This window comes from Salmo salar, chromosome ssa01, assembly GCF_905237065.1.
Source record: "Salmo salar chromosome ssa01, Ssal_v3.1, whole genome shotgun sequence".
NCBI classification, from domain to species: Eukaryota; Metazoa; Chordata; class Actinopteri; order Salmoniformes; family Salmonidae; genus Salmo; species Salmo salar.
Genome location: NC_059442.1, coordinates 8,130,344 through 8,274,522, shown reverse-complemented (window position 1 = coordinate 8,274,522; position 144,179 = coordinate 8,130,344). Strand labels below are relative to the sequence as shown.

General features: G+C 42.0%; 1 protein-coding gene across 1 annotated transcript; it reads right to left on the bottom strand.

Moving 5' to 3' along the window:
- Positions 1 to 38,728: 38,728 nt before the first annotated feature.
- On the bottom strand, positions 38,729 to 123,069 carry LOC106606698 (gamma-2-syntrophin). The gene is made up of 17 exons (XM_045694316.1): positions 123,046 to 123,069; positions 97,688 to 97,825; positions 97,099 to 97,155; positions 95,488 to 95,545; positions 93,361 to 93,404; positions 90,962 to 91,003; positions 89,977 to 90,064; positions 88,107 to 88,198; positions 82,708 to 82,835; positions 70,355 to 70,484; positions 67,824 to 67,862; positions 63,819 to 63,935; positions 61,790 to 61,861; positions 61,407 to 61,616; positions 42,291 to 42,383; positions 42,028 to 42,138; positions 38,729 to 39,696 (listed from the first exon to the last, which is right to left on the bottom strand). Exons 1-17 carry the CDS (start codon positions 123,067 to 123,069, stop codon positions 39,571 to 39,573), a joined length of 1,569 nt encoding a protein of 522 aa, XP_045550272.1. The 3' UTR covers positions 38,729 to 39,570.
- Positions 123,070 to 144,179: the final 21,110 nt, after the last annotated feature.

The following is a 144,179-nucleotide window of genomic DNA, read 5'->3' as shown; positions in this document are numbered from 1 at the left end:
GTGTGGTGCTAGTTTCCAGTGTGGTGCTAGTTTCCAGTGTGGTGCTAGTTTCTAGTGTGGTGCTAGTTTCTAGGTTGGTGCTAGTTTCTAGCTTTTTTCTAGTTTGGTACTAGTTTGTAGTGTGGTGCTTGTTTCCATTGTGGTGGTAGTTTCTACTGTGGTGCTAGTTTCCAGTGTGGTGCTAGTTTCTAGCTAGTTTCTAGTGTGGTGCTAGTTTCTAGTGTGGTGCTAGTTTCTAGTGTGGTGCTAGTTTCTAGGGTGGTGCTAGTTTCTAAGGTGGTGCTAGTTTCTAGTGGGGTGCTAGTTTCTAGTGGGGTGCTAGTTTCCAGGTTGGTGCTAGTTTCTAGTGTGGTGCTAGTTTCCAGTGTGGTGCTAGTTTCCAGTGTGGTGCTAGTTTCCAGTGTGGTGCTAGTTTCTAGGGTCGTGCTAGTTTCATGCTATTTTCTAGTTTGGTACTAATTTCTAGTGAGGTGCTAGTTTCTAGCTAGTTTATAGTGTGGTACTAGTTTCTAGTGAGATGTTAGTTTCTACTGAGGTGCTAGTTTCTAGTGAGGTTCTAGTTTCCAGTGTGGTGCTAGTTTCTAGTGTGGTGCTAGTTTCCAGTGTGGTGCTAGTTTCCATTGTGGTGCTAGTTTCTAGGGTCGTGCTAGTTTCAAGGGTGGTGTTAGTTTCTAGGGTGGTGCTTCTTTCTAGGGTGGTACAAGTTTCTAGTGTGGTGCTAGTTTCTAGGGTGGTGCTAGTTTCTAGGGTGATGCTAGTTTCTACTGTGGTGCTAGTTTCTAGCTTGTTTCTACTGTGGTGCTAGTTTCTAGCGTGGTGCTAGTTTCTAGGGTGGTGCTAGTTTCTAGTGTGGTGCTAGTTTCTAGCGTGGTGCTAGTTTCTAGTGTGGTGCTAGTTTCTAGCGTGGTGCTAGTTTCTAGTGTGGTGCTAGTTTCTAGTGTGGTGCTAGTTTCCAGCGTGGTGCTAGTTTCCAGCGTGGTGCTAGTTTCTAGGGTGGTGCTAGTTTCTAGGGTGGTGCTAGTTTCTAGTGGGGTGCTAGTTTCTAGTGACGTGCTATTTTCCAGTTTTGTGCTAGTTTCTAGTGTGGTGCTAGTTTCTAGACAGTTTCTAGTGTGGTGGCAGTTTCTAGTGTGGTGTTAGTTTCTAGATAGTTTCTAGTGTGGTGCTAGTTTCTAGACAGTTTCTAGTGTGGTGGCAGTTTCTAGTGTGGTGCTAGTTTCTAGCAAGTTTCTAGTGTGGTGCTAGTTTCCAGTGTGGTGCTAGTTTCCAGTGTGGTGCTAGTTTCCAGTGTGGTGCTAGTTTCCAGTGTGGTGCTATTTTCCAGTGTGGTGCTATTTTCCAGTGTGGTGCTATTTTCTAGTGTGGTGCTATTTTCTAGTTTGGTGCTAGTTTCTAGTGTTGTGCTAGTTTCCAGTGTGGTGCTAGTTTCCAGTGTGGTGCCAGTTTCTAGTGTGGTGTTAGTTTCTAGATAGTTTCTAGTGTGGTGCTAGTTTCTAGTTAGGTGCTAGTTTCTAGTGTGGTGCTAGTTTCTAGTGTGGTGCTATTTTCTAGACAGTTTCTAGTGTGGTGCCAGTTTCTAGTGTGGTGCCAGTTTCTAGTGTGGTGCCAGTGTCTAGTGTGGTGCCAGTTTCTAGTGTGGTGCTAGTTTCTAGTGTGGTGCTAGTTTCTAGCAAGTTTCTAGTGTGGTGCTAGTTTCCAGTGTGGTGCTAGTTTCTAGTGTGATGCTAGTTTCAAGTGTGGTGATAGTTTCTAGCTAGTTTCTAGTGTGGTGCTAGTTTCTAGTGTGGTGCTTGTTTCCAGTGTGGTGCTTGTTTCTAGGGTGGTGCTAGTTTCTAGTGAGGTGCTAGTTTCTAGCTGGTTTCTAGGGTGGTGCGAGTTTCTAGGGTGGTGCTAGTTTCATGGGTGGTGCTAGTTTCTAGTGTGGTGCAAGTTTCTAGGTTGGTGCTAGTTTCTAGCTTTTTTCTAGTTTGGCACTAGTTTGTAGTGTGGTGCTTGTTTCCAGTGTGGTGCTAGTTTCTAGTGTGGTGCTAGTTTCCAGTGTGGTGCTAGTTTCTAGCTAGTTTCTGAGAGGTGCTAGTTTCTAGTGTGGTGCTAGTTTCTAGTGTGGTGCTAGTTTCTAGGGTGGTGCTAGTTTCTAGGGTGGTGCTAGTTTCTAGTGGGGTGCTAGTTTCTAGTGAGGTGTTAGTTTCTAGATAGTTTCTAGTGTGGTGCTAGTTTCTAGTGTGGTGCTATTTTCTAGACAGTTTCTAGTGTGGTGCCAGTTTCTAGTGTGGTGCCAGTTTCTAGTGTGGTGCCAGTTTCTAGTGTGGTGCTAGTTTCTAGTGTGGTGCTAGTTTCTAGCAAGTTTCTAGTGTGGTGCTAGTTTCCAGTGTGGTGCTAGTTTCTAGTGTGATGCTAGTTTCAAGTGTGGTGATAGTTTCTAGCTAGTTTCTAGTGTGGTGCTAGTTTCTAGTGTGGTGCTTGTTTCCAGTGTGGTGCTTGTTTCTAGTGTGGTGCTAGTTTCTAGCGTGGTGCTAGTTTCTAGTGTGGTGCTAGTTTCTAGTCTGGTGCTAGTTTCTAGTCTGGTGCTAGTTTCTAGTGTGGTGCTAGTTTCTAGTGTGGTGCTAGTTTCCAGTGTGGTGCTAGTTTCTAGTCTGGTGCTAGTTTCTAGTCTGGTGCTAGTTTCTAGTGTGGTGCTAGTTTCTAGTGTGGTGCTAGTTTCTAGTTTGGTGCTAGTTTCCAGTGTGGTGCTAGTTTCTAGTGTGGTGCTAGTTTCTAGCCCCCAAAGATATAGATGTACTATTGTAAAGTGGTTGTTCCACTGGATATCATAAGGTGAATGCACCAATTTGTAAGTCGCTCTGGATAAGAGCGTCTGCTAAATGACGTAATGTAAATGTGCTAGTTTCTAGCTATTTTCTAGTTTGGTACTAGTTTGTAGTGTGGTGCTAGTTTCCAGTGTGGTGCTAGTTTCTAGTGTGGTGCTTGTTTCATGCTATTTTCTAGTTTGGTACTAATTTCTAGTGAGGTGCTAGTTTCCAGTGTGGTGCTAGTTTCTAGTGTGGTGCTAGTTTTTAGTGAGGTGCTAGTTTCTAGTGTGGTGCTAGTTTTTAGTGAGGTGCTAGTTTCTAGTGAGGTGCTAGTTTTTAGTGAGGTGCTAGTTTCCAGTGTGGTGCTAGTTTCTAGTGTGGTGCTAGTTTCTAGTGTGGTGCTAGTTTCTAGCTAGATTCAAGTGTGGTGCTAGTTTCCAGTGTGGTGCTAGTTTCCAGTGTGGTGCTAGTTTCCAGTGTGGTGCTAGTTTCTAGTGTGGTGCTAGTTTCTAGGTTGGTGCTAGTTTCTAGCTTGTTTCTAGTTTGGTACTAGTTTGTAGTGTGGTGCTTGTTTCCATTGTGGTGGTAGTTTCTACTGTGGTGCTAGTTTCCAGTGTGGTGCTAGTTTCTAGCTAGTTTCTAGTGTGGTGCTAGTTTCTAGTGTGGTGCTAGTTTCTAGTGTGGTGCTAGTTTCTAGGGTGGTGCTAGTTTCTAGGGTGGTGCTAGTTTCTAGTGGGGTGCTAGTTTCTAGTGGGGTGCTAGTTTCCAGGTTGGTGCTAGTTTCTAGTGTGGTGCTAGTTTCTAGTGTGGTGCTAGTTTCCAGTGTGGTGCTAGTTTCCAGTGTGGTGCTAGTTTCTAGTGTGGTGCTAGTTTCTAGTTTCTAGTGTGGTGCTAGTTTCTAGTGTGGTGCTAGTTTCTAGATAGTTTCTAGTGTGGTGCTAGTTTCTAGTGAGGTGTTCGTTTCTATTGAGGTGCTAGTTTCTAGCTAGTTTCCTTTGTGGCGCTAGTTTCTAGTGTGGTGCTAGTTTCTAGTGTGGTGCTAGTTTCCAGTGTGGTGCTAGTTTCTAGGGTGGTGCTAGTTTCAAGGGTGGTGCTAGTTTCTAGGGTGGTGCTACTTTCTAGGGTGGTGCTAGTTTCTAGTGTGGTGCTAGTTTCTAGGGTGGTGCTAGTTTCTAGGGTGATGCTAGTTTCTACTGTGGTGCTAGTTTCTAGCTTGTTTCTAGTGTGGTGCTAGTTTCTAGTGTGGTGCTAGTTTCTAGGGTGGTGCTAGTTTCTAGTGTGGTGCTAGTTTCTAGGGTGGTGCTAGTTTCTAGTGTGGTGCTAGTTTCTAGCGTGGTGCTAGTTTCTAGTGTGGTGCTAGTTTCTAGTGTGGTGCTAGTTTCCAGCGTGGTGCTAGTTTCCAGCGTGGTGCTAGTTTCTAGTGTGGTGCTAGTTTCTAGGGTGGTGCTAGTTTCTAGTGGGGTGCTAGTTTCTAGTGAGGTGCTAGTTTCCAGTGTGGTGCTAGTTTCTAGTGTGGTGCTAGTTTCTAGTGTGGTGATCGTTTCTAGTGTATTGCTAGTTTCTAGATAGTTTCTAGTGTGGTGCTAGTTTCTAGACAGTTTCTAGTGTGGTGGCAGTTTCTAGTGTGGTGCTAGTTTCTAGCAAGTTTCTAGTGTGGTGCTAGTTTCTAGTGTGGTGCTAGTTTCCAGTGTGGTGCTAGTTTCCAGTGTGGTGCTATTTTCCAGTGTGGTGCTAGTTTCTAGTGTGGTGCTATTTTCTAGTGTGGTGCTAGTTTCTAGTGTGGTGCTAGTTTCTAGTGTGGTGCTAGTTTCTAGTGTTGTGCTAGTTTCCAGTGTGGTGCTAGTTTCTAGTGTGGTGCTAGTTTCTAGTGTGGTGCTAGTTTCTAGCTAGTTTCTAGTGTGGTGCTAGTTTCTAGTGTGGTGCTAGTTTCTAGTGTGGTGCTAGTTTCTAGTGTGGTGCTATTTTCTAGTGTGGTGCTAGTTTCTAGTGTGGTGCTAGTTTCTAGCTAGTTTCTAGTGTGGTGCCAGTTTCTAGTGTGGTGCTAGTTTCTAGTGTGGTGCTAGTTTCTAGCAAGTTTCTAGTGTGGTGCTAGTTTCTAGTGTGGTGCTAGTTTCCAGTGTGGTGCTAGTTTCTAGTGTGGTGCTAGTTTCTAGCTAGTTTCCAGTGTGGTGCTAGTTTCTAGTGTGGTGCTTGTTTCCAGTGTGGTGCTTGTTTCTAGTTAGGTGCTAGTTTCTAGTGTGGTGCTAATTTCTAGCTAGTTTCTAGGGTGGTGCTAGTATCTAGTGAGGTGCTAGTTTCTATGGTGCTGCTAGTTTCTAGTGTGGTGCTAGTTTCCTGAATGGTGCTAGTTTCTAGACAGTTTCTAGTGTGGTGCTAGTTTCTAGTGTGGTGCTAGTTTCTAGTGTGGTGCTAGTTTCCTGTGTGGTGCTAGTTTCTAGCTAGTTTCTAGTGAGGTGCTAGTATCTAGTGAGGTGCTAGTTTCTATGGTGCTGCTAGTTTCTGGTGAGGTGCTAGTTTCTAGTGTGGTGCTAGTTTCTAGCTAGTTTCTAGTGTGGTGCTAGTTTCTAGATAGTTTCTAGTGTGGTGCTAGTTTCTAGATAGTTTCTAGTGTGGTGCTAGTTTCTAGTGTGGTGCTAGTTTATTGTGTGGTGCTAGTTTTATAGTGTGGTGCTAGTTTCAAGTGTGGTGCTAGTTTCTAGTTAGTTTCTAGTGTGGTGCAGGTTTCTAGTGAGGTGCTAGTATCTAGTGTGGTGCTAGTTTCCATTGTGGTGCTAGTTATTAGGGTGGTGCTAGTTTCTAGCTAATTTCAAGTGTGGTGCTAATTTCAAGTGTGGTGCTAGTTTCCAGTGAGGTGCTAGTTTCTAGTGTGGTGCTAGTTTCTAGTGTGGTGCTAGGTTCTAGTGTAGTGCTAGTTTCTAGTGTGGTGCTAGTTTCTAGCTAGTTTCCAGTGTGGTGCTAGGTTCTAGTGTGGTGCTAGTTTCTAGTGTGGTGCTATTTTCTAGCTAGTTTCCAGTGTGGTGCTAGTTTCTAGTTAGTTTCTAGTGTGGTGCTAGTTTCTAGTGTGGTGCTAGTTTCTAGTGTGGTGCTAGTTTCTAGTGTGGTGCTAGTTTTATAGTGTGGTGCTAGTTTCTAGTGTGGTGCTAGTTTCTAGTTAGTTTCTAGTGTGGTGCAGGTTTCTAGTGAGGTGCTAGTTTTAGCAGTTTCTAGTGTGGTGCTAGTTTCCAGTGTGGTGCTAGTTATTAGGGTGGTGCTAGTTTCTAGCCAATTTCAAGTGTGGTGCTAATTTCAAGTGTGGTGCTAGTTTCCAGTGAGGTGCTAGTTTACAGTGAGGTGCTTGTTTCCAGTGTGGTGCTAGGTTCTAGTGTGGTGCTAGTTTCTAGTGTGGTGCTATTTTCTAGCTAGTTTCCAGTGTGGTGCTAGGTTCTAGTGTAGTGCTAGTTTCTAGTGTGGTGCTATTTTCTAGCTAGTTTCCAGTGTGGTGCTATTTTCTAGCTAGTTTCCAGTGTGGTGCTATTTTCTAGCTAGTTTCTAGTGTCGTGCTATTTTCTAGCTAGTTTCCAGTGTGGTGCTAGGTTCTAGTGTAGTGCTAGTTTCTAGTGTGGTGCTATTTTCTAGCTAGTTTCCAGTGTGGTGCTAGTTTGTCGTGTGGTGCCAATTTGTAGTGTGGTGCTAGTTTCTAGTGCGGTGCTAGTTTCTAGCTAGTTTCTAGTGTGGTGCTAGTTTCTAGTGTGGTGCTAGTTTCTAGCTAGTTTCTAGTGTGGTGCTAGTTTATTATTGTTGTGTTGCAGCAGGTTATTGTATTATCATTCAAACTGTTAAATTACAAATATTTGATTTTTCATTATTTTTAGAAAGTGTTTTGGTGGATCTGTTTAACCAAAGCAATAACACCCACGAAATCTCCAAGGTCTTTTCAACATATATATAGTATACAGTATATTTACAAGTCGGAAGTTTACATACCTCTTAGCCAAATACATTAAAGTCAGTTTTTCACAATTCCTGACATTTAATCCTAGTATAAATTCCCTGTCTTAGGTCAGTTAGGATCACCACTTTATTTTAAGAATGTGAAATGTCAGAATAATAGTAGAGAGAATGATTTATTTCAGCTTTTATTTCTTTCATCACATTCCCAGTGGGTCAGAAGTTTGCATGCACTCAATTAGTATTTGGTAGCATTGCCTTTAAATTGTTTAACTTGGGTCAAACGTTTCGGGTAGCCTTCCACAAGCTTCCCACAATAAGTTGGGTGAATTTTGGCCCATTCCTCCTGACAGAGCTGGTGTAACTGAGTCAGGTTTGTAGGCCTCCTTGCTCACACACACTTTTTCAGTTCTGCCCACAAACTTTCCATAGGATTGAGGTCAGGGCTTTGTGATGGCCACTCCAATACTTTGACTTTGTTGTCCTTAAGCCATTTTGCCACAACTTTGGAAGTATGCTTGTGGTCATTGTCCATTTGGAAGACCCATTTGTGACCAAGCTTTAACTTCCTGACTGATGTCTTGAGATGTTGCTTCAATATATTCACATAATTTTCCATCCTCATGATGCCATCTATTTTGTGAAGTGCACCAGTCCCTCCTGCAGCAAAGCACCCCCACAACATGATGCTGCCACCTCCGTGCTTCACGGTTGGGATGGTGTTCTTTGGCTTGCAAGCCTTCCCTTTTCCTCCAAACATAACGATGGTCATTATGGCCAAACAGTTATATTTTTGTTTCATCAGACCAGAGGACATTTCTCCAAAAAGTATGATCTTTGTCCCCATGTGCAGTTGCAAACTGTAGTCTGGCTTTTTTTATGGCGGTTTTGGAGCAGTGGCTTCTTCCTTGCTGAGCAGCCTTTCAGGTTATATCAATATAGGACTCGTTTTAGTGTGGATAAAGATACTTTTGTACCTGTTTCCTCCAGCATCTTCACAAGGTTCTTTGCTGTTTTTCTGGGATTGCTTTGCACTTTTCGACCAAAGTACGTTCATCTCTAGGAGACAGAACACGCCTCCTTCCTGAGCGGTATGATGGCTGTGTGGTCCCATGGTGTTTATACTTGCGTACTATTGTTTGTACAGATGAACGTGGTACCTTCAGGCATTTTGGAAATTAGCTTATCAGAAACTTCTAAAGCCATGACATCATTTTCTGGAATTTTCCAAGCTGTTTAAAAGGCACAGTCAACTTAGTGTATGTAAACTTCTGACCCACTGGAATTGTGATTCAGTGCATTATAAATGAAATAATCTGTCTGTAAACAATTGTTTGGAAAATTACTTGTGTCATGCACAAAGTAGATGTTCTAACCGACTTTCCAAAACTATAGTTTACAAGAAATATGTGGAGTGGTTGAACAGCAAGTTTTAATGACTCCAACCTTAGTGTATGTAAACTTCAGACTTCAGCTGTACCACCACCTCACAGAAATATATTTAACCAACAAATACATTAATATCTTCACTTGTAGCCAATCATTTGACTCACACTGAAAACTTACTTGATTATTGTTTGTTTTTAATTAAACACTAAAAGTTTGTTCAACGTTCAAGCTAAATTAAAATTGTACCACGTTACAGGGTGTAACTTGTGGTGTGTCCAACTTAACTTTGCTGGAAGACACCAGCTGTGTCATCCATCTCTACATATCTATGATGTCACAGTACACTTGATCCTCTTATCTCCACCAAGCAATAAAGACTTTGTATTTGTTTGAAATTATACACCAGTAACTGCCAAAATAATGCACGTACTTAAGTAAAATGAGGGATACAAAGTGTCAGAGGAAGAATTTTGATTCAAAGATAATTTTCCTGCTGTATGCCAGTAACATCTTGCTTGTTGAGGATTGGAATGTCTACCCAGGCAATGAATGTCCCAAAGCAAGCTCAATATAACTTGACAAACTGCCCTGGTTACGTGGCAATCTGACACCAAGCTGGTTTTACAGGGTTGTGAGTCGTCCGTGGCTTCAACAGCATATCAGTCCAAGTCGTAAACATTAGGGCGAACTTGATCCAATGGTAGAAGACTCATTACTACTGTATATTAACACTCTCTCTCTCACACACAAGCCCTACTGCATATCTTCTTTGGGCAGTACCAAGAACAGCACTTGCATTGAAGCGGAACCATCTTTTACTGTCTAGTGACACACGTTTGACAGCAATTACAGCTAGGTCATTTTGAATAGCGATCCACCAACTTTTTACATATCTTGGTTTTACTTTATGTCAATACATTGAAATGAAATACATGGATATTGGAGTGGGACAATTATATAGTTAAAATTGTACAACAAACACAGAAGAAGAAAAAAAATAGTTGTTGTTAATGGAGGATCTCTTGCTTCTCATCTCATCTGGTGTTGACTGAAAGTAAACAGGAAATGCAATGTGTATTCAATGTGTATTTCCTAAAGCAATTAATCATGCAGGGTCCCACAAAGTGACGGCAGGAGACACTGTGCTGTGCTCGAACACTTTTCTCCCACAATGGTGTTGTTCTTAGAGTATACCACTGGGGGGCAGTTAAGAACCAAGGCAAGATTACACAGTGCTATATTATACTGATGTTCCAGCTGCCTCTGATTGGGAACCATACCAGGCCAACATAGACATAAAACAACCTAGATAACCCACCCAAGTCACACCCTGACCTAACCATCATAGAGAATAAAAGGCTTTCTATGGTCAGGGTGTGACAGCCCCCCCCAAAGGTGCAGAAAATCGGCCGCAAAACCTGACTCAATAGGGGAGGGTCCGGGTGGGCATTTAGGGTCGGTGGCGGCTCCGGTGCGGGAAGAAGTACCCACTCCGCGTGTGGATCCGCCAGCATTTGGCCCCGCCCAGACCACAGGTCCGGCCATGGAGCCGGATAGAATGCCGTGCCCGAACTGGGCCTCGTCGCAGAGGAAGGCTCTGGCCATGGAGCGGAGTTGGCCGCCGTGCCTGGACTGGGCACCGGCGCAGAGTAAGGCTCCGGCCTTGGAGCGGGACTGGGCACCGTGCCTGGACTGGGCATCGGTGCAGAATAATGCTCTAGCCTTGGAGCTGGACTGGGCACCGGCACAGAGGAAGGCTCCGGCCATGGAGCTGGACTGGGCACTGTGCCTGGACTGGGCACTGTTGCAGAGGAAGACTCCTGCCATGGAGCAGGACTGGGCGCCGTGCCTGGAAGCTCCGGACCATGGACCGTCGCCGGAGGCTCCGGACCGGGGACCGTCGCCAGAGTCTCTGGACTGGTGACACGCTCTTTAGGGCGTGTGCGGGGAGCAGGCACAGGATCTACCGGTCTGTGGAGGCATACTGGAGGTCTGGTGCGTAGAGCCGGCACAAATTGTCCCAGACAGATGACACACTGCACGGCGAGTGCGGGGAGCTGGCACAGAACGTACTGGGCTGTGGAGGTGCACTGGAGACCTGGTGCGTAGAACTGGCACAAATTGTACCGGAACGGTGACACACACCTCAAGGCGAGTGCGTGTAGGAGACACAGGACGATCCGGACTGGGGAGGCGCACTGGAGGCCAGATGCGTGAAAGCGGTGCAGATGACACCGGACTGGTGTCACGCTCCTCATCACGCCCACGCTGCAGCACTCTCATCTCCACCACCTCTCTCCGGAATCTTTCATTGAGTTCCTCCTTCGACTCCCTGACGGTCTCTAGCTCATTCCTCGGCTCCGCCGACCACCCCGTGTGCCCCCCCCCCAAAGAATAATTGGGCTGTCTTTGTGGCCGCGAACCCCGGCATCGTCGCTGTCCTCCCTTCTCTCCTTGCGTCTGCTTCAACGGCAGGCTTTCATATCTTGCCTAGACTTCCTCCCAAGTCCAGGATATTCTCTCCACGATCTCATAGTAAGTCCAGGATGGCATCTCCTCCTGGGCACGCTGCTTGGTCCTGTTGTGGTGGGATCTTCTGTCACGGTTGTGTGGAGAGACGGACCAAGGCGCAGCGTGCTCTGAGTTCCACATCTTTATTTTTGTGAAACTTACAAAACTAAAAGGAAACAAACTACAAACCGTAACATAAGAGGTGCAGCATGCACTAACTCAAAATAAGATCCCACAAAAACCAGTGGGGAAATGGCTGCCTAAATATGATCCCCAATCAGAGACAACGATTAACAGCTGCCTCTGATTGGGAACCATAACAGGCCAACATAGACATAAAACAACCTCGGTAACCCACCCTAGTCACACCCTGACCTAACCAACATAGAGAATAAAATGCTCTCTATGGTCAGGGCATGACACCCATGGTGTTTATACTTGCATACTATTGTTTATACAGATGAACGTGGTACCTTCAGGCGTTTGGAAATTGCTCCCAAGGATGAACCAGACTTGTGGAGGTCTACCAGGTCTTGGCTGAGGTCTTGGCTGATTTCTTTTGATTTTCCCATGATGTCAAGCAAAGAGACACTGAGTTTGAAGGTAGGCCTTCAAATGCATCCACAGGTACACCTCCAATTGACTCAAATGATGTCAATTAGCTTATCAGAAACTTCTAAAGCCATGACATCATTTTCTGGAATTTTCCAAGCTGTTTAGAGGCACAGTCAACTTAGTGTATGTAAACTTCTGACCCACTGGAATTGTGATACAGTGAATTATAAGTGAAATAATCTGTCTGTAAACAATTGTTGGGAAAATTACTTGTGTCATGCACAAAGTAGATGTTCTAACCGACTTTCCAAAACTATAGTTTACAAGAAATGTGTGGAGTGGTTGAAAAACAACTTTTAATGACTCCAACCTAAGTGTATGTAAACTTCAGACTTCAGCTGTACCACCACCTCACAGAAATATATTTAACAAACAAATACATTAAAATCATCGCTTGTAGCCAATCATTTGACTCACACTGAAAACTTACTTGATTATTGTTTGTTTTTAATTAAACACTAAAAGTTTGTTCAACGTTCAAGCTAAATTAAAATTGTACCACCTTACTTGTGGTGTGTCCAACTTAACTTTGCTGGAAGACACCAGCTGTGTCACCCATCTCTACATATCTATGATGTCACGGTACACTTGGTCCTCCTCTCTCCACCAAGCAATAAAGACTTTGTAATTGTTTGAAATTACACACCAGTAACTGCCAAAATAATGCACGTACTTAAGTAAAATGAGGGATACAAAGTGTCAGAGGAAGAATTTTGATTCAAAGATAATTTTCCTGCTGTATGCCAGTAACATCTTGCTTGTTGAGGATTGGAATGTCTACCCAGGCACTGAATGTCCCAAAGCAAGCTCAATATATCTCGACAAACTGCCCTGGTTACGTGGTAATCTGACACCAAGCTGGTTTTACAGGGTTGTGAGTCGTCCGTGGCTTAAACAGCATATCAGTCCGAGTCGTAAACATTAGGGCGAACTTGATCCAATGATAGAAGACTCATTACTACTGTACATTAACACTCTCTCTCTCACACACACAAGCCCTACTGCATATCTTCTTTGGGCAGTACCAAGAACAGCACTTGCATCGAAGCGGAAGCATCTTTTACTGTCTAGTGACGCACGTTTGACAGCAATTACAGCTAGGTCATTTTGAATAGCGATCCACCAACTTTTTACATATCTTGGTTTTACTTTATGTCAATACATTGAAATGAAATAGATGGATATTGGAGTGGGACAATTATATAGTTAAAATTGTACAAGAAACACAGAACAACAACAAAAAGAGTTGTTAATGGAGGATCTCTTGCTTCTCATCTGATCTCATCTGGTGTTGACTGAAAGTAAACAGGAAATGCAATGTGTATTCAATGTGTATTTCCTAAAGTAATTAATCATGCAGGGTCCCACATCGTGACGGCAGGAGACACTGATGTGCTCGAACACTTTTCTCCCACAATGGTGTTGCTCTAAGAGTATAGCACTGGGGAGCAGTTAAGAACCAAAGCAAGATTACACAGTGCTATTTTATACTGATGTTCATGCAGGGTGAGACAGATGGAACTATGTGTGTTAGATTTTCAGTTGGTATTATCCATGATTCCATCATGGAATATTTTGGATTGTATGGAAGACTGATTTCCTCTCACTACTGGTATTCTGTCTCACTTCAACTCGACTTCTGATTGAAATTAAGTGATTCTGGTGCAGAGGCATGGTCCAGTTGTTCAGAGATTACCCATCATGCATTAGTTTGCATGGAATTCTTCATATTTTCAATCGTAAAACCATATGCTTGGGCTTTTGGCATGGTTAATAATATCATGCTTTGAGTGTGAAGCCCACCTTAAATGCATAAGTGCCAGGGAGAATCACATGACGAAGGGGGGGGGTCACCTAGCTCTACACTGAGGGGGTTGTGTGCTCCAGCCATTCCCAGTGCAGATTATTTCAGCTTAACCCTTTAAGCTATAACCATGGTTGCATGAATACAAAGCGACTAATTCTTCAGATGTGGAACAAAATACAAAATCACAATTTTTCCTGTGCTGAAATTTAAGTGAGAGATTATTTCACACAAAAAGTGTCATAAAATGTTTCCATGCAATGATGGGAACGAGAACAATCCCTACTATTATTTATAATGTAAACATAAAACCCTACTGAAATATCATACTGTAGCCATGTACAATATATAGTAGAACCAGCATACAAGGTGCTGGAACTACCCATACTACAGTACCTCAACTCTACTTGGAAAAATACAGTTGCTATTTTCACCGTAAAGCCAAAAAAACATCACACGGAAAGACGGCATCAATTCACATACAATTAAGTTGGTATATGCTACACAGTGTAATGAGAATCCCTAATAAAACAGTTGTATTTGTTACGTTCGCTATGTAACCCATGTGAATGATTGTTGTGCCTTCCTTTTTGGACTCATCTTATATGTCCTAAAGGGAGCCACAGTAAACATGTAGATGCTGCGATTGTTTTAAAATATGTAACCCATTTACATCTTACGTCATTTAGCAGACGCTCTTACCCAGAATGACTTACAGTTAAGTGCATTCATCTTAAGATAGCTAAATGTGGGACAACCACATAATCACAGTCACGTTATTAAGGAAAATGTGCGTACTATCAGCAAGGTCAGAGCTAGTAATGGGGAGGACAAAGTAGGTGGTGCAACATGTGGGATTATTTATTTTTTAACTCTGAAGTGGTAGGGTTTTAGATGTTTTCGGAAGATGGGCTGGGACTCAGAGAAGCTGTTTCTACCATTGTGGTGGCAGAACAGAGAAGAGCTTGGACTGGGCTGAGTGGGAGCTGCCCTCCCGTATGGGTGGGAGGGTCAGGAGACCAGAGGTGGCAGAATGGAGTGCTCAAGTTGAGGTGTAGGGTTTGTGCATAGCCTGAAGGTAGGGAGGGGCAGTTCCTCTTGCTGCTCCATAGGCTAGTGGCTACCATGGTCTTGTAGTGGATACGAGCTTCGACTGGAAGACAGTGGAGTGTGCAGAGGAGTGGGGTGACATGGAAGTCCTTTTAACACCAGGCGGGCTGCAGCGTTCTGGATAAGTTGCAGGGGTTTGATGCGGGGAGCCCAGCCAACAGAGAGTTGCAGTAGTCCAGATAAGAGATGAAAAGCACCTGGATTAGGACCTGCACCACTTCCTGTGTGAAGGGTTGTACTCAATGGGTGTTGTAGAGCATGAACCTGCAGGAGCGAGTCACTGCATTGATGTTTGCAGAGAACGACATGGTATTGTCCAAGGTCATATCAAGGCTTTTTGCACTCTGGGAGGGGGACACTGGAGTTCTCAACCTTGATGGAGAGGTCTTGGAGCTGGCAGACTTTCCCCAGGAGGAAGAGTATCTCCGTCTTGTCGAGATTGAGCTTGAGGTGGTGGGCCGACATTCAAGCTGAGATATCTGCCAGGCACGCAAAGATGCATGTCGCCACCTGGGTGTCAGAGGCGGATGGAAGGAGAAAAGTAATTGAGTGTCATCTTCATAGCAATGATAGGAGAGACCATGTGAGGATATGATGGAGCCGAGTGACTTGGTGTATAGAGAGAAAAGGAGAGGGCCTAGAACTGAGCCCTGGGGGACACCAATAGTGAGAGTCCTTGCTGCAGAAACAGATTGTCTCCAAGTCACCTGGTAGGAGCGGCCTGCCAGGTAGGATGCAATCCAAGAGTGTGCAGAGCCTGGGACGCCCACCACTGAGAGGGAGGGTGGAGGATCTGAAGGTTCACACTGTCGAAGGCAGTGGATATATCTAGGAGGATGAGAACAGAGCGAGAGAGACAGCTTTGGCAGTGCAGAGAGCCTCAGTGACACAGAGCAGAGCAGTTTCGGTTGAGTGACCTGTCTTGAAGCCTCACTGGTTAGGGTCAACAAGATGGTTCTGAGAGATAGCGAGAGAGTTATTCAGCGACGGCGCGCTCAAGTGTTTTGGAAAGAAAAGAAAGAGATACCGGTCTGTAGTTTTTGACATCAGAGGAGTTGATTGTTGGCTTCTTGAGGAGGGGACCGACTCGGGACATTTTGAAGTCGGAGGGGACGTGGTCAGGGATGAGTTATACTCATCCAGAAAGTTATACCTTTGACTCATCTGTCCATAGAACATTCTTCCAGGCGCTTTTTGGCAAACTTGAGTCAACTTTTTGGATGAGATGGGTCCCATTATGTCTGGCGAAAACCAAACACTGCATTTCACAGTACCAACGGTCAAGCATGGTGGTGCTAGTGTGATGGTTTGGGGATGCTTTGCTGCCTCAGGACCTGGACGACTTGCCTTAATAGAAGGAACCAGGAATTCTGCTCTGTATCAGAGAATTCTACTTGAGAATGTCAGGCCATCCGTCTGTGAGCTGAAGCACAGCTGGGTTATGCAGCAAGAGAATGATCCAAAACACACAATCAAGTTTACAAGAAAATGGTTAAAAAGCAACACATTTAAAGTTTTGGAATGGCCTAGTCAAAGTCCAGAACTAATCCTAATTGAGATGTTGTGGCAGGACTTGAAATGAGCAGTTCATGCTTGAAAACCCAAGGAAATGTCACTGAGTTGAAGCAGTCCTGCATGCAAGAGTGGGCCAAAATTCCTCCACAGCAACATGAGAGACTGATCAACAACTACAGGAAGCATTTGTTTGCAGTCATTCCAGCTAAACCAGTTATTGAGTGTAAGGGGGCAATTACTTTTTCACACAGCAATTGGGTATTTCATAACTTTGTTAATAAAATATGTATACATTTTTTGTTATTGGTAAACTCAGGTTCCCTTTATCTAATATTAGGTTTTGGTTGAAGATCTGATATTTAGTATGAAAAATATGCAAAAGTAGATCAAATTAAAAAGGGGGAAAGTACACACACACACACACACACACACACACACACACACACACACACACACACACACACACACACACACACACACACACACACACACACACACACACACACACACACACACACACACACTACCGTTCAAAAGTTCGGGGTCACTTAAAAATGTCCTTGTTTTTCAAAGAAAAGCACATTTTTTGTCCATTAAAATAACATCAAATTGATCAGAAACACAGTGTAGACATTGTAATGTTGTAAATGACTAATGTAGCTGGAAATGACAGATATTTTGGGGGGTATATCTACGTAGGCGTACAGAGGCCCATTATCAGCAACCATCACTCCTGTGTTCCAATGGCACATTGTGTTAGCCAGTCCAAGTTTATCATTTTAAAATGGCTAATTGATCATTAGAAAACCCTTTTGTAATTATCTTAGCACAACTGAAAACTGTTGTCCTGATTAAAGAAGCAATAAAACCTTCTTTAGACTAGTTGAGTATCTGGAGCATCAGCATTTGTGGGTTCAATTACAGGCTCAAAATGACCAGAAACAAAGAACTTTCTTGTGAAACTCGTCAGTCTATTATTCTTCTAAGAAATGAAGGCTAGTCTAAAGAAGGCCAGTTTTTATCTCTTTTTTAAATCAGGACAACATAATTGCAAAAGGGTTTTCTAAAGGGTTTTTTAAATGATGAACTTGGTGAAGTCATTTACAACATTAACAATGTCTACACTATATTTCTGATCAATGTTATTTTAATAAAAATAAAAAAATAAGACATTTCTAAGTGACCCCAAACTTTTGAACAGTAGTGTGTACACACATAGTATATAGTGATCAGAGCCCTGGAGGGGGGGTTGCAGTGAGATTAGTAGCGTATTGTCTGCCTGGGAAAGGGTGAGGTCGAAAGAGGCAAGGAGCAGACCGATGAATTTCTTTCCAACTTTCTCTAAGGCAGATGTCAAAGTCCCCAAGAAGACAAGTGAGCCATTGCCAAGAAATTTGCTTGTCAAGGTGTCAAGCTCATTGAGGAACTCTAAGGACACCTGGTGGGCGATAGATGATAATGTTAAACTTGAGTGGCCAAGTGACAGTGACAGCATGGAATTCAAATGAGCAGATGGACAAGTGAGAGAGGGAGAAAATAGAAAATCACTTAAGAGAAATGAGTAGACCTGTGACACCACTGTGATGACCAGATGCTCTCGGACTATGAGATAAAAAAAAAAACGTAGTCAGATGAAGAGCGAGCAGCTGGAGTAGCAGTGTTCGCTGGCGTGAGCCAGGTCTACGTCAGGGCCAAAAATTCAAGGGACTGAAGGGTAGCATAGGCTGAGATGAACTCTGCATTCTTGACCGCCGATCGGCAGTTTCAAACACCGTCAGAGACCAGGAATTCCACATGGGTTGGGCGCTCAGGGTACACTAAATTAGAAGGGTTGCAGTCAAGGGGCGGGGAGCGTCTTCTAAAGCCTACAGGGAGAGGAGCGAACTGGTATAGAAAACACACAGTTGACAAGGCTACAAAAGAGCAAAATGAGATACTAAAATAACTAGGTAGGACACTCAAGTGAGAGAGTTTCTCTTCTCTTCATCCTCCAACAACTCTGCTGAACCGTCTTTGTTTCAGCGACGAGACCGCCGCTTACAACTGCCACTGAGAAAACAGGGGAGACTGAAGTACTAATACTAATTGCCTTCCAAAAGTGAAGAGCACACCTCCCTGTACTAATTACTGATTGGCTAGGAGAGGGGAAACCACTCCCCTTAATTGCTGGTTGCCTAGGAGAGGAGAAACCACTCCCCTTAATTGCTGGTTGCCTAGGAGAGGAGAAACCACTCCCCCTCCAATACAGCCACTGATTACCAAAACAACAACAGTCGCAAATTGCCCTTTAATAGCAGTCAGCAGTTCACACACCAAGTAGGCTAACAGAAAGACAGGCCCTAGCTAGCAAAAAAAACAGTACTAGGCAATAAAAGTCTAAAATGATGCTAATCATTCCTGGAGATATCAGGAGCCCTGTAGCTATAAGATGAAGCCCTGAAAAACCTTAGCTTACTTCCCAATACCTTTTAAATTACATCTTTAGTCTACTTAGCATAAAGAAAATCATAACAATTCCTCTCATTCCTTTTCTACAAATGACCCAAGCAATGACTTGCTTATTATACCAGCATTAATCTGGGTGGACACGGCAAAAATGGACTTGCTTTCTAATTTGACGAGCTGTGACGCCGTTCACGCTTGCAGCCTGTCTGTTTTCTCTCATTCAGTCCTGTGCATTCTAATTCGACCGTGTACAAAAAAACTAAGAACGTTTGTTTTTATTGGGTTTAAGAATGGATGGGGGTGGGGCCACTTAACTGCCAATGTTTAGCACCACCGACATTTAAATACAAACACATAAATGAATGAGAATGAATGGGCTAGGCTCCTCTCTTCAGGCCTCCCAAGCTCATTGATGGCATATTATCACACGAAGAAAATAAAAAAACTCTGGGTATTTCCCAAATCTGAAGGGGTCAAGAGGGGGCCTCGTTCACTTCACTTTTGTTACAGATGACATGAGACAAGAGAGTGCCTTAGAAGTTCAAACCTCTGTGTAAACACACCTTCACTGCCCAACCACAACCTGTCCCACCAGTCCAATATAGTCAGATACAGATACAGTAAAGAAATAAAATAAAAGATGCATGAAATGTATGCATTACATTTGACATTTTAGTCATTTAGCAGACACTGTTATCCAGAGCAACTTACAGTAGTGAATGCATACATTTCATACATTTTTTTCTCTGTACTGGTCACCCATGGGAATCAAACCCACAACCCTGGTGTTGCAAACACCATGCTCTACCAACTGAGCCACACGAGACCATTCACTACTGGATAAGAGCGTCTGCTAAATAACTCAAATGTAAATGTAATACGGCTCCACGCAGCCATATACTAGCACAATACTTCAACAGTGTATCCTATACCCGTTACCTTCCAAAGTGCTGTGTGGGTTTACTCTATGTCTTTCCATGTAGTCTGTAAATGTGTTTCGAAAGCTCACCTGTCTCCGTCTCAAATCATCTTCATCTGTTCCTCTACCAGTCCTCCCAGCCAGCAATCAATGTTGACAGGATGTCTATACAGGTCCATTATCCGTGTAGTCAGGATGTCTATACAGGTCCATTATCCGTGTAGTCAGGATGTCTATACAGGTCCATTATCCGTGTAGTCAGGATGTCTATACAGGTCCATTATCTGTGTAGTCAGGATGTCTATACAGGTCCATTATCTGTGTAGTCAGGATGTCTATACAGGTCCATTATCATTGTAGTCAGGATGTCTATACAGGTCCATTATCATTGTAGTCAGGATGTCTATACAGGTCCATTATCCGTGTAGTCAGGATGTCTATACAGGTCCATTATCCGTATAGTCAGGATTTCTATACAGGTCCATTATCCGTGTAGTCAGGATGTCTATACAGGTCCATTATCCGTGTAGTCAGGATGTCTATACAGGTCCATTATCAGTGTAGTCAGGATTTCTATACAGGTCCATTATCCGTGTAGTCAGGATGTCTATACAGGTCCATTATCAGTGTAGTCAGGATGTCTATACAGGTCCATTATCAGTGTAGTCAGGATGTCTATACAGGTCCATTATCCGTGTAGTCAGGATGTCTATACAGGTCCATTATCAGTGTAGTCAGGATGTCTATACAGGTCCATAATCAGTGTAGTCAGGATGTCTATACAGGTCCATTATCTTTCCAACAACATTTGCATTCTTTACAACTTCTCTGAAATCGTCTTGATTCTCTCTTCAGTCAAGTCCACCAGAACTTCCTCCAGTCTGGAACATAATTATAGTGTATTTTCATTATGCCCGCTTACTAGATGACAAAAACATGCCTTAATAACAGTGGACTAGTGCAGAGTGATTCATAGTTTTTGAATTTGGTTAAATTTCAATTAGATTTGTTTAAATGAAAGTCCAAATTAATAACTTGTGATTATGGGTAACACTGACCTGGTAGTCCATGATCACGTCCCCTCTGCAGGTTGAGTGCAGCCAAGTCCCAGCCCCGTGGGACAGTAAGAACCACCCGTCTCTCTGTCAGCTCCTCTGTCAGCAGGTTGTCTGGGGTCACGACAGCCGCCGGCGTCCCCAACAGACATCAGAGGACTGGCTCTATTCCATCTTTCATCGAGGTAGAAAGATGACAACAATACACTTTCCACTATAAACACAATATTCTCCACACAAAAAAAAAACGTCCAATCAAATGATTTCTAGTTTAGTCATGTAAGTTTCCAGCAGAGCTTCTTGTGTGAATATGACAAGTCCCTTTCATTGCAGTAAAATACATATCAGAGAGGCTAAATCATTCAGTCTACTAATAATCACTGAGAAATTGCTATGACTATTATAGTTAGACATCACTTTGAATGTTCAGTAATGTTTTCTGGATCAGCTCCACATAATGATGTACTTGACTTGTGCGTTATTCCTTTTTTAAATACCAAATAACAGTGTCAATTCTCTGCCAGTTTAACAATATCATATGAACAATACTAACAGTACAAAACAGTACTTTGAAGGAGACCCCGTGTGAACTGTAGTAAGGTACATCTATTTATAGATTTCAGAGGCTACATTCATCAAATCTAATGTATTTATAAAGCCCTTTTTACATCAGCAGATGTCACAAAGTGCTTATACAGAAACCCAGCCTAAAACACAGAAGAGCAAGCAAGGCAGATGTAGAAGCACAGTGGCTAGGAAAAACTCCCTACAAAGGCAGGAACCTAGGAAGAAACCGAAGACAGGAACCAGGCTCTGAGGGGTGGCCAGTCCTCTTCTGGCTGTGCCGGGTGGAGATTATAAGAGTACATGGCCATTAAGGCCAGATCGTTCTTCAAGATGTTCAAAAGTCCATAGATGACAAGCAGGGTCAAAAAATAATCACAGTGGTTGTAGAGGGTGCAACAGGTCAGCACCTCAGCAGTAAATGTCAGTTGGCTTTTCATAGGCGAGCATTCAGAGGTCGAGACAGCAGGTGCGGAAGAGAGGGAGAGAGAGAGAGAGGGAGAGGGAGAGAGAGGGTCGAAAACAGCAGGTCCGGGGAGAGAGAGAGGGAGCATACTTAAATTCAAACAGGATGCCAGATTAGATAGGAGAATTACACCATACAGGACAGACTGACCCTGTCCCCACAGCACATAAACTATTGCAGCATAGATACTGGAGGCTGAGACAAGGGGGATCGTTGGACACTGTGGCCCTGTCTGACGATACCCCCAGACAGGGCCAACCAGGCAGGATATAACCCCACATCACTAGAGGTATATCATCAGATCACCAACTTACTACCCTGAGACAAGGCCGAGTACAGCCCACGGAAATCTCCTCCACCGAACGAGCCTGAGGGGGGTATAGATATCTTGACTACACTGATAATGGACCTGTATAATAATCACAGTGGTTATAGAGGATGCAACCGGTTAGCACCTCAGGAGTAAATGTCTGTTGGCTTTTCATAGCCGAGCATTCAGAGGTCGAGGTGCGGAAGAGAGGGAGAGAGAGGGAGGGATAGAGAGAGAGGGAGAGGGTTGAAAACAGCAGGTCTGGGGAGAGAGAGGGAGAATTAGAGGGAGCATACTTAAATTCACACAGGACGCCAGATTAGATAGGAGAATTACACCATACAGGACAGACTGACCCTGTCCCCACAGCACATAAACTATTGCAGCATAGATACTGGAGGCTGAGACAAGGGGGATGGTTGGACACTGTGGCCCTGTCTCCTTCCACCCGCATTAACATCTGCTAAACACAAATTTGATTTCATAATGATCTACTAAATCGGTTGATGATTTAATGTTTATATTTTTTACTACAAAACATAGAAACGTTCCAATTTTAACATCATGTTGATGTTGGGATGGTGCTGGAGATGATGAATATGAAGTTTGAAATATTCTGAAATTTCCCTTAAACGTAAAGTGTTACCTATTTAGGTAATTAACTATAGGTGGGGAATACGTGCTGTAGAAAACATCATGATGTATATCCGGTAATGTGGCCACTGTTATTAAGCATGTACTGTATGTGATGACTATATCTATCTATATGTTTTATATCTGTATATACTGTATATTATATCCAATGCCACGGTGTTCCCATGAAATGAAATTAAGATGCATGTAAAAGTACAACTTAAAGTGGGGTTTTTACACTCTCCTTAGAATTGATTTGATTTCTATCCAAAAAATAATTTGTTGACCTGATACTTTCTACAAAGTATTGCTGGAGCTGACCAAAGCAGATTCTTCTTATTATTTATATATATATATATATACATATTTACATATGTAAGTGTTTAGTATGCAACAGTCCACCCAATTAGTTCCAAGAGTATGCATCATAAGATAATACAGACCCTCTTTGACGAGTCTCCAAGGACTGAAGAAAGTCTTATGCAGATCCAAAGAGGAGAAGCGTTCATGTTCCTGGAAGCTCTTGTTGAGTCTCTTGAGAACGGAGGGAACAGTGGCATGGCCAACATTGGAGGCTGAGGGCTCTGTAGTTGGATCGTAGGGACCAATGTAATGATCAAAAGCCTTTCAATGGTTCTGGGAACAAAATCTTTGTTGTTGTTGCAATCTACAAGTTTCTATGTCCATGCCATACAAAAAGTGTATTTCCAGTAGTCTGGTGGAACAGGTTAACCTAAGATCAGTTGATAATGGCTCTGCCAGATATCCTTAGCAAGTTATTCTAGGATAGGGTGCACATATATATATATATATATATATATATTCAACAGAAAATATTCCACTGAGATAGTATTTTGCGATATCCTGAATTTGGAGATTGGATATGATTGTTAATTTGTTCCCCTGTGGTTCACCTCAGAAAATTGTATCTGGCCTCATCACTATTTATAAAGGGCTTGGCACACCACCAGAATCTCAACACATATCACATACAGAGACAGTGGAGGGCACATTGCAGTACTGTACGTGTGTGCAGCCTTGCTCTCTTCACTTTTGACAAGACAGACACTTTAATCATCTATAGAAAATCAAGTCTTCAAAAGACTTTGTTGAAACAACTGTACTCTGGTTGGTTTACTCATTTAGCCTCTCTCCAATCATCTTCTCTCTTAATACATTTAAATGTAAGAATGGCTGGGCGACGCTTGGCCTTACAGATCCTTCTTTAACCACTGTAATGCTGCTTTGTTCCAGCTGGGATAGCTGAAAGTATTTAATAGTCTACCTGGAAGCTTTTAATCTTTATACTTTCCTGTCCCTGTGGTCAGAGGGATTCCTAAGCAGTAAAGCATACACCATGAGGGTTATAATGTTATCCTCACATCTCGACAGGGAAAATGTTTTTTCATTGATTATGTTAGTCACTCACACAAATATCATATTAAAAACGGGGTACAGTAGGACTTTCCAATGTGTACAGTAGGACTTTCCATTGTGTACAGTAGGACTTTCTTGGGGTAGATTAGGACTTTCCATTGTGTACAGTAGGACTTTCTTGGGGTACAGTAGGACTTGCCTGGTGTACAGTAGGTCTTGCCTGGTGCACAGTAGGACTTGCCTGGTGCAAAGTAGGACTTGCCTGGTGCACAGTAGGACTTGCCTGGTGCACAGTCGGACTTGCCTGGTGCACAGTCGGACTTGCCTGGTGTACAGTAGGACTTGCCTGGTGCACAGTCGGACTTGCCTGGTGTACAGTAGGACTTGCCTGGTGTACAGTAGGACTTGCCTGGTGTACAGTAGGACTTGCCTGGTGTACAGTAGGTCTTGCCTGGTGTACAGTAGGTCTTGCCTGGTGTACAGTAGGACTTGCCTGGTTACAGTAGGTCTTGCCTGGTGTACAGTAGGTCTTGCCTGGTGTACAGCGCCAATGATCGTGTGGGCCTGTTGATATACAGTTGCAAGAAAAAGGATGTGAACTCTTTGGAATTAACTGGATTTCTGCATAAATTGGTCATAACATGTGATATTATCTTCATCTAGGTCACAACAGTAGACACACAGCGTCTGCTTAAACTAATAACACAAACAATTATACGTTTTCATGTCTTTATTGAACACACCGTGTAAACATTCACAGTGCAGGGTGGGAAAAGTATGTGAACCCTTGGATTTAATAACTGGTTGACCCTCCTTGGGCAGCAATAACCTCAACCAAACTTTTTCTGTAGTTGCGGATCAGACCTGCACAACGGTCAAGAGGAATTTTGGACCATTCCTGTTTACAAAACTGTTTCAGTTCAGCAATATTCTTGGGATGTCTGGTGTGAACTGCTGTCTTGAGGTCATGCCACAGCATCTCAATCAGGTTGAGGTCAGGACTCTGACTGGGCCACTCTGGAAGGAGCATTTTCTTCTGTTGAAGCCATTCTGTTGTGGATTTACTTCTGTGTTTTGGGTCGTTGTCCTGTTGCATCACCCAACTTCTGTTGAGCTTCAATTGGCGGACAGATAGCCTAATATTCTCCTGCAAAATGTCTTGATAATCTTGGGAATTCATTTTTCCGTCGATGATAGCAAGTTGTCCAGGCCCTGAGGCAGCAAAGCAGCCCCAAACCATGATGCTCCCTCCACCATACTTTACAGTTGGGATGAGGTTTTGATGTTGGTGTGCTGTGCTGTGCCTTTTTTTCTCCACACATAATGTTGTGTGTTCCTTCCTTCCAAACAACTCAACTTCAGTTTAATCTGTCCACAGAATATTTTGCCAGTAGCTCTGTGGAACATCCAGGTGCACTTTTGCAAACTTCAGACGTGCAGCAATGTTTTTTTTGGACAGCAGTGGCTTCTTCCGTGGTGCCCTCCCATTAGCACCATTCTTGTTTTGTGTTTTACGTATCGTAGACTCGTCAACAGAGATGTTAGCATGTTCCAGAGATTTCTGTAAGTCTTTAGCTGACACTCTAGGATTCTTCTTAACCTCATTGAGCATTCTGCACTGTGCTCTTGCAGTCATCTTTGCAGGACGGCCACTCCTAGGGAGAGCAGCAACAGTGCTGAACTTTCTCCATTTATAGACAATTTGTCTTACCGTGGACTGATGAACATCGAGGCTTTTAGTGATACTTTTGTAACATTTTCCAGCTTTAATCAAGTCAATAATTCTTAATCTTAGTTCTGAGATCTCTTTTGGTCGAGGCATGGTTCACATCAGGCAATGCTTCTTGTGAATAGCAAACTCAAATTCTGTGAGTTTTTTATAGGGCAAGGCAGCTCTAACCAACATCTCCAATCTGTCTCATTGATTGGACTCCAGGCTAGCTGGAGACTAGGGGTTCACATACTTTTTCCAACCTACACTGTGAATGTTTAAATTATGTATTCAATATAAACAAGAAAAATAGAACAATTTGTGTGTTATTAGTTTAAGCACACTATGTTTATCTATTGTTGTGACTTAGATGAAGATCAGATCAAATTTGATGACCAATTTATGCAGAAATCCAGGTAATTCCAAAGAGTTCACATACTTTTTCTTGCCACTGTATGATTTCTGAGCTCCAGTGTAGGTTGACGGTCTTCAAGGCCTCTGCAATTCTATTGTCTTCCCTCGTCCACAGCGCGTGTAAAGCCGCCCAGGGCAGAACCTCCTTTATCCTGCTGTCCCCAGCCAGGAAACTATCCACCCTTTCCCTCTGGGGATCCCCTGGATCTTGGAAGCATGGGGACGGGGTGTTGGAGACAAAAGGCAGTTAGGGTGTTGACAGCCAACCGACCGTCAGAGCTCCTTAGGTCTCGAAGGTCACTCTGTAAATATGGGGTGTGGTCATATACAGTACAGTGGTTGCTTCCAGGAAATACGTGATTGAGTTAATTTGTTGACGCTGTAGCACCCGGGGTCGGATCAGCTAACTTACTGCATTTCAGCACATTCTGTTTGTGCTTTGAGGAGTGAACGATATGTCATTGTCTATGTACTGTGTGTTTGTTTCATTCTAATCTTGTCCTCCTACTGTCACACCCTGACCTTTAGAGATCTTATTTATTCTCTATGTTTAGTTAGGTCAGGGTGTGACTAGAGTGGGAATATCTATGTTTTCTATTTCTTTGTTTTTTTTTTGCCGGGTGTGGTTCCCAATCAGAGGCAGCTGTCTATCGTTGTCTCTGATCGGGAATCATACTTAGGCAGCCTGTTTTCCACCTGAGTTTTGTGGGAGGTTATTTGATGTTTAGCGTATGTGCCTGACGGAACTGTGCGTTTTCGTTTTTCCCTTTTGTTATTTTGTTTGAGTGTTTCTTGAAAATAAATAACCATGAGCACTTACCCCGCTGCGCTTTGGTCCACTTCTTCACCTTCAGACGACCGTTACAGAACCTCCCACCAAAGACGGACCAAGCAGTGTGGCCAGGAGAGTTGGACATGGGAGGAGATCCTGGATGGCAAAGGGCCCTGGACTCGGACTGGGGAATATCGCTGTCCAAGGGAGGAGATAGTGGCAGCAAAGGAGGAACGGCAACGCTATGAGGAACTAGCACGGTAACAACGGAAGCCCGAGAGGCAGCCCCCAAATTGTTTTGGGGGGGGCACACGGGGAGATTGGCGGAGTCAGGGTTGAGACCTGAGCCAACTCCCTGTGCTTACCGTGGGGAGCGTGTGACCAGTCAGGCACCGTGTTATGCGGTGATGCGCACCATATCTCCGGTGCGCATTCACAGCCCGGTGCGCTCGTTGCCGGCTCCCCGCATTTGCCGGGCTAAAGTGAGCATTCAGCCAGGACGAATTGTGCCGGCTCAGCGCTCCTGGTCTCCGGTGCGTCTCCTCGGTCCAGGATATCCTGCGCCAGCTCTACGCACTGTGTCGCCAGTGCGCTTTCACAGCCCAGTTCGTCCTGTGCCAGCGCCCCGCACTTGCCGGGCTAAAGTGAGCATCCAGCCAGGACGGGTTGTGCCAGCCCTGCGCTCCAGACCTCCAGTGCGCCTCCACGGCCCAGTATATCCTGTGCCAGCTCCGCGCACCCGGTCTCCAGTGCGTCTCCCCAGTCCGGTGAGACCTGTTCCGGCTCCACGTACGAAGCCTCCAGTGATGATCCATGGTCCGAAGCCTCCAGTGATGATCCATGGCACGAAGCCTCCAGTGATGATCCAGGACCCGGAGCCTGTAGGGATGATCCATGGCCCGGAGCCTGTAGGGATGATCTATGGCACAAAGCCTCCAGTGATAATCCATGGCACGAAGCCTCCAGTGATAATCCATGGCACAAAGCCTCCAGTGATGATCCATGGCACAAAGCCTCCAGTGATGATCCATGGCCCGGAACCTGTAGGGATGATCCATGGCCCAGAGCCTGTAGGGATGATCCATGGCCCGGAGCCTGTAGGGATGATCCATGGCCCGGAGCCTCCAGTGATAATCCATGGCCCGGAGCCTCCAGTGATAATCCATGGCCCGGAGCCTCCAGTGATAATCCATGACCCGGAGCCTCCAGTGATAATCCATGGCCCGGAGCCTCCAGTGATAATCCATGGCATGAAGCTTCCAGCGACGGTCCCCAGTCCAGAGCCTGCAGCGACGATCCCCAGTCCGGAGTCTCCAGCGATGGTCCGCAGTCCGGAGTCTCCAGCGACGGTCCGCAGTCCGGAGTCTGCAGCGACGGTCCGCAGTCCGGAGTCTCCAGCGACGGTCCGGAGTCTCCAGCGACGGTCCGCAGTCCGGAGTCTCCAGCGACGGTCCGCAGTCTCCAGCGACGGTCCGCAGTCCGGAGTCTCCAGCGACGGTTCGCAGTCTCCAGCGACGGTCCGCAGTCCGGAGTCTCCAGCGACAGTCCGCAGTCCGGAGTCTCCAGCGACGATCCGGAGTCTCCAGCGACGATCCGGAGTCTCCAGCGACGATCCGGAGTCTCCAGCGACGATCGGCAGTTCGGAGCCTCCGACGACGATCTACGGTCCGGTTCCTCCGGCGACGATCCAGGGTTCGGAGCCTCAGCCGACGATCCACAGTCCGGTTCCACGAAAGTGGGAGGAGCCCCAAGCGGAGGGGGATCGGCGTCCCGCACCAGAGCCTCCACCAAGAGGAGATGCCCACCTGGACCCTCCCCTATAGGTTCAGGTTTGCGGCCGGAGTCCACACCTTTGGGGGGGGGGGTACTGTCACGCCCTGACCTTAGATATCTTATTTATTCTCTATGTTTGGTTAGGTCAGTGTGTGACTCGGATGGGAATATCTATGTTTTCTATTTCTTAGTTTTTTTGCCGGGTGTGGTTCCCAATCAGAGGCAGCTGTCTATCGTTGTCTCTGATTGGGAATCATACTTAGGCAGCCTGTTTTCCACCTGAGTTTTGTGGGAGGTTATTTTCTGTTTAGCGTATGTGCCTGACGGAACTGTGCATTTTCATTTTTCCCTTTTGTTATTTTGTTTGAGTGTTTCTTGAAAATAAATAACCATGAGCACTTACCACGCTGCGCTTTGGTCCACTTCTTCACCTTCAGACGACCGTTACACCTACAGGATAATGAATGAATCGATAGCTTGAATCACACTGCAAGAATGGCCATAGCCCCCACCCCCATCCCCTTATCGAAACAGAGGTTATCGATTTCAATGAATGGTCAAAGACTACAAGGCTGTTATGGCAACTTCCCAACCTCTCTGGAAAAAAAGGGATATACAGTAGCTTCAGAATCGCAGTAAACATGTTGTAATACAGACAAATACATGATGGGTTCAATTTAGTGGGTCAAACACTGTGCAAGTTATGTACACAATGTATTGCATATTTAGTGATGCATTTCTCCATTTAAAAAAAAATCCAGTTTAAGTGTGATGATAATATGAAATAAGCCAGCTGAAAATATCTGAAATGCAAATACGAATGCAAATCAGATCTTCCTCTTGGCAAAAAAAAACCCCATATTAACATGTTCTCCTAAAAATAGAAATACTCAGACTACAAATTGCAAGAACATATAACTTTGGCTCATATAATAAAATAATACTTTAGACAACAGCTATGTCTGAAGTGAAAATTAGTCTGATGCTAAAACAGAAAGGAAATGATTGCCTGTTTTGCAAAAAACATAGTAAAACAGTAGTTAACTACTGAAAACACGACCTAGATTTTAGTTCAACTACCGACAATGTACTGTAAAATGTAGTTGAATTACTAGTTGAAATACATGTAGTACACTACTTCCTAACACTGGAAATAGTCAATATCTCTGCTACTTGCCCAATGAATACAAATGCAGCATGCGTGTTGTCTATATCATTTACTAACATAATTCTGTAGTTATTAAAATGCACTGTATGTACACTGTTTTTCATAGAAAGCAGATAACACTGAACAAACAAATAAAATCCTATTGTAGAGTAAAAAAAAAATTATAATAATGAAAACGTGATGCACCTGCAGTCTCACACTTTAGAGATTACCGGGGAAGTGTGAAGCCGTTGTATATTTGACCATGGTTCCAGCCCTGTTCTGCCTGAAGCCATCTGGCCAAGGCGCTGTTGGCTGTGCCCCAAAAATATGTTTAAAATATGTCAAAATATCCCATAATTTAAAACAGCTGTGTATGCCATCTCCAAATAAATTAATTATAGTGCATGGTGGGAGTTTTGAGAGGAATTGGGTGGAAATGAACAGAAAAGAGCTATATGTGTTTGTGCGTGTGTTTGTGTTTGTTTGTGGGACGAGAATTCTGAGTTCAATTTCTAGTTACTTAAAATAACATCCGATCCTACAGTTATTTTTTTATATATATGAAGGAAAATCAACCCACTCTTCTAGCCTATTTTGAGAAGTGTCCCCTGTGGTTCAGTGTGGGCATATACGTATAAACAAACCTCATGTGTACGTGGCTGTTCATTGCAATCAGACTGAATGAAACTATGCTGAACAAAAACTATTAACGCAACATGTAACAATTTCAAAGATTTTACTGAGTTACAGTTCATAAGTAGGCCCTAATCTATGGATTTCACATGACTGGGAATACAGATATGCATCTGTTGGTCACAGATACCTTATAAAAACATTTAGGGCGTGGATCAGAAAACCAGTCAGTATCTGGTGTGACCACCATTTGCCTCATGCAGTGTGACACATTTCCTTCACATAGAGTTGATCAGGCTGTTGGTTGTGGCCTGTGGAATGTTGTCCATCTCCTCTTCAATGACTGTGCACAGTTGCTGGATATTGGCGGGAATTGGAACACGGTGTCGTACACATCGATCCAGAGCATCCCAAACATGCTCAATGGGTGACATGTCTGGTGAGTATGCAGGCCATGGAAGAACAGGGACATTTTCAGCTTCCGGGAATTGTGTACAGATCCTTGCAACATGAGGCTGGGCATTATAATGCTAAAACATGAGGTGATGGCAGCAGATGAATGGTACGACAATGGGCCTAAAGATCTCGTCACAGTATCTCTATGCATTCAAATTGTGTTCATTGTCCGTGGCTTATGCCTGCCCATACCATAATCCCACTGCCACCATAGGGCACTCTGTTCACAACATTGACATCAGCAAACCACTCGCCTACACGATGCCATAAACGTGGTCTGCGGTTGTGAGGCCGGTCGGACTTACTGCCAAGTTTTCTAAAACGACATTGGAGGTGGCTTATGGTAGAGAAATGAACATTCAATTCTCTAGAAACAGCTCTGGTGGACATTCCTGCAGTCAGCATGCCAATTGCACGCTCCCTAATCAGCTTCTTGATATGCCACACCTGTCTGGTGGATAGATTATCTTGGCAAAGGAGAAATGCTCACTAACAGGGATGTAAACAAATTTGTGTACACAATTTGAGAGAAATAAGCTGTTTGTGCATATGGAATGTTTCTGGGATCTTTTGTTTCAGCTCATGAAACATGGGACCAACACTTTACATGTTGTGTTTATATTTTCGTTCAGTGTATATATTAACAATGTACTAGATACCTATTATTGCACACACAAGAATAGGAGCGGTACTTGTTGGAGTCGATGTGACAGACCACTGGGTGGACGGGTGAAGGAAGAGCCTGACAGGTCTGCAATCAGTGCCATGTCCTCCAATAGAAGGAGCTCTTGAGAAGTGACAGCACAGAGTTCACTAATGCAAATAGTCTGAAACAGATCTCTAATTAGGCATGTGCAGTGCAACCATTTGCAATTCAATAATATTGCAGATATATATATATATATATATATATATATATACACACATTTAACTATTAGTTATGTTTGGATTCTGCATCTCTTTGTCGTGCCAATAATTGTCTCAATCTAAGTTAATGAGATACTGTATGTGTGGGCTATCTGACTATATCCACAGACTGGACATGCCCTTTGTGCTGTTATTGCAAGCAAATAGCATAGCCTAAATTATTCATATATAGTGTGATAACGGTTGAAGTGAAATATGACCATATATACCTGATACAACAAGGGGGCTTTTCTGTCTCCGGCTGGCTCTGTGGTTTAGAATAAATCGAGTTGTGTCAAGACCTCTGCAGCTCTGGAAGTCTCTTGGGTCTCAGGCTCTGCTGCCTGGGAAATGTAAACAGCTGCATTGGGGACTGGAGTGTGTGATTCAGAGCAATTGGCAGATAATGTGAAAAAGTGGACCCATCGTTCTTTAAAAAAAACATATATTTTTTTATTATCTAGGAGCACTCTCCCGTGGATATACACAAATTATGAATGGGTTCATTTTCTCTGTCCTGCTGTGATATGATGCTGTGTCAACCATCTCAAGGCTTTCTTGAAATGAGGAAATAAGCCATCCCCAATTGTCAAATGATGGAAGAGTCAAACAGAGGACTTGTAAGTCAAATGATGGAAGAGTCAAACAGAGTCAAATGATGGAAGAGTCAAACAGAGTCAAATGATGAATGAGTCAAATGATGGAAGAGTCAAACAGAGTCAAATGATGGAAGAGTCAAACAGAGTCAAATGATGGAAGAGTCAAACAGAGTCAAATGATGGATGAGTCAAACAGAGTCAAATGATGGAAGAGTCAAACAGAGTCAAATGATGGAAGAGTCAAACAGTCAAATGATGGAAGAGTCAAACAGAGTCAAATGATGGAAGAGTCAAACAGAGGACTTGGAAGCTAACAAACCAAGTTATAGAGAACGCTCCGATTATATACAAATTGTCAGAAAATGTACACATAAAGGAAGACAATATTATTAAAATGAGAAAGCTTATAGTATTGTGACACAAAATCTCTGTAGTTATTTGGCAAATAAGAAAGGGACACGAGCAGTGACGTTCTGTTCTGGGCCCGTTTACATTATCTCCTGTAAAGCATCTAAGGAAGGGTCAATATACCTTTTGAATGGCACCTAAGGTGGGTGAGCAGGAGAAGATAATTAGTAACCATGTCACTCTCTCTCTCTCTCTCTCTCTCTCTCTCTCTCGTTTACCCCGAGTGTATGACTTGAATTGACATTGATCTTATCCTCAAAAGGCAATCATGACATTCCGTGGAGGGGAAAGTAGATATTGAACCCAGTCCAGTGTGATGTGATATGGAACCAGAAATACTGTAGATGTAATCTCCCTCAGCCAATACAGCTGTCGTAATGGGCTTTAGAAAGAGCACTCACATGCCGCTCTCGCCAGGCTTTTACTTGGGATTTTAATCTTCTACGTATAGATGTTAAAAAAATAAAAATAAACGTTTTATATGCCCTAATAAATATAATTTTCCCCCTGATAAGAGTATATCTCTGAAACACATTGCAATAGAAAATAAACATGAGGAGGGAGCCGTTGGCCATGTAGAAGTTGATGTTTGGGCTTGAATCTACAGAGAGCAGTCTAATCTACAGAGAGCAGTCTAATCTACAGAGAGCAGTCTAATCTACAGAGAACAGTCTAATCTACAGAGAGCAGTCTAATCTACAGAGAGCAGTCTAATCTACAGAGAGCAGTCTAATCTACAGAGAACAGTCTAATCTACAGAGAGCAGTCTAATCTACAGAGAACAGTCTAATCTACAGAGAGCAGTCTAATCTACAGAGAGCAGTCTAATCTACAGAGAGCAGTCTAATCTACAGAGAGCAGTCTAATCTACAGAGAACAGTCTAATCTACAGAGAGCAGTCTAATCTACAGAGAGCAGTCTAATCTACAGAGAGCAGTCTAATCTACAGAGAGCAGTCTAATCTACAGAGAGCAGTCTAATCTACAGAGAACAGTCTAATCTACAGAGAGCAGTCTAATCTACAGAGAGCAGTCTAATCTACAGAGAGCAGTCTAATCTACAGAGAGCAGTCTAATCTACAGATAACAGTCTAATCTACAGAGAGCAGTCTAATCTACAGAGAGCAGTCTAATCTACAGAGAGCAGTCTAATCTACAGAGAGCAGTCTAATCTACAGAGAGCAGTCTAATCTACAGAGAGCAGTCTAATCTACAGAATAAAGTCAAATTCCCCCATTCAGGTAATCCATAGTATTATATCATTATCAAGGTTCTTGGGTGGTAAATAGACACAAACTATACATAGCAGGTAGCCTAGTGGTTTGAGCGTTGGGCTAGTAAACGAAAGGTTGCTGGATCGAATCCTCGAGCTGACAAGGTAAAAAATATGTTATTCTGCTCCTGAACAAGGCAGTTAACCCACAGTTCCCTGGTAGGCCATCACTGTAAATAAGAATTTGTTCTTAACTGACTTGCCTAGTTAAATATATAGAGTATGTGCATGCATATAATTGAATCATGCACATGTAATAAAATAATCAATAGAAACAACAACCCCTGAAAAAAAACAGAGAGGAGGTTCTGGCTTTATCACTGAAAAACCTCATGAGGATTACCCAGGATACAATGGCATATTCAATCAGGTTGAAATTACCAGCCATGGTTTGTTCATACCTGAACGTACTGAAAATGACTCTCATAAATAGATCAAAACTGACCAAAATAGTTTTCCCTTTTCAATGTTGACTATGTTTAACTAAGCACCAGACAATCCACCATGATCTTAATGTGATGAGAGATTATTATTTCATGCCTGACATGAAAGAATAACTCCTAGTAACTATTCTGATTAATGAAAATACGCCCTGACAAGTATTTCAAGGAGTCACGCTATAGCTGCAATCGATCAATACACACTACACACACACACACACACACACACACACACACACACACACACACACACACACACACACACACACACACACACACACACACACACACACACACACACACACACACACACACACACACACACACACACACATATGGGTGTGGCTGAAATGGCCGAATCCACTAATTTGAAAGGGTGTCCACATACTTTTGGTCATGTAATATATATATATTACATGACCAAAAGTATGTGGACACCCTTTCAAATTAGTGGATTCGGCTATTTCAGCCACACCCAATGCTGACAAGTTTTGCTCAGAGAATACTCTTATCGCCTGTTGGCAAGGATAAACCCTACCTGTTGGTCTGGTATCACAGTGACTGGCATTATAAGAGGTTCACTTATACTTGGTTGACTAGGTTGCAGTAACACTTCAAGACATGTTTTCCTTTTAGCTGCACACGTTGCCTGCTTTGCCTACGCATTTTGAGGACAGAGAGGCATTTCAAAAAGAGAAATAATGTATTCTTCCGTGTACCTCACCATGCATGCCTTGCCATTGAATTATGCATCAAAGTCAAGCCTTGCTTATGTGAGCTAGGAAAAAGATATGGGAAAGTCCCTTTCTGACTCAGAGTAAGATTACCTTGTCCTCATTATGTCTTTGAGCAAGAAGAAAGGTACCATCCTATATTTATAGAGTAATAACATTTAGGTACTGACCATGTCCGAATGCCCATACTTGCGTCCTAAACAGTAGGCCGTTTGAGCATGCAAAAAAATAGAATTTTATAGTATGTGATATTTTGAAAATTGAGTATACTTTAAATGCCAGGATTTCATACTCATTTCGGCTTTGACAACAGCTGATAATCAGTTATCAATTACATATGGAGAGGCTCTACCCCAAATGAAACAATAGCGGAAAACAACGCAATCACACGTGACGCGTCCACAGCGAATACAGAACGTTTTGTGAAATTTTGAAATTGAAAATCGAATATGGCGTTAATGCCAGGATGTTATACTCATTTCGGCTTTTCATCTAGTAGAATTCGCAGCACACTTTTCTGGAATATCACAGCCACAATCCATTGGAAGAAGGGGGCTGCAAGTTTTGATAGCTAGCTACATCTCAAGTAGACAACAAAACAACATGGAAGATGGTGAATAGCGAAAAAAAAATATATTTTTTGTTCTCCTTAAAAAAATTATCATGACCATTTAATCGTACATCGAATAATTCACAATTTCTTCCAGAAAACTGTTGAAATTAAAACATATTTTGGTTTCCACATGTATGTCTTCTGAATAATTTACTCAATCTTAGCTAATTCCACAAAGAAATCCTAAAATGGCCAGGACAATATTACTGGCACCTTCTAGAAGCAGTTAGAAATAATGAGATTTCAAATTAAATCAAATTTTATTGGTCACATACACGTGTTTAGCAGATGTTAATACGAGTGTAGCAAAATGCTTGTGCTTCTAGTTCCAAACAGTGCAGTAATATCTAACAAGTAATCTAACAATTTCCCAACAGCTAACTAATACACACAAATCTAACAAGTAATCTAACAATTCCCCAACAACTACCTAACACACACAAATCTAAAGGGGTGAATGAGAATATGTACATATAAGTATATGGATGAGCGATGGCCAAGCGGCATAGGCAAAGTGCAGTAGATGGTATAAAATACAATATATACATGTAATACGAATAATGTAAGATATGGAACATTATTAAAGTGCCATTATTTAAAGTGGCATTGTTTAAAGTGATTCTCATATACTTTGGAATTGAACTCACCTGTGCTGAGTTGAAGGTGACTGCAGTATAAAAATCACGTATTGAACCAGTTTGAATAGAGAAAAAGGACCCATTCTCCTGTTTTGTGTCACTGTGTGTACCAAATGAGCATGGACAAAACAGGTAATTATCTGAGGAGGTCAGAGACAAGATTGTAGCCAAGCATGGACAATCTCAAGACTACAAGTCCATCTCCAGAGACCTTGATGTTCCTGTTTCCACCGTATGCAATGTTATCAAGAAGTTTAAGGCCGATGCCACTGTAGCCAGCCTCACTGGACGTGGCCGCAAGACAAAACTTGATGGAAGTTTGCAGCAAAGAATTGTTCGAATGGTGGAGAAAGCACCTAGGTCAACTACCACACAGATTCAACCTGACCTTCAGACACAAGGTACGACAGTTTCAACTCGCACCATCCATCGCCAACTCAATGAAAGGGGGTTATATGGTAGGAGACCCGGGAGGACCCCACTGCTGAGAAAAATACATAAGAAAGCCCGACCAAAACACACCTGAACATACCAAAATCCTTCTGGGAGAATGTCCTGTGGACAGATGAGACCAAATTATAGCTTTTTGATAAAGCACATCATCTCTATGTTTACAGAAAACAAAATGAAGCTTTCACAGAAAAGAACACCTTCACTACAGTCAAACATGGAGGTTGAGTGATGTTTTGGGGTTGCTTTGCTGCCTCTGGCACTGGGTGCCTTGAACGTCTGCATGGCATCATGAAATCAGGTGAATACCAAGGTATTTTGGAGCACAATGTCAGACCCAGTGTCAGAAAGCTGGGTCTCCGTCGAAGGTCATGGGTCTTCCAGCAGGACAATGACCCCATACACACTTCAAAAAGCACCCAGGAACGGTTCAAGACCAAACGTTGGACTGTTCTGAAGTGGCCAGCAATGAGTCCAGATCTAAATTCCATTGCAAACTTGTGGAGAGATCTGAAAACAGCAGTTAAGAGAAGGCATCCTTCATATCTGGGAGAACTGGAGCAGTTTGTGCAAGAGGAGTGGGCCAAACTGCCAGTACAGAGGTGCAGGAAGCTCATTGATGGTTATAGGAAGCGCTTGATTGCTGTTATTTTGACCAAAGGCTGTGACCAAATATTGCCTAGGGTGTCAATCATTTTGTCAATGCCATTTCTGTTTATTTTCTGATTTAAATAGATATATTAAGTTCTCAATCAAAAACAAAGGTTCTGTAATATTAACAGTGAAATAAAGAATTGTGAAGACCAAATAATTTGTTAAATTTCAACTTATTTTTAGGGAAAATTGTGAGTGATTTGAAAAAACTGCAAGGGTGCCAATGTTTTTGGCCACAACTCTACATGCATTAGTAGCTATGACTAGAAGTTATAACTTTTCGAACAGCTACATGGTTACTTGCTGTTGGGCGAAAACTTCCTATTTAACATTAGCTTGCTAGTTTCATTGCACATAGGGGTGTAATCATTACTCCAAACAGTTCAAAAATGTTCTGTTTTGCAACACAAACTAGTGTTTTTATTGGACAGATTCAGGTAGGTCCCTTCCTCTTTGCTAAACCTGGACCCAGAAAGACTCACAGCTGTAATAGCTGCCAAAGGTAATTCTAACATGTATTAACTCAGGTGTGTGAATACTTATGTCAATTAGATATTTCGGTATTTCATTCTCAATAAATTTGCAAACATTTCTACAAACATGTTTTCACTTTGTCATTATGGGATATTGCGTGTAAATTGGTGAGAATCTATTTCATCCATTTTTTTAAATTCAAGCTGTGACACAACAAAGTGTGTAACACGTTAAGAGGTGTAAATACTTTCTGAAGACAATGTAAATGTATAATCGTATGGAAATGTCATTTAATGGAAGGCCTATAGGTATTGTTTGCATCGTAGTGAATGACACTGTTTATTCCCAGTAGTCGTGCTGGTTTGATAGTAATTTATCTCGTTGCAAGGTTGGACTCTTGGTCAGGCAGTTTTCATTACACTTTAGTGGATAACTACGTGTCTAAGTTATGCGTTTCTTTCGGACAGTAATTCTGTTAAAGTGTTTTTCATACTGCTGCTGCCGTCCCTGTGCTTCTGCCCTCTCACACTGTCATTTGTAATTGGCTTAATTTAACACTACAATGACCTGTTTTCCAATTCTCTAAAACAGGCTTCAGGATTTCATGGAATAAGTGCTCCTGGAGCCGCCCTCAGAAGCCCCTAATCAGAATGCTTCAGTTAGCATTCAGAGCTTACTGTTGCCTGTTGTCAAGAGTGGGTGGCATGCTTCCTGGTAGATTGAGCAAGGTATTTAAGCTCCATACTTGACAAACGGCTGATGAAACTGCATAACATTACCAAGCAGGCAGAGACTTCTTAAGTGGAAGGATATGGTCACTTCAGGCATCAAAGCCAAGCTACAGGCAGGGGGTAGAATACCTCCAATCCTCCAATTAGGAAAACCAAAATGTCAAGTAAGCCCAATAAACACATTTTGGGTCTAAGAATGGGACATGAAAGTTAGTTGCAAAATATTATTGCTGTATAATTGAAGAGTTTTTTTTATGTCAATTGTCTCAATTTGCTTGTTACCCTCTTCAAGACTCTTCATGTCTTATGTTCCCCAGCAAATCAACAATATTGACTTGTTATTCTGCATATATTTTACCATAGCTGTGAACACATCAGGTAGTGCTAGGAATACAATAAAAGAACATTTAACAATAAGGAGGAATGATTCTAGATTTATTTTGGAATAGAAAAGAAAACAAGAGGCTGATGGAATATAAATATAAACATTTATATATTTGTAAGCTTTGTAATGACTGTCAATGCATGGCTACATACAAAGTAAAGGACTACAAAACGTAAAACAAATGTTGATTTAACTTTAGAAAGTAACATTTTAAATCACCTGACAGATACACTGATATATCACTGCTACAATAAGTCTACATCTTCTTCCCCAGTGTTAATCCTGCCACCGTTTGGTAAAAGGAGCATATCAGTGACTAGCAGTGACTGTATACACTGAAATACAAACTAAAACACCCTCTGGGGTCATGAAAGCCTGCCCCAAGCCCTGCATTTGTGGGCCTCAACACACATTCTTCATACACTCTTTTCCCCAAAATCATGCTGCAGCCACGGCATCTGTAGTCATGCTGAAGTTATGGAATAAGTGAATAACCAGAGATCGTATAGCCCAGCAGAATACACATTCCCAAATGTTTGCATGTGTGTTGATTAGTACAGTACAACAGTTCTGTTTTTATCGGTTCTGCTTTTAAGTTATCTTGCATCTACGCATGAATTGAAAACTGTGCAGTGTCTATACACATTAACAAACATAGAAACCATTTTTGTGACAGATGTTTTTCTACATGGACAAAATGAAACAATGTTTAGCATATTCATACTCAAATGTCAATACCAACCAATTAATGCAAATATAAATATCCTTTACTTCCAGTCAGATATGTTTTTTTTATATATATTTTTTTTCTTATTTAATAAGAGCCTTACAAAAATAACAGGAACAAGATATACATATCATTTGAATGTGCATAAAATAGTCGATCAGCTTATGTGACTAAAATGTACATGACAACACCAGGAAGTGTCTAACTCATGTACTTTCCAGAGATGCTTTGACACTTGACAAAGACAGGGTCCACAGAAGCCACTTTGGCAGCCATAAAAGAAGAAATACAATGGAGGACTGCTGTCAGATTGCCAAACTCCAGCTCCTGCAATGGAAAGAAAAACCCGGAATACAAATTGTGAGAAATATTCTTAACAGTTTGCATAATATTTACATAATGTTTGCATACATTAAAATGTCACAATTACTTTTGTAACAAATAGCCACTCATCCTAATAACAATAACAACAACAACAGCCTTTACTTGTTCCCCACATGGAATTTACCAGAAATATTTTTGTTCTATATATTGATGAGGTAGCAAAAGCCAATTTGAATATATCTACAGTATTCAAAACATTCTTCTCCCTATCAATACCATTTTAAGTGGAACTGACAGCATTTTATCAACATGGAATCTTATTCAAATCTGCTCCTATACACCCTCAGAAAGAATATGACTGCTTTTAAAAAATATATATTTTTACATTTTCTGACCAGCAAGCATTTAGACATGGTCATTATTCAGTTTTCATAAATTCATAGAATGTTTGGGAATGATGTACAGTAGAGAAAGGCATTTGTGAAAATTCTCTGGAAAGCGGCCTTGCGTTTTGGACAATTAATAGACAGTGCAGTACATACAACCTAATCAAAACATCTCTCCTCCAGGACCGGAGTCTACGCAGACGGTGGCACCATAGCCAAACAGAGCTACAGTAGGCCTTTATGCAAACAAGCCATTTGCCACAAGGGCCTGACATCATTAACTTATAACTGGACTGGAGGTTTACAGGCAGGTGCAACAGCGCAACTTTAAATCTTTATAAAGCATTCTCCAAAAGCCATAAAATACACCTGAATGGATGTCTGCAAATATGTCAATCAAACGGGAGTCCTCTTACAGCCCTATTGATTAAACAACCATGAAAATATAGGTTCTCTCTCCCTCAATTATGCACATCAACAACAAGATCAACATATAATGCTAGCCAGAGTGAGGTGAGCTAAAACATCTAACGAGGGAACATCAGATAAACCCTCTCAAACAAACATTTTCAGCGAGTTGTCCCGTTACAATTGCACTGATAAACGATGGGTCCTTCTGCAGCTTGCCTGCAAATGCACTATTGACAGTGGACGGTCTGGCCGAGGAGTAGGGTTGATATGAGGCTGGCTGAAGTTGGCTAGCTTGCTAACTACTTCCAGACACCTGACTCTGACCATTTTTAAATCACCCTAGGCTGTTTACATGTTAGTGACTAACTGAGCTGTTGGAAACTATTTCATTACTGTTTTTACCAACTGCGTTTACTGACACCGGTCATATTGAGCTGGTGTTGCCCCTCATCAACTGCTCTCTGGCACACTCTGAAATCAGAGTACAAAACCAGAGTGAATTGACGAACACAAGAGATATGCAAACTGGATAACAGTCGTTCAAGTTCAGCATAGCTAGCTAGCTAGAAAAGCAAGTCATATGTCTTGCTAGCTAACCAAATGACACCGGCATCTTTAGTTGTAGCCACCGAAAAACGAAATGAGGGGAACAAGTCAGTCACTCAACCACTCCTCAAATGTCATGACATCCTCCTAGCAGCTAGCTAACGTTAGGCTCTGTGTTTTTTAGCTTGCTACATAAATAGATAGGCTAGGCTATTAGCCACGTTTTGACTGACTTGTGATCATTGCACTTGCTAGTTTGACTGTATTGACATTCCAAGCCTTAGTTACGTTTGTCAGTTTTTGTCCAGAATATTTAGTCATTGAAACTGAAACAGTGCATCCTGAATGGAGGCAGAAAGCAATGTACCAGATCAGCTGTGATTTACAACCTGATAGCAATATTTGTTGGGTTACCAAGAAATGTATTGGTGAATTATATTAATCATGCATTGAACTGCATCCATCTATTCTGCCAACAATATTTTTTTTATTTATTTAACTTGGCAAGTCAGTTAAGAACAAATTCTTATATACAATGACAGCCTACGAACAGTGGGTTAACTGCCTTGTTCAGGGGCAGAATAACAGTTTTACCTTGTCAGCTCAGGGACTCGATCTAGCAACCTTTTGGTTACTGGCCCAACGCTCTAACCACTAGGCTACCTGCCGCCCTGATGCCTTACTGTACGTCATAGAATTGAGTGAAATATAACCTATTTAATAAAACCTCTTATAAAGTTGTTTTTGTAGCATAAACTGGACATTTGATATTTTTTGATTATTTTGATTTTCTGTTTGTTTCATATCTGCAAAGTCGTTAAAACGCTGTCAGTTCCATTTTAATATGTGACCACAGTATTCTAACATTTTGCCGTCTATCAATACTATTGTAATATGTGACCACAGTATTGAAACATTCTGACATCTATCAATACTCTCTTCAGAGAGGCCAATGCAATGGAAGTTGAGTTGATGTCATATGCAGCGTCACCTTCATCTCTATCTGTTTGTTTTCAGCATTCTTGAAGAGGAGTTTCACCCTTGTTTTCCCATCATCAGAGGAGCCTTTCAGTTGAGAGAATTTGTATCTCCATAATATATTCTACAGGGGATAACATTGAAGAATATAGTAAGGGTTCATTATTTTGACCAATCGGTAAACAGAAGGAATTAACCAGTCTAGCATGGACAATATCCCCTTACTGTATAGCCTGTTGAACTTTCATTTAGAATAGTGAATGAACAATGACTCACCTTTGAGGAGCTCTCAGAACAAGTGAAGCCAGATGCAAAGTCTATGGTCAAACACAGTACTTTACCCTGGCTGCTGCACATGTAGGTCTTTGACTGTTGAGAGACAGAGCTTTATTTAGAGAACAATCACACATTTCAACACAGACTGTATATTACTTCAGGAAAAGAGAATAAATATGTCAGTCTATTTTAAACATCTCATACTAAAACGTTTCATTCTGGAAATCAGAGGGTATCTGAAGATGGGGTTACTGAACAAAAGTTGAAATAATGTGCATTTTCATTGTGTTTCTAGTGAGGGGCATCTTAGGTGGGTGGTTTACAAAGGGAGCAATTAGGATTCTGTTAATGTATTCTGGGTGAAAGCTTAGGAACTGCTGTCAGGGTCAGAGTATAGTCTATGGTTTATTGTGAAATGAATGACATCCAAGAAAATGCTTTGAATAATTACAGAATTGGACACCCACCCACTCAAGGGTTCAACAAACAGCATTTTTTTTTTTATCATGCATTGCTGAAATAGGCTATCCATTTATTTAGTCCTGGTATTGTTACAGTAGTGTTCAATCCACTATGCTGGGTAGAAATTTTGATTGTGTCATTTGAGAATAATTCTGAACTAGTTCTGCATTGTTAGTCATAGTTTGGCTGTACTGATCGTACCAACTCGATATGAAATGCAAGAACAAAATAAAATATATCTGTGGCTACCTCGTAGCCTTCCATTTACTGCCCTAACATGAACAACCAAATGTGTGACACAATGCTTTTCACAGTCTTATTGAAAGCAGTGATGTGTGAGGACCCACTGGGCAAAAAAAAACTAAACTGGTTGAATCAACCTCATTTCCCACGTCATTTCAACGAGAATAAAATCTGTGATGTTGAATCAACCTGGAAAACTGATTGGATTTGCAAAAAGTAATCACCATTAGGGCATTTCCTTATTTATTTTTTTTCACCCAATTTTTTATCTAAATCCAATGACATGGTGAAATGTTTTGTTGATTTCACGTTGAAGTCACATGAGTTGATAACTCAACCAACTGTATATCCAAATTAGACATTGAACTGTCATCTGTGCCCAATGTAGCTCATACTGGAACTAATGCTTGTGGCTCTGTGTTGTGGCTCTGTGTTGTGACTCTGTGAAGCATCGCTATCCTTCATGGTTCAGTTCTTCAGCTAATGAAGGCCACACAAACAGAATTTAACCAGTATAAAGACAGCAGGAGGCTGCTTAGTGACCAGTCTAAAGACAGCAGGAGGCTGCTTAGTGACCAGTATAAAGACACCAGGAGGCTCCTTAGTGACCAGTCTAAAGACACCAGGAGGCTGCTTAGTGACCAGTATAAAGACACCAGGAGGCTCCTTAGTGACCAGTCTAAAGACACCAGGAGGCTTCTTAGTGACCAGTCTAAAGACACCAGGAGGCTGCTTAGTGACCAGTATAAAGACACCAGGAGGCTTCTTAGTGACCAGTATAAAGACACCAGGAGGCTTCTTAGTGACCAGTCTAAAGACACCAGGAGGCTTCTTAGTGACCAGTCTAAAGACACCAGGAGGCTCCTTAGTGACCAGTCTAAAGACACCAGGAGGCTGCTTAGTGACCAGTATAAAGACAGCAGGAGGCTCCTTAGTGACCAGTCTAAAGACACCAGGAGGCTCCTTAGTGACCAGTATAAAGACAGCAGGAGGCTCCTTAGAGACCAGTCTAAAGACACCAGGAGGCTCCTTAGTGACCAGTATAAAGACACCAGGAGGCTGCTTAGTGACCAGTATAAAGACACCAGGAGGCTGCTTAGTGACCAGTCTAAAGACACCAGGAGGCTCCTTAGTGACCAGTATAAAGACACCAGGAGGCTGCTTAGTGACCAGTCTAAAGACACCAGGAGGCTCCTTAGTGACCAGTCTAAAGACACCAGGAGGCTTCTTAGTGACCAGTCTAAAGACACCAGGAGGCTGCTTAGTGACCAGTCTAAAGACACCAGGAGGCTTCTTAGTGACCAGTCTAAAGACACCAGGAGGCTTCTTAGTGACCAGTCTAAAGACACCAGGAGGCTTCTTAGTGACCAGTCTAAAGACACCAGGAGGCTCCTTAGTGACCAGTATAAAGACAGCAGGAGGCTCCTTAGTGACCAGTCTAAAGACACCAGGAGGCTCCTTAGTGACCAGTATAAAGACAGCAGGAGGCTCCTTAGAGACCAGTCTAAAGACACCAGGAGGCTCCTTAGTGACCAGTCTAAAGACACCAGGAGGCTCCTTAGTGACCAGTCTAAAGACACCAGGAGGCTCCTTAGTGACCAGTCTAAAGACACCAGGAGGCTCCTTAGTGACCAGTATAAAGACAGCAGGAGGCTCCTTAGAGACCAGTCTAAAGACACCAGGAGGCTCCTTAGTGACCAGTCTAAAGACACCAGGAGGCTCCTTAGTGACCAGTCTAAAGACACCAGGAGGCTCCTTAGTGACCAGCCTAAAGACACCAGGAGGCTCCTTAGTGACCAGTATAAAGACACCAGGAGGCTTCTTAGTGACCAGTCTAAAGACACCAGGAGGCTCCTTAGTGACCAGTCTAAAGACACCAGGAGGCTCCTTAGTGACCAGTCTAAAGACACCAGGAGGCTCCTTAGTGACCAGTATAAAGACAGCAGGAGGCTCCTTAGTGACCAGTATAAAGACACCAGGAGGCTCCTTAGTGACCAGTCTAAAGACACCAGGAGGCTCCTTAGTGACCAGTATAAAGACACCAGGAGGCTTCTTAGTGACCAGTCTAAAGACACCAGGAGGCTCCTTAGTGACCAGTCTAAAGACACCAGGAGGCTCCTTAGTGACCAGTCTAAAGACACCAGGAGGCTCCTTAGTGACCAGTCTAAAGACACCAGGAGGCTCCTTAGTGACCAGTCTAAAGACACCAGGAGGCTCCTTAGTGACCAGTCTAAAGACACCAGGAGGCTGCTTAGTGACCAGTATAAAGACAGCAGGAGGCTCCTTAGTGACCAGTCTAAAGACACCGGGAGGCTCCTTAGTGACCAGTCTAAAGACACCGGGAGGCTCCTTAGTGACCAGTCTAAAGACACCAGGAGGCTCCTTAGAGACCAGTATAAAGACACCGGGAGGCTCCTTAGTGACCAGTCTAAAGACACCAGGAGGCTGCTTAGTGACCAGTCTAAAGACACCAGGAGGCTCCTTAGTGACCAGTATAAAGACACCAGGAGGCTCCTTAGTGACCAGTCTAAAGACACCAGGAGGCTTCTTAGTGACCAGTATAAAGACACCAGGAGGCTCCTTAGTGACCAGTGTAAAGACACCAGGAGGCTCCTTAGTGACCAGTCTAAAGACACCAGGAGGCTTCTTAGTGACCAGTCTAAAGACACCAGGAGGCTCCTTAGTGACCAGTCTAAAGACACCAGGAGGCTCCTTAGTGACCAGTCTAAAGACACCAGGAGGCTCCTTAGTGACCAGTATAAAGACACCAGGAGGCTTCTTAGTGACCAGTCTAAAGACACCAGGAGGCTCCTTAGTGACCAGTCTAAAGACACCAGGAGGCTTCTTAGTGACCAGTATAAAGACACCAGGAGGCTGCTTAGTGACCAGTATAAAGACACCAGGAGGCTCCTTAGTGACCAGTCTAAAGACACCAGGAGGCTCCTTAGTGACCAGTCTAAAGACACCAGGAGGCTCCTTAGTGACCAGTCTAAAGACACCAGGAGGCTCCTTAGTGACCAGTATAAAGACACCAGGAGGCTCCTTAGTGACCAGTCTAAAGACACCAGGAGGCTGCTTAGTGACCAGTATAAAGACACCAGGAGGCTGCTTAGTGACCAGTCTAAAGACACCAGGAGGCTCCTTAGTGACCAGTATAAAGACACCAGGAGGCTTCTTAGTGACCAGTATAAAGACACCGGGAGGCTCCTTAGTGACCAGTCTAAAGACACCAGGAGGCTGCTTAGTGACCAGTCTAAAGACACCAGGAGGCTGCTTAGTGACCAGTCTAAAGACACCAGGAGGCTCCTTAGTGACCAGTATAAAGACACCAGGAGGCTCCTTAGTGACCAGTCTAAAGACACCAGGAGGCTGCTTAGTGACCAGTCTAAAGACACCAGGAGGCTGCTTAGTGACCAGTCTAAAGACACCAGGAGGCTGCTTAGTGACCAGTCTAAAGACACCAGGAGGCTCCTTAGTGACCAGTATAAAGACACCAGGAGGCTCCTTAGTGACCAGTCTAAAGACACCAGGAGGCTGCTTAGTGACCAGTGTAAAGACACCGGGAGGCTTCTTAGTGACCAGTCTAAAGACACCAGGAGGCTCCTTAGTGACCAGTATAAAGACACCAGGAGGCTCCTTAGTGACCAGTCTAAAGACACCAGGAGGCTTCTTAGTGACCAGTATAAAGACACCAGGAGGCTCCTTAGTGACCAGTGTAAAGACACCAGGAGGCTCCTTAGTGACCAGTCTAAAGACACCAGGAGGCTTCTTAGTGACCAGTCTAAAGACACCAGGAGGCTCCTTAGTGACCAGTCTAAAGACACCAGGAGGCTCCTTAGTGACCAGTATAAAGACACCAGGAGGCTCCTTAGTGACCAGTCTAAAGACACCAGGAGGCTGCTTAGTGACCAGTATAAAGACACCAGGAGGCTTCTTAGTGACCAGTCTAAAGACACCGGGAGGCTTCTTAGTGACCAGTATAAAGACACCAGGAGGCTGCTTAGTGACCAGTCTAAAGACACCAGGAGGCTCCTTAGTGACCAGTATAAAGACACCAGGAGGCTTCTTAGTGACCAGTGTAAAGACACCAGGAGGCTGCTTAGTGACCAGTATAAAGACACCAGGAGGCTTCTTAGTGACCAGTCTAAAGACACCGGGAGGCTTCTTAGTGACCAGTATAAAGACACCAGGATGCCTACTTCTCCTTAGTGTTTCAGACACTTTTTCTTGTGAGTTTCAGGTACTGCTTGTTCCCCCCATCTCATGAGGCTGGTGGGAGCCTGCTGTTTTTAATCATTTACTACAGTGAGTAGTGAATGCAGTGGGACTCTACAGCCCCAGAGTGTCCTGATGTTAAAAAAAAAAAAAAAGATTCTCCAACCTGAAATTGAGTTGCCATGAAAAGAAACCTGCATGAGGACAGATTTACTTAGTCACGTTGTGTGAGAGGTTGCTGTAACATGGTAAATAGAGACTACACATTGCTAATTGGAGACTTTCCACAACAGGGATTGGGATAATACGACATGCAGTGGTTTCAGAAAATTTCCATACCACAGTTACGGTTAGCGCTGTGGTTCTACTCTACATTATACAGTGAATAAATAAATAGTATGACCCTGTCCAAGTTTGATGTGAAAACACCAACACCTAGCCCCATACAAAATAAAATGAGTAAAACTGAGGGACAAACAGTCCAGTTAGGTTTGTCCTCACTAATGTTTATTTCAAGTTTATTTAAAGCAGGATAATGTTCAGACTAGGCTCACTGTATCAGCTGTTAACACCTCAGGATAATGTTCAGACTAGGCTCACTGTATCAGCTGTTAACACCTCAGGATAATGTTCAGACTAGGCTCACTGTATCAGCTGTTAACACCTCAGGATAATGTTCAGACTAGGCTCACTGTATCAGCTGTTAACACCTCAGGATAATGTTCACACTAGGCTCCCTCAGAGAATACAGATCGTCTATTTGTTTCTATGGAGACATGGACAACAATACTTGATCATTTTGGAGATTTAACTTGTCCCCCTATGTCCTTCGTAGTGTAAAAAAAATAAAACACTATTTGTATTTATTATGGATCCCCATTAGTTCCTGCCAAGGCAGCAGCCATTAGTTCCCCATTAGTTCCTGCCAAGGCAGCAGCTACTCTTCCTGGGGTCCAGCAAAATGAAGGCAGTTACAGTGCCTTCAGAAAGTATTCAGACTCCTTCACTTTTTCCACATTTTGGTTGTGTTTACAGCCATAATTTGAAATTGATTACATTTAGATTTTGTGTCACTGTTTACATTTTTACACATTCATTAAAAATTAAAAGCTGACATGTCTTGAATCAATAAGTATTCAACCCCTTTGTTATGGGAAGCCTGAACGAGTTCAGGAGTAAAAATTGCTTAACTTTTTAAGGTATGGGGGCAGTATTTTCATTTTCGGATGAAAAGCGTGCCCAGAGTAAACTGCCTAATACTTGGGCCCAGAGTCAAATATTTGCATATTATTAGTAGATTTGGATAGAAAACACTCTGAAGTTTTATAAAACCTTTTGAATGATGTCTGTGAGTATAACAAAACTCATATGGCAGGCAAAAACCTGGGAAAAATCCAACCAGGAAGTGGGAAATCTGAGAATTGTAGTTCTTCTTTTGAATCCCTATCGAAACTACAGTGTCTGTGGGGTCATGTTGCACTCCCTAAGGCTTCCATTGGCTGTCAACAGCTTTTAGAAATGTGTTTCATCCTTCTCCTGTTACTGGGCAGAAAATAGGAGCTCAGTCAATGAGTGGACTGCCTGAGACCAGTGAGTTGTTTACTGCGCGGGCACATTTGGCGCGCCGCTCCTTCTTTTTACTCTGTAATGAATACGCTATTGTCCGGTTGGAATATTATCGACGTTTTATATTAAAAAGACCCTAAGGATTGATTGTAAACAACGTTTGACATGTTTCTACCAACGATAATGGAACTATTTGACTTTTCGTGTTTGGATTTACACTTGCGCGTTATGCCTTTGGATAGTGATCTGAACGCACGAACAAAACGGAGGTGTTTGGAAATAAATATGGAGTATTTCAAACAAAAATAACATTTCTTGTGGAAGTAGGAGTCCTGGGAGTGCATTCTGACGAAGATCAGCAAAGGTAAGAGAATATTTATAATACTAATTCTGAGTTTAGTTGACCCCAGATCTTGGCGGGTATCTGTATAGCTTGCTTTGATGGTTGAGCTATGTACTCAGAATATTGAAAAATGTGCTTTCTCCGTAAAGCTATTTTAAAATCTGACACAGCGGTTGCATTAAGGAGAAGTATATCTATAATTCTTTCAATAACTGTTGTAAATTTTATCAACGTTTATGATGAGTATTTTTGTAAATTGATGTGCTCATTCACTGGAAGTTTTGGTGGGAATACATTTTCTGAACATCACGCGCCAATGTAAAATGGGGTTTTTGGATATAAATATGAACTTTATCGAGCAAAACATACATGTATTGTGTAACATGAAGTCCTATGAGTGCCATCTGATGAAGATCATCAAAGGTTAGTGAATATTTTAGCTGTATTTTTGTTTTTTGTGATGCATGTCCTTGCTTGGAAAATGGCTGTGTGGTTTTTCTTGTGAAGTTTATGTCCTAAAATAATCAAATTTTATGCTTTCGCCGTAAAGACTTTTTGAAATCGGACAATGTGGTTAGATTAACGAGAAGTTTATCTTTAAAATGGTGTAAAATAGTTGATTGTTTGAGAAAAGGAAATTATGAGATTTTTGTATTTCGCGCCATGCTATTTCACTGGCTGTTGAATAGTGTGTCCAGCAGGTGGGACTAGCCCATAGAAGTTAACAAGTCACATAATAAGTTACATGTACTCACTCTGTGCAATAATAGTGTTTAACATGATTTTTGAATGACTGCCTCATATCTCTGTACCCCACACATACAATTGTGACATTAAAACAGTTAGAGTTTAATGGCTGTGATAGGGGAAAACTGAGGATGGATCAACAACATTGTAGTTACTCCACAATACTAACCTAATTAACAGAGTGAAAAGAAGGAAGCCTATACATAATACAAATATTCTAATAAGGCACTAAAGTAATACTGCAAATCATGTGGCAAAGTAATGCACTTTTTGTCCTGAATACAATGTGTTATGTTTGGGGCAAATCCAATTCAACACATTACTGAGTTCCACTCTCCATATTTTCAAGCATAGTGGTGGCTGCATCATGTTATAGGTATGCTTGTAATCATTAAGGACTGGGGAGTTTTTCAGGATAAAAAAAATACTGAATGGAGCCAAGCATTCAGGCATTCAGGTTCCTAGAGGAAAACCTGGTCCAGTCTGCTTTACACCAGACACTAGGAGATGAATTATTCTTTCAGCAGGACAATAACCTAAAACACGAGGCAAAATCTACACTGGAGTTGCTTACCAATATATGGCAAAACCTTAACATGGTTGTCTAGCAATGATAAACAACCAATTTGACAGAACTTGAAGAATTTTGAAAAGAATAATGGGTAAATATTGTACAATCCAGGTGCACAGCTCTTAGACTTACCTACAAAGACTCACAGCTGTAATCGCTGCCAAAGGTGCTTCTACAAAGCATTGACTCAGGGGTGTGAATACTTATGTAAATTCAATTTTTCTGTATTTCATTTGAAATACATTTGACAAAATTTGTAAAAACATGATTTCACTTTGCCATTATGGGGAATTATGTGCAGATGGGTGAGAGAAATCTATGTAATACATTTTCAATTCAGGCTGTAACACAACAAAATGCGGAATAGGTCAAGGGGTATGAACACATTCTGAAAGCACTTAAAAAAACAGATTTCACAACAGATTTCACAACACATTAAGTGTGTACCCTCAGGCCACTACTCTACTACCACATATGTACAACACAAAAACCATGTGTACGTAAGTGAATAGTGCGTATGTTATTGTGTGTGTGTGTCTATTCAGTCCCCGCTGTTCCATAAGGTTAATTTTTATATTTTTTTATCTGATTCTACTGCTTGTATCTGTTACTTGATGTGGAATAGAGTTCCATGTAGTCATGGCTCTATGTAGTACTGTGCGCCTCCCATAGTCTGTTCTGGACTTGGGGATTGTGAAGAGACCTCTCGTGGCATGTCTTGTGGGGTATGCATGGGTGTCTGAGCTGTGTGCTAGTAGTTTAAACAGACAGCTCAATGCATTCAGCATGTCAATACCTCTCTCAAAAACAAGTAGTGATTAATTCAATCTCTCCTCTACATGCATATAATATTAATGTTAGCTCTCCGTGTACATTTAAGGGCCAGCCCTGCTGCTCTGTACTGGACCAATTGTAATTTTCCTAAATCCCTCTTTGTGGCACTTGACCACACGCCTGGACAGTAGTCCAGGTAAGACAAAAATAGGGCCTGTAGGACCTGCCTTATTAAGAAGGCAGAGCAGCGCTTTATCATGGACAGACCTCTCCATCATCTTAGGGAAAGGATGATACCTAGTCAGTTGTACAACAGAAATGTGTCTGCATTTAACCCAACCCCTCTGAATCAGAGAGGTGCGGGGGGCTGCCTTAACCAACTGCCTTGCTCAGGGGCAGAACGATTTTACCTTGTCTGCTCAGGGATTCGATCCAGCAACCTTTCGGTTACTGGCCCAATGCTCTAACCACTAGGCTACCTGCCGTCTTAGCTATATGTTTTGACCATGACAATTTACAATCCAGGGTTACTCCAAGCATTTTAGTCTTCTCAATTTACTTAATTTCATGACCATTCATAAAAAATATTTAGTTGAGGTTTAGGGTTTAGTGAATGATTTGTCCCAAATACAATGCTTTTAGTTTTAGAAATTTTAGGATTAAGGGAGTGAATGTTATTTATAATAAGGCTTACAGGGAAAATATATTTGACCTAAACCTCCATGAACGCTTGAAAAAACCAAATGACCCCCCCCCCCCCATACCCAAAATAATAATTAAAACAAAGAGGATAGCAGAGAACATGCATACCGTTTACCCTCACTTCTTGGACAGACCAGAGCTTGGGATATGCAGTTTTAGATACTGTTCTTCGTCCTGTCAGAATTACATGTCAACGCAGAAATGTTGATAGCGCACAGGGCCAGAAGATTGTGAGTTTGCAGACCACCGTAGACAAGAGTAGAGGTAGAAAGAGCTCCTTTATAGTAAAAGCATTGCATGAATCTATTATTGTATTTGCTGGTCCGAGAAAAAAATGCCTTTTTATAAACTGAATTGTTTTTTAATACCACACAAATGACTGAAATTACAGGCTAAGAATGGACAGAGAGATAGACCTATGTGTTCATCTGATCATATTTCTCTAATGCCAAATCGGTGTGTCTTGTTTGCAACGAAACTGTCCCTGTTGGGATATAATAAAATCTGAGACATCATTAGGAATCTGAGTATGGTACTTTCAAAAGTTAGGCCTATCTTTCCACCCCAGACAGAGTAGGCCTACCGATGCAGAAAAATGCAAGCTTTAAATGCTGGCTACTCTTCTTCTGTGGCTTAACCCAACGAGAGAAGATCACACATGTTTCCCTGAAAGCTGTCTGGGTTTAAACGTCTTCTATTGTACAGAAAGTGAATCGCTTAATCAATTGATAGTGACAGAATTAGATTATTTCCCAAACAAAGTCAATGTTTTTGTCTCCTTGGCTATAGATGGTTGTAGCTCCACCTCTGAATATCAAGGAAATAAAACAATGATATTCCCATAATGCATCAGTCACGTCTTTCCAGGGTACTTTGCTGTTTGTTTCTAGCATAAAGCATTGAGGACCAAAGCGCTGTTATAGATCACTTTATATAACCAGATCCATTTTATTTTCTTCAAAATCTTAAGCTAACTTAGGGTAGGCTTATGATATTTGACATTTTCTTTAACAAAAGGTAGGCCTATGGCATACCCTGTCATACCCCCTCAATTGGAGTTTTGGTTCTACCTTAATTGACATGGAGGTAGGCTATTTAAAGAGTGCATGGTGGGTGGAGGAATTGACCGACAAAACTATGGATATAGCAGCCTGTAGCCTAATTTCGTTTGTCAAAGAGATAGGTCTACCTCTTATTTCTTAAACAGGAAGAAATAGGCTCAACACAAAGCGCTCTTGTTAGTAAAGTCTAATTAAAATGAAGACTGTTGAAATGAGATATGCCTACTTGAATTTCTACTTTCAGCACCACAATGTAAATGACTCAATCTGAATTATTGTGAGGTCAATAACTCTGATAAATATATCATGGGAATGAAATATATTGTTTTTATTAAAATCAATTATAGTAGTAGCAAGCGATCAAAGTTGACCTCTGGTCCTCCTTCTCATCTTCGCGCTCTCCTTCTCCAACTGAACAGAACATACAGTAGGCACTAAGCTTGTCCACGCGCAAGGCCGAAGCCAAAATTATTTTCAGAATAAACCTTTGACTTTCCTCCTGAACTGCCACCGTAGCACTAAACAGCACAGCCTGTGGTTAGGCAGCACACACAGTTTTTGATTAGCAAGAGCAGAGCAGGCCAGGCCTCAAGGTTGGAATATCCATTGTAGTGTAATGCAGCCTAGTTTTATTTATTCATTTATTTACATTTACATATTTTTATTTATTTATTTCCCGGCAGCTATCTTAGAAATGTAACTTTGTCTCTGTGGACGGTTTATCCTCTGACAAATCAACTGTCAATTTCAGTGTTCCTCAAGGTTCCATTTTAGGACCACTATTGTTTTCACTATATATTTTACCTCTTGATGATGTCATTCAGAAGTATAATGTTAACGTTCACTGCTACGCGGACGATACACAGCTGTACATTTCGATGAAACATGGTGAATCCCCAAAATTGCCCTCCCTGGAAGCCTGTGTTTCAGACATAAGGAAGTGGATGGCGGCAAATGTTCTACTTTTAAACTCGAACAAAACAGAGATGCTAGTTCTAGGTCCCAAGAAACAAAGAGATCGCCTGTTGAATCTGACAATTAATCTTGATGATTGTACAGTCGTCTCAAATAAAACTGAAGGACCTTTGCGTTACTCTGGACCCTGATTTCTCTTTTGACGAACATAGCAAGACTATTTCAAGGACAGCTTTTTTCCATCTACGTAACATTGCAAATATCTGAAACTTTCTGTCCAAAAATGATGCAGAAAAGCTAATCCATGCTTTTGTACTTCTAGATTAGACTACTGCAATGCTCTACTTTCTGGCTACCCGGATAAATCACTAAACACGGCTGCTAGAATCGTGACTAGAACCAAAACATTTGATCATATTACTCCAGTGCTAGCCTGGCTTCCTGTTACATGGGCTTGCTCCCACCTATCTTTCCAATTTGGTCCTGACGTACATACCTACACATACGCTACGGTCACAAGACACAGGCCTCCTTACTGTCCCTAGAATTTCTAAGCAAACAGCTGGAGGCAGGGCTTTCTCCTATAGAGCTCCATTTCTATGGAATGGTCGACCTATCCATGTGAGAGACGCAGACTCGGTCTCAACCTTTAAGTCTTTATTGAAGACTCATCTCTTCAGTAGGCCCTATGATTGAGTGTAGTCTGGCCCAGGGGTGTGAAGGTGAACAGAAAGGCACTGGAGCGACAAACTTCCCTTGCTGTCTCTGCCTGGCTGGTTCCCCTCTCTCCACTGGGATTCTCTGCCTCTAACCCTATTACGGAGGCTGAGTCACTGGCTTACTGGTGCTCTACCATACCGTCCCTAGAAGGGGTGCATCACTTGAATGGGTTGAGTAACTGACGTGATTTTCCTGTCCGGGTTGGCGCCCACCTTGGGTTCGTGCCGTGGGGGAGATCTTTGTTGGCTATACTCAGCCTTGTTCAGGGTAGTAAGTTGGTGGTTTGAAGATATCTCCCTAGTGGTGTGTGGGGTGTGCTTTGGCAAAGTGGGTGGGGTTATATCCTGCCTGGTTGGCTCTGTCTGGGGGTATCGTCGGACGGGGCCACAGTGTCTCCCGACCCCTCCTGTCTCAGCCTCCAGTATTTATGCCTCATAGTTTGTGTGTCAGAGGTCTAGGGTCAGTCTGTTATATCCTGTGTCCTGTGTGAATTTAAGTGTGCTCCCTCTAATTCTCTCTCTCTCGCTCCCCTCCCGGAGGACCTGAGCCCTGGGACCACGCCTCAGGGCTACCTGGCATGATGACTCCTTGAGGTCTAGTCCACCTGGTCCACCCTAGTCCACCTGGCCGTGTTGCTGCTCCAGTTTCAACTCTTTTGCTTGTGGCTATGGAACCCTGACCTGTTCACCAGACGTGCTACCTGTCCCAGACCTGCTGTTTTCAACTCTCTAGAGACCGCAGAAGCGGTAGAGATACTCTCAATGATCGGCTATGAAAAGCCAACTGACATTTACTCTTGAGGTGCTGACTTGTTGCACCCTCGACAACTGTGATTATTATTATTTGACTATGCTGGTCATCTATGAACGTTTGAACATCTTGGCCATGTACTGTTATAATCTCCACCCGGCACAGCCAGAAGAGGACTGGCCACCCCTCATAGCCTGGTTCCTCTATAGGTTTCTTCCTAGGTTCTGGCCTTTCTAGGGAGTTTTTCCTAGCCACCGTGCTTCTACATCTGCATTGCTTGCTGTTTGGGGTTTTAGGCTGGGTTTCTGTATAAGCACTTTGTGACTTCAGCTGATGTAAATAATACATTTGACTAATTGATTGATTGTGCTTCTCCGCACATGCACTTCAAATACCTAACCCTACCCTTGACTGAAATTGAAAAAGCATGACCCTCCCCCATTTTCCTCCAGGTAACCATTCTGTACATTTCTATCTGTCCCTAACTTATTTCTTGCCACCCATTCTGAAACTGACTGCAGCTCTTTGTTAACCTCTCTAGGGCCAGTGGGACGATTTCGTCCCACCTACGTAACAGCCAGTGGAATCCCGTGGCGCGTTATTCAAATACCTTAGAAATGCTATTACTTCAATTTCTCAAACATATGACTATTTTACACCATTTTAAAGACAAGACTCTCGTTAATCTAACCACACTGTCCGATTTCAAAAAGGCTTTACAACGAAAGCAAAACATTAGATTATGTCAGCAGAGTACCCAGCCAGAAATAATCAGACACCCATTTTTCAAGCTAGCATATAATGTCACATAAACCCAAACCACAGCTAAATGCAGCACTAACCTTTGATGATCTTCATCAGATGACAATCCTAGCACATTATGTTATACAATACATGCATGTTTTGTTCAATCAAGTTCATATTTATATCAAAAACCAGCTTTTTACATTCGTTGTTGATGGACAACAATAATTTTTTCACCTCTTCCACACTCACTTTACGGAATTTAAAATTACAATGTTCTCTTTTTCATAATTTGGTCAGTTATGCATGGATGTCTAGGTTCAGAATTTGTTGTTGTCATGCCTACGTTTGCTTATCTTTCCAATTCAAAATATCATTAAAGTAGTTGGCAATATCAGTTTGTTTTGTGATGAAATGAGCCATCTGATTCAATGAATGATGGCGCTGAGTTTGCCTTTTTGCCCAAAGTTTAATTTAAGTTGATCCAAAGCTTTTTATTATCATTCTTTTATATAAAGTATCTGTTTCATAGTACACTATGTCCTTCACTATGTCCATCATAGTGTACCAGGACCACTATGTCTTTTGTAGTGTCCACTATGTCATTTTCATGTTGTATCCTCCATTTTGTATTCTACAATAAACAACAAGTCCCAGTCCAATTGAAGTACAGGATACATCAGCACCACAGGACATGACCATCTGTTCCTGCTTTCAAGGGTTCAGTCTATGAAAGATTAAGAGAGAATGTTCATTTCATTGGGCTTCATTTTGTTTGATAGGCCATTCCCTATTTCATTCTGCAGTTTATATGTTAATTTTTATTTTTTGCTGGTACAGCTAAGAACTTGCCTATGGAATGAATGTCCTCAGAATTAAGTGGCAACTTAATTGAGCCCTGTGGAATCACGATGCTGAACTATCCATGAACAAACAAGCCACTCTATAGAACATAATGGGATTATACTTGCCTTCAAAGAGACGTATTTTCTCAACAGCCAATGAATTTTAAGAACTTGCGTCTGGCCAACCTTTTTTGAGCAGAACCAAATTATGGAATTTTGTGGGTTCACACTTTGCCCTTAAAATGTATTTCAGCCCTGCAGTGATTTAAATCTCTTCTGACAGGTTCTTTCCTCTGTATTATTTATACATGTCTGTAGTTAAGGGTTCTGAGCATCATAGCCCTCCAGCTTAACTGTGTTTTAGCCTTTTACTTTGGTTGGCTGCTTTTGAAGAGGAGAATTATACAGAACCCTACCGGCCATTCGATGAGGCCCCGACTTGACATCTAACATACTTTTGACTCTTGGTTCAAGTGAATGAATAGAGTAGAGCTCAAAAAAGGGAGCATAGTTATTCTGAAAACATCAAATCTCATTCTGAAGCATATCTGTGAAGGTTTTGACAATTGTCCAATGTGTACAGTGCTAAGCCTGTTATTATGAAGGATTCTGCAATTCTCATGAAGTTGTTATGAAACATACATGTCAGGTGTTATGAATGTTGCCTGTAGATCCCTTTCAAATATAAGGTGTTATAAACTATATGCATCAGAGATACTCTATTGATACTTTTGTCAGCTGACAGTACAACACCACTCTAGTCTGCATACAGCTGACAGTACAACACCACTCTAGTCTGCATACAGCTGACAGTACAACACCACTCTAGTCTGCATACAGCTGATAGTATAACACCACTCTAGTCTGCATACAGCTGACAGTACAACACCACTCTAGTCTGCATACAGCTGACAGTACAACACCACTCTAGTCTGCATACAGCTGACAGTACAACACCACTCTAGTCTGCATACAGCTGACAGTACAACACCACTCTAGTCTGCATACAGCTGACAGTACAACACCACTCTAGTCTGCATACAGCTGACAGTATAACACCACTCTAGTCTGCATACAGCTGACAGTACAACACCACTCTAGTCTGCATACAGCTGACAGTACAACACCACTCTAGTCTGCATACACCTGTGTTGACAGTAGCAGGTTCACCGTGTTGACAGTAGCAGGTTCACTGTGTTGACAGTAGCAGGTTCACTGTGTTGACCGTAGAAGGATCACTGTGTTGACAGTAGCAGGCCCACTGTGTTGACAGTAGAAGGATCACTGTGTTGACAGTAGGAGGCCCACTGTGTTGACAGTAGCAGGTTTACTGTGTTGCCGGTAGCAGGTTTACTGTGTTGCCAGTAGCAGATTCACTGTGTTGACAGTAGCAGATTCACTGTGTTGACAGTAGCAGGTTCACTGTGTTGACAGTAGAAGGCCCACTGTGTTGACAGTAGCAGGTTCACTGTGTTGACAGTAGCAGGCCCACTGTGTTGACAGTAGCAGGCCCACTGTGTTGACAGTAGCAGGCCCACTGTGTTGACAGTAGCAGGTTCACTGTGTTGACAGTAGAAGGCCCACTGTGTTGACAATAGCAGGTTCACTGTGTTGACAGTAGAAGGCCCACTGTGTTGACAGTAGCAGGCCCACTGTGTTAACAGTAGCAGGTTCACTGTGTTGACAGTAGCAGGCCCACTGTGTTGACAGTAGCAGGTTCACTGTGTTGACAGTAGCAGGCCCACTGTGTTGACAGTAGCAGGTTCACTGTGTTGACAGTAGAAGGCCCACTGTGTTGACAGTAGAAGGCCCACTGTGTTGACAGTAGCAGGCCGACTGTGTTGACAGTAGCAGGCCCACTGTGTTGACAGTAGCAGGTTCACCGTGTTGACAGTAGCAGGCCCACTGTGTTGACAGTAGCAGGTTCACCGTGTTGACAGTAGCAGACCCACCGTGTTGACAGTAGCAGGCCCACCATGTTGACAGTAGCAGGCCCACCGTGTTGACAGTAGCAGGCCCACTGTGTTGACAGTAGAAGGCCCACCGTGTTGACAGTAGCAGGCCCACTGTGTTGACAGTAGCAGGCCCACTGTGTTGACAGTGGCAGGCCCACTGTGTTGACAGTAGCAGGCCCACTGTGTTGACAGTAGCAGGCCCACTGTGTTGACAGTAGGAGGCCTACTGTGTTGACAGTAGCAGGCCCACTGTGTTGACAGTTGCAGGCCCACTGTGTTGACAGTAGAAGGCCCACTGTGTTGACAGTAGGGGGCCACTGTCTTGACAGTAGCAGGCCCACTGTGTTGACAGTAGCAGGCCCACTGTGTTGACAGTAGAAGGCCCACTGTGTTGACAGTAGCAGGCCCACTGTGTTGACAGTAGAAGGCCCACTGTGTTGACAGTAGAAGGCCCACTGTGTTGACAGTAGCAGGTTCACTGTATTGACAGTAGCAGGCCCACTGTGTTGACAGTAGAAGGCCCACTGTGTTGACAGTAGCAGGCCCACTGTGTTGACAGTAGCAGGCCCACTGTGTTGACAGTAGCAGGATCACTGTGTTGACAGTAGCAGGCCCACTGTGTTGACAGTAGCAGGTTCACTGTGTTGACAGTAGCAGGTTCACTGTGTTGACAGTAGCAGGTTCACCGTGTTGACAGTAGCAGGCCCACTGTGTTGACAGTAGCAGGTTCACCGTGTTGACAGTAGCAGGATCACCGTGTTGACAGTAGAAGGCCCACTGTGTTGACAGTAGCAGGTTCACTGTGTTGACAGTAGCAGGCCCACTGTGTTGACAGTAGAAGGCCCACTGTGTTGACAGTATAAGGCCCACTGTGTTGACAGTAGGAGGCCCACTGTGTTGACAGTAGCAGGTTCACTGTGTTGACAGTAGCAGGTTCACTGTGTTGACAGTAGCAGATTGAATGTGTTGACAGTAGAAGATTCACTGTGTTGACAGTAACAGGCCCACTGTGTTGACAGTAGCAGGTATAAGAGGGTATACCTTTTGTCTGTGATTATGAGCAGTTCTTCACTCGGGCAGGAGTTCACCGGAGCTGAGCAGCGGCACCTCATATGTTCTACTGCTGGAGCTTCTGTTCCTCTTACAGAATATTAGTTCAAAAGTATTGTAGAGCTCCTGATCCCTAAATGTAAACAGTAACAGCACCCAACATGAGTACTGGCAACTATTTCAGTCCATGTTAAGCGCTTGTTATGAGGAGCTTAGTAATTTAATGCAGTCTGACCTTTAGCAAATCTTTCACATATACAGGTAAAGGTTAAATAAAACTCATATTAAATCCCGAAAAGACCAGTAGCAGTTAAATATGTAATCTATTCACTTCCTGAACATGGTGTGCTGCAATATGCGTTCTCTGCAAGAGCTCATCGCCATAATACTGCAGACTTTACCATAACAGAGGTCATCACCATAATACTGCAGACTTTACCATAACAGAGGTCATCACCATAATACTGCAGACTTTACCATAACAGAGGTCATCACCATAATACTGCAGACTTTACCATAACAGAGGTCATCACCATAATGCTAGAGATGGGAGGGTTGGACATATTTGAGGTTTGTCCTTAAAAACATAATCCAAAGTGCTAATTTCAGGCAGCTCTGAGATGGATATTTAAGACCAACCAAAAGCTGGTTTTAGTGGTAACACAGTTGGTTATGTCATGAATTCTGACAGCTGAAACACAGCCTATCCAGCCGTGATGCACACTGCCCATATGTGCATGGAACAAGAGTAGCCTAAACGTGCTTTTGGTGCCGTTATACTTCTTATTTGGAAACAGAAAAAAAAAATGTTTTTCCCCATTTTGTTTTATTTGATTGAAAACAAAGCATAGACTCCTCTCCTCTCAATGAAGGATTATTTTTTTTGTTCTGCCCAATGCAATTGCAAAGTAGTCAAGACTGTCGATAAACGGTTTGGCTCCTGAGACCGCTTGGAAATAAATCTTAATCACCAAAGCTTAATTAAAATATAAAGTTTGAGAGGAGTAAAACAGTGAGCCGACGTTCCTTTTTAATCTATGTATTGTAGACAGGCCCACATTATTTTAGACCTGAACGTCCCGTTTTGGACTAACATTGGAATTGGAGTTGATTCCAAAGCAATACACAAATGACCATAAATACACAACGTGAAGCAGTGCTTAGATTTACCATTGCGTTAGGCTTGTTAAAATAGAGCCCTATGTACAATTCTAGAATAATCCACTAAATGGAACACATTATCAAATTGAAAGCATGTCTTGAAGTAATGCGTTGGCATCGTATTTGCTGCAGTTAAAAAGTGTGATAACACAATGATGGCTCATCTTTTTCAAAAATGTGTAAACTGTCAGTCATACGGTATCTCAGCACCATTTATAAGAACCCCCAAAACCTTTGACTCCGGGGAGAATCACATCATGGCCAAACAAACCTAATTTGCTGTTCCACTTACCCCTACTCTCTGCACCTCCATGAAGACGGCCCTTTGGAAGGACTTCTCCCACACAGCGAGGTCAGAGGTCATGTCCACACTGAAGGTGTGACTCTGGCCGTGGCCGACCAGGATACTGAAACAGAAAGGCTCTCCGTCCTGCAGATCCTCATCCTGCTGGAGGCCAAGGTAGAACTTGGCCTGGATCCAACAGTCCTCTGTCACACATAGCTGCAACACATCCAAACATGAAACGTCATCCAGTTTTATTGACTGGAAGCAAAACTCTCAACTTGAGATGTGTAGATCTAACATAGACATGGTTCAAGTGACATGGCACATAATTCAAATTCCGGTAACATTTCGTGCTGGTATCTTGTTCTGCATGTGAACGTTGAACATACCTTGTGAACCTTTAACAGAACCTCATAGAGGGTATACATAGTTTCAGCTTGTCCCCAGTCTGTTCCACTAACCTAAGGTGGGAGGGGGGACAAAAGTGCATGTGCATTTTTTGTGTTTTTATAAATGTAATCATACAGTATCTTATAGGCATTGTGTAAGATACACTGAACCATAATAAGCCGACATACAGTGTGGTTGATAAACAGCATTTGGAAGCTCTGCATTAACTTATTAACCCAAATAACTAGGGAAGACAAATGGTTTCATTACTTGTTTAGTGGGTGGTTTGGGGTACAGCTCAAAACTCAGTTCAGAAATAGATGATGTAATTGTAAAGTATACTGAACAAAAATACAAACGCAACATGTAAAGTGTTGGTCCATTGTTTCGTGAGCTGAAATAAAAGATTCCAGATGTAAAAAGAAAATGCTTATTTCTCTCACATGATGAGCACAAATTTGTTTACATCCCTGTTTGTGAGCATTCTATCCTTTGTCAACATAGTCCATCCACCTGACAGGTGTGGCATATCAAGAAGCTGATTAAACAGCATGATTATTAGACAAGTCTACGACCTCTCAGGCCCACCCATGGCTGCGCCCCAGCCCAGTCATGTGAAATCCATAGATTAGAACGTAATTTATTTATTTCAATTGACTTAGTACCTTATATGAACTATTACTCAGCAAAATCTTTGAAATTGTTGCATCTTTGCTTTTATATTTTTGTTCAGAGTATGTGTCAAAAAGGTCCAGAATAACCACTATAACTATACACTGTATGTAGCCCACCAACATGCTCCCAGCTGAAGAGAGACTGTACGGGCTAGCATGTAGCCCACCGACATGCTCCCAGCTGAAGAGAGAATGTACGGGCTAGCATGTAGCCCACCGACATGCTCCCAGCTGAAGAGAGAATGTATGGGCTATCATGGTTAAGTAAAAGCTGAACTTGTTAGTCTTTGGACTTTTAAAACCTGTTTGGGATAGGGGGCAGTATTTTCACGTCCGGATGAAAAGTGTGCCCAAAGTAAACTGCCTGCTACTCAGGTCCAGAGGCTAGGATATGCATATAATTTGTGGATTGGATAGAAAACACTCTAAAATTTCTAAAACTGTTACAATTATGTCTGTGAGTATAACAGAACTTATTTGGCAGGCGAAACCCCGAGGACAAACCATCCAGGAATGTTTTTGTTGTTGAGGTGACAAAGTTTTCAATGTGGATCTAGATTTCTAAGGCACTTACTTGTAGTTCCTATCGTTTCCACTGGATGTCAACAGTCTTTAGAAATTGGTTGATGTTTTTCTTTTGAGTAATGAAGAAGTATTGCTGTTCAGAACGAGGGTCGAGTCTAGTGTACTGTTGTGGTTGGGGCTCGCGACCTGAAAGCTCGCTCCACTTTGTTTTCGTCCTATATTGAACACAGTTTATCCCGTCTTAAATTTTATAGATTATTTACGTTAACAAATACCTAAAGTTGTATTAGGAAAGTTGTTTGAAATGTTTGGATCAAGATTACAGGTAACTTAATAGATATGTTGTAGTCATGTTGCGCGAGTTGGAACTAAATGGACATTTTGGAGATATAACGACGGAATTTATCGAACAAAAGGACCATTTATGATGTTTATGGGACATATTGGAGTGCCAACAGAAGAAGATCTTCAAAGGTAAGGCAGGAATTATATCGTTATTTCTGAGTTTGTGTCACGCCTGGCGGGTTGAATTATGATTGTCATGTGTTTGTTTGATGGGGTGCTGTCCTCAGATAATAGCATGGTTTGCTTTCGCCATAAAGCCTTTTTGAAATCTGACATGGTGGCTAGATTAACAAGAAGTTAGGCTTTAATTTGGTGTATTGCACTTGTGAATGTATGAAAGTTAAATATTTTAAAAATATATATTTTTTATTTTGCACTCTGCAGTTTCACCGGATGTTGTGGAAACATTTCGCTAGAGGAACCCCTATCCCAAACAAGTTTTAACAGTTAATGAATGACGAGGAAATCAATGGGAGGTTCATACAGGAGGACTCCTGAAGATGTAGAGCGAAGGGCCTCTCAATGCCAGGAACTTGAAGGTACTTGATGGACCAGCATCATTAGCTTGAGGGTTTTCACACACCCAACCCATGTGGACAATCTGCAGAAACAAGGTAATCCATTCTCTTGCCTTTTTTTTTTTGTTATTTGTAAATAACCTGCATACTATGAGTGGATACGTCTTAGTTAAAGATAGTTACAGATGTAGATAGTTATAGATGTAGATAGTTATAGTTATAGATAGTTGAAGTTATAGATAGTTGTAGATGTAGATAGTTGTAGTTGTAGATAGTTGTAGTTAAAAAAAGATATAGATGTACTATTGTAAAGTGGTTGTTCCACTGGATATCTTAAGGTGAATGCACCAATTTGTAAGTTGCTCTGGATAAGAGCGTCTGCTAAATGACGTAAATGTAAATTAAAATGTAAATGTAGATGTAGATAGTTGTAGTTATAGATAGTTGTAGATGTAGATAGTTGTAGTTATAGATAGTTGTAGTTATAGATGTAGATAGTTGTAGATGTAGATAGTTGTAGTTATAAATGGAGATAGATGTAGATAGTTGTATATAGTTATAGCTGTAGATATAGATAGTTATAGATGTAGATAGTTATAGATGTTAGATTTAAATAGATGTAGATAGTTATAGATATCTATAGATGTAGATAGTTATAGATGTTAGATATAGATAGTTGTAGATGTAGATAGTTGTAGATGTAGATAGTTATAGATGGAGATAGTTATAGATGTTAGATGGAGATAGTCATAGATGTTAGATTTAGATAGATGTAGATAGTTATAGATATCTATAGATGTAGATAGTTATAGATGTTAGATGTAGATATTTATAGATGTAGATAGTTATAGATGGAGATAGTTATAGATATCTATAGATGTAGATAGTTATAGATGTTAGATGTAGATACTTATAGATGTAGATACTTATAGATGTAGATAGTTATAGATGTAGATAGTTTTAGATGTAGATATTTATCGATGGAGATAGTTATAGATGTTAGATGGAGATAGTCATAGATGTTAGATTTAGATAGATGTAGATAGTTATAGATATCTATAGATGTAGATAGTTATAGATGTTAGATGTAGATATTTATAGATGTAGATAGTTATAGATGGAGATAGTTATAGATGTCAAATGTAGATAGTTGTAGATGGAGATAGTTATAGATGGAGATAGTTATAGATGTTAGATTTAGATAGTTATAGATGTAGATAGTTATAGATGTAGATAGTTATAGATGTAGATAGTTGTAGATGTAGATAGTTGTAGATGTAGATAGTTATAGATGTAGATAGTTGTAGATGTAGATAGTTATAGATGTTAGATTTAGATAGATGTAGATAGTTATAGATATCTATAGATGTAGATAGTTATAGATGTTAGATGTAGATAGTTATAGATGGAGATAGTTATAGATGGAGATAGTTATATATGGAGATAGTTATAGATGTCAAATGGAGATAGTTATAGATGTAGATAGTTGTAGATGTAGATAGTTGTAGATGTAGATAGTTGTAGATGTTGATAGTTGTAGATGTAGTTAGTTGTAGATATTTATAGATGTAAATAGTTGTAGATATAGATAGTTGTTGATGTAGTTAGTTGTAGATGTAGTTAGTTGTAGATGTAGTTAGTTGTAGATATTTATAGATGTAGATAGTTATAGATGTTAGATGTAGATAGTTATAGATGTAGTTAGTTGTAGATGTAGTTAGTTGTAGATGTAGTTAGTTGTAGATGTAGTTAGTTATAGATATTTATAGATGTAGATAGTTATAGATGTAGATAGTTGTAGATGTAGTTAGTTATAGATCTAGATAGTTGTTGATAGTTATTGTAGTAGATAAGTATAGATGTAGGTAGTTGTAGATGTAGATAGTTATAGATGTAGACAGTTGTAGATAGTTATAGATGTAGATAGTTGTAGTTAGTTATAGATGTAGATAGTTATAGTTGTACATAATTATAGATGGAGATTGTTGTAGATAGTTATAGATATTAGATGTAGATAGTTATAGTTATAAATGGAGATAGATGTAGATAGTTGTAGATAGTTATAGATGTACATAGATGTAGATAGTTGTAGATGTAGATAGTGTTAGACGTAGATAGTTGTAGTTGTAGATAATTATAGATGTAGATAGATGTAGATAGTTATAGATGTAGATAGTTATAGATGTGAGATGTAGATAGTTATATATGTAGATAGTTATAGATGTACAGTGAGGGGAAAAAATTATTTGATCCCCTGCTGATTTTGTTTGTTTGCCCACTGACAAAGAAATGATCAGTCTATAATTTTAATTGTAGGTTTATTTGAACAGTGAGAGACAGAATAACAACAAAAAATCCAGAAAAAAGCATGTCAAAAAGGGAGTGCTCCTAATCTCAGCTTGTTACCTGTATGAAAGACACCTGTCCACAGAAGCAATCAATCAATCAGATTCCAAACTCTCCACGATGGCCAAGACCAAAGAGCTCTCCAAGGATGTCAGGGACAAGATTGTAGACCTACACAAGGCTGGAATGGGCTACAAGACCATCGCCAAGCAGCTTGGTGAGAAGGTGACAACAGTTGGTGCGATTATTCGCAAATGGAAGAAACACAAAAGAACTGTCGATCTCCCTCGGCCTGGGGCTCCATGCAAGATGTCACCTCGTGGAGTTGCAATGATCATGAGAACGGTGAGGAATCAGCCCAGAACTACACGGGAGGATCTTGTCAATGATCTCAAGGCAGCTGGGATCATAGTCACCAAGAAAACAATTGGTAACACACTACGCCGTAAAGGATTGAAATCCTGCAGCGCCCGCAAGGTCCCCCTGCTCAAGAAAGCACATATACATGCCCGTCTGAAGGCTGCCAATGAACATCTGAATGATTCAGAGGACAACTGGGTGAAAGTGTTGTGGTCAGATGAGACCAAAATGGAGCTTTTTGGCATCAACTCAACTTGCCGTGTTTGGAGGAGGAGGAATGCTGCCTATGACCCCAAGAACACCATCCCCACCGTCAAACATGGAGGTGGAAACATTATGCTTTGGGGGTGTTTTCCTGCTAAGGGGACAGGACAACTTCACCGCATCAAAGGGACGATGGACGGGGCCATGTACCATCAAATCGTGGGTGAGAACCTCCTTCCCTCAGCAGGGCATTGAATGGGTGGATGGGTATTCCAGCATGACAATGACCCAAAAACACACGGCCAAGGCAACAAAGGAGTGGCTCAAGAAGAAGCACATTAAGGTCCTGGAGTGGCCTAGCCAGTCTCCAGACCTTAATCCCATAGAAAATCTGTGGAGGGAGCTGAAGGTTCGAGTTGCCAAACGTCAGCCTCGAAACCTTAATGACTTGGAGAAGATCTGCAAAGAGGAGTGGGACAAAATCCCTCCTGAGATGTGTGCAAACCTGGTGGCCAACTACAAGAAACGTCTGACCTCTGATTGCCAACAAGGGTTTTGCCACCAAGTACTAAGTCATCTTTTGCAGAGGGGTCAAATACTTATTTCCTTCATTAAAATGCAAATAATTTTATAACATTTTTGACATGCGTTTTTCTGGATTTTTTTTTTGTTATTCGGTCTCTCACTGTTCAAATAAACCTACCATTAAAATTATAGACTGATCATTTCTTTGTCAGTGGGCAAACGTACAAAATCAGCAGGGGATCAAATACTTTTTTCCCTCACTGTATATAGTTAGATGTTAGATGTAGATAGTTATAGATGTAGATAGTTATAGATGTAGATAGTTATAGATGTTAGATGTAGATAGTTATATATGTAGATAGTTATAGATGTATATAATTATAGATGTAGATATAGATGTAGATAGTTATAGATGTAGATAGTTATAGATGTATATAGTTATAGATGTAGATATAGATGTAGATAGTTATAGATGTAGATATAGATGTAGATAGTTATAGTTGAACATAGTTATAGCACCTTGCATGAGAACATACCTGATCATCCGGAGAGCAATATCTGTTAATCATTTTCATCTGTAAGAGGTGAAAACAATAAAGAAAAGCATGTAATACATTATAAACCAGCTCTAATACATTACTGTCACATGGTCAAAACAGCTGTAATACATTACTGTCACATGGTCAAACCAGCTCTAATACATTACTGTCACATTGTCAAACCAGCTCTAATACATTACTGTCACATGGTCAAACCAGCTGTAATACATTAGTCACATGGTCAAACCAGCTGTAATACATTACTGTCACATGGTCAAACCAGCTGTAATGTAATTACTGTCACATGGTCAAATCAACAACAACTAACATCCTATTAAGCAAGCTGAAAGTCAGCTGCTATATCATATGAAGTCTGAATTGATGAACATGTCAGGGCCCCAGAGGATGTCACAGTCTATTTATAGGTTGTTGGTCACCACAATAAAAGCCAAAAGAGTTCTGCTCCCCAAGCTCCTCTCACAATCACATCCTGATTGGACGTTTAGCAATCAGACTCCTTATCCATAATTAGGTGACGCACGGCTGAATTTAAAAAAAAAAAAACAGCTGTGTGGTTGTGCAGCTCAGAGCAGCATGGATGGATCTTTAGAGAGGCAGGCAGATAGATCATCAGTGTGCTAATCAAAAGGAGATCATGAAAATGAGATAGCTAAACACTAGCGAGCATGTGAGTATTTATGATGGATTACTACAAGGCAGTAATTCATTATGCCCATGAATACCTCTTTCTAGAAAAGAGGGAGAGGAGCATTATGATAGTAATGATATTCTAATAGGAATAGGAGGATTTTAATATTCTAATACCACTCGGCACAAATCTTCTGTTGAGTAACTTGTGTGCATCTCAAGGTAGTATTTGGCCCTTGGGAAATTCTACAACAACAGCTCCCAGCGTGGCAGGCACCCAAAACCTGTACAGTGCCTTCAGAATGTATTCACACCCCTTGACTATTTCCACATTTTGTTGTGTATCAGCCTGAATTTAAAATAGATTACATTTAGATGTTGTGTCACTGGTCTTCATACAATACCATATAATGTTAAAGTGGAATTATATATATTTTTTTACATTTTTACAAATTAATTATAAATGAAAAGTTGAAATGTCTTGAGTCAATAAGTATTCAAGACCTTTGTTATGGCAAGCCTAAATCAGTTCAGGACTAAAGATTTGCTTAACAAGTCACAATCAGTTGCATGGACATTATTTTTGAATGACTACCTCATCTCTGTACCCCACACATACAATTATCTGTAAGATCACTCAGTCGAGCCGTGAATTTCAAACACAGATTCAACCACAAAAACCAGGGAGGTTTTCCAATGCCTCACAAAGAAGGGCACCTATTGGTAGATGGGTAAAACATTTAAAAAAGCAGATACTGAATATTTATTTGAACATGGTGAAGTTATTAATTACACTTTGGATGGTGTATCAATACACCCAGTCACTACAAAGACACAGGCGTCCTTCCTAACTCAGTCCCGGAGAGGAAGGAAACCGCTCAGGGATTGCACCATAAGGCCAATGGTGACTTCAAAACAGTTGAGAGTTTAATGGCTGTGATAGGAGAAAACTGAGGATGGATCAACAACATTGTAGTTACTCCACAATACTAACCTAATTAACAGAGTGAAAAGAAGGAAGCCTGTACAGAATATTCAAAAACATGCATCCTGTTTGCAACAAGGCACTAAAGTAATACTGCTTTTTGTCCTGAATACAAACAAAGTGCTATGGTTCAGTCTGCTTTCCAACAGACACTGGGAGATTAATTCACCTTTCAGCAGGACAATAACCTAAAATACAAGGTCAAATATACACTGGAGTTGTTTACCAAGAAGACATTGAATGTTCCTGAGTGACCTAGTTACAGTTATGACTTAAATTGGCTTGAAAATGTATGGAAAGACTTGAAAATGGCTGTCTAGCATGATCAACAACCAAGAGCTTGAAAATTTAAAAAAATAAATAATAATGTGCAAATATTGTACAATCCAGGTGTGAAAAGCTCTTAGAGACTTACCCAGAAAGACTCACAGCTGTAATGGCTGCCAAAGGTGATCCTAACATGTATTGACTCATGGGAGTGAATACTTATGTAAATGAGATATTTCTGTATTTCATTTTCAATACATTTGCAAACATTTCTAAAAACATGTTTTCACATTGTCATTATGGGATATTGTGTGTAGATTGGTGAGCAAAAAAAATATTTAATCAATTTTGAATTCAGGCTGTTAACACAAAGAAATCTGGAATAAGTCAAGGGGTCTGAATACTTTCTGACGGCACTTGTGTGTGTGTGTGTGTGTGTGTGTGTGTGTGTGTGTGTGTGTGTGTGTGTGTATGTATGTATGTCTTTCAGCGGTGTTGGGTTAAAAGCGGACATCACATTTCGGTAGGATTTTGTGTGCAATTGACCAATAAAGTAATCTTAACCTCTTAATCCTATCAAATCAATCTGTGTTTTAAATTTTTTTACCTGTTAATACTGTGGACTTACATTCTCCAGTGTCAAATCACTGATATTGGTTGATATTGCTTGAAGCCAGTCAGTGCTTTCTGCTGCAGTGCAAAATTGTAGAATATTGGTGCTCGTTCCATCTAAGGCACAGACTTCAAAGCTGTTCGACCTGGAGGGGTATGAATGCTCAGGTTATAGAAGTACAGTAGATTGAAAGCACTTCTTGAACTAATGTGGTCAGAGGGGAAAAGCTATTACCAAGCTGTTCTTTGACTGAAGTTAGGTCAGGCAGTGTTACGGTGCAAATTAACATTACAGTTCCACTGCATTCACTAACCATAGTACCTCTTGAACAGATTTCACATTCTGTAGCGTTAGTCTTTATTTTGACTGATATTTACAACGCACTCCACATTTTTGTAGAGAATGAAAAGTATAGAGAAATAAAAAATAATTACTTTGAAATATAATTCTCAGATATTTGATCGCATATGTGTCCATATGTCTCTATTGAGGCTTTAATCAAATGCAAGTGATATGCTTTTGTTTTTACATTTTATGAAAAGTACAGACTCAGAGCTTCAAAATGGTCGACATAAACTGTAGTTGAAGGAAACATGGGAAACGTATGGTACTGAAAAACTTTAGAAACTTGTTATCCCACATAAGAAACAAGTAGGAGAAAATGCCCTTTGAAAGATTTATGAGATTGTTGCACTTCCTAGAGAGCTCTTCTGTGTTTACACCTATTCAGCATAGTTGCTGCCAATGACTGGAACGAACTACAAAAATCTCTGAAACTGGAAACACTTATCTCCCTCACTAGCTTTAAGCACCAGCTGTCAGAGCAGCTCACAGATTACTGCTCCTGTACATAGCCCATCTATAATTTAGCCCAAACAACTACCCCTTCCCCTACTGTATTTATTTATTTATTTTGCTCCTTTGCACCCCATTATTTCCATTTTTACTTTGCACTTTCTTCCACTGCAAATCTACCATTCCAGTGTTTTACTTGCTATATTGTATGTACTTCGCCACCATGGCCTTTTTTTGCCTTTACCTCCCGTATCTCACCTCATTTATTCACATTGTGTATAGACTTATTTTTCTACTGTATTATTGACTGTATGTTTGTTTTACTCCATGTGTAACTCTGTGTTGTTGTATGTGTTGAACTGCTTTGCTTTATCTTGACCAGGTCGCAGTTGTAAATGAGAACTTGTTCTCAACTTGCCTACCTGGTTAAATAAAGGTGAAATAAAAGTTTTTTTTTTTTAAATAAATAAATAGTTCACACCCTCTTAAGCCTTAGCCCCACCCACCCACACATGTAAACACAGTCAGCATGGCATTGTCCTCCAGAGAGTATTCTCTCTACTAAAACACAGCTATATTCAGAGCAGCAATGTTTTTGAGAGCTCGAGTAACACTTTTGCAGTTGTCCAAAGCTATATCTTAAATAAATCTGTGGTAGCAAATATTATCTATATACTGACCAGGAAAGCCCCCATTATTTTATAAACAGAATCCTGTGACATGACAGGCCAACCAGGACTCATCTCACGGCATGTCCAACCTCTCAATTATCTCAGCCAATCATGACTAGCCAGGAAGGATCCTTTCTTTCTCCCTGTATACTGTAGCTCAGTGCTTTCTCCTTGGCTAAACTAGGCTCATAATTCAAAATTTGTATTAATATTTATAGATCACATACCAGTTTGTAATTAAGGCACATTAAAGTTTAAGAAGTCATTTCTGAAGAATGTATATATTTACGGCTCTAAAGTGAAGTAGGAACTGGAGTCAAATGCCTCATATCCTGTAACCGGTCACATATGTAATTGCTACAGCACACCTAAATTACTTCAGGAGCAAGTAAAAAAAACAGAACACCAAGACAATTACAAATGAAGGTTACATTATCTTTTGTTGCATGTCACAGATAATGACACTGCCACTGTAAAATGGCGTACAGATGTACGGAATACCTTTCATCACGTATATTTAATGTGATGATTTTTGACATATCATTTTTGTGCATTTGAAATATGCTCAAGATAAATTAGACTTAGAGACAGCTGTCTAAAGAATTCAACAGAAATAGCATTGAACATGACAACAACGCCAAATCAGTTTTTCTCTGATGGTTAGGCAATCGCATTTATCACTTAGATCTTATAAAAGTGTCAAAGGTTAAGCAAATCCTCCAAAGGCTGGGATGAAGTGTTGGACACCAAGCAGTGCTCATGTTCTGTAGGAGAATGTTGAGAAACATGAAGAGAATGTTCTGAAGGAGAATGTTGAGAAACATGAGGAGAATGTTCTGAAGGAGAATGTTGAGAAACATGAGGAGAATGTTCTGAAGGAGAATGTTGAGAAACATGAGAATTTTCTGTAGGAGAATGTTGAGAAACATGAGAATGTTCTGAAGGAGAATGTTGAGCAACATGAGAATGTTCTGAAGGAGAATGTTGAGCAACATGAGAATGTTCTGAAGGAGAATGTTGAGCAACATGAGAATGTTCTGTAGGAGAATGTTGAGAAACATGAGGAGAATGTTCTGTAGGAAAATGTTGAGAAACATGAGGAGAATGTTCTGAAGGAGAATGTTGAGAAACATGAGGAGAATGTTCTGTAGGAGAATGTTGTGAAACATGAGAAGAGTGTTCTGTAGGAGAATGTTGAGAAACATGAGGAGAATGTTCTGTAGGAGAATGTTGAGAAACATGATGAGAATGTTCTGAAGGAGAATGTTGAGAAACATGAGGAGAATGTTCTGTAGGAGAATGTTGAGAAACATGAGGAGAATGTTCTGAAGGAGAATGTTGAGAAACATGAGGAGAATGTTCTGAAGGAGAATGTTGAGAAACATGAGGAGAATGTTCTGTAGGAGAATGTTGAGAAACATGAGGAGAATGTTCTGAAGGAGAATGTTGAGAAACATGAGGAGAATGTTCTGTAGGAGAATGTTGAGAAACATGAGGAGAATGTTCTGAAGGAGAATGTTGAGAAACATGAGGAGAATGTTCTGTAGGAGAATGTTGAGAAACATGAGGAGAATGTTCTGTAGGAGAATGTTGAGAAACATGAGGAGAATGTTCTGAAGGAGAATGTTGAGAAACATGAGGAGAATGTTCTGAAGGAGAATGTTGAGAAACATGAGAAGAATGTTCTGAAGGAGAATGTTGAGCAACATGAGAATGTTCTGAAGGAGAATGTTGAGAAACATGAGAATGTTCTGTAGGAGAATGTTGAGAAACATGAGGAGAATGTTCTGTAGGAGAATGTTGAGAAACATGAGGAGAATGTTCTGAAGGAGAATGTTGAGAAACATGAGGAGAATGTTCTGAAGGAGAATGTTGAGAAACATGAGAATGTTCTGAAGGAGAATGTTGAGAAACATGAGAATGTTCTGTAGGTGAATGTTGAGAAACATGAGGAGAATGTTCTGTAGGAGAATGTTGAGAAACATGAGGAGAATGTTCTGTAGGAGAATGTTGAGAAACATGAGAAGAATGTTCTGAAGGAGAATGTTGAGAAACATGAGAAGAGTGTTCTGTAGGAGAATGTTGAGAAACATGAGAATGTTCTGTAGGTGAATGTTGAGAAACATGAGGAGAATGTTCTGTAGGAGAATGTTGAGAAACATGAGGAGAATGTTCTGTAGGACAATGTTGAGAAACATGAGGAGAATGAAGAGAATGATGAAAGCATTGCAATCAACGTTTGAAATAACCAGAGCTTGTATCCACTCTCCCTGCCACTCAGACAAATCCGGGTTACAATGTTACAAATTAGCAAGGGCTGGCTCTTGGTAAATCTTTTTGGGAACCTTGATTCTTCGGTTGAAATGGCCTATAAAACTCTACAATGCATGTATCAATGGGCTTGTTATAATTCTTTGTTCCACTAAGTGGTGGTGCCCCATTGGTGAGTCACATGCAATTCTGAGGGATTCTCAATTGTAAAGTTAAGTACAAATCTTCTCGATGTGTAGGGCAGGGTGCACAGATAAATTCCCCTGTATAAAATCCCACTGGAAACATGCAGTGAGAATATACATCAAGAGAGTGATTATGATATACCACATAGCCCTTTCGAGATAACGTTATTTCAAGGAATGCAAGCTCAGTGATGGATACAGTATAGCTATACCCTGCCTGCTTGACCCGTTTCTGAGATTGCCTGGAGAGTGGAATGTTCTGCTTCAACTATCAGCACACTGCAGCGTGGTCCCTCTAAAACCCAGACCGTCTCTGTGAGTGACAGAGCACAATAAAAATTCCATTAGTCCACAGTGTTCCATTCTTGTTGAGAATTGAGGAGTACACTGAGGAAAAAGGACCGCGGGGGGGGGGCAGGATGTAATAAGAGCTCAGTAATGAATAGGTTATTCCAAAAGGTGGTCACCCAGGAGAAGAACTGTCTGGAATACACTGTCAGCTCCAAGAAGTACTGCGGGAGTCAATCTGTTAGTGATAGCCACATGTCCTGAAGTGGAACAAATAAGGCTCTTGGTTGACTAGTGTAGGTCATCATTGTAAATAAGAATTTGTTCTTAACTGACTTGCCTAGTTAAATAAAGGTTAAATAAAATAAAAAATAAACTAGTCATATGGAGTATATTGAGATAAATATAAAACCTAGTGGACACCCAGGATAACAGTTACCAGGAATATGCAGTGAAATCCAAGAGGAAGAAGATGGAGACCTGTGATACTAATCCAAGAAGAAGAAGGATAGCTGTGATACTAATCCAAGAAGAAGAAGGATAGCTGTGATACTGATCCAAGAAGAAGAAGGATAGCTGTGATACTGATCCAAGAAGAAGGATAGCTGTGATACTAATCCAAGAAGAAGAAGGATAGCTGTGATACTGATCCAAGAAGAAGAAGGATAGCTGTGATACTGATCCAAGAAGAAGGATAGCTGTGATACTAATCCAAGAAGAAGAAGGATAGCTGTGATACTGATCCAAGAAGAAGAAGGATAGCTGTGATACTAATCCAAGAAGAAGAAGGATAGCTGTGATACTGATCCAAGAAGAAGGATAGCTGTGATACTGATCCAAGAAGAAGAAGGATAGCTGTGATACTAATCCAAGAAGAAGAAGGATAGCTGTGATACTGATCCAAGAAGAAGAAGGATAGCTGTGATACTAATCCAAGAAGAAGGATAGCTGTGATACTAATCCAAGAAGAAGAAGGATAGCTGTGATACTGATCCAAGAAGAAGAAGGATAGCTGTGATACTAATCCAAGAAGAAGAAGGATAGCTGTGATACTGATCCAAGAAGAAGGATAGCTGTGATACTGATCCAAGAAGAAGAAGGATAGCTGTGATACTAATCCAAGAAGAAGGATAGCTGTGATACTGATCCAAGAAGAAGAAGGATAGCTGTGATACTGATCCAAGAAGAAGGATAGCTGTGATACTGATCCAAGAAGAAGGATAGCTGTGATACTGATCCAAGAAGAAGGATAGCTGTGATACTAATCCAAGAAGAAGAAGGATAGCTGTGATACTGATCCAAGAAGAAGGATAGCTGTGATACTGATCCAAGAAGAAGGATAGCTGTGATACTGATCCAAGAAGAAGGATAGCTGTGATACTGATCCAAGAAGAAGAAGGATAGCTGTGATACTAATCCAAGAAGAAGAAGGATAGCTGTGATACTGATCCAAGAAGAAGAAGGATAGCTGTGATACTAATCCAAGAAGAAGGATAGCTGTGATACTGATCCAAGAAGAAGAAGGATAGCTGTGATACTAATCCAAGAAGAAGAAGGATAGCTGTGATACTGATCCAAGAAGAAGGATAGCTGTGATACTGATCCAAGAAGAAGAAGGATAGCTGTGATACTAATCCAAGAAGAAGAAGGATAGCTGTGATACTGATCCAAGAAGAAGAAGGATAGCTGTGATACTAATCCAAGAAGAAGAAGGATAGCTGTGATACTGATCCAAGAAGAAGAAGGATAGCTGTGATACTAATCCAAGAAGAAGGATAGCTGTGATACTAATCCAAGAAGAAGAAGGATAGCTGTGATACTGATCCAAGAAGAAGAAGGATAGCTGTGATACTAATCCAAGAAGAAGAAGGATAGCTGTGATACTGATCCAAGAAGAAGGATAGCTGTGATACTGATCCAAGAAGAAGAAGGATAGCTGTGATACTAATCCAAGAAGAAGGATAGCTGTGATACTGATCCAAGAAGAAGAAGGATAGCTGTGATACTGATCCAAGAAGAAGGATAGCTGTGATACTGATCCAAGAAGAAGGATAGCTGTGATACTGATCCAAGAAGAAGGATAGCTGTGATACTAATCCAAGAAGAAGAAGGATAGCTGTGATACTGATCCAAGAAGAAGGATAGCTGTGATACTGATCCAAGAAGAAGGATAGCTGTGATACTGATCCAAGAAGAAGGATAGCTGTGATACTGATCCAAGAAGAAGAAGGATAGCTGTGATACTAATCCAAGAAGAAGAAGGATAGCTGTGATACTGATCCAAGAAGAAGGATAGCTGTGATACTGATCCAAGAAGAAGAAGGATAGCTGTGATACTAATCCAAGAAGAAGGATAGCTGTGATACTGATCCAAGAAGAAGGATAGCTGTGATACTCATCCAAGAAGAAGAAGGATAGCTGTGATACTGATCCAAGAAGAAGAAGGATAGCTGTGATACTAATCCAAGAAGAAGAAGGATAGCTGTGATACTGATCCAAGAAGAAGAAGGATAGCTGTGATACTAATCCAAGAAGAAGAAGGATAGCTGTGATACTGATCCAAGAAGAAGAAGGATAGCTGTGATACTGATCCAAGAAGAAGGATAGCTGTGACACTAATCCAAGAAGAAGAAGGATAGCTGTGATACTAATCCAAGAAGAAGGATAGCTGTGATACTGATCCAAGAAGAAGGATAGCTGTGATATTGATCCAAGAAGAAGGATAGCTGTGATACTGATCCAAGAAGAAGGAGAGCTGTGATACTAATCCAAGAAGAAGAATAGCTGTGATAATAATCCAAGAAGAAGGATAGCTGTGATACTAATGCAAGAAGGATAGCTGTGATACTAATCCAAGAGGAAGAAGAAGGATAGCTTTGATACTAATCCAAGAAGAAGGAGAGCTGTGATACTAATCCAAGAGGAAGGATAGCTGTGATACTGATCCAAGAAGAAGGATAGCTGTGATACTAATCCAAGAGGAAGGATAGCTGTGATACTGATCCAAGAAGAAGAAGGATAGCTGTGATACTGATCCAAGAAGAAGGATAGCTGTGATACTAATCCAAGAGGAAGGATAGCTGTGATACTGATCCAAGAAGAAGAAGGATAGCTGTGATACCAATCCAAGAAGAAGAAAAATAAGGATAGCTGTGATAGTAATCCAAGAAGGAGAGATGTGATACTAATCCAAGAAGAAGTATAAGATAGATGTGAAACTAATTCAAGAGGAAGAAGATGGATAGATGTGAAACTATTCCAAGAGGAAGAAGATGGATAGCTGTGATACAAATCCAATAAGGATAGCTGTGATACTAATCCAAGAAGGAGAGATGTGATAGTAATCCAAGAAGAAAAAGGATAGCTGTGATATTAATCCAAGAAGAAGAAGAAAAAGGATAGCTGTGATATTAATCCAAGAAGAAGAAGAAGAAGGATAGCTGTGATACTAATGCAAGAAGAAGAAGATGGATAGATGTGAAACTAATCCAAGAGGAAGAAAATGGACAGCTGTGATACAAATCCAAGAGGAAGGAGGGATGTGATACTATTCCAAGATAAAGAAGGAGAGCTGTGATATTAATCCAAGAAGAATGAGAGCTGTGATAATAATCCAAGAAGAAGAAAAAGAAGGATAGCTGTGAAACTAATCCACTGTTCAAATAAACCTACCATTAAAATGATAGACTGATCATTTCTTTGTCAGTGGGCAAACGTACAAAATCAGCAGAGGATCAAATACTTTTTTCCCTCCAGAAAAACGCATGTCAAAAATTTTATAAATTGATTTGCATTTTAATGAGGGCAATAAGTATTTGACCCCTCTGCAAAACATGACTTAGTACTTGGTGGAAAAACCCTTGTTGGCAATCACAGAGGTCAGACGTTTCTTGTAGTTGGCCACCAGGTTTGCACACATCTCAGGAGGGATTTTGTCCCACTCCTCTTTGCAGATCTTCTCCAAGTCATTAAGGTTTCAAGGCTGACGTTTGGCAACTCTAACCTTCTGCCTTCAGCACATTTTCTTCTAAGAGTGTATGTCCAGGAACAGCAGAGTGTGCATAATCTGTTTACTAGTCATGGAGATAGAAATAGAACCACGCCGTAGGGCACTCAACTTCAGCATCTATAATGTGAGAGATCTGTACTCAACTTCAGCATCTATAATGTGAGAGATCTGTACTCAACTTCAGCATCTATAATGTGAGAGATCTGTACTCAACTTCAGCATCTATAATGTGAGAGATCTGTACTCAACTTCAGCATCATTAATGTGAGAGATCTGTACTCAACTTCAGCATCTATAATGTGAGAGATCTGTACTCAACTTCAGCATCATTAATGTGAGAGATCTGTACTCAACTTCAGCATCTATAATGTGCGAGATCTGTACTCAACTTCAGCATCTATAATGTGAGAGATCTGTACTCAACTTCAGCATCTGTAATGTGAGAGATCTGTACTCAACTTCAGCATCTGTAATGTGAGAGATCTGTACTCAACTTCAGCATCTATAATGTGAGAGATCTGTACTCAACTTCAGCATCTGTAATGTGAGAGATCTGTACTCAACTTCAGCATCTGTAATGTGAGAGATCTGTACTCAACTTCAGCATCTGTAATGTCTTCACTATTATTCTACAATGTAGAAAATAGTAAAAATAAAGAAAAAAAACCCTGAATGAGAAAGTGTGTCAACTTTTGACTGATACTGTAGATTATGGGGATAATGATGTAGATGGTGGGGATAATGACGTAGATGGTGGGGATAATGATGTATATGGTAGGCATAGTGACGTAGATGGTGGGCATAGTGACGTAGATGGTGGGGATAATGACATAGAAGGTGGGGATAATGACCTAGATGGTGGGCATAATGATGTAGATGGTGGGCATAATGACGTAGATGGTGGGCATAATGACGTAGATGGTGGGGATAATGATGTATATGGTGGGGATAATGATGTATATGGTAGGCATAGTGACGTAGATGGTGGGGATAATGATGTATATGGTGGGGATAATGATGTATATGGTGGGGATAATGATGTATATGGTAGGCATAGTGACGTAGATGGTGGGGATAATGACATAGAAGGTGGGGATAGTGACGTAGATGGTGGGGATAATGACATACAGTGAGGGAAAAAAGTATTTGATCCCCTGCTGATTTTGTACGTTTGCCCACTGACAAAGAAATGATAAGTCTATAATTTTAATGGTAGGTTTATTTGAACAGTGAGAGACAGAATAACAACAAAAAAATCCAGAAAAACGCATGTCAAAAATTTTATAAATTGATTTGCATTTTAATGAGGGAAATAAGTATTTGACCCCTCTGCAAAACATGACTTAGTACTTGCAGGCAAAACCCTTGTTGGCAATCACAGAGGTCAGACGTTTCTTGTAGTTGGCCACCAGGTTTGCACACATCTCAGGAGGGATTTTGTCCCACTCCTCTTTGCAGATCTTCTCCAAGTCATGAAGGTTTCGAGGCTGACTTTTGGCAACTCGAACCTTCAGCTCCCTCCACAGATTTTCTATGGGATTAAGGTCTGGAGACTGGCTAGGCCACTCCAGGACCTTATTGTGCCTCTTCTTGAGCCACTCCTTTGTTGCCTTGGCCGTGTGTTTTGGGTCATTGTCATGCTGGAATACCCATCCACAACCCATTTTCAATGCCCTGGCTGAGGGAAGGAGGTTCTCACCCAAGATTTGATGGTACATGGCCCCGTCCATCGTCCCTTTGATGCGGTGAAGTTGTCCTGTCCCCTTAGCAGAAAAACACCCCCAAAGCATAATGTTTCCACCTCCATGTTTGACGGTGGGGATGGTGTTCTTGGGGTCATAGGCAGTATTCCTCCTCCTCCAAACACGGCGAGTTGAGTTGATGCCAAAGAGCTCCATTTTGGTCTCATCTGACCACAACACTTTCATCCAGTTGTCTTCTGAATCATCCAGATGTTCATTGGCAAACTTCAGACGGGCACGTATATGTGCTTTCTTGAGCAGGGGGACCTTGCGGGCGCTGCAGGATTTCAGTCCTTCACGGCGTAGTGTGTTACCAATTGTTTTCTTGGTGACTATGGTCCCAGCTGCCTTGAGATCATTGACAAGATCCTCCCGTGTAGTTCTGGGCTGATTCCTCACCATTCTCATGATCATTGCAACTCCACGAGGTGAGCTCTTGCATGGAGCCCCAGGCCGAGGGAGATTGACAGTTCTTTTGTGTTTCTTCCATTTGCGAATAATCGCACCAACTGTTGTCACCTTCTCACCAAGCTGCTTGGCGATGGTCTTGTAGCCCATTCCAGCCTTGTGTAGGCCTACAATCTTGTCCCTGACATCCTTGGAGAGCTCTTTGGTCTTGGCCATGGTGGAGAGTTTGGAAGCTGATTGATTGCTTCTGTGGACAGGTGTCTTTTATACAGGTAACAAACTGAGATTAGGAGCACTCCCTTTAAGAGTGTGCTCCTAATCTCAGCTCGTTATCTGTATAAAAGACACCTGGGAGCCAGAAATCTTTCTGATTGAGAGGGGGTCAAATACTTATTTCCCTCATTAAAATGCAAATCATTTTATAAAATTTTTGACATGCGTTTTTCTGGATTCTTTTGTTGTTATTCTGTCTCTCACTGTTCAAATAAACCTACCATTAAAATTATAGACTTATCATTTCTTTGTCAGTGGGCACAAGTACAAAATCAGTAGGGGATCAAATACTTTTTTCCCTCGCTGTAGATGGTAGGGATAATGACAGATGGTGAGCATAGTGACATAGATGGTGAGGATAATGACATAGATGGTGGGGATAATGATGTAGATGGTGGGCATAATGACATAGATGGTGGGCATAATGACATAGATGGTGGGGATAATGACATAGATGGTGGGCATAGTGACGTAGATGGTGGGCATAATGACGTAGATGGTGGGGATAATGACGTAGATGGTGGGCATAATGACGTAGATGGTGGGGATAATGACGTAGATGGTGGGGATAATGACGTAGATGGTGGGGATAATGACGTAGATGGTGGGCATAATGACGTAGATGGTGGGGATAATGACATAGATGGTGGGCATAGTGACGTAGATGGTGGGCATAATGACGTAGATGGTGGGCATAATGACGTAGATGATGAGGATAATAACGTTAATAGTGGGGATAATGATGTAGAGAGAAAGAAAGATCGTGTTCACAGATGATTCATGTTTACATACACATCCTGGTAAAAACTTTATTCAAAGTTAGTTAGTGCCATGTTGTCAACTCCAATAACACTAATAAGGTCTCATCCTTAATTAGAAAGAACTCATCAAATGGAATATCTTTAATCAAGAAATTGAGTGCATCAGCCTGTCTTGTGTTTATTATAAATCTTCCCATTAATATGCTGAAGCAGTACCTTCATATATTATTTTTGAGTGCCAGATAATTACTTCTTATAAAATATGTCCACTCAATATTGTCTTCATTAATTAAGCCTGAAAAGTGTGATTATGGGTATCAATAATTATTAAAAACATGTTTAAAGAGCACTTTCACTCTTTTCATATATTTTATTTTTTATTTTTGAATTCACAGAATCAAGCACCATAATGCATCATTTGGTATCAGGTTGTGACTAACAGCGATAATGTATTTGAGTTATAACTAACAAAGATATCCATTGATTACTACTTTGTTTATTTCTAAAATAACAGCTCCATTGGGGCTCTAGAGGACTGCCATATCTCTTACATCACTTCCTAGGTTCCTGCCTTTCTAGGGAGTTTTTCCTAGCCACTGTGCTTCTACATATGCATTGCTTGCTGTTTGGGGTTTTAGGCTGGGTTTCTGAATAGCACTTTGTGACATTAGCTGATGTAAAAAGGGCTTAATTGAATTTGATTGATTATCTAGCAGAAAAAGGAAGGGATTTCCTGCATTCATTTGATGTTGTTTATATCTCTAGAAGAACCAATTCAATGTGTTAAAGTTAAACCTTCCTATCATGCTTCACTGTCTGGGCCCTGCTGCAGCGCTGACCTTGCATGCATGGGGATAGATAGTGAACACCCTCTCACCTAAATGAAAAGTGCTTGTAAAACCAACAGCAGCTCTGGGTGAACTGTAGGCCTCAGAGGTGAATTACATCACACAGGATTACCTTACCTTAATTTAGCCGTTACGGCTTTGTATCTGGAGGCTCGGGCCATCAACAAGGGTAGGGACACTGCATCCAGCCAGCGCTTCTCGTACTTTGGTTCATTAGCCGAGGGTTTGGAGGGCGAGGGTGGATCCTACGTGGGTCAAATGAAGAAGGCAGTGAGGGTCTCCTCTCAGGGGGTCTCCTCTCATTCACTGGCTAGGTCACTTTGATCATTGTGCATTCAAAGGGAATTCTAAAAACAACGTCCTACTTTCAGTCCATTTTGCACTCGATAGGATGATACCCCCTTTTACTTACTGTATAAACTATTCATTATTAGTGATTAGTGATCACTTATGGTAACCTAGTGAGCACATCTTTAACTTACAATGCCGTTGGATTTCACAATGGCATTTACCCATTTGCCAATCATAGTACCTGGCACATATTGTTGAACAAATCATTTGCTTTCCCTCTAACCTAAGGCTATAACCAATCATGGCTACTTTCCACAGCAAACGATTCTCCCTTGTTCAATTTATGTTAGAGACGCTCAATAATTACACTTGACTATACTTTCAAAGTTGAGTGGTAGAGATGACAAGAAATGTAATACTATCTGGATGTCAGCGCGGACTAGAGGGACAAGGTCTCTGCTTACACCTAGGACGTGGGAAACAAAAGCTAAGCTGCCACGCTTGTCCTTCGTAGAATTCCCTCTTCTATACCTTGTGATATTTCGGAGGCAAAACAAATACCAAAGCGTCATTATTTGGAGGCATGTAAATTAATCAATAGGAAGACCTCCTGGGGGCAATGAAAGGAAAACAATGTCAATCATGTCAATGCTGACGGCACCTAAAGAGATGACAAGCTTAGAGAATTATAAATCACCTGCAGGCATGAAAACAAGAATGCTAAAGGAAGGGAAAAACTGTCTGGGATAATCTTTTTTGTTGTTGTTGTGTGAACTAAGCAATTACAGAGCAGCATTTTTCCCCAGCAGTTTTAGCTACATCCATCAGTTGCAGGGAGAACAAGGTCAAAAAGGACACTCCACCATGGGTTTCAGTATCTAGTCTACATGGTCCAAGGTGGTTGACCGCTATTATATCATTTTACAGAAGAAACCAAACAAGCTAGAAACATGTCATCTATGTCCTGCTTCCTCACTATGAAAAACACCAGAGGATGCAGAAATTGAACACTCCTGATACAGTGATCCAACGTGACGTGAGCAGTTTGTTGTGGCTTCAAGGCAGCTTTTCCTATTGCATGTTTTTCAACTCGGGAGAGTATTTATTTTGTGTGTGTGTGTGTGTGTGTGTGTGTGTGTGTGTGTGTGTGTGTGTGTGTGTGTGTGTGTGTGTGTGTGTGTGTGTGTGTGTGTGTGTGTGTGTGTGTGTGTGTGTGTGTGTGTGTGTGTGTGTGTGTGTGTGTGTGTGAGGAAACTGGCCAGCTAATTGTGTTTGTCAGCCACCTGCCCTCTCAACCTCAGAATTTACTGTAGAGAACCCAGCCAGCTGACCCATTGTGATAACCCAGCCAGCTGACCCATTGTGATAACCCAGCCAGCTGACCCATTGTGATAACCCAGCCAGCTGACCCATTGTGATAACCCAGCCAGCTGACCCATTGTGTCACATTAAGTCAAACCTGACTTGTTTATGCGTAGGTAACCATGTGTCCCGAGTATATTATCCCACAGGTGACATAAGTATGTGAATAAAATGGGAATACAGTGATAATGCAGTCCACAGAGCTCAGTGCTCAAATATTTAATGTTCAAAGACTATCAGGGTATGAAGTATTTCTGTGAATTGAATCAGCTGCACTCGTTAATAATAATATATATTTTTTAAAGTATGTTCAGTCAGGCATTCATACTGATGTTAACAAAACATGAATATGTAGCTGGCCTTTGTAAGAATGTTCATCTGCATGGAATGAAATGTGTACGCTGGCAAAACTGTGTTTTAGGGCATTCAGATCACTGTGATGTAGGATGGTAAATCAGGCTCAATCTAGCTGCAAGACATGCATTTCTCTTAGATAATGATTTACATGTACTGTATATTTACATGAAGATATTTAAGCAGCTACATATTTGTGTATAATGTACCAACAGTCTCGGTTTCAATACTACGCTCAGGCTCCAACTACTAGCAGATGTTATTGCTGGCAGGCACACCCTGATCTGTTTCACCTGTCTTGTGCATGTCTCCACCCCTCCCCCACCCCACCAGGGGTCTCCTATTTTTCCCCATTATCCCCTGTGTATTTATACCTGCGTTTTCTGTTTGTCTGTTGCCAGTTCGTCTTGTTTTGTCAGGTCTTATCAGCGTGTTTCCTGTTTTCTCCTGTTCTCAAGGTTTATTTTCTAGTCTTCTTGGTTTTGACCATTCTGCCTGTCCTGACCCTGAGCCCGTCTGCCGTTCTGTCCCCGATTGACTCTGACCTGGATTTACGAACCTCTGCCTGCCCTAGACCTGCCCTTTGCCTGCCCCTTTGTTATAATAAACATTCTGAGGATCAAACTATCCGCCTCCTGTGTTTACGTCTGAGTCATATCCTGACTAGTGATAATTACGTATGTTCGTAGCTCCAAAAGTGCAGTAATATCTAACAATACACAAAAATACACAAAAATCTAAAAGTAAAAGAATTCGAATTAAGAAATGTTGAAATATTAAGATGAGCAATGTCGGAGTCCAGATATACAGTATCAGTCAAAAGTTTGGACACACCTACTCATTCAAGGGTTTTTCTTAATTATTTTTTACTATTTTCCTACATTGTAGAATAATAGTGAACACATCAAAACTATAAAATAACACTTATGGAATCCTGTAGTAACCAAAAAAGTGTTAAACTAAGTAGCTACTCTTTGCCTTGACAGCTTTGCACACACTTGGCATTCTCTCAACCAGCTTCATGAGGTAGTCACCTGTAATGCATTTCAATTAACAGGTGTGCCTTGTTAAAAGTTAATTTGTGGAAATAACTTTTAATTAATTAATTAGAGAGAATGCCAAGAGTGTGCAAAGCTGTCATCAAGGCAAAGGAATCTCAAATATAAAATATATTTTGATTTGTTTAACAATTTTTTGGTTACTACATGACTCCATATGTGTTATTTCATAGTCTTGATGTCTTCACTATTACTCTACAAGGTAGAAAATAATAAAAATAAAGAAAAACCCTTGAATGAGTAGGTGTGTCCAAACTTTTGACTGGTACTGTATATACAGTTGAAGTCGGAAGTTTACATAACCTTAGGTTGGAGTCATTAAAACTCGTTTTTCAACCACTCCACAAATTTCTTGTTAACAAACTATAGTTTTGGCAAGTCAGATAGGACATCTACTTTCTGCATGACACAAGTAATTTTTCCAACAATTGTTTACAGACAGATTATTTCACTTATAATTCACTGTATAACAATTCTAGTGGGTCAGAAGTTTACATACACTAAGTTGACTGTGCCTTTAAACAGCTTGGAAAATTCTAGAAAATGATGTCATGGCTTTAGAAGCTTCTGATAGGCTAATTGACATCATTTGAGTCAATTGGAGGTGTACCTGTGGATGTATTTCAAGGCCTACCTTCAAACTCAGTGCCTCTTTGCTTGACATCATGCGAAAATCTAAAGAAATCAGCCAAGACCTCAGAAAAAGATTGTAGACCTCCACAAGTCTGGCTCATCCTTGGGAGCAATTTCCAAACGCCTGAATGTTCCACGTTCATCTGTACAAACAATAGTACGCGAGTATAAACACCATGGGACCACGCAGCCATCATACCGCTCAGGAAGGAGACACGTTCTGTCTCCTAGAAATTAACGTACTTAGGTGCAAAAAGTGCAAATTAATCCCAGAAAAACAACAAAGGACCTTGTGAAGATGCTGGAGGAAACAGACACAAAAGTATCTATATCCACACTAAAACTAGTCCTATATCGACACAACCTGAAAGGCCGCTCAGCAAGGAAGAAGCCACTGCTCCAAAACTGCCATAAAAAAGCCAGACTACGGTTTGCAACTGCACAAAGATCGTACTTTCTGGAGAAATATCCTCTGGTCTGATGAAACAAAAATAAAACTGTTTGGCCATAATGACCATCGTTATGTTTGGAGGAAAAAGGGGGATGCTTGCAAGCCGAAGAACACCATCCCAACCGTGAAGTACGGGGGTGGCAGCATCATGTTGTGGGGGTGCTTTGCTGCAGGAGGGATTGGTGCACTTCACAAAATAGATGGCATCATGACTCAGGAAAATTATGTGAACATATTGAAGCAACATCTCAAGACATCAGTCAGGAAGTTAAAGCTTGGTCGCAAATGGGTCTTCCAAATGGACAATGACCCCAAGCATACTTCCAAAGTTGTGGCAAAATGGCTTAAGGATAACAAAGTCAAGGTATTGGAGAGGCCATCACAAAGCCCTGAACTCAATCCTATAGAAAATTTGTGGGCAGAACTGAAAAAGCATGTGTGAGCAAGGAGGCCTACAAACCTGACTCAGTTACACCAGCTCTGTCAGGAGGAATGGGCCAAAATTCACCCAACTTATTGTGGGAAGCTTGTGGAAGGCTACCCGAAACGTTTGACCCAAGTTAAACAATTTAAAGGCAATGCTACCAAATACTAATTGAGTGTATGTAAACTTCTAACCCACTGGGAATGTGATGAAAGAAATTAAAGCTGAAATAAATCATTCTCTTTATTATTATTATTCTGACATGTCACATTTTTACAATAAAGTGGTGATCCTAACTGACCTAAGACAGGGAATTTTTACTAGGATTAAATGTCAGGAATTGTGAAAAACTGAGTTCTAGTGTATTTGGCGAAGGTGTATGTAAACTTCCGACTTCAACTGTACACACACACTGTGTATGTATATATGATGGAATGTACAGTTGAATGTACATGTAGGCTACCTATCTTCTCTGGGATTCCATATGAGGTTTCCAACAGTATCCTGTACTCTAAAGTAGTCTGTCATACTCACAACTACTACAGAACTTGGAGCTGTTATGAACAAAGGGGCAACGGTACTTCAGGGCTGAGGAAGGCAATGTCACTAATGTGATGCTAAGCTCACTCTGACTTGCTGCCATCGCCCTCATTGGCTCACTGCCAAGTGAGGTGAGTATGGCTGTAGCAATGGTTTGTTTATTTCAAGCATTGTGCTTTAATCTTACTATGGGGGGGGGGGGTCACTGTAGGATTCCTTACACCTGTCAACTTACATCCTCACCTCCTCCCTCAGTCTAAACCAGACATCAAATCCACAAACCAGGTATTGGGAGCTTTCTAAAATTGTCACTGTGTATTAGTGTGAAATTAATGCATGATACGGGAATCACAAGAACATTTAATGTAAGAAAAACAATGCAATTTCATTAAGGTTTACTTACTGTGTTGCTAGAATTCCCATTTAAATGTAAACCACTGTCAAATAGTGGTGAAGAGACTCTGCTACTTTGACCAGCGGATGTTACAGGAGAGCCTGAAAACCATGAGAGCAAATGTTATATTGTTGAAACATGAACTACTTTATGTGATCAGCCTCAGAATAATCCTCAGAATCAGCCTGTCACAACATCAGCCTTAGTCACAAAACCAGCCTCAGTCACAGAATCAGCCTCAGTCACAGAATCAGCCTCAGTCACAGAATCAGCCTCAGTCACAGAATCAGCCTGTCACAAAATCAGCCTGTCACAAAATCAGCCTCAGTCACAAAACTAGCCTCAGTCACAAAACCAGCCTCAGTCAAAAAACCAGCCTCAGTCACAAAACCAGCCTCAGAATCAGTCTCACCTTTATTCTCCAAGCACAAGTACATACACTCAGAAAGTGATTAAGTGAAATGGTGCTGCCACAGTAAACAGAATCAACAGACAAGATTACAAACAAAAACTAAAAAACACACAAGCAGCGACCAAACACTACATCTGCCTCTCTGGGTACCTCAGGTATCAGAGCACCACGGCTGCCTCTCTGGGTACCTCAGGTATCAGAGCACCACGGCTGCCTCTCTGGGTACCTCAGGTATCAGAGCACCACGGCTGCCTCTCTGGGTACCTCAGGTATCAGAGCACCACGGCTGCCTCTCTGGGTACCTCAGGTATCAGAGCACCACGGCTGCCTCTCTGGGTACCTCAGGTATCAGAGCACCACGGCTGCCTCTCTGGGTACCTCAGGTATCAGAGCACCACGGCTGCCTCTCTGGGTACCTCAGGTATCAGAGCACCACGGCTGCCTCTCTGGGTACCTCAGGTATCAGAGCACCACGGCTGCCTCTCTGGGTACCTCAGGTATCAGAGCACCACGGCTGCCTCTCTGGGTACCTCAGGTATCAGAGCACCACGGCTGCCTCTCTGGGTACCTCAGGTATCAGAGCACCACGGCTGCCTCTCTGGGTACCTCAGGTATCAGAGCACCACGGCTGCCTCTCTGGGTACCTCAGGTATCAGAGCACCACGGCTGCCTCTCTGGGCACCTCAGGTATCAGAGCACCACGGCTGCCTCTCTGGGTACCTCAGGTATCAGAGCACCACGGCTGCCTCTCTGGGCACCTCAGGTATCAGAGCCCCTTGGCCAGGCGGTAGAGAATTTAAAGAGGGCCTTGTGCTAGTATGTCTTGTCAAAAGCATTGGTCCCCTAGCCTGGGACCCGTACCATGTGGGGAATTAGCATAGCTAAGAATACAACTAGGTCTATTGGAGCTCCTCTCTCTCATCCAACCAATCAGCATAAAGCTCAACAGCTTCATTGTTGACTCACCATGCCGACAACTTCAAAGGACCATTTCCAGACTCATTATGTAGTCGTTCCTAGTTCGCCAGCAATATGGCTGCTCGGATTTTGGACACCAAGCTATTATGTGCCAACCTCGTTATCACATTGAATGTTTTTGGTCTGTTTTTAACAATGTAACCACAGAATACACCAGCCTGCTGACATTCTGTCTCCTGCATGCTGCAGGCCAGGCAGGGAGGCCAGCAGAGACAAATGCAGGTCTCTGATATGACATTAGGTTGGCACAGAAGTCCCAGCTACTGTTCTAATCAATCCTCTACAGAAAACAGCAACCCTCAGTTAGATCAGCTGCCACAGGAAGACAAAGGAAAGCTTATGAACATGTCTTCAGGCCATTGGTTGAGTCAGTCAACCAACGGACAGCTTCACTTGAGCTTCCCTCTCCATTTTTTGAATGCGTAGTTACAGTACAGAATACGACACGGCACATGTAATGGTAATGGTCCATCCACTCAGAACTCTTACCCAATGGTAGCTTTAAAAATGATGGAACTTCCCTGAGGTACCGAACAGTGATGGTGACTTCCTCTCCAGCAGTCCGCAGGAGATGAACCTGCCAGGGGGGTGGTGGTGGTGGTGGGGGGGGGAGGGTCTCAGATGAACAAAAAATAGCCACCTACAAGTACATGTAACTGTACAGCACTTACGCACAGACGCGACGCAACACTTGAAATAAATACAGAATATGCAATCAGCAGTTAACCCTGTCTGAAGTAATGTCTCTTCAGTAATCACATACACTACTATATCTTCAAATACAGCCTTTCATTTGCTGGTGAGAAGCTAGCAAGATACAAGCAAACAATGGAATGTAATTACCCTTTGTCTGAGATCAGACAACCCCATTATCTGATTTATAGATGGTATTTACACTTGGTATGGCACAGACAGAGCCAAGTCAAGAAATACGTGTATTTTGTATTTTTTTTAGCAGCAGGCCAAATTAAATATTTTCCAATGACATTGCAAAAGTGATACAATAATAAAACGACCATAAGCTATTGCCTACAATTAATTTATTCGACTTCTTCCCAACAACATCAGTTGTTACTCTTTTTGCTATAGTCTGTTACTATTAAGACAGCTTGGCTTTATACGCTTTAAGTATTTTTTAAAGTGAAATTGCTTAGAAGTTCTGGAGGTGATAAAAGAGAACAGCTGTTGAGAGAGCGAGAGAGAGAATGATGAATCATAGCTCTCTTAAACTAGGAGCTCAATTTCCGTGCAGCCTTTGTGTGATGAATCTACTCCTTATCGATTTGTCACAGTCCAGACAAGTAAAAACAAAACAAACTCAATGAGTCTCCTTCATGACATGACAGAGCTCCGCTCACTTGACCAAGCATCTCTCCGTTTTGCGGAATCACAGGGAAAATATTTATTTTATTTAATCTGGGGAAAATATTATATGTGACAACGTCTGTGCAGAAGCTGAATAAATTATACTCACAACTTCTTCATGACTACAGTTTTCGACATTGATACCGTTGATCTAAACGGAGAAAACAAGAAAGGATGAAGAACAAAGTTAACAAACACTCTCATTTAGAAATGAAACACCAACTCAATTACAGTGACCTTGGCATATGTAAGTGATGCAAATAGATGCAATCTTGTTTTGCTTTTGGACATGTAAGATAAAGTCACTGTAGAGAACCTCAGGGTGCTCATGTTTTCTGAGTGGTGCTGTATACTGTAACTATGATAAAGACAGTTCAGTGTCATTGTAAATATTGTTCAGTAATTTACAACCATGTCTAGAATCTCTAGTTTATTCTAAGACGTGTGTTTCAAAGGCAACAAGATAATTGCATATGAGAGAACATACCTACAGTGAGGGAAAAAAAGTATTTGATCCCCTGCTGATTTTGTACGTTTGCCCACTGACAACGAAATGATCAGTCTATAATTTTAATGGTAGGTTTATTTGAACAGTGAGAGACAGAATAACAACAAAATAATCCAGAAAAACGAATGTCAAAAATGTTATAAAATGATTTGCATTTTAATGAGGGAAATAAGTATTTGACCCCTCTGCAAAACATGACTTAGTACTTGGTGGCAAAACCCTTGTTGGCAATCACAGAGGTCAGACGTTTCTTGTAGTTGGCCACCAGGTTTGCACACATCTCAGGAGGGATTTTGTCCCACTCCTCTTTGCAGATCTTCTCCAAGTCATTAAGGTTTCGAGGCTGACGTTTGGCAACTCGAACCTTCAGCTCCCTTCACAGATTTTCTTTGGGATTAAGGTCTGGAGACTGGCTAGGCCACTCCAGGACCTTAATGTGCTTCTTCTTGAGCCACTCCTTTGTTGCCTTGGCCGTGTGTTTTGGGTCATTGTCATGCTGAATACCCATCCACGACTCATTTTCAATGCCCTGGCTGAGGGAGGAGGTTCTCACCCAAGATTTTACGGTACATGGCCCCGTCCATCGTCCCTTTGATGCGGTGAAGTTGTCCTGTCCCCTTAGCAGAAAAACACCCCCAAAGCATAATGTTTCCACCTCCATGTTTGACGGTGGGGATGGTGTTCTTAGGGTCATAGGCAGCATTCCTCCTCCTCCAAACATCGCGAGTTGAGTTGATGCCAAAGAGCTCCATTTTGGTCTCATCTGACCACAACACTTTCACCCAGTTGTCACTCTGAATTATTCAGATGTTCATTGGCAAACTTCAGACGGGCATGTATATGTGCTTTCTTGAGCAGGAGGACCTTGCGGGCGCTGCAGGATTTCAGTCCTTCACGGCGTAGTGTGTTACCAATTGTTTTCTTGGTGACTATGGTCCCAGCTGCCTTGAGATCATTGACAAGATCCTCCCGTGTAGTTCTGGGCTGATTCCTCACCGTTCTCATGATCATTGCAACTCCACGAGGTGAGATCTTGCATGGAGCCCCAGGTCGAGGGAGATTGACAGTTCTTTTGTGTTTCTTCCATTTGCGAATAATCGCACCAACTGTTGTCACCTTCTCACCAAGCTGCTTGGCGATGGTCTTGTAGCCCATTCCAGCCTTGTGTAGGCCTACAATCTTGTCCCTGACATCCTTGGAGAGCTCTTTGGTCTTGGCCATGGTGGAGAGTTTGGAACCTGATTGATTGATTGCTTGCTTCTGTGTCTTTTATACAGGTAACAAGGTGATATTAGGAGCACTCCCTTTAAGAGTGTGCTCCTAATCTCAGCTCGTTACCTGTATAAAAGACACCTGGGAGACAGAAATCTTTCTGATTGAGAGGGGGTCAAATACTTACTTCCCTTATTAAAATGCAAATCAACATGCGTTTTTCTGGATTTTTTGTTGTTGTTATTCTGTCTCTCACTGTTCAAATAAACCTACCATTAAAATTATAGACTGATCATTTCTTTGTCAGTGGGCCAACGTACAAAATCAGCAGGGGATCAAACACTTTTTTCCCTCACTGTATACCAGCATATTTTGTATTTTTATTTATTTAACTAGGCAAGTCAGTTAAGAACAAATTCTTATTTACAATGACTGCCTAGGAACAGTGGGTTAACTGCCTTGTTCAGGAGCAGAACGACAGACTTTTACCTTGTCAGCTCAGGGATTTGATCTAGCAACCTTTTGGTTACTGGCCCAATGCTCTAACCACTAGGCTACCTGCCACCCCATATAGTCATGTGAATAAATATATGTTTGTTCATCTGTTGGTTGTATAATCAATACAAATATCTCCATATGTAAACTGATTTTATAAAAGTATCAGATAGCTCCTTTTCAGGTTCCCTAAGTGAAATTACAACTCCCATTCCAGTGAAAGAGGGTAGCTCAATTAAAATTCAAAGAGCATATCTCTCCGTCTTTCGCCTCTGACCTGAGGGTGCACTAACCTGTAACATAGCGTCCCCAACGAATAGCTTTCCGGTTTGGTATGCTGCGGGCGCCAATCGTTGAGTGTGAAAGGTTAATAAAAACATTACAAAATAATGACTCATTTCATACATGGCAATGTGATGGAAATATCAATGTTCCTGTCTGCCTAATCTCCACTGACATCACAGAGCTCTCAGGAACACAATAAACCATGAAATATGGAACTAATCGGGATATTAACTCATTTGCAGCAGCGTTAACAAAACAATGAAACTTCTTAACTGCTGAAAAGATTTTCATCTTTGAAGAAGCATGTTAACTTTCCTCTCGGAGGCATGTTCCTCTCTGGGTGACTAGAAGCATGTTCCTCTCTGGGTGACTAGAAGCATGTTCCTCTCTGGGTGACTAGAAGCATGTTCCTCTCTGGGTGACTAGAAGCATATTCCTCTCTGGGTGACAAGAAGCATGTTCCTCTCTGGGTGACTAGAAGCATGTTCCTCTCTGGGTGACTAGAAGCATATTCCTCTCTGGGTGACAAGAAGCATGTTCCTCTCTGGGTGACTAGAAGCATGTTCCTCTCTGGGTGACTAGAAGCATATTCCTCTCTGGGTGACAAGAAGCATGTTCCTCTCTGGGTGACTAGAAGCATGTTCCTCTCTGGGTGACTAGAAGCATGTTAACTTTCCTCTCGGAGGCATGTTCCTCTCTGGGTGACTAGAAGTATGTTCCTCTCTGGGTGACTAGAAGCATGTTCCTCTCTGGGTGACTAGAAGCATGTTAACTTTCCTCTCGGAGGCATGTTCCTCTCTGGGTGACTAGAAGTATGTTCCTCTCTGGGTGACTAGAAGCATGTTCCTCTCTGGGTGACTAGAAGCATGTTCCTCTCTGGGTGACTAGAAGCATGTTAACTTTCCTCTGAGGCATGTTCCTCTCTGGGTGACAAGAAGCATGTTCCTCTCTGGGTGACTAGAAGTATGTTCCTCTCTGGGTGACTAGAAGCATGTTAACTTTCCTCTGAGGCATGTTCCTCTCTGGGTGACTAGAAGAATGTTCCTCTCTGGGAGACTAGAAGCATGTTAACTTTCCTCTGAGGCATGTTCCTCTCTGGGTGACTAGAAGTATGTTCCTCTCTGGGTGACTAGAAGTATGTTCCTCTCTGGCTGACTAGAAGCACGTTCCTCTCTGGCTTATTAGAGGCATGTTCCTCTCTGGGTTATTAGAGGCATGTTCCTCTCTGGGTGACTAGAAGCATGTTCCTATCTGGCTTACTAGAAGCACGTTCCTCTCTGGCTTATTAGAGGCATGCTTTTCTGCTTTCACTACCAGAAAGGAATTGGGGGATGTGGCAAAAGAGAAGATGCCCTTCTATTTTAGGGTTCAATCTCAGGGTTATCCTGAGCAGTGGGAGGCTCTAACAGAATGGGTCTAGTTCCTATTCGTTACAATTAAACGATTGTTTTATATACCTCGTCAGCATATTTCCATGTACAGTTGATCAACTGCATTCAGGTTACCCACGTAGTAATACAATAATTACCTGACATAGAAACGTATAAACATGAGTGGAACATAACCTAAAGTGTTGTATATTGATATCGTTGATAACGGTACTAAACATGTCGGATGTTTCAGTCCACATCACTGTCCGATGTTTCAGTCCACATCACTGTACGATGTTTCAGTCCACGTCACCGTCCGATGTTTCAGTCCACGTCACTGTCAGATGTTTCAGTCCACATCACTGTCCGATGTTTCAGTCCACATCACCGTCCGATGTTTCAGTCCACATCACCGTAGGATGTTTCAGTCCACATCACCGTCAGATGTTTCAGTCCACATCACTGTCAGATGTTTCAGTCCACATCACCGTCCGATGTTTCAGTCCACATCACTGTCAGATATTTTAGTCCACATCACCGTCAGACGTTTCAGTCCACATCACCGTCAGACGTTTCAGTCCACATCACCGTCAGACGTTTCAGTCCACATCACCGTCAGACGTTTCAGTCCACATCACCGTCAGATGTTTCAGTCCACATCACCGGTAGATATTTTAGTCCACATCACCGTCAGACGTTTCAGTCCACATCACCGTCAGATGTTTCAGTCCACATCACTGGTAGAAATGTTCAATACTGCCTTACCTACTTGATCTTTAAACATCTTTGAAATGACCACAGGCACTTTATGCTCAGCACCCCCCTGGGAGACACAAGAGAAAGGTCATTTTTAAATGTGTAACATGTGTAACATTTCTATATATATAGTGCATTCAGAAAGTATTCAGACCCCTTGACTTTTTCCACATTTTGTTACGTTACAGCCTTATTCTAAAATGGATTAAATCGTTTTTTTCAATCTACACACGATACCCCATAATGACAAAGGCGGCACTAGTATCAAACGCACGTTAGTTAGCAATTCCGTCATGTAAAAACCAGGTTCGGCAGTTTACCTGTCTTATGTCACCTCGCTTGTGCTCAGATGGGAGGGGTGGAAATATTTGAGGCGTGTCCAAAGTGCTAATTTCTGGCAGCTCTGAGATGGATATTTAAGACCAACCAAAATCTGGTTTTAGTGGTAACACAGTTGGTTATGTCATGAATTCTGACAGCTGAAACACAGCCTATCCAGCCGTGATGCACACTGCCCATATGTGCATGGAACAAGAGTAGCCTAAACGTGCTTTTAGTGCCGTTATACTTCTTATTTAGAAACAGAAAAAACGAAACTTTTTCCCCATTTTGTTTTATTTGATTGAAAACAAAGCATAGACTCCTCTCCTCTCAATGAAGGATTCTTTTTTTTGTTCTGCCCAATGCAATTGCAAAGTAGTCAAGACTGTCGATAAACGGTTTGGCTCCTGAGACCGCTTGGAAATAAATCTTAATCACCAAAGCTTAATTAAAATATAAAGTTTGAGAGGAGTAAAACAGTGAGCCGACATTCCTTTTTAATCTATGTATTGTAGACAGGCCCACATTATTTTAGACCTGAACGTCCCGTTTTGGACGTGCGTAAAACCCTCCATAGTCTGAGTCGTATTAATGTTATATGTCCACAGGGAGAAATGATGATGCCTGTAAGTGTGACATAGCCTATTTAAAACAGGTTGTTGTTTCGTTTTGTTTCGAATTTGATTAGAATTATTTGTTCTCTTGTTAGGCCTTATCAATAATGAATTTAATCTTGCATATTGACAATGTTTGGCAAGTCCATTCTCAGCCATCATTTAATTTACAGTAAGCCTAGCCCCTATATCAGTGTGAATGCTATTGAAAACATGCAATTGCTTAGAACAATGTGGACAGCAAATGGGTTCAAAGTAATCATATTTAACAAAGATAGGTCTACATTCTGTTATTTCATTTCTGTTAAGCCATTTAACAAACTATAATGGATCAACATTGGAATTGGAGTTGATTCCAAGGCAATGCATAAAAGACCCTAAATACACAACGTGGAAGCAACCACATATTTCACCATGGAGCACGTTCTGATTGGCCAGTGAAGGGCCAAGCCTCAACACACCCACAACTTGTATATTCATCACAATCCAGCTCTTTCTCGCCAACGCCAGCAAGTCAGCTGATAATTGTAATAGTGAAAATAGCAACAACAACAAAAATATTTCTGACTACCACCTGCGCTTAGATTTACCATTGCGTTAAGGTTTGTTATAACAGAGTCTAGAATCTCTTATAAAAGGTCCAATACACTTTAGATGTTCTATTGATGAAAATGTAACCACTTACTTTGATGCTTAGGCCCAGACCTCCAGCTGCCTGCCTTCGGAGAACGACAGTTCTGTGCTTTAAAAAATGGGAATTGACCTTGGTAAAATAATCTTGAAATGTTGAAACAAGGTTGGAGGATAACACCTGAGTGTGCATCCTCCAATTATCCTCACTCTCAAAACCCTAACATTGACAGATACAGAATGCCTCCATGCTAACATAAAGAAGATACTTCCATTACTATAGATTTTCAATACAGTATATGTACGCTATACAATTGACGACCATACTAAAGCTAAATGTGAGTCAGATCTTTCCTGTCCCCAATTACATCCAACTGAAGCTATCGTGAGCTATGACATCAGTATCAGGAAGTGAAAAGCCAGCTGAGTTGTCGTCATCATCAGGTATTAATGTGAACGGAACTGAAGTCACTTCAGGTCACCTTCGATGAACGCCGAGTAACAGGAACACAAATATATTCACACACAAATACCAGTTTGAGTTTAAAGGGTTAGTTATGTGTACCTGGTTAATCCAAGTATAGGAAAGCCCACTATGACACCCATGCGACCCCTTAATGTCAAGATAGATCTTAAGTACTTACATTTAATTGTGGGTCACACCCTCTCGTGCAAACCACATCCAGCTTCTGTATGGTCAACACCTCTTTAGTCAGCTTCAGACGAACATCATAAGTATTACTGGTCTCCTTGTTATACAGCAGGGCAATTCCAGCTTTTGTCTGCGAACACATAGAAAACAAATAGGATTTTACCTGCCTGAGTTACTGGGACGTAGACTGTGGATTTGTCGGCTCTACTGTGTTTACACCACAACAGGACGTAAATATTATAAAACTCGATCGCCATGTGGTGAGATGTTGCTAATCTTTGACGGTTTGAATCCCGGCCTGAGACAAATAAAAATAATTGAATGTATAGCAACTGATCTTATCACCCAAAACCTGAGGGTCTGAGAGTAAAACCAACAGTATGTTTGACCATCTGTTTGGCTGCATTTATCATGTCCTCCGTTCCTAAGGTAATTGGGTCGTCCAAATAACCAGTCTTCTAGTGGCCTAGTTCTCTCACTAACAACAGGATCTCAGCGAGCAGATGTACACTGCTGCTTCAAAGAAAGACTAAGATTTATTAACATTTGTTTTCTTTTCCCTCTGTTTTGTGCCGCTACTGCTGTTCACATTATATCCTCCATGGTTTATTTCTATGCCTTCTTTTTCGTTCCATCTCTTGCTTTTGCATAATGTGCTGGAAAAATAATGCATGGAGGATTTTTGAGAGTTCTAGAATGGTCTTTTATTTTACTAAAGCACTCAGGTATTATCAAATCAAACTGTATTTGTCACATGAGCCAAATACAACACTGTAGACCTCACAGTGAAATGCTTACTAACAAGCCCCTAACCAATAATGCAGTTAAAAAATAAAAATGTACACCAAAAAATGAATTCAAATAAGAATAACAAATAAAAGTAACAAATAATTAAAGAGCAGCAGTAAAATAACAATAGCGAGGCTATATACTGGGGGCTATTGGTACAGAGTCAATGTGCGGGGGCACTAATTAGTTGAGGTAATTGAGGTAATATGTACATGTAGGTAGAGTTATTAAAGCGACTATGCATAGATAATAACAGAGTAGCAGCAGTTTAAAAGAGGGGGCGAGGGGTGGACAAATCAAATGGTCTGGGTAGCCATTTGATTAGATGTTTTGGAGTCTTATGGCTTGGGGGTAGAAGCTGTTTAGAAGCCTCTTGGACCTAGTCTTGGCACTCCGGTACCGCTTGCCATGCGGTAGCAGAGAGAACAGTCTATGACTAGGGTGGCTGGAGTCTTTGACAATTTTTAGGGCCTTCCTCTGACACCACCTTGTATAGAGGTCCTGGATGGCAGGAAGCTTGGCCCCAGTGATGTACTACCCTCTGTAGTGCCTTGCGGTCGGAGGCCGAGCAGTTGCCATAACAGGCAGTGATGCAACCAGTCAGGATGCTCTTGATGGTGCAGCTGTATAACTTTTTGAAGATCTGAGGACCCATGCCAAATCTTTTCAGTCTCCTGAGGTGGAATAGGTTTTGTCGTGCCCTCTTCACAACTGTCTTGGTGTGCTTGGACCATGTTAGTTTGTTGGTGATGTGGACACCAAGGAACTTGAAGCTCTCAACCTGCTCTACTACAGCCCCGTCGATGAGAATAGGGGTGTGCTCCTTTTCCTGTAGTCCACAATCATCTCCTTTGTCTTGATCACGTTGAGGGAAAGGTTGTTGTCCTGGCACCACACAGCCAGGTCTCTGACCTCTTCCCTATAGGCTGTCTCCTCGTTGTCGGTGATAAGGCCTACCACTGTTGTGTCATCGGCAAAATTAATGAGGGTGTTGGAGACGTGCCTGGCCGTGCAGTCATGAGTGAGCAGGGAGTACAGGAGGGGAATGAGCACTCACCCCTGATGGGCCCCCGTGTTGAGGATCAGCGTGGCGGATATGTTGTTACCTACCCTTACCACCTGGGGGAGGCTCGTCAGGAAGTCCAGGATCCAGTTGCAGAGGGAGGTTTTTAGTCCCAGGATCCTTAGCTTAGTGATGAGCTTTGAGGGCACTATGGTGTTAAATGCTGAGCTGTAGTCAATGAATAGCATTCACACATAGGTGTTCCTTTTGTTCAGGCAGTGTGGAGTGCAATAGAGATTGCATCATCTGTGTATCTGTTAGGGCGGTTTGCAAATTGGAGTGGGTCTAGGGTTTCTGGGATAATGGTGTTGATGTGAGCCATGACCAGCCTTTCAAAGCACTTCATGGCCACAGACGTGAGTGCTACGGGTCGGTAGTCATTTAGGCAGGTTACCTTAGTGTTCTTGGGCACAGGGACTATGATGGTCTGCTTGAAACATGTTGGTATTACAGACTCAGAAAGGGAGAGGTTGAAAATGTCAGTGAAGACACTTGCCAGTTGGTCAGCACATGCTCGGAGTAAACATCCTGGTAATCCATCTGGCCCTGCGGCCTTGTGAATGTTGACCTGTTTAAAGGTCTTACTCACATCGGCTGCGCAGAGCGTGATCACACAGTCGTCCAGAACAGCTGATGCTCTCATGCATGTTTCAGTGTTACTTGCCTCGAAGTGAGCATAGAAGTAATTGGGCTCGTCTGGAAGGCTCGTGTCACTGGGCAGCTCTCGGCTGTGCTCCGATTTGTCTGTAATAGTTTGCAAGCCCTGCCACATCCGACGACTGTCGGAGTCAGTGTAGTACGATTCAATCTTAGTCCTGTATTGACACTTTGCCTGTTTGATGGTTCGTCAGCGGGCAAAGCAGGATTTCTTATAAGCTTCTGTGTTAGAGTTCCGCTCCTTGAAAGCGGCAGCTCTACCCTTTAGCTCAGTGCAGATGTTGCCTGTTATCCATGGCTTCTGGTATGTATGTACAGTCACTGTGGGGACGACTTCATCGATGCACTTATTGATGAAGCCAATGACTGATGTTGTGTACTCCTCAATGCCTCCGGAAGAATCCCAGAACATATTCCAGTCTGTGCTAGCAAAACAGTCCTGTAGCTTAGCATCTGCTTCATCTGACCACTTTTTCATTGACTGAGTCACTGGTAATTCCTGCTTTAATTTTTGCTTGTAAGCCAGAATCAGGAGGATAGAATTATGGTCAGATTTGCCAAAATGGAAGGTGAGGGAGAGCTTTGTACGTATCTCTGCGTGTGGAGTAAAGGTGGTCTAGAGTTTTTTTTCTCCTCTGGTTGCACATTTAACATGCTGGTGGAAATTTGCTAAAACCGGATTTAAGTTTCCCTACATTAAAGTCCCCGTCCACTAAGAGCGCCGCCTCTGGATGAGCATTTTCTTGCTTGCTTATGCCCGTATACAGCTCATTGAGTGCGGTCTTAATGCCAGCATCGGTCTGTGGTGGTATGTAGACAGCTACAAAAAATAGTGTGGTCTACAGCTTATCACGAGATACTCTACCTCAGGTGAGCAAAACCTTGAGACTTCCTTAGATATCGTGCACCATTACAGTGTAATGCCTGTTGTTCATGTCGTCGTTCAGCCACTACTCGGTGAAACATAAGATATTACAGTTTTTAATGTCACTTTGGAAGTTTCATTTTGCTCGTAGGACATCAATTTTATTTTCCAATGATTGCATGTTTGCCAATAGAACGGATGGCAGTGGGGGTTTACTCGCTCACCTACGAATTCTCAGAACGCAGCCCGACCTCCGCCCCCTTTTTCTCCGTCTTCTCTTCACGCAAATGACGGGAATTTGGGCCTGTTCCCGGGAAAGCAGTATATCCTTCGCGTCGGACTCGTCGAACTCGTTAAAAGAAAAAACTTCTACCAATTCGTGGTGAGTAATCGCTGTTCTGATGTCCAGAAGTTATTTTCGGTCATAAGAGACGGTAGCAACAACATTATGTACAAAATAAGTTACAAACAATGCAAAAAAATTAACAAATAACACAGTTGGTTAGGAGCACATGAGACGTTAGCCATCCTCTCCAGCGCCATTCTACTATTGGCATTGATCAGAAGTAATTCAGGTACAACTAAACAATAAGTTTGAATTAAAACAATGCTTGCTTAAGCACCATTTTTGTTTAAGCATAAAGCACCACCTTTTTCTCTTCCCAAGAATGTCACAAGAAGACCAAAAAGTCCGCCTTAGAGGAGCTCTTTGAAAACGTGGAAAAATAGCTCAAGAAAACAACGCAGAGCCACCCTGTACAGCCATCATTCAATGAGTTCACAACAAGATGCAGTTGTACAGAAGCCTTCACTTCCCACACCTCAAGACCCAGTACCCTGGTGGTGGGAGAAGAGAGACACGGCATGTACCCGTCCCATCTTGTCAGAGCTCTTCGACGTGCACTTGAGTGTCTTCACCTTCCATGTTTCTCAACTGCAGGTGATGCAATTAGCCAGGAGAGATCACACAATCTGCTAACGAAAGTTGACATGTCGAAATTTCTAAAGAAGAACTGTTCATTTTGAAGTCTATGACACCACAAAAAAAAAATATACCACAATACAAAAGAAATATGGTTCTATTATTTTAGGTTTTCTAACTTTGGTTGAACCTTTTATGTTTTCAACAACATTTCATAAGAAGGAACTTCCAGTAAAGTGTTAATGTGGTAAATCTCAATTATTTAAAATAGCAAAAAAATACTTGAGATCCAAATCTTTTAATCCAAATGTGTGTTTTCACTAAACCCAATGAGTGATCTACTAGGATGTAATAGCACAAACGTTTGATCCATGCCTCTTTTAAAGTTTTAGAGAAGGAGCAAATTCTTTTTAAAACACAGTTTGGAATTTAGGTCATGCATTCCCCCCCCTCGATTTCCAGGAGGAGAGAAATATACTTCAAAGCTTTATGTAGAGACTAAGGGAAAATACTGCTGGACAATAAACACGAGGGGACACTACACCATAATTAAATCTGGCATTCTATCTGGATGCAGATGGGGTGAAAAGAAAGTACAAAGCCTATTAGTGCCATAAGCCAGTCGCTAGGTTTCCATCCAATTGGCAACAAAAAAATTGTATGCGAATATTCTAAAATCCTCATTAAAAAAATACATGCATTTTCCCACCAGAGATGCGCTTCCGTCAAATGTACTTGTTGCGGATAAAAGGCTGTGCGTGATGACGTAGCGCACATAAAAAAAAAAATATATATATATATATTTGCATTTCAAATTCCATGTACCGAATAAAAATGACAAGTTAAATAGGTTTCCATCGCATTTTCCACTTCTCTTATGGTTCTGTTACTAGATGCGTTGCGTTATATAGCGGATGTGCCACTCTGGTCTTGGCACTGTGCTCTAACCAACAGCTCACACTCATAGTGTAGTGTAATGTGCCACTCTGGTCTTGGCACTGTGCTCTAACCAACAGCTCGCATTCATAGTGTAGTGTAATGTGCCACTCTGGTCTTGGCACTGTGCTCTAACCAACAGCTCACTCATAGTGTAATGTAATGTACCACTCTGGTCTTGGCACTGTGCTCTAACCAACAGCTCACACTCATAGTGTAGTGTAATGTACCACTCTGGTCTTGGCACTGTGCTCTAACCAACAGCTCACTCATAGTGTAGTGTAATGTGCCACTCTGGTCTTGGCACTGTGCTCTAACCAACAGCTCGCACTCATAGTGTAGTGTAATGTACCACTCTGGTCTTGGCACTGTGCTCTAACCAACAGCTCACTCATAGTGTAGTGTAATGTGCCACTCTGGTCTTGGCACTGTGCTCTAACCAACAGCTCACTCATAGTGTAATGTAATGTGCCACTCTGGTCTTGGCACTGTGCTCTAACCAACAGCTCACTCATAGTGTAGTGTAATGTGCCACTCTGGTCTTGGCACTGTGCTCTAACCAACAGCTCACACTCATAGTGTAGTGTAATGTGCCACTCTGGTCTTGGCACTGTGCTCTAACCAACAGCTCACACTCATAGTGTAGTGTAATGTGCCACTCTGGTCTTGGCACTGTGCTCTAACCAACAGCTCACACTCATAGTGTAGTGTAATGTGCCACTCTGGTCTTGGCACTGTGCTCTAACCAACAGCTCACTCATAGTGTAATGTAATGTGCCACTCTGGTCTTGGCACTGTGCTCTAACCAACAGCTCGCACTCATAGTGTAGTGTAATGTGCCACTCTGGTCTTGGCACTGTGCTCTAACCAACAGCTCGCACTCATAGTGTAGTGTAATGTGCCACTCTGGTCTTGGCACTGTGCTCTAACCAACAGCTCACACTCATAGTGTAATGTAATGTGCCACTCTGGTCTTGGCACTGTGCTCTAACCAACAGCTCACACTCATTGTGTAGTGTAATGTACCACTCTGGTCTTGGCACTGTGCTCTAACCAACAGCTCACTCATAGTGTAGTGTAATGTGCCACTCTGGTCTTGGCACTGTGCTCTAACCAACAGCTCACACTCATAGTGTAGTGTAATGTGCCACTCTGGTCTTGGCACTGTGCTCTAACCAACAGCTCACTCATAGTGTAGTGTAATGTGCCACTCTGGTCTTGGCACTGTGCTCTAACCAACAGCTCACACTCATAGTGTAGTGTAATGTGCCACTCTGGTCTTGGCACTGTGCTCTAACCAACAGCTCACACTCATAGTGTAGTGTAATGTGCCACTCTGGTCTTGGCACTGTGCTCTAACCAACAGCTCACTCATAGTGTAATGTAATGTGCCACTCTGGTCTTGGCACTGTGCTCTAACCAACAGCTCACACTCATAGTGTAGTGTAATGTGCCACTCTGGTCTTGGCACTGTGCTCTAACCAACAGCTCACTCATAGTGTAATGTAATGTGCCACTCTGGTCTTGGCACTGTGCTCTAACCAACAGCTCGCACTCATAGTGTAGTGTAATGTGCCACTCTGGTCTTGGCACTGTGCTCTAACCAACAGCTCGCACTCATAGTGTAGTGTAATGTGCCACTCTGGTCTTGGCACTGTGCTCTAACCAACAGCTCACACTCATAGTGTAATGTAATGTGCCACTCTGGTCTTGGCACTGTGCTCTAACCAACAGCTCACACTCATAGTGTAGTGTAATGTACCACTCTGGTCTTGGCACTGTGCTCTAACCAACAGCTCGCACTCATAGTGTAGTGTAATGTGCCACTCTGGTCTTGGCACTGTGCTCTAACCAACAGCTCACACTCATAGTGTAGTGTAATGTGCCACTCTGGTCTTGGCACTGTGCTCTAACCAACAGCTCACACTCATAGTGTAGTGTAATGTGCCACTCTGGTCTTGGCACTGTGCTCTAACCAACAGCTCACACTCATAGTGTAGTGTAATGTGCCACTCTGGTCTTGGCACTGTGCTCTAACCAACAGCTCACACTCATAGTGTAGTGTAATGTGCCACTCTGGTCTTGGCACTGTGCTCTAACCAACAGCTCGCACTCATAGTGTAGTGTAATGTGCCACTCTGGTCTTGGCACTGTGCTCTAACCAACAGCTCGCACTCATAGTGTAATGTGAGTATAGGCGACATGATGAGATTATTATGAATAAGATTATTTTTATTTGTCAAACGGCAGCCAAGTATCATGTCACCAGAACCTTTCGATATTTATTCGAAAAGAGCATCAAGCTCATCACCGTGTACTTTCATCTGTAGATGAATAAACTGCATGGTTTCCAGAGTCGTAGTAAAAGGACCACACACTATCATTGCGCAAGTCTAATTTATTTAAAAAAAATTCTACTTCATTTTCATAATCTGCAGCATCACCCCAACATCAACATGATGTGAAAATGGCGTGTTTCTATGTTTTGTAGTAAAAAAAAAAACATATGGGAAGATAGGTGTTTCAGTTGACATCGTCGGTGTGCATCGTCAGTGTGCATTTTTTTAAAATAAATTACTAAATGGTTGATGTCATTGAATTTTTTTATTTTTTTTACTACAAAACATACAACCGCGCCATTTCCACATACAGTACCAGTCAAAAGTTTGGACACACCTACTCATTCAAGGGTTTTTCTTTATTTTTACAATTTTCTACATTGTCGAATACAGTAAAAAGAAAAGAAAAACCCTGGAATGAGTAGGTGTGTCCACACTTTTGACTGGTACTGTACGTTGATTTTGGGGTGGTGCTGCTGGAGATAATGAATATGAAATGTCCCTTTAAAAACAGCCACATGAGAAACCACTTCTGACAAATAAAAAAAAACTATCAAGTCCATTTATTTAACTAGGCAAGTCAGTTAAGGACAAACTCTTATTTTCAATGACAGCCTAGGAACAGATTTGTACCTTGTCAGCTCGGGGATTTGAACTTGCAACCTTTCAATTACTAGTCCAACACTCTAACCACTAGGCTACGCTGCCACCCCAAAATGCCAATAGAGCTTCATTAAGCTCCCTAACTACTGTCAACTGGCCAATCACATCTGTGGTGGCTGGATATGATACTAATAAACAATGTTGTTTTAATAAAAAAATAATTTTGTTAAAGGACCAGTGCAATCAATACCGTAATCAATAACGTCCTGTGTTTTATATATATTTCCACACTATAAGTTTGGAATTATACTGTGAAATTGTGAACATTTTGATAATGTCATTTTAGTGTAAGAGCTGTTTGAAATGACCACCTGAAATTTCAGCCTGTTTTGGTGGGATGGAGTTTTGGCCTGCCTAGTGACATCACCAGGAAGTAAATTAATGAATAGTCCAATAAGAAAGAGTTCCAAACCTCTCTGCCAATAACAGCTAGTTTTCAGTTTTCCCCTCCATACTCTGACACAGTCCTAAATACATTCTTGCTTGAGAAATTTGTTATGAAGCTATTTTTGTTTCTTTTTGACCATTTTAATTGAAAACAATCACAGCAAGGGACTTAATTGTTACCCAGAAATGATTTGATATTGAGATATAAAAAAAGACTGCATTGGACCTTTTAACTTGTATTTCATTACAGAAAAGAATCTGAAGGTGCATCGGGACGGCAGTTGGGCCAGTAACGGAAAGGTTGCTGGATCGAATCCCCGAGCTGACAAGATAAAAAAAATCTGTCATTCTGCCCCTAAATAAGACAGTGAACCCACTGTTCCCCGGTAGGCCGTCATTATAAATAAGAATTTGTTCTTAACTGACTTGCCTAGTTAAATAAAGGTTACATTTTAAAAAGCTAAATCAACAAACAACAAATGGAGATTAAATGTTTCTATTTGGATTGGGATGAAAGGCTTGGAGTTGAGGCAGATTGGATTGGAAAGGCAGTGTAGCTTCGGTGGAGGGAGGGGGGCATCGATGGCACAGCCAGAGAGAAGACTGTCTGACATACAGGCCCGGAGCGCTTCATCAGTGCACCACATCTACTTCTCTGACGGTCAGTTCCTCCATAGGACCCTCTCCTCAGTGGGTATTGGTCCTCCATTGCCGAACAAGGAGCACCCACCTGGTACTATCAAACATGCTGTTAGCATGCCATTGGGAAAAAAACAGCCATATCAGAAACCAGAAGGAAAAAAACTACCACAAGAGAAACCAGAGGGAAGAAACAGCCACATGAGAAACCAGGGGAGAGAAACAGCCACATGAGAAACCAGGGGAGAGAAAAACAGCCACATGAGAAACCAGAGGGAAGAAACAGCCACATGAGAAACCAGGGGAGAGAAACAGCCACATGAGAAACCAGGGGAGAGAAAAACAGCCACATGAGAAACCAGGGGAGAGAAACAGCCAATTGAGAAACCAGGGGAAAGAAAAACAGCCAATTGAGAAACCAGGGGAGAGAAAAACAGCCACATGAGAAACCAGGGGAGAGAAAAACAGCCAATTGAGAAACCAGGGGAAAGAAAAACAGCCAATTGAGAAACCAGGGGAAAGAAAAACAGCCAATTGAGAAACCAGGGGAGAGAAATAGCCACATGAGAAACCAGGGGAGAGAAACAGACACATGAGAAACCAGGGGAGAGAAACAGACGCATGAGAAACCAGGGGAGAGAAACAGCCACATGAGAAACCAGGGGAGAGAAAAACAGCCAATTGAGAAACCAGGGGAAAGAAAAACAGCCAATTGAGAAACCAGGGGAGAGAAATAGCCACATGAGAAACCAGGGGAGAGAAACAGACACATGAGAAACCAGGGGAGAGAAACAGACGCATGAGAAACCAGGGGAGAGAAACAGCCACATGAGAAACCAGGGGAGAGAAACAGCCAATTGAGAAACCAGGGGAAAGAAAAACAGCCAATTGAGAAACCAGGGGAGAGAAATAGCCACATGAGAAACCAGGGGAGAGAAACAGACACATGAGAAACCAGGGGAGAGAAACAGCCACATGAGAAACCAGGGGAGAGAAACAGCCACATGAGAAACCAGGGGAGAGAAACAGCCACATGAGAAACCAGGGGAGAGAAACAGCCACATGAGAAACCAGGGGAGAGAAACAGCCACATGAGAAACCAGGGGAGAGAAACAGCCACATGAGAAACCAGGGGAGAGAAACAGCCACATGAGAAACCAGGGGAGAGAAAAACAGCCACATGAGAAACCAGGGGAGAGAAACAGCCAATTGAGAAACCAGGGGAAAGAAAAACAGCCAATTGAGAAACCAGGGGAGAGAAAAACAGCCACATGAGAAACCAGGGGAGAGAAACAGCCACATGAGAAACCAGGGGAGAGAAAAACAGCCAATTGAGAAACCAGGGGAAAGAAAAACAGCCAATTGAGAAACCAGGGGAGAGAAATAGCCACATGAGAAACCAGGGGAGAGAAACAGACACATGAGAAACCAGGGGAGAGAAACAGACGCATGAGAAACCAGGGGAGAGAAACAGCCACATGAGAAACCAGGGGAGAGAAACAGACACATGAGAAACCAGGGGAGAGAAACAGACGCATTAGAAACCAGGGGAGAGAAACAGACGCATGAGAAACCAGGGGAGAGAAACAGCCACATGAGAAACCAGGGGAGAGAAACAGCCAATTGAGAAACCAGGGGAAAGAAAAACAGCCAATTGAGAAACCAGGGGAGAGAAATAGCCACATGAGAAACCAGGGGAGAGAAACAGACACATGAGAAACCAGGGGAGAGAAACAGACGCATGAGAAACCAGGGGAGAGAAACAGCCACATGAGAAACCAGGGGAGAGAAACAGCCACATGAGAAACCAGGGGAGAGAAACAGCCACATGAGAAACCAGGGGAGAGAAACAGCCACATGAGAAACCAGGGGAGAGAAACAGCCACATGAGAAACCAGGGGAGAGAAACAGCCACATGAGAAACCAGGGGAGAGAAACAGCCACATGAGAAACCAGGGGAGAGAAAAACAGCCACATGAGAAACCAGGGGAGAGAAACAGCCAATTGAGAAACCAGGGGAAAGAAAAACAGCCAATTGAGAAACCAGGGGAGAGAAAAACAGCCACATGAGAAACCAGGGGAGAGAAACAGACACATGAGAAACCAGGGGAGAGAAACAGCCAATTGAGAAACCAGGGGAAAGAAAAACAGCCAATTGAGAAACCAGGGGAGAGAAAAACAGCCACATGAGAAACCAGGGGAGAGAAATAGCCACATGAGAAACCAGGGGAGAGAAACAGCCACATGAGAAACCAGGGGAGAGAAAAACAGCCACATGAGAAACCAGGGGAGAGAAACAGCCACATGAGAAACCAGGGGAGTGGGTGGTGAAAAACAAATTAAATATTCCATGGCCTTCAGGATTCATGGTAACACTGGTCTTATATTGATGGCCTTCAGGATTCATGGTAACACTGGTCTTATATTCCATGGCCTTCAGGATTCATGGTAACACTGGTCTTATATTCCATGGCCTTCAGGATTCATGGTAACACTGGTCTTATATTGATGGCCTTCAGGATTCATGGTAACACTGGTCTTATATTCCATGGCCTTCAGGATTCATGGTAACACTGGTCTTATATTCCATGGCCTTCAGGATTCATGGTAACACTGGTCTTATATTGATGGCCTTCAGGATTCATGGTAACACTGGTCTTATATTCCATGGCCTTCAGGATTCATGGTAACACTGGTCTTATATTCCATGGCCTTCAGGATTCATGGTAACACTGGTCTTATATTGATGGCCTTCAGGATTCATGGTAACACTGGTCTTATATTCCATGGCCTTCAGGATTCATGGTAACACTGGTCTTGTATTCCATGGCCTTCAGGATTCATGGTAACACTGGTCTTATAGTAATGACCTTCAGGATTCATGGTAACACTGGTCTTATATTGATGGCCTTCAGGATTCATGGTAACACTGGTCTTACATTTATGGCCTTTAGGATTCATGGTAACACTGGTCTTATATTCCATGGCCTTCAGGATTCATGGTAACACTGGTCTTATAGTAATGACCTTCAGGATTCATGGTAACACTGGTCTTATAGTAATGACCTTCAGGATTCATGGTAACACTGGTCTTATATTGATGGCCTTCAGGATTCATGGTAACACTGGTCTTATATTCCATGGCCTTCAGGATTCATGGTAACACTGGTCTTATATTCCATGGCCTTCAGGATTCATGGTAACACTGGTCTTATATTGATGGCCTTCAGGATTCATGGTAACACTGGTCTTATATTCCATGGCCTTCAGGATTCATGGTAACACTGGTCTTATATTCCATGGCCTTCAGGATTCATGGTAACACTGGTCTTATATTGATGGCCTTCAGGATTCATGGTAACACTGGTCTTATATTCCATGGCCTTCAGGATTCATGGTAACACTGGTCTTATATTCCATGGCCTTCAGGATTCATGGTAACACTGGTCTTATATTGATGGCCTTCAGGATTCATGGTAACACTGGTCTTATATTCCATGGCCTTCAGGATTCATGGTAACACTGGTCTTGTATTCCATGGCCTTCAGGATTCATGGTAACACTGGTCTTATAGTAATGACCTTCAGGATTCATGGTAACACTGGTCTTATATTGATGGCCTTCAGGATTCATGGTAACACTGGTCTTACATTGATGGCCTTCAGGATTCATGGTAACACTGGTCTTATATTCCATGGCCTTCAGGATTCATGGTAACACTGGTCTTATAGTAATGACCTTCAGGATTCATGGTAACACTGGTCTTATAGTAATGACCTTCAGGATTCATGGTAACACTGGTCTTATAGTAATGACCTTCAGGATTCATGGTAACACTGGTCTTATAGTAATGACCTTCAGGATTCATGGTAACTCTGGTCTTACATGTATGGCCTTCAGGATTCAAGGTTGTGAGACTTATTATGACATAAAACTAATATCCTCTGCCAAACATTCCCACACTAGTGTCATAAATGAATACAGTGTTGAATAATTTTTTTTTGTTTAAACGTCTGTGTAAATTGTCTTAAATGCATTATGGGTCAGCTAATAAGGGTAATTTCAGTAACACTTTATTTTACAGACCACTACTTACAACGTTACTTAATAACGATTTATTAAAACGGTAATGACCTAATAATCTCATAGTAAATAACACTTCAATGTTTTCTGAGATTAATTGACAACAACAAAAAAACATCCCCATGTTCCACTTGGTTCCAGGTAGCTACCAATCGTGTTGCATTACTTTAGAAATAGCAGAAACATTCCAGAATTACTGATTGATTATAGAACTGAAGCACCATGTATAGCAGTAATCACCTAGAAGTCAAATGGAACAAGTACAAGACTACAGAACAGTACTACTGAGTCCATAGTCCACATGCAGCAATGGATAGAAATGATCAGTTCCAAAAGGATATGGATAAAAGACAAATACTGGGTGTTCTTGGCAGGTGTCACAATCAGTGCTTTTGTCAGGCTTGGTCTTTCATCCGTTTCCCTTTAACAATCTTTCAGTGTGGAATCAAAAATGAAGTCAATGGAATATAGGCCGAGGATGAAAAACAACACAGATCAAGTTCTCATGGCAGCTTCCCTCTGCTTGGAGGTCATTTAAACCTACCCTTGAAGAATAAATGGTTGGAGGTCATTTAAACCTACCCTTGAGGGATAATGTCAGCAAATTGATGCTCAGTTGAGTGCCAAGCATAAATTTGCTGCTTCAGTTTTAAAGGCAATATCTAACTTGTAATGCAATCGGGGGCTGTCAAAAGTACACCTATTTCTGGTACATTTGACTGCTTGTGACCATTCAGGAATTCAAGGAGAATACAATCCAGCATAATGATTTATAGTAAATATAATTGTAATAATAATTACAAATCAACTGCAGTATGACTGCAAAGTTAAACAGGTCTTACACAAATCAGTAGAATCTGGTGGAAAATGCACTTACGAAATGCCAGATTTTAAAGGAGGCGAGGCAGATTTTTTTTTAAAAAGAAAAAGAAAATCTCATTTTGAAATGCATGGGACATCATTAAAATTCATGAGGTCCCTGCCTTAGATCAAAATGAAAATGTCAACGAAAGATTGTTGGGGCACTAATAATTATGCAACGGAGGAGTTGCATTTTAATTGACTAAGTAAACATCTCAGGACAATATTTTAAATAGGTATCATCAAGCCGGTCTAATAGGAAAAATAGGAGAATCATTATCTGGTTGAGATTGCATTGCTTCCAACCAGTATAATAGAGGCAGGGAAAAGTCACCAAGGTGCCTCTGGATATGACATTTTCAAAACAGATACTAGAGCAGGACTGACTTGTTTTAATATTAAAGCCTGATTGATTTCCTGGCTACAACTCCATCGACTTTCACACTCCACTGGGGTGTAATTACCTTTCTGCTGCCCATGCTAAAAGGAGGAGGGGGTGCATGCTTTTTTTAATACCTCACAGTTTTCATTACAGCGTAAATCAAAGGAGGTGTTTAAATAAAGAATAATAACTGAAAAGACCCAATCCTGAAGGCAGATTAGAACATAGTTTGATAGTACAGATACTGCTAGGCCTTAATATACCTCAGAATGGGTGATCAGTCCTTGGAGAATGTAACTGAAGTGATACATCTGCTGATGTAAAAAGAGCTTTAGAAATACATTTGATTGATTGCAAATCTACACTGAGTGCACAAAACATTAGGAACACCTTCCTAATATTGAGTTGCACCCCCCCCCCCACACACACACACTTTTGCCATCAGAACAGCTTCAATTCATCAGATCATGGACTCTACAAGGTGTCGAAAGTGTTCCACAGGGATGCTGGCCCATATTGACTCCAACGTGTTCCACAGTTGTCAAGTTGGCTGGGTGTCCTTTGGGTGGAGGACCATTCTTGATACACATGGGAAACTGTTGAGTGAAAAACCCAGCAGCGTTGCAGTTCTTGACACACTCAAACCGGTGTGCCTGGCACCTACTACCATACCCCCGTTCAAAAGCACTTAAATCTTTTGTCTTGCCCATTCACCCTCTGAATGGCACACATACACAATTCATGTCTCAAAGCTTCTTTAATCTGTCTCCTCCCCTTCATCTACAATGATTGAAGTGGATTTAACAAGTGACATCAATAAGGGATCATATCTTTCACCTGGATTCACCTGGTCAGTCTGTCATGGAAAGAGATGTTCCTAATGTTTTGTCGACTCAGTGTACAGCATATCTAAATGATTTTGCTGACAAAAAGGGATACAGATGTAATCATCCTAAAACCAGACCCAACTGTGGAAATACAGGCTGTTGATCCCGTGGGAAGAAGACAAATGGTTGAACACCTTGTGAAAAATACTTTTGAATCATTACTGAGATTCATAACAGAAGACAATTATTTCTGACTAAAAGGGTTTGCTCACCAGTAAATAATAACCTTATCTAACAATCTATTTTCTTGTCTGTGGGCTTCAAGATACATTCAGTGACGCTTCTGAGCATGTATTCACTCACAGGAATTCACTCCGTCATGCAACGTGACAGCTGCGTGACAAGAAATGCTAATGAGTTTAACCTCTTACTTCATACTCTCTCTTGGTGCATTTATACAGGCAGCCCATTCTGATCTTTTACTGGCAAAAGAGCTGATCTGATTGATCAAAAGACCAATTAGTGGAAAAAGATCAGAAGTGGGCTGGCTGTGTAAACGCAGTTCATGTTTATGTCGGAAGTCTTACTGCTACTTATGATTACGTCATATCTACCTTTAACATCAAAGATCCAACTTTTATGTCTGCAGGTCTTTCTGACATTGAAGGGTTATTTCACCTATAGCAAACAAAAATGAGGGAAATTCACTTTCAATAACAGAAGAATATCGGGGGAGTTATTAACAAGTTGAAAACATGTACATTGCATGAGTCATTTAACATCACGGGGAAGGAGAGGGGGGACCAATGATGGAGATATCAGACTGAACCTCGATGTCAGGGACAATGGCTTGCATTTACACAGGCAGCCCAATTCTGATCTTTTTCCACTAAATCGGTCTTTTGATTAATCAGATCAGCTCTTTCGACAATAATTTAGCAAAAAAAATAATAATTGGGCATAGTTTATAAAATCAGACCTGCATCCACTATGAGTGAACCAAGTCCATTGACAACAAATACACACTAGTCTTATTATTAGTATGGCCAACTGTTTTAGGTCTATGCAAGGTGCACACTGTTTTAGGTCTATGCAAGGTGCACACTGTTTTAGGTCTATGCAAGGTGCACACTGTTTTCAGAGTCTTGTTTTGCAAAAAAAATGTCAGATGTGCCTAGTGTTCTTTCTGCCTTTTCTAACATGATGACCAAACCGGCTCCGCCCCCGTGAATCTGCGTGCACCATCATGCGCACGTCGGTTTTGTCTAACCCCACCAGGCGCGTTCACGTCGGTTTTGTCTAACCCCACCAGGCGCGTTCACGTCGGTTTTGTCTAACCCCACCAGGCGCGTTCACGTCGGTTTTGTCTAACCCCACCAGGCGTGTTCACGTCGGTTTTGTCTAACCCCACCAGGCGCGTTCACGTCGGTTTTGTCTAACCCCACCAGATGCGTTCACGTCGGTTTTGTCTAACCCCACCAGGCGCGTTCACGTCGGTTTTGTCTAACCCCACCAGGCGCGTTCACGTCGGTTTTGTCTAACCCCACCAGGCGCGTTCACGTCGGTTTTGTCTAACCCCACCAGGCGCGTTCAAGTCGGTTTTGTCTAACCCCACCAGGCGCGTTCACGTCGGTTTTGTCTAACCCCACCAGGCGCGTTCACGTCGGTTTTGTCTAACCCCACCAGGCGCGTTCAAGTCGGTTTTGTCTAACCCCACCAGGCGCGTTCACGTCGGTTTTGTCTAACCCCACCAGACCTGTTCATATCCTCACATGTTAAAATACCAAAACCAACTGAGAATTTTGACTCGTATTTGAGTCACATAAAAGTGTTCTCTACTCCGACAATTAATCCACAGATAAAAAGGGGAAACCTAGTTAGTTTTTAGTTTGTTTTTCTTTAATTAATCTCTCCTCGTTCAGCTTCTTCTTCTGTGGATTTTATATGGCGGTTGGCAACCAACTTAAAAGGTGCGTTATCGTCCACCAACTGGACTGGAGTGTGGACCTTGTTCATCTTTCAATTACCCACGTGGGTATATGCTGGTAAAAACCAATGAGTAAATAGGAGAGGCAGGACTTGCAGCATGTCAAGCGGGCTAAATTAGAATAGAACCAAGTTCTATATTAGCGCCTGGCTACACAGACACCCGGGAGCAGTTTGGATGAAATGATTGAATAACATGCATGTGTACATTTATTTTTGCCACGCTCGCACACACAACGCAGCCGGTTTGGTCAGCATGTTAGGCTAACCCAAGATGGAGACGGCAGGAAGCCCACACTCTTATAAAAAGAGGTGCTTAGTAAAGCCATATAGGGTTCTTCTGTTTGTCCCCATTTGGGGAACCATTTCTTTCAAAAAGGGTTCTCAGGATGAGAAAGATTCTAGGTTGAACCCTTTGCCTTGCAAAGAACCCTCGTCTTCCAAAAAGGGTTTCTACATATGAAAATGGTTCTTGGTATAAACCTATCCCTCTGCAAAGAACCCTTTTGGAACCCTTTTTTTCCCCCCTAAGAGTGTAGTGGTTAGAGCGCTGGGCCAGTAACCAAAATGTCACTAGTTTGAATCCTCGAGTTGACAAAGTGAAAACAAATCTGCCGATGTGCCCTTGAGCATGGCACTTAACCCTAATATCTCCAGGGTCACCGTTCATAATGGCTGATCCCTGGCCGTGACCCCATGGGATATGCAACAACAAAAAACATTTCCAATTCACACATATTAATACACGCGTGTGAAATAGCACAAATATAATAGGACAAATAAACACCTACCAAATGTATTTAAAATTCTAATAGGCTTAGGGCCAACCTCAAACTTACATAGATGGGAGATCATGAACTTACGTGTTGCACCACAACTAATAGGTAAAATATGTCAGTGTAGGCATTCTTCATACCATCCCACTCTTGACAACATGTGAAAATTGTAAATACAATTGTAATAAAAATGTACAAATATTTAATATTCAATTAAAGTAATTTTATGTTCAAATAAGACTCAACCAGAACCACACAATAATAACTCATGTGTGGTAAATAGTCTTGCTGCTTTCTATATTAGCCTATATTGGTATTAGATTACATATTCTAGTAGCCTTGCTGGGATTTAATTTTTTTTAAAACACATGTGTATAATACTTAATGATAAACACAAGCCTATGTAGGAACAGTAGTTGTAATCCAATACGGGAACTCAATGAGTGCATGAAGGAAGAACTGATTGTCAACAAAACAAAAAAAAACGTTCTATGACTGCAATATTTCTTCAATTTCTCCTGTGATCATCTGTTTAAAACCTGACCTTCTCTTTACAGCATAACTGGGGTATATCTGATTAAATACACTAAACATAATGGATCTTTAAGAGGCTAAATGAAGGCAGGGAGACCCTCTACTTGCCCAAGTTGGAACCAAGAGGCTGGCTGGTCGCTCTAACAGTTCAGCTTGCTGTTTCCCGGGCACATTCATTTCCCATACAGCCGCTGGCTCTGTCCACTGAACTCGAAGAGACTTTCAGAAGTCATTTATCCAACAATAGTCGAGTAGTGCCGTTCAATGATGTCCCATTCACCGGAAGAGGCACACGAACGTACGGACAGACCGAGCATATAGCCTAGCCCCTGTACGCAACTAGAGTAGATAAGGAAGGTAGGCAGGCTACCGCGCTCAACACTGCACTGTCTCCAGTCGCTATGTCACATTTTCCGACGGTGATTATGGATCTGATAGATAGTCACGCAATACATAGCAAATATGAGAAAAACAAATGCACAGCTCAGTGTCAGATAGGTGAATCCATGATTGAGGTTGAAACAGCTTCCGCTGCTACGTTGTTAACTGCATTCTGTCGTTGTACTCGGTGAAACGCGGGACAGTCCGCACGTTGTCTTCTTCACCTGCTGCCTCTCCCTCCCCCCATCTTATTTTTAACCATTGCGATGGGTCCAGTAGGCCTATGGATTAACATGTTTACACATATTCTCTGTTGTCAATTGTCACTGCAGAATTTAGGCTATGAACTAATTTTCTCCTTCAAAAAATGTAACATTCCATGATTGACTTTAGCTGTGTCCAAATGAGGTAAAGCAATGCGTTGTGTTTTTCACTCTTTCATCTCTGTGTCATAAAACTATCTCCAATTCGGCATCCAAATAAATACACTAAGTTAATTTACAATTCAATAGGACTACTGGAGTAGCCTGTTAATCATCTATCGGCCTACTGAACCAGATCAAATAAATACTCTATTGTTGTCATTAGTTTATAATAAATTGCATTTATTTAATATCAAACAAACAATGGATACAAATTCATGGAATTTGGTTTTCCCATGATTAAAAGTTGTGTGGAAGGCCTAATTTGTCTAATCTAATACACTAGCACTCCCAGGCCTGTAAATTATTCCTCTCAATAATAAAGGACATGATTGAAATTTACATTCTAAGAAATTCATGTTGATTTTGTGATAATATACAGGGAGCAGAACTAGACTTCAAGACTCTCTGCAACAGACCTATAAATTCATTTTATCCATTCAATCCACAAACCAGATGTATTGTTGTATTATTGTTGTTAAAAAAAAAACATACAAAAACTTTGTTAAGAATGTATTTGTTAGAGAGCACTGTGCTTCTCTCGAAAGGTGTACAGGCAATATAGTTGCAATATGTTCTTTGTACGCTAGTCTACCGTTTTCAGAATACCCTAGAGGTTAGAATAAGCAGAGGGGCTTGTTACTTTTTCCACATTTCCCTCACCCTCAAATGGAAAAAGATCTCTCTTCTCCAGCCTAACTGTCCATGATATGGATAACACTAATTTCAACAAATGTGGCACTATACTCTCATTTCAACCAATGTAGCACAATACTCAAGACAGTTATGTAGTCTCTGATTCTATATGTTTGATTCAGCCTGAGGTTCTGAAATTGGGGGATTCATTAGCACTGTCAGCAGGTCTATTTACTTGGGACAAGCTATTGTTTTGCAGTTTGAAGAAAATAAACCATGTCATTTCAATTCTTGAGGTGAAAATACAGTCTAACATGTCAACTCTAGAAAATCTTTCCATTATTGCAAATAGTAAGATCTTTCTATGGAAGAGGAATTCTGAATAACTCTTTTTGAATGAGTATTTTTGTAACTGGTTAAGGCATGGCTCTCCAACCCTGTTCCTAAAAAACTATTGATGTGAGAAGTGGCGGTGGAAACTCGTCTAAATACCACTGTCTTTAGCTGTGGTTCCACTCCTTGCAGCGGCGGCCCACCCATTAGGGCATTAGGGGTGGTGCCCCACTTGTGATTGGTCAAAAAAAAGTTTAACTATATAATATATATGAAATAATTCATGGATTAAGTTTTAAATGGTCATAAAAGTGTGATAAGTGTATATTTTCCTTTTCCTGTCAAATATATATTTTTCATAGCAAGCTGTTCAGTTACTTACTAATCTGGCCCTCAGTAAATGCCAGCAGCAGCAGCAGCAGCAGCTCCGTGGCCTTGCGAACATTATTTTGCCAGCTATTTTCTATGAGGGGGGGAACTGCCCCAATGAACTCGCAGGATTTCATAGCATAAATTCTAACAGTACAAATCAAATGGACCATCCTGGTTTGACCAGTGTAGATTGCCTCTGCGTTGTGTTCTGATTGGCTTAAAGATAAGAGTTGGAGGTGATCTTTTATTCTGATGAAGGAACAAACAACATCCAGAAATGAAATGTTCTGCTGCCCTCATGCATCAACTCCTCTCTTCCACATGGATACAGTAGACAAGGCTAAGAATAACAGTTGTCTCGTTAGATAACAATACAATATAGTGCAATGTACAGTACAGCCTATGGTGTTGGGCTAGCCAACTTTCCTCGTGTATAATAATGTACAGTACAGCCTATGGTGTTGGGCTAGCCAACTTTCCTCGTGTATAATAATGTACAGTACAGCCTATGGTGTTGGGCTAGCCAACTTTCATCATGTATAATAATGTACAGTATAGCCTATGGTGTTGGGCTAGCCAACTTTCCTCATGTATAATAATGTACAGTACAGCCTATGGTGTTGGGCTAGCCAACTTTCCTCATGTATAATAATGTACAGTACAGCCTATGGTGTTGGGCTAGCCAACTTTCATCATGTATAATAATGTACAGTACAGCCTATGGTGTTGGGCTAGCCAACTTTCATCATGTATAATAATGTACAGTACAGCCTATGGTGTTGGTCTAGCCAACTTTCCTTGTGTATAATAATGTACAGTACAGCCTATGGTGTTGGGCTAGCCAACTTTCATCATGTATAATAATGTACAGTACAGCCTATGGTGTTGGGCTAGCCAACTTTTATCATGTATAGCAATGTACAGTATAGCCTATGGTGTTGGGCTAGCCAACTTTCATCATGTATAATAATGTACAGTACAGCCTATGGTGTTGGGCTAGCCAACTTTTATCATGTATAGCAATGTACAGTATAGCCTATGGTGTTGGGCTAGCCAACTTTCATCATGTATAATAATGTACAGTATAGCCTATGGTGTTGGGCTAGCCAACTTTTATCATGTATAGCAATGTACAGTACAGCCAACTTTCATAAATTACAGCCAGGCAATACGTACAGTTAGTACATGACATGCACTTGTAACAGTTTAGCTTCCGTCCCTCTCCTCACCCCGAACCAGGGACCCTGTGCACACATCGACAACAGCCACCCTCGAAGCATCATTACCCATCGCTCCACAAAAGCCGCGGTCCTTGCAGAGCAAGGGGAACAACTACTTCAAGGTCTCAGAGCAGGTGACGTGACCGATTGAAATGCTATTAGCGCGCACCACCGCTAACTAGCTAGCCATTTCACATCGGTTACACACTTGCAAACTAACAGTGAAATATTGTAAAAAATATCATAACAAAGGGCCTCCCGAGTGGTACAGCGGTCTAAGGCACTACATCGCAGTGCTGAGGCACCACTTAAGCCTCGGGGTTCGATCCCAGGCTGTGTCACAGCCAGCCGTGAGCCCATGGGGCTGCGCTCAATTGGCCCAGCGTCAGCGGGGCTTGGCCGGGATGATTTCGTTGGCTTGCTCTAGTGACTTCTTGTGGCGGGCCGTGCGCCTGCAAACTGACTTCGGTTGGACGTGTTTACTCCGACACATTGGAGCGGCTGGCTTCAGGGTTAAAAGAGAAGTGTATTAATAAGAAGCAGTACAACTTGGCGGGTCATGTTTCGGAAGACGCATGACTCTCAAACGTTGTCTCTCTGTTGGCGAGTTGCAGCGATGAGACAAAATCGTAACTACCAATTTGGGAGAAAAGGGGGGAGGGGGGTATAAAAATCATAACAAACAAAAACACAGGACATACCAGATAAAGAGACAAACAACATCCATAAATAAAATGTGCTGCCCTTATGCACCAGCTCCTCTTTAAAGTACAGATTAACACGGGGCCATGCTAGCCCAATGACAACATGTAGCCTACAGTAGAAGGTACAGTAGCTAGCATGTACAACATTCACAAATCAACGGATGAAAAGTTCATAAATGCATAAATATCACAAAATACTGGTAGAACATCATGATATTACAATATCACTGACTATATAAACTCAAATGTGTTTTAACATATAGGCTTGATTCTGATTTTCATGGGACTAGTTCAGTGACCTACCTCTTCCACATGGATACAGAAGACAGGGAAGAGGTTAGGGGGCAGGGGATATTTATGAGGGGGAAGGCAGAAGGAGAAGGAAGTGTGCGACATTAAAAAGGGCACTGACAACAACATGTACAGTAATATCAGGCATGGAAACTATTCAGATTTTGTGCAATTATACAACATAAAATTCAACACTTGTTACATTGGGATGCTCAAATGTGTGTCCGTTCAGTCAGAACTGGGTCAGAACTGGCTCTAGTCTCCTCCCCCAATGAGTCTCTCGCGCCAGACGGCTTACTTCCGCACGTGAGATCAGAGCTGCTCTATCAGAGTTCAATCTTGGTTTCATCAGACCAGATAATCTTGTTTCTCATGGTCTGAGAGTCTTTAGATGCCTTTTGGCAAATTCCAAGCAGGCTGTCATGTGCCTACTGTGAAGTGACTTCTGTCTGGCCACTCTAATATAAAGGCCTGATTGGTGGAGTGCTGCAGAGATGGTTGTCCTTCTGGAAGGTTCTCCCATCTCCACAGAGGAACTCTGGAGCTCTGTCAGAGTGACCATCGGGTTCTTGGTCACCTCCCTGACCAAGGCCCTTCTTCCCAGATTTATCAGTTTGGCTGGGCGGCCAGCTCTAGGAAGAGTCTTGGTGGTTCCAAACATCTTCCATTTAAGAATGATGGAGGCCACTGTGTTCTTGGGGACCTTCAATAAAGCAGAAATGTTTTGGTACCCTTCCCCAGATCTGTGCCTCGACACAATCCTGTCTCGGCACTCTACGGACAATTCCTTCGACCTCATGGCTTGGTTTTTGCTCTGACATGCACTGTCAACTGTGGGACCTTATATAGACAGGCATGTGCCTTTCCAAATAATTTCCTATAAATTGAATTTACAACAGGTGTACTTTAATCAAGTTGTAGAAACATCTCAAGGATGCTCAATGGAAACAGGATGCACCTGAGCTCAATTTCGAGTCTCATAGCAAAGGGTCTGAATACTTATGTAAATACGGATGTATGGATGTATGTAAATAAATGTAAGTAGAAAACAGCTTAAACAAATGCAAATGCGGCTACTTTGCTGTTTTTCTGGCTGCACTTTTGACATGACTGTAAGTTCGCCACAGTTGGCTAGCTAGCAAGCAAGGGATAAGAACGTTGCCAGCCGGTATGGCAATGGAACATTTAGAACGAACGACTGGGTCGCGTCCATAGATACAGAACTGATAGAACGAACGACCAGCTGGCTTGGGTAGCAACTCTAGATTTGTGTCGGAAAAATATCTTGTGGAATGATGGAAATAGTATGAATAAATTCATCAAAATAGCGTTTTTAATTCAAATATGTCAATCTTTATTTGAATATGTTGGTAACCCGTTGTATAAAAGTGATAATGCCCTTGAAGCCGGTGTTTGGAGGTTATATTGGCACAGTTTGCTTCTCAGGCATTATCACTTAGGGTGTGTTCGTAAATTCAATCTGGAGTGCCACAGTGTGCTCTGAATGCGCTCTGGGCATTCCTAATTCAGAGCGTTTGGCTCTTGGAGTGTTCAGAGCGCATAGTGGACAATCTGGCTGCGGAGAAGGTTTGATCAGAGCGTTCTGACCTTACAATGGCAGTCAATCACCCAAGCTAACTGGCTAACTTGCTAGTTACTTCCAGACACAAATGAGAGAACAACTCACTCTGACCATTTTACTCACCCTAGCAGAGCTGGTTAGGCTGTTTTCATGTTATCCAGAGCGTTGGTGACTAACTTTGCTGCTGGCAACAATTTAATTACACCGGTCATATTCAACAGGTGTTGAGCATTTGTAAATTCACCAGTTATTCTACGAACGCACCCTTAATTAGAACATTTGTTTTCACTTATTGCATCTGAATGCTTGTTGCCTTCTCCCTGGTTTCCATAGTTACCACAGACAGAAAGTGGATATATATACAGGGTGCGTTTGTAAATTCACTCTGGCCATCTACTACGAGTTCAGAGCACTCTCGTCTGAGTGTGCCAGAGCGCCGAATTACTGATTGTCACGTCTCCTCCCACTCCCCCTCTTCGGCGCTCAACGTCGCTGGTTTACTAACAACTGGTCCAGACAACAATCATTACACGCACCTGTCCCTCATTATGAGAGTCGCCTGGACTCCATCACTTCACTGATTACCTCCCCTATATCTGTCACTCCCTTAGGTTCCTTCCCCAGACAGTATTGATTATGTGATTCATGTCGAGATGTGGCTCCTGGTTTGTATCTGTCGTCGTTGTTTTATTAAACTCACCACCTGCTTCTCGACTCCCAGCATCTTCGTTACACTGATGAATTTACAAACACTCAACACCCATTGAATAAGGCCAGTGTCGGTAAACGTTGGAGAAAAAAAAAAGCGCAATTATATTGTGGCCTGCAGCACAGTTACAGTCACCAACGCTCTGGATAACATGAAAACAGCCTAACCAGCTCTGCTAGGGAGAGTAAAATGGTCAGAGTGAGGTGTTCTCTCATTTGTGTCTGGAAGTAGCTAACAAGTTAAGCAAGGTTAGCCAGTTATCACTGCCGTTGTGAGAGCGAAACGCTCGGCCAGAGCGTCCAGTGTGCGCTCTAAACGCGCTAAACGCTCTAAACGCTCCGAGAGCGAAACGCTCTGAATTTACAAACAGACAATCTGACAACACTCTGAATTTGCAGAGATCACACCCATAGTAGAAATTCATAAAAACTAAAATGATCTATTTTGGTTATAATTTAAGATTATGGATTAGGCATAAGGTTAGCAGTGTGGTTAAGGTTAGGTTTAAAAATGGAATTTTAAGGGAAAATTGTAGAAATAGGCTGACTTTGACTATAGCTGGGATAACTAGTGATGACTGTTCTCCCTGGTGCACTCGTCTGTTCGTTCATCAACTGGCAGCTAAATAGTATCATCTAATCTGTTGAAAACAGTGGCAGCATGTGCAGCAGTGGTGATTCAGTGTATTTATACTGTTGTTCGAATGCGCAAATCGTTTTATACATCTTCTCAAAGAAACTACCGGTAGTTGGAAAACTTGGCATCATATTTCTGTCACTCTGCTTTGTTGACAACTCCAACCATCTCGCTTCCCGGGTATTCAGCCAATCAGCAGCCACCGCTGACTCCTTGCCACCACACGTCATTGGGTACATATAACATCTATTTTCCATTAAATGTATGTTTGAATTTTCAAACTAGTTTTAAAATGGGAAGGCAGATCGTTTTTTTTATGAAAAACATTCACTTTTGAAAAACATTCTCTTTTGAAAAACATTCACTTTTGAAAAACATTCACTTGTAATGATGAATAATTATTAATATCCCCTCACTGCCAATGTTCTTTCGGTAGTGTTCAACGTTCAATATGCACTGGATTTACAGTAGAGTTGGACTTTATCATGTAAATCTTGGTGGGGCAAACTCAACATTTTTTTAGATGCATACCAGCAAAGCCACTACACAACACATGAATTGCACTATAATGGTGACAAATAATGCATTTGACATAAAACAAAAAGTAATTTAGCAGACGCTCTTATTCAGAGCGATTTACAAATCAAATCAAATGTATTTATATAGCCCTTCTTACATCAGCTGATCTCTCAAAGTGCTGTACAGAAACCCAGCCTAAAACCCCAAAACAGCAAGCAATGCAAGGAAAAACTCCCTAGAAAGGCCAAAACCTAGGAAGAAACCTAGAGAGGAACCAGGCTATGAGGGGTGGCCAGTCCTCTTCTGGCTGTGCTGGGTGGAGATTATAACAGAACATGGCCAAGATGTTCAAATGTTCATAAATGACCAGCACGGTCAAATAATAATAATCACAGTTGTCGAGGGTGCAACAAGTCAGCACCTCAAGAGTAAATGTCAGTTGGCTTTTCATAGCCGATCATTGAGAGTATCTCTACCGCTTCTGCTGTCTCTAGAGAGTTGAAAACAGCAGGTCTGGGACAGGTAGCACGTCCGGTGAACAGGTCAGGGTTCCATAGCCGCAGGCAGAACAGTTGAAACTGGAGCAGCAGCACGGCCAGGTGGACTGGGGACAGCAAGGAGTCATCATGTCAGGTAGTCCTGAGGCATGGTCCTAGGGCTCAGGTCCTCCGAGAGAGAGAAAGAAAGAAAGAGAGAAAGTGAGAATTAGAGAGAGAGCATACTTAAATTCACACAGGACACCGGATAAGACAGGAGAAATACTCCAGATATAACAGACTGACCCTAGCCCCCCTACACATAAACTACTGCAGCATAAATACTGGAGGCTGAGACAGGAGGGGTCAGGAGACACTGTGGCCCCATCCGACGATGGGGGCCGCAGTATTGAGTATTGAGCAGTGGCGGATTTAGGCATAGGCGACATGGGCAGCCACCCAGGGTGGCATCTTGCCGAGGGCGGCACGGGGCGCCTGCACAAAAAAACATTTGGAATAGTGACATTTGCGCGATCAGTTTTCTATTGCTCATTTGCACCTCATGTCAATGATATCATGTCACCGTGTGGGACTGTGGGTCAGTTAACCTTGTCGAAGTGGGCGCCCTGATTCTAGTTTGTGAGCTAGGCAGGCTACTGCCTGGGAAGGTCTCCCACTCAGAAGTACGAGATGGGGAGGGGGTGGGGGTAGGTTGACCTCAGGTCTCCCCACTGGAAGCCCGAGGCAGGGGGAGCAGGGTTAGGTTGACCTCAGGTCTCCCCACTGGAAGCCTGAGGTAGGGGGAGCGGGGGAATCTATCAAATAGCACACCTCAAACTTTGTACAGTACTAATGCAATTAGTCAAATCAGTCACACTACGAAATGCTACCAAATAAACCACAATTCATTCATAATACTGTGAATATATAGTTTCACAGACTTACTGTTGCAATTTTTTATGGTTTGTGCAAAATCGTTAAGAATAATATAAAACCAGTCTGCACACCACCAAGGTGAATTGGTTTAGTCTTGACTCTTGGTTGACAATGTTGCGCGATGGGTAATGTATTGATGCTCAAGTGCCAAATCAACACAAATTTGTTTCTATTTGTCTTTGTTACTTCTTTTTGATATTTACGAGTCTCATTTTTGTATTTTTATACACTGCTCAAAAAAATAAAGGGAACACTTAACACATCCTAGATCTGAATGAAAGAAATAATCTTATTAAATACTTTTTTCTTTACATAGTTGAATGTGCTGACAACAAAATCACACAAAAATAATCAATGGAAATCCAATTTATCAACCCATGGAGGTCTGGATTTGGAGTCACACTCAAAATTAAAGTGGAAAACCACACTACAGGCTGATCCAACTTTGATGCAATGTCCTTAAAACAGGTCAAAATGAGGCTCAGTAGTGTGTGTGGCCTCCACGTGCCTGTATGACCTCCCTACAACGCCTGGGCATGCTCCTGATGAGGTGGCGGATGGTCTCCTGAGGGATCTCCTCCCAGACCTGGACTAAAGCATCTGCCAACTCCTGGACAGTCTGTGGTGCAACGTGGCGTTGGTGGATGGAGCGAGACATGATGTCCCAGATGTGCTCAATTGGATTCAGGTCTGGGGAACGGGCGGGCCAGTCCATAGCATCAATGCCTTCCTCTTGCAGGAACTGCTGACACACTCTGGCGAGCACATGGAGGGCTGTGCGGCCCCCCAAAGAAATGCCACCCCACACCATGACTGACCCACCGCCAAACCGGTCATGCTGGAGGATGTTGCAGGCAGCAGAACGTTCTCCACGGCGTCTCCAGACTGTCACATCTGTCACGTGCTCAGTGTGAACCTGCTTTCATCTGTGAAGAGCACAGGGCGCCAGTGGCGAATTTGCCAATCTTGGTGTTCTCTGGCAATTGCCAAACGTCCTGCACGGTGTTGGGCTGTAAGCACAACCCCCACCTGTGGATGTCGGGCCCTCATACCACCCTCATGGAGTCTGTTTCTGACCGTTTGAGCAGACACATGCACATTTGTGGCCTGCTGGAGGTCATTGTGCAGGGCTCTGGCAGTGCTCCTCCTGTTCCTCCTTGCAGAAAGGCGGAGGTAGCGGTCCTGCTGCTGGGTTGTTGCCCTCCTACGGCCTCTTCCACGTCTCCTGATGTACTGGCCTGTCTCCTGGTAGCGCCTCCATGCTCTGGACACTATGCTGACAGACACAGAAAACCTTCTTGCCACAGCTTGCATTGATGTGCCATCCTGGATGAGCTGCACTACCTGAGCCACTTGTGTGGGTTGTAGACTCCGTCTCATGCTACCACTAGAGTGAAAGCACTGCCAGCATTCAAAAGTGACCAAAACATCAGCCAGGAAGCATAGGAACTGAGAAGTGGTCTGTGGTCTCCACCTGCAGAACCACTCCTTTATTGGGGGTGTCTTGCTTATTGCCTATAATTTCCACCTGTTGTCTATTCCATTTGCACAACAGCATGTGAAATTTATTGTCAATCAGTGTTGCTTCCTAAGTGGGCAGTTTGATTTCACAGAAGTGTGATTGACTTGGAGTTACATTGTGTTGTTTAAGTGTTCCCTTTATTTTTTTGAGCAGTATATTTAATGTCTGAACAAAAATGACTTAGTGCAGAATGGTGTTTTATTTTTTTTGTCCTAGGCTACCTTGCTAAAATAATTGTTCGCTAGCCTAACTTCCTTTCATGGGCAACGATGTGCCAAGGCTAGCTATTAACATTCACCTACCACATTTAGTTACATGTTGAACTTCCATCTTCTGAGGCTAGAGGCACAATGTATAACTTTATGGTTGGATCAGAATTATAATCATTGGCCAGTACGGAGAATTAAGTAAAATCACAAGTCCAAATCCCTATCTCCATCCATGGCTAATTTAGGAAAGGGACAATGTTATCTAGCTAGCTAGCCACCAGAGGACAAGGACAACGAGATGTTGCAACAATTCAAGTTTTTTTCAGTCAATGAAGTTTGTCTTCTTATGTGATGTGACTGACTGACCAAACTGGATTTCTTTGATTTCCTTGACATTTGTTTTGATATATGCCAGGACCATTCACAACTGAGCTCACTCAGTTTAGATCAAAGTTGATTGGCTATTTTTATTTTATTTTAATTATCAAGGGAGGCCAAATGCTCCTGGCTTCCCTTGCATTCAATCAATGAGTGATTCAATGCTATTTTTGACCAGACAACATCAGATAGATATGCTACACATACTGAGACATAGGGGAACTGTTTTGTTTACTCAGTTGCTTTCTCCGGTGAGATACATTCAGCCTCTTGCAAACTGAAGGACATTTAGGAATCACATAAGAAGTATTGAGCCTGTAATCGTTGCTAAATGTGCTTCAACAAAGTACTGAGTAAAGGGTCTGAATACTTATGGAAATGTCATACTTCAGTTTGTTTTTTTAAATACATTTGCACAAATTTCTAATAACCTGTTTTCACTTTGTCATAATTGGGTATTGTGTGTACATTGAAAAAGGATTTTTTATTTGTATTTATTTCATTCATTTTAGAATAAGGCTGTAACAAAAAGGGAAGGGGTCTGAATACTTTCCAAATGCACTGTATATAGCCTTATTTCCTTTTTTATTTAGCCTTATTTCCTTTTTTATTTAGCAAATATTTGTCTTACTTTTAACTCAGCACTCTTGGGAATGAGCTCATAAGTAAGAATTTTACTGTAAAGTCTACACCTGTTGTATTTGGCACATGGGACCAAAAACATTTGATTTGAATGCAGCTGAGGTGTCTCCCGCCAATTCTTACGCATTCATGTTTTTATTGTGTTAATTGTTTGCCCTTTGTTTGTTATTTTGATCAATTACCCATTACATGCCAGCAGTAGTAAATGCACCATTAATCCTGCCATTTAGTGACATTCATTTCTGTTAATGCATGGATTAATTAGGCCTGCAGTCATTTACTATGAAGTTGGAGTGGAAACGTTGTTTGCAGAGTTCACAACCTGCTATACTTGTGAGAAACAAGTTTTGGTTTATTTGATACCATCATTTATTCAGTTTTTTTCATTGTATTTTATTTGGAGCACTCCATGTGAGCAATTCGTATTTGTCTGGCTTCTCTGTCCTCTTAATGTTGAATAGATGTCCGGTCTCTTGATTGCCGTGCCCAGCACTGTGTTTGCTTGCTAGGACTAGTGGACTGTTACACCTAAGTGTTTGACATGGGCAGAAGCAGGCATTTGAGCCGAGGGAGAACGAATGCCATGTTCCTTATTTGATATTGTTCCCATTCCCTTTTCGTCAAGTTTAGAATGATAAACTAATAGAAAATAGATGTGGAGAATTGTGAGCACTGCTTCAGATCACTTGATATCCACCACAAGTGGTAGAGAAGAGAAAAGGGAGAGTGAGAGAGTGGATAGAGGCACAGAGAGGGAGAGAAACAGAGATCCAATTTAATTCAAACTAAACTGTCTATCATACAGCAGAGCGTGTCTGACTCCAAACCCCCACAACTGAATAGATAAGAGCATATCATGAGGGCACCGCTTACAGAACAGAGCTGAGAGCTCTCCATGCACAATAGGTTCCATATATAAATATCCCGTGTTTTTTTTTTCTCCCCTACCCCAATCCCATTATATCAATAATGCAAACTTAAATTGTTTTAATAGTTTGTTATTGCAACAATACATATTCTTAGTTTTACCATCTTTGAAGCAAAGGGTGCAGCAGCATGTCCTGTGGCAATACGAGTACAGCAGTATGAGTCCACCTCCACTGTGGGGCTCTATGGAACGTTCATATTTGAAGATGGCAGAAAGGCCAGGCTCGTTCTTTGGCACTTGACATGGAGTAGGTTACATGGAGTGGATTCGCTAAAGAGACTGGTACCCAGGCTAGGTGGAAACGCCTTTATGAGCAAATATTGTGAGTCACGCAATGAAATGTTGTGTGGTCCTCCCACTATGACACGGGAAAGCATGTAGTTTATTAGGCTACAGATGAAATAAGATACGATAAACTTCACAGGGTGGTGAAAGTGCACGTTGATGAGCTTGATGCCACTTTCCAATAAATATCGAAGTTCTTACTCTGGTGACATGAAGATCGATGTTTGGCTGCCGTTTGAAAAACATATGCTGTATAAAGAGTTTGGATAACTTTCTATGGATCTAATTTAACTGCACTGTATATAAGTATCTGAATATGTAATAGTGTGTAACCCCAGATGACTGGTGTGTGGTCATCCACACCCCCTTCCAAAATGGCTGCTGTGCCATTTCTTCCCCTTCCCCGTGTAACCCCAATCATCTAATTGCAGGTAGCCTACCTGCACTGTATCTGCAAACTGTTGGCTAGAGCGCACATGCTAAAAGCAGAGTGGGCACATTCGTTATATAACGGAAGATTTATTCTGACAAAACCATCAGTAGAGTTAAAAATGCGATGGAAAGCCATTTCACTTTTTTAAATTTGATACATGGGAATTTAACAGTAAAAGTAATTTCTTTCTGTGCACTATGTCATCACGCACACAGCCTTTTATCCACAACAAGTCAATTAGATGGAAACATCTCTGGTGGAAAAATGCGGCAATTGTTTTTATGCAGATTTTAGAATACTCGCATGAAAATCTGTCTATCAGGTTTCAGGCAAGACCCAATTGCAAACTGTGTTGAAGTAACAATGTTCATTGCAACAACAGGGGCAAGCAAACGACAGGTCAAGGCAGGCAGGGGTCAATAATACAGAGTAGTGGGGCCAAGGCACAGGACGGCAGGCAGGCCCAGGTTCAGGTCAGGCAAGGTTCAAAACCAGGAGGATGAGGAAATAAAGAGAGACTGGGAGGGGGAGACAACAAAACACTGGTTGACTTGAACAAACAAGACGAACTGGCCCAGACAGACAGAAAACACAGGTATAAATACCCAGGGGATAAGTGGGGAAGATGGGCGACACCTGGATGGGGGGTGGAGACAAGCACAAGGACAGGTGAAACAGGTCAGTGCGTGACACTGTCACCAACTAGATGGAAACCTAGCTAGTGACATTTTCCTTTATATGATCATATTAGCATTAGTAAGCTTTCTCTAAGTTTTATTGAGATGTTGATGCTGTTCAATGACTAGTAACATAGATTATCCATTATATTAACCAGATACTGTAGTGGCCACATGGGAAATAAATGTCTTCCAAACTGGAAAGCAGTCGGGAGGAGGCAAGATCAGGTGGGACCATTTTGGCCAATGAGAGAGCAGATTGGAGTGTGATAACTCTGGTATAAAGTGTTTTTTCTAAAAGTTGGCAGGATGTCACATGTCCTACTTAGATCAGTTCAGTAGTAACAACAAGCATTATGAAACATCTATTTGACCAAATGAAACACAAATAGCAAATAAGCCATTACATTTTTAAAAACTAAATTTGACTCTCATTGACCTCAATAAAAATACTCCTTGTTTGGTGAGTGAATAATAACAAAAATACGGCCCCTGCTGGAGAAGACTGATTTTGGGCCTAGTTATCCCTCTCGCTTCGCCTCTTCCTCTCTGCTAGTAAGCACATGAATGGAAATGTCCCATTGGGATGACATCATTTCAACGTCCAGTTTTTATTTACATTTTGGTTCCATTGTCAACTAACATGAATTCAACGTGAAATCAAGTGTCACCATGTCATTGGATTTAGGTTAAAAGTTGAGTGACAAACTGCTACATGTCCTTACTTTGATGACTTTCAAATCCAATCAGTTTTCCCTCACATTTAACCTTTTTGTTGAAATTACGTGGAAACAACGTTGATTCATCCAGTTTTTGCCCAGTGGGATATCTGCCCAGATGAATATATCAAAGCTCTTGTCATTGTTTATTAAGTAGTTGGACTCCTGAGTGGCGCAGTGGTCTAAGACACTGCATCTCAGTGCAAGAGGTGTCACTGCAGTACCTGGTTTGAAATCCAGGCTGCATCACATCTGGCTGTGATTGGGAGTCCCATGGGGTGGTGCACAATTGGCCCAGTGCCGTCTGGGTTTGGCCAGGGTAGGCCGTCATTGTAAATAAGAATTTGTTCTTAACTGACTTGCCTAGTTGAATAAAGGTTACACACTAAGTGTATGTGTACGTGCTAAAGTATCCACACAGCCAACAAACAAGTTGTACTCTGAATGTATCTTTCACAAACACACAGAATGAATGAGGATTCTCAACTGTAACTGATGCAATGGTTCAAGCAGCATAACTGGTGTTGCTAGGCAATGCAGTCACACCTGCAACCACACCTGCAGACAATTCATTTGAATGGTTCACAGTCACATTGCAACCATAATTCACCAAATAGACTGAGGTAAGTTGAGGTTGTCATATAGTCTCTGCTCTCACAGACTACGTGGCTTTAATGGTTAAGGCTTTACACTTCTGATCAGAAGATTGTGGGTTCAATTCACATCATGGCTGTTTAGATTTGATAGCTTTATGTATATTGAACAGGTTCTCTAGTTGCTTAGACTATCCCTTGTTGCCAGGTTAAGGTAGGCTCTTCCACTTAGAGCAGAACAAATCTCATTGGTTTCTAAAAGGTCAATGGGCCGAGTTTAACAGATGCGCAACTTTTGAAAGCATGGCAGAGGTTTGAACTGAAAATCTTATAAATAAAACTTTGAGTTACAAGTTACCGCATTTTGAAATCCTTATTGTTTTAAAGTAGCCAGACAAATGTGACAATATATCTAAGATACAACTGCTCTCCTGAACCAAATTGTCAAATGTAGCAAGCTAGCAGCAACATGCTAAGCTATTCAGAGCAAGCTAGCTAGCTAAGCATTTAGCAATCTATTAGCTACTCATGTTGAATTAATAAATAAAGCTAGCTAGCTAGGTGTCAAATATACAAGTCAGTTAACATTTCTTTTATTGAAATTTTAATAAAACATCATCGTAAAAAAGAATTTCCGGAACTCCAATTTGAGCAGCAGCAGCTGAAAAATGAGCTCCTACAAATATTGAAATTTACATGGTTTTTAGAGTGAAGTACATCGGAAAAAAGCAAAAGAAAACTGCAAGACTGAATAGGAGAAAAAACAAGCAACAAACAAAGAAGATAGGCTTTTGAAAAATAACTATTTTTCATAAAATTGTAGTTATCTTAGCTAGCTGAATTGTTTACCAGTTGCTAAGCAGTTGCTAGGGACTCTTTTGGAAGAAGCTAGCTAGCTAACGAAGAACAACAAAGAATATCTAGTTAACAGAATAAAAGAAAGAGAAAATCAGGACAGAAGAAAAGGATATCAAAGTGAAACAGTTCTCTAAAGACACAAGAGACAATAATACAAGAAACAACACTTCTGTAGCTTGTCAACTATGTGTCTGTCTATCCCTGTTCTCTCCTCTCTGCACAGGCCATACAAACGCTTCACACCGCGTGGCCGCTGCCACTCTAACCTGGTGGTCCCAGCGCGCACGACCCACGTGGAGTTCCAGGTCTCCGGCAGCCTCTGGAACTGCCGGTCTGCAGCCAACAAGGCTGTTCATCTCAGCCTATGCTACCCTCCAGTCCCTAGACTTCCTGGCGCTGACGGAAACATGGATTACCACAGATAACACTGCTACTCCTACTGCTCTCTCTTCGTCTGCCCACGTGTTCTCGCATACCCCTAGAGCATCGAGCCAGCGGGGTGGTGGCACTGGAATCCTCATCTCTCCCAAGTGGACATTCTCTCTTTCTCCCCTGACCCATCTGTCTATCTCCTCATTTGAATTCCATGCTGTCACAGTTACCAGCCCTTTCAAGCTTAACATCCTTATCATTTATCGCCCTCCAGGTTCCCTTGGAGAGTTCATCAATGAGCTTGACGCCTTGATAAGTTCCTTTCCTGAAGATGGCTCACCTCTCACAGTTCTGGGTGACTTTAACCTCCCCACGTCTACCTTTGACTCATTCCTCTCTGCCTCCTTCTTTCCACTCCTCTCCTCTTTTGACCTCACCCTCTCACCTTCCCCCCCTACTCACAAGGCAGGCAATACGCTTGACCTCATCTTTACTAGATGCTGTTCTTCCACTAATCTCATTGCAACTCCCCTCCAAATCTCCGACCACTACCTTGTATCCTTTTCCCTCTTGCTCTCATCCAACACTTCTCACTCTGCCCCTACTCGGATGGTATTGCGCCGTCCCAACCTTCGCTCTCTCTCTCCCGCTACTCTCTCCTCTTCCATCCTATCATCTCTTCCCTCTGCTCAAACCTTCTCCAACCTATCTCCTGATTCTGCCTCCTCAACCCTCCTCTCCTCCCTTTCTGCATCCTTTGATTTTCTCTGTCCCCTATCCTCCAGGCCGGCTCGGTCCTCCCCTCCAGCTCCGTGGCTCGATGACTCACTACGAGCTCACAGAACAGGGCTCCGGGCAGCCGAGCGGAAATGGAGGAAAACTCGCCTCCCTGCGGACCTGGCATCCTTTCACTCCCTCCTCTCTACATTCTCCTCTTCTGTCTCTGCTGCTAAAGCCACTTTCTACCACTCTAAATTCCAAGCATCTGCCTCTAACCCTAGGAAGCTCTTTGCTACCTTCTCCTCCCTCCTGAATCCTCCTCCCCCCCCCCCCTCCTCCCTCTCTGCGGATGACTTCGTCAACCATTTTGAAAAGAAGGTTGACGATATCCGATCCTCGTTTGCTAAGTCAAACGACACCGCTGGTCCTGCTCACACTGCCCTACCCTGTGCTTTGACCTCTTTCTCCCCTCTCTCTCCAGATGAAATCTCACGTCTTGTGACGGCCGGCCGCCCAACAACCTGCCCACTTGACCCTATCCCCTCCTCTCTTCTCCAGACCATTTCCGGAGACCTTCTCCCCTTCCTCACCTCGCTCATCAACTCATCCTTGACCGCTGGCTACGTCCCTTCCGTCTTCAAGAGAGCGAGAGTTGCACCCCTTCTGAAAAAACCTACACTCGATCCCTCCGATGTCAACAACTACAGACCAGTATCCCTTCTTTCTTTTCTCTCCAAAACTCTTGAACGTGCCGTCCTTGGCCAGCTCTCCTGCTATCTCTCTCAGAATGACCTTCTTGATCCTAATCAATCAGGTTTCAAGACTGGGCATTCAACTGAGACTGCTCTTCTCTGTGTCACGGAGGCTCTCCGCACTACTAAAACTAACTCTCTCTCCTCTGCTCTCATCCTTCTAGACCTATCTGCTGCCTTTGATACTGTGAACCATCAGATCCTCCTCTCCACCCTCTCCGAGTTGGGCATCTCCGGTGCGGCCCACGCTTGGATTGCGTCCTACCTGACAGGTCGCTCCTACCAGGTGGCGTGGCGAGAATCTGTCTCCGCACCATCCGCTCTCACCACTGGTGTCCCCCAGGGCTCTGTTCTAGGCCCTCTCCTATTCTCGCTATACACCAAGTCACTTGGCTCTGTCATATCCTCACATGGTCTCTCCTATCATTGCTATGCAGACGACACACAATTAATCTTCTCCTTTCCCCCTTCTGATAACCAGGCGGCGAATTGCATCTCTGCATGTCTGTCAGGCATATCAGTGTGGATGACGGATCACCAGCTCAAGCTGAACCTCGGCAAGACGGAGCTGCTCTTCCTCCCGGGGAAGGACTGCCCGTTCCATGATCTCGCCATCACGGTTGACAACTCCCTTGTGTCCTCCTCCCAGAGTGCTAAGAACCTTGGCGTGATCCTGGACAACACCCTGTCGTTCTCCACTAACATCAAGGCGGTGACCCGATCCTGTAGGTTCATGCTCTACAATATTCGCAGAGTACGACCCTGCCTCACACAGGAAGCGGCGCAGGTCCTAATCCAGGCACTTGTCATCTCCCGTCTGGATTACTGCAACTCGCTGTTGGCTGGGCTCCCTGCCTGTGCCATTAAACCCCTACAACTCATCCAGAACGCCGCAGCCCGTCTGGTGTTCAACCTTCCCAAGTTCTCTCACGTCACCCCGCTCCTCCGCTCTCTCCACTGGCTTCCAGTTGAAGCTCGCATCCGCTACAAGACCATGGTGATTGCCTACGGAGCTGTGAAGGGAACGGCACCTCCATACCTTCAGGCTCTGATCAGGCCCTACACCCAAACAAGGGCACTGCGTTCATCCACCTCTGGCCTGCTGGCCCCCCTACCTCTGAGGAAGCACAGTTCCCGCTCAGCCCAGTCAAAACTGTTCGCTGCTCTGGCACCCCAATGGTGGAACAAGCTCCCTCACGACGCCAGGACAGCGGAGTCAATCACCACCTTCCGGAGACACCTGAAACCCCACCTCTTTAAGGAATACCTAGGATAGGATAAAGTAATCCTTCTAACCCCCCCTTAAAAGATTTAGATGCACTATTGTAAAGTGGTTGTTCCACTGGATATCATAAGGTGAATGCACCAATTTGTAAGTCGCTCTGGATAAGAGCGTCTGCTAAATGACTTAAATGGAAATGGAAATGGAAAATGCTAAGCCAAACAGCTAATTGGCCAGCAGATAGCCATATTTTACTAAAGTTGTCATAGAATAGTGCTAGCTAGGTCTCAAATATACCAGTAAGTCACCTCCCACTTCAGCAAAATATTTAGTTGAATAAGCTATATAAACTTAAAAATGGAAATGGACTGTTATGCTACTCAGAGGTCAGAAACTTAAAATGCTACGCTAAAATTAACTGGCTGGCTAAGCAGATAGCTTCCTCTTACTAACGTTGAATCATAAAATAGAGCTGTAGCTAGGTGTCAAATATGCCATTAAATATGAAAATAATAATAAGCAAAAATGATTGTTAACATTAAGCTTAATAAACAAAAAATTGGAATGCACTGTTGAAATGCTGCTTCATTGGCAGTAATGTTACGTTGGGTGAAGATAACCATGGGATATAATTTAGATAAGTCCACGGCTGCCCACGGGACAGTAAAAACTTTTTTAGATTACCTTTTGTGCTTGAAGTCTGCCCCTTAGAGCACCAAGTGATCTTGAGCCAAACTAAAATTACTGCCTCTCGGGAAGCGCTTAAACAGTGCATTCAAATGGCTCCCCCAAGGGGATCGAAGAATTTTTGTAAATTACATTTTTGTGCTTGAAGTCTGGCCTTATGGCCTACAGTGATCTTGACCCAAACTAAGGGCAGCATAAACAGTCTAAATGTTTTATAAAACAAATATAAACTGGCATATTTGAGACCTTGCTTTCTATTTTTATTTTATAATTCAACATTAGTAGGCGATAGCGCTCTGCTCAGCTAAGTTAAATTTAGCTTAGCATTTTCTACCCCAGAGAAGCATAACAGTCCATTCCAATTTGTACGTTTATACAGCTTATTTAACTAAATATTCTGATAACGTAAGTGGGAGCTGACTTACTGGTATATTTGATTCTATGACTCAACATTAGTAAGAGGTAGCTTATCTGCTATCTGTGTAGCTTAGTATTTCACGTTGCTGCCACTGGGGCAGTATAACTGTCCATCCCCGTTTTTTTTTTTTTAAGTTCATATAGCTTATTCAACTCAATATTTCAATAAAGCAAATGTTAGCTGACTTGTATATTGGACAGCTAGCTAGCTCTATTATTAATTCAACATAAGTAGTTAAGAGGTTGTTAGCTTGTTCTGATTAGCTTTATATGTTGCTGCTAGCTTGCTACGTTTTACTTTGTGGTTCAGGAGACCAGTTGTATTTTAGAGATATTGTTACATTTGTCTGACTACTGTAACACAATAATGATTTAAAAACGTTACAACTTGTAAATCAAAGTTTTATTTACAAGATTCATTTTTTTTTTACATTGTTTATTGAATTTTCAACACCAGCATTTACAAAATAATTGCACTTGTACATTATTTGCTAGTAATATTAAACAACATAAAGACAACAATACAGCAAAACAAAGAGTGAGACAAACATTAAAAAAATTAAATAAATAAGATAAGAAAAAAAATATTTTGATACAGTGTCACGCCCTGATCTGTTTCACCTGTCCTTGTGATTGTCTCCACCCCCCCCAGGTGTCACTTATTTTCCCCAGTGTAGTTATCCCTGTGTTTCCTGTCTCTCTGTGACAGTTCGTCTTGTATGTTTCCAAGTCAACCAGCGTTTTTCCTGTTCTCCTGCTTTTTGCATTATTTTTCTAGTCCTCCCGGTTTTGACCTTTCCCTCTTTCTGGACTTTGTACCAGCCTGCCTGACCATTCTGCCTGCCTTGACCACGAGCCTGTCTGCCACTCTGTACCTCCTGGACTCTGATCTGGTTTTGACCTTTTGCCTGTCCACGACCATTCTCTTGCCTACCCCTTTGGATTAATAAACATTGTAAGACTCCAACCATCTGCCTCCTGTGTCTGCATTTGGGTCTTGCCTTGTGCCTTGATATACAGTAGTTACAGGTCAACTAGCACAGATAATAAGGTCCTTAACATCCGAGATGTCGTGTATACACATACCAGGCCTCTTACATCACCAATATATAAATATACATCACTCTGGAACTGCAGGGAAATGTAGTCATTTAACATAAGAAAAGAAGGGAGCCCACATTGCATAGAATTTGTCTATAGACCCATTGAGTGTGTTAATTTTTTCCAACTTTATGCAATTCAAAACAGATTTAATCCAAAGAGCATGAGAAGGGGGTACAGAGTATTTCCATCTCAGTCAAATTAATCGTCTCGTTAACAAAGTGACAAAGGCAATTAAATCCTTATTCATTTTGGTATGTTGTATTGTGGGTAAGGAAACCCCAAATAAAAGGGTCTGGCTTGATCTGTGTGCCGCTTAATTCTGGGAGTGTGTTAAAGATGTCTTTCCAGAAACCAACAAGAGATGGGCAACACCAAAACATGCGTACATGATTAGCAGGAGACTAGTAACATCGTACACAATTAGGGTTCACATCCTTGTAAATGATGGATTATCTTGCTTTGGTCCATTGGGCCCTATGAATGAGTTTGCATTGAATGAGACCGTGTCGAGCGCAAATAGAAGAGCTATGTACAGTGGGGGGAAAATTATTTGATCCCCTGCTGATTTTGTGCGTTTGCCCACTTACAAAGAAATGATCAGTCTATAATTTTAATGGTAGGTTTATTTGAACAGTGAGAGACAGAATAACATCAAAAAAATCCAGAAAAACGCATATCAAAAATGTTATAAAATGATTTGCATTTTAATGAGGGAAATAAGTATTTGACCCCTCTGCAAAACATGACTTAGTACTTGGTGGCAAAACCCTTGTTGGCAATCACAGAGGTCAGACGTTTCTTGTAGTTGGCCACTAGGTTTGCACCAATCTCAGGAGGGATTTTGTCCCACTCCTTTTGCAGATCTTCTCCAAGTCATTAAGGTTTCGAGGCTGACGTTTGGCAACTCGAACCTTCAGCTCCCTCCACAGATTTTCTATGGGATTAAGGTCTGGAGACTGGCTAGGCCACTCCAGGACCTTAATGTGCTTCTTCTTGCCTTGGCTGTGTGTTTTGGGTCATTGTCATGCTGGAATACCCATCCACAACCCATTTTCAATGCCCTGGCTGAGGGAAGGAGGTTCTCACCCAAGATTTGACGGTACATGGCCCCGTCGAATGATGCGGTGAAGTTGTCCTGTCCCCTTAGCAGAAAAACACCCCCAAAGCATAATGTTTCCACCTCCATGTTTGACGGTGGAGATGGTGTTCTTGGGGCCATAGGCAGCATTCCTCCTCCTCCAAACACGGCGAGTTGAGTTGATGCCAAAGAGCTCCATTTTGGTCTCATCTGACCACAACACTTTCACCAAGTTGTCCTCACGGCGTAGTGTGTTACCAATTGTTTTCTTGGTGACTATGATCCCAGCTGCCTTGAGATCATTGACAAGATCCTCCCGTGTAGTTCTGGGTTTATTTCTCTCTCTCCTTTCTGATTGAGAGGGGGTCAAATACTTATTTCCCTCATTAAAATCCAAATCAATTTATAACATTTTTGACATGCGTTTTTCTGGATTCTTTTGTTGTTATTCTGTCTCTAACTATTCAGATAAACCTACCATTAAAATTATAGACTGATCATTTCTTTGTCAGTGGGCAAACGTACAAAATCAGCAGGGGATCAAATACTTTTTTCCCCCACTGTACCCTTTTGAGTGCCCCTTCCCATAGTTCATCAGATATTTCCTCACCCAGTTCCTCCTCCCATGAGGATTTAATATTGTTTAATGAGGTGGTATGTAGTGAGCAAATTTGACTATAGATTATTGACAAGGTGCCTTTGAGTAGGAAGTGGGATAAGAAATTAGTCAAACTGTGTTTAACCAGGAAGGGTGGGGAATCGAGGATCTATGCTGTGGACGTAACTCCGGACTTGTAAGAACCTAAAGAAATGATGTCTGGGGTGACCAAATTTAGCTGATAATTGTTCAAACGTACTAAATGTATTGCTAATATAAAAGATCTCTGAATCTTTTAATACTGACACTAGACCATGTTGAGAAAGCACCATCAACCATAGATGGGGGGGGAGCTGGGTTTGAGGCTACCGGAGCCAAAGAAGAGGTTGTCTGAAACCCAAAATGGCGCCTAAATTGACTCATCAATGTTATTCTGACACATATATTTATGATGAAGGAGGAGTAAGGGCCTGTAACAGAGGAGTGAGCGAGGGAAGACGCTGATGCCGGTATAGATGAGGCGGCCTCCATCTCTAGCCAAATTGGAGGTGGGAAAATCTCTCTGCTCTGCAACCAGTACTGAATGATCCTAAGGTTAGCGGCCCAATAATAGAATCTGAAATCCGTCTGGTTTGGGCCTCTGCAAAATCTGTTTTCGTATCGTAGGGGGCTTTTTGTCTCATATAAAAAGGTAGAATTAGAGCATCGATATTTTTGAAAAACGTATTGGGAAGAAAAATCGGTTGGCACTGATAGAGATAAGAATTTAGGGAGAGTATTCATTTTAAAATAATTAAATATTGCGACTAAGGAGAGGTGTAGCAAAGACCAACGTTCTAAATCATCCTTAGTATGGGTTAAAAGAGGAGCAAAGTTGGCTTGAAAAAGGTTTTCAAATCTGATTGTGACATGCACCCCAAGATAAATAAAACTACTGTGAGCAATTTTAAATGGAAAGTCACAGTTGAAGTCGGAAGTTTGCATACACTTAGGTTGGAGTCATTAAAACTTGTTTTTCAACTACTCTACAAATTTCTTATTAACAAACTATAGTTTTGGCAAGTCAGTTAGGACATCTACTCTGTACATTTTCCAACAATTGTTTACAGAAAGATTATTTCACTTATAATTCCCTGTATCACAATTTCAGTGGGTGAGAAGTTTACATACACTAAGTTGACTGTGCCTTTAAACAGCTTGGAAAATTCCAGAAAATGATGTCATGGCTTTAGAAGCTTCTGATAGGCTAATTGACATCATATGAGTGAATTGGAGGTGTACTTGTGGATGTATTTCAAGGCCTACCTTCAAACTCTGTGCCTCTTTGCTTGACATCATGGCAAAATCAAAAGAAGTCAGCCAAGAACTCAGAAAATAAATTGTAGACCTCCACAAATCTGAAATCTGAAAAAGCATGTGCGAGCAAGGAGGCCTACAAACCTGACTCAGGTACACCAGCTCTGTCAGCAGCAATGGGCCAAAATTCACCCAACTTATTGTGGGAAGCTTGTGGAAGGCTACCCGAAACGTTTGACCCAAGTTAAACAATTTAAAGGCAATGCTACCAAATACTAATTGAGTGCATGCAAACTTCTGACCCATTGGGAATGTGATGAAAGAAATAAAAGCTGAAATAAATCATTCTCTCTACTATTATTCTGACATTTCACATTCTTAAAATAAAGTGGTGATCCTAACTGACCTAAGACAGGGAATTTATACTAGGATTAAATGTAAAGAATTGTGAAAAACGGAGTTTAAATGTATTTGGCTAAGGTGTACGTAAACTTCCGACTTCAACTGTATGTAAAGGATATTTTTTTGTGGCCATATTAAGCGTCATCAATTCGCTTTTACTGTGATTCAGTTTATACCCTGATAAGTGACTGAAGGATGTGAAAGTGGCAAGGGCAGCAGGAACAGAAACAGAAAGGTTGGATGTGTATAATAATAAATCATCTGCATATAAAGACAGTTTGTGTTCATGTCCGTATACCTTTGATGAGGGGGTAGGAGCAAAGTGCTATTGCAAGGGTTTCTATGGCGAGGGCAAACAGAAAGGGACTTAAGGGTAAGTGTCAGTCAATTACTAATATACTAATACTCTTAGTAAAAGTATTTATCTTCAACACGCAATCTGTAGATTCTATCCGATTAGATAGATTGAAATTGTACGAAAAACATCGAATGGTTGAGGGACAGCTATTGGGGAACTGTGGGGGGATCTTGGAGAGTTCAGGTTTCACAAGATTGTGATCATGAAAAAGGAAACTATGACATATATTTTATATCACTATTATGCACACGCACCCTCACACATAAGGATGGCTCTGTTGCGAAAAGACTGGTACATGTTTGATAGTATCTTGATGCTATATTGTTTGTCCTTCATGTTCTAAAACTTTAATGTTACCCCTTCCTTGTGTTTTTTTTGTAATAAATAATAAGAAAAAAAAGAAAAAACAGTAAGGGACTTAAAGGGTAACCCTGGCGTGTCGATCGTTGCAAAGGGAAACAATCTGATTGAGTGTTATTATTCGTGACAGAGGCTTGAGGGGATGAGTACAGAAGTCTTATCCAAGTCATGAATTTGGAGCCAAAGCCCAATTTATTTAGAGTGTAAAAAAGGTATTTCCATTCCACCCGGTCAAACGCTTTCTCCGCATACAGGGATATAATGGCCTCAGAGGCATTGGTGACAGAAGGATTATATATAATATTAAATAATCGTTGAAGATTGAAGAATGAGTGTCTATTTTTAATAAATCCTGTTTGATCCGGAGAGGTAATTGATGGGAGGACTGTTTCCAGACACGTTGACAGAAGTTTGGCAAGAATTTTATAGTCAACATTTAGCAGGCTAATAGGACGGTATAATACAGTCAAGAGGGTCTTTGTTTTTTTTAAGAATAAGACAAATGGTTGCCTGAGTGAGAGTCTGTGGGAGAGCACCATTTACAAATGCTTCATTGTACATTTCAATTAGAATAGGGGCTATTTTGGAGAGAAACGTTTTTATAAAACTCTGCCGAGTAGCTGTCAAGCTCTGAGCTTCTCCCGGATTGAAGGGATTTGACAGCATTAGACAATTGTTCAACAGTGATCGGCTGCTCTAATTTTTTTCTCTCCAAATCCCGGCTGACAGAAGACACAGCAAGTGAGTGGAAGAAATCATCCAATTCCAATGTATCCGCTTTACTTTCAGAAGTATACAGAGACTGGTAAAATCTCTTGAACTCTTCATTGATCCCCCTAGGGTCTAATGATATCCCAGATGATGTACGAATTTTAGGAATCTGGTGTGATGATGATACTTGTTGTAACTTGTGAGCTAATAGTTCAGAAACCTGGTCTGTTAATAATGTGTCAAATTCTGCTTGCATAGTTAAACGCTCCTTATAAAATATCTGGAGATGGTGAAACGGCATAAATGTAATCTAATTGGGCAATACAGCATGTTAACATAGATAGCCTATCCCTTTTTCAGTTTGTTCTCGTGTGCGGTGTAGGAAAACATTTCACCTCTGATATAAGCTTTCAAAGTTTCCCAGAGAGTAGACGTAGAGATGTTTGGTGTTCTATTTGTACTCATGAAAAAGTCGATTTGACCCAAAACAAAATTGACAAAGTGTTCATTACTGAGCAGTTGAGTATTTAGCCACCAATGCGGTAGCAGGTTGTCAACAGTTTGACAGGCCACTTCCATAGTAACAGGGGCATGGTCAGATCCATAGTAACAGGGGCGTGGTCAGATCCATAGTAACAGGGGCATGGTCAGATCCATAGTAACAGGGGCGTGGTCAGATACAACAATTAGATTATATGAACATGAAGATACATGAAGATATGGAATGGAGGAGCCTGTCATGTACAAGGAAGTAGTTTATGCGCGTAAAAGTGTGTTAAACCGATGAGAAAAAAAAGATTATGCTTTTCCAAATGGATCAAACATTCTCCATGGGTCTGAAACCGCTAATTCAGACATAAAGGTTCGGACAACTCTAGCTGAGGTTGACATGGTAGTAGGTTTAGTGGAGGATCGTTCCAAATGTGGGTCTAACCAACAGTTAAAATCACCACCTAAGCTCAACATATGGGAAGACATATCGCGGAGTGTAGAGAAAACAGATATGGGGGGGGGGGGGGGGGAAACACCAATTAGGAGCATGAATATTAACAAGAAGTACATTTACATTGAGCAGCCTACCACTGACAATTATGTATCTACCATGGGGATCTGCAATCACATTAGAACATGTAAAAGGTACCGATCTGTGAAGTAAAATAGCCACCCCTCTTGCCTTACTCTGAAATGAGGAATGGAACATCTGACCTACCCATCTGCACCTAAGACTTGAGTGTTG

What these genes read in the sequence shown, in the direction of transcription:
- LOC106606698 (XM_045694316.1), bottom strand. Translation starts at nt 123,069, where the DNA reads ATGCTGGGAGTCGAGAAGCAGGTG. An exon ending in TTGGGGACGCTATGTTACAG is followed by an intron (nt 91,004 to 93,360) that starts GTTAGTGCACCC and finishes TTCTCCGTTTAG; the next exon opens with ATCAACGGTATCAATGTCGA. An exon ending in ATTTTTAAAGCTACCATTGG is followed by an intron (nt 88,199 to 89,976) that starts GTAAGAGTTCTG and finishes CATGGTTTTCAG; the next exon opens with GCTCTCCTGTAACATCCGCT.